We start from the raw sequence: 143,261 nt of genomic DNA, 5'->3' as shown, positions 1-143,261 counted from the left end.
ACTTGTCAACTCGACAGATGTGTTTTCTCACAAGCCAAAAAGACAAGTATGTCAAAATGACGTGCCTCTTTTTCCTCGATTTTCTCGACAAACAAACTGAGAATTTGAAAAAAAGGAAAAAGAACTGCCTTCGCGGAATGCAGGTTCCGTCGAACAGTAATCACCGGTTAAGCTCGTAATCTTGGACCTCCTTCGCTGAAATGGCTCCATTTTCACTCATTCAAACAATGAGAAAAACAATTTTTGTTTTATTTTTCAGAAAGAACACGTAATGGAAGACAACCAGATCGGAAATCCCGGAAAAACAAAAGCAGGCGATAAAGAGACAGAAAGATCCAAGGAAACCAAGACTACATAATTATTTTCAGCTAATTGCCAAAAATCACAAATTCAAACTCTCTATTCAGATCTTGAACACAGAGAGTAAAGTCAGTTTGCAATAGACTTAATGAGCTCTGAAGACGGAGAGAGAAGGAAAGCAGCAGTGAAGCTTGAGAAAGAGGAGTTCTGTTGGCAGTTAGAGCCGAAATCAAAAATGGAAAATGTGTTTGGTGTGAGAGAAAGTGTGAAGAGAGAGAAGAAAGAGTGATAGTGGTGGTGTGGGGGTGTGGGTGGGGGTGGGGCTTTTTTTTTTAAACTTTCAAATACCGATAGATGACACAGAACAGGGGCTCTGGCGGGCAAGTGGTATGTACTAGTACCATGCTACCTGCTTACGCCACACGTGTCACTCTCTCACAGATGTCACGTCTGCCTCCACTTGTTTATCAGGTAAGATCTTCGGCGCCTTGTGCTTTTTAGTTTTTGAGTAAATTATAATTTTTTTTTATTTTGTTGAAAGGATAATTGTTTTTTTTCTACAAATTCAATTTCCATGCTATTTATCGGTTTAAAAATGAAACAAAAAAAAAGCGATATATCCGAAACCGTTTTTAAAGATATTTCGCTCATTTTCAAAACATATTGATATAGCCTTTATTTTCCAAAGGCTTTAGAAAGTAAGTATTTTCCAATATGAATCTCAGATATTTATGAAAGAAATAATAAAATTTTACATTAAAGATTTAAGTAGCTTTATTTCTCAAGTCAAAATATAATCTAGAAAGATTATCTTAGACATATTATATAGTTACAGTGTTGAAAAAGATTAGTGATTATCAGAGATTAAGCCATGCACTAATTGTCAAACCAAACTTAATGGGAAGGTGCCTAACTTGAAAGCTTTACATTAGAAGGTGACTTGTTAAAGTGGAAAAAAAACTGGTGTGCGGGCACAGTTTCAATTTTTATTACTAATTTACTACTATCATCAGGATGAATGCAGTTATATTCGCAATTATTGAATCTTTTAATACAATTAATAATGTTTAAGTTGCGTTACGATTGAATTAAGAGCAGTTTATGGTGTCTTAGACTTTGGTATTAAAATTGTTATCAAAATTTTGATTCTGATAACGACGCGAACTAAATAGTAACAGGACTATTTAAATCATTTAGGCAATAGGTAGGTGCATGTAAAATGTTGGGTTCGTTTGTTTACTTTAAGTGTGCGAAGTTGACGCGACGCCGTTTGTTTAGATATGGAAAGAAAGAACCAAAGTCGTCACTGAGATTTGTGTCCTTTGTTTTATTATGCTTGAGCGTGTAAACCTATATATACATAGCTGCTGTGCATTTGTAGTTGTGTGAAAAACAAATGCAGAACACGACGTCGTGGGCTTGAGTAGAATATTATTTAAACCTATTTTATGTCCTGAAAAAGCATATTCCTTGTGAAACCTAAATATGTCAAATCCAAACAAACATTACTAATTAATAATTGCGGAATTTGTTTTACATGATTTGTAATTTTGCATGAAATGTTGGGGATTAGTGTCATTGAAATGTCTAAAAAGCCATTTAACATATTAATAATAATATTAAGGTTTGTTTTGACTTGTTTCTTGAGCATGATACAGAAGTCAGTTACCACTCAGATTTCTACTAGATTAACTAATTTACTATAGTTATACTTTATAGAAATTACCATCTTACCCATTTATGAAAGAGTAATCGACTTTTTCACACCCAAATAATGGCTTAAAACACTTTACCCACAAACTTTAAAATACACTTTACTATCCAAATTTATATTATGTTTCTACTCCAGACATCGTTGCGACTCAACACACCACCACTTTCTTCTTTGATCATTCTCACCAAAACCTTCAAACTTTACTCCCGTTGACCCCGCCAATCGTCGACAAATTGATCGATTAAAGTTTTGCAAGCCGTCACTCCCAAATCATATTTCGATCATCTCAACCACCAAAAGACTCATCGGCCTTCCCTTTTCAAAAGTCTCAACAGTCTGGACCAATTTGCTCTTGTTGCCACGAAATATAAATTAGTAGTAAAATGATATTCCGACGATACCTAACTAGTTATGAAACAGAAAAGTTGTTAACCTTTATGAAATAGGTCACCTGTATGGATGATAATATGAGTTAGGTTATGAGCCCCAGAACTATAAGAAACAGAGAATGTGTATGTGTATGTGTATGTGAATTAGAATTGGAATGGGAATGGGATGGTACTAAGTAGTTTTGTAGCTTAATATTATTGTGTTCTTGTGTCGTACGGTATGTTGCACCTTATTTCAGTGTACAAAGAAGAAAGGAACTCACCATCATAACCAACACCACGACATTATTTATTATTGTCTACATTAAAGTTTATTAAAGCACAGCCTATTCCCACTCTTTCTTTCATTATTAATGATGGGGAAGGTTCTTGTGTTTCTTTCTCATGGCATCCAAAGATCCTTCTTCCAAAACATCAACATGACATGACCTTAATTATGCTACCTCTAAATAACTCTACCCTCTTCACCATTATTTAGAACCGTGAAATAACTTATAACCTAAATATCTTTCAAACATTTCTAAAATTCACATTATAACTCACGGGAGATCCAGAAATTAATTTTAGAATGGATAAGTTTAAAATAATATAATATCAAATTGAAGAAAAAAAAAACAAATGAATGATCAAATCGAAATTTAATCAATACAGGTGATCGAAGTAAAAAACTTTTTTTTTTTTTTATGATCGGGGTGTCTGAATCAGCTTACTGCTAGAGAGTTAGGCTAGTTACTATTTGATTCATTGATTCTGTAAATGCAATTAGATGCCATAAGAGCCCTTTGACACGGTTTGACACCATAATAATATGCTTAAACGATATTAAGGTGAAGGTGACATGGGATCTGTATGATTGCTATAAGTTAATCATGTACAAATAAAAAAATGATAAAATCTTCGTTAATTTAAGGCATGGATCTTCCTTAATTTACTATAAATAGATTTTAAGTGTTCGTTCATTTTATTAGTCTTAATCAGAGTAGGCAAGGAGGAATACACCTTTATGTATAATTACATCCATGATTTAATAAAGTGATTTGCGCGAATGGTTTTGCTTAGTTCTTCTATTTACAAAAAGAAAGTAAAATGAAAGAGAAGGGGAAAAAAAAAAAAAAAGTGAAATTGTGTAGGACCAAATCCGATAATCCTGGCTTTTGAATGTTACCATTTACCATCCCGATCTAATCTTTGAGATAAGTGGCATTAATTAATTAAACCATGTTAACCATTTAATTATCTCTAATCCAAATTAATGCCTAAACATAATTAATGTCAACGTTTAAATTACTGGTTTAATAGACCAACCCCCATCGGCAGATTGAGAATTTTAGTAAAGCATGGAACATTTCATTTTTATCTTGTTACTTTATTTGAAGGCTAAATTACATTTTCCTACCCTAACTTTGGAAAAAAGATTGTTCCACCACCATTTTTTTTTTTTTTTTTTTTTTTTTTTTTTATGATTGAGGTGTCTGGGTCGCTTACGCGCACCTCAACTAATTATCAGGACCCTGAAACTATCTGCTAGGCAAGAGTTCCATGGCTATCCCTATTAGCAACCGAGAAGGGTTTCAAACACAAGACTCTCGAGCAATACACCCAAGAATTTCTATCGAAGCACTCGATCACTTAGAGGTAGTTTCATCTTATTTGAGAAACTAACAAAATTTTACCAAAATTGGAAGTCAAACATTAAACTAACGGGAAAAGGATAATATAGACATTGAACATGTCATTCAAACCTTAAATTCCAAAAAAATTAAGTTCTATACTATCAAATACACTGTTAAACCATTGTCAAATGCTAGAAATCGTCTTGGAAAAAGGTATAAATTAGACATTGAATATGTATTTGAAACTTAAGTTCTAAAAATTCAATGCATTGTCTGTTGGCCCACTATCAAATACCAAAAACCATTAACCGATGGGTGAACTTTGTGGTTTCTAAAAAAGTGTGAACATGGTCTTTGACCAAACCTAGGGTAGGAAAATGTAATTCGGTCTTATGGGGGAAAAAAACAAGAGGGAGTCTAACAGAAACTGGGTCTTTGTAAGCTCTCGTGAATATCCAAAATGGCATTATCACTTTTGCACTGAATAGTTCAACCTAGGGTACAGTCCAGTGCAGTCCCGTCCTTTTATCCAGAATCAAGCATTAAGAAAGTTTTCAGCTCCCTTGACTTGACATCAGGGAAGAAAGAAATAGGCAATTTGAGACAGAAAGAAATGACAATGGTCTGTGGTACATAATAATTAGTGTGATAACGAATGTTTCGTATTAACAAGGTTAAGATGATTGATTAGAAGAAAAAGAAAGCCAGTCTAATTAGTAGTCGGGTGGGTGGGACCTAGAACACGAAACCCAATGGTCTAAGAATCTCCGTCAAGCACGGGCATGACTTGACTCAAATCAGCACGATAACAAAGATAAAAAAAAAAAAAAAAAAAAGAATCAATCACTGGACCAGAAAAATTAAAATCGTAAAGGCCAGGTAATCCGGGCTCTGCTTTCTTCCAAGGAGACAAAAACAGCTTCTCTGACTCATCTCCGTTGTGTTAGAGCGATGGCATCGCAAAGCAACAATGTCGACCATTCCATCATTCAATACTGATCAAGAGGGGTTTAAAAATCAAATTAGGGTTTAGCAAAAAAGATTGAGAGGCATGATCGTTGACAAAAACCATGTCCCGTGCTTATGGGGTAACATAAAATGGGGTTATTGGACTTTCGTCCTTAAGGTTGAGGACTTCACCAAAGTACAGATAAAAAAAAAGTACCCTGAAAACATGGCCAAGTTGAATTTCCTGGCTGAGCCTAGAGCAATAGGAATAAAGGCAATGGATATGTTAAATAGAGCATAGGCTGCAAATAAGTTGAACGCTTTGCTACCAATAGCCTCACATTGTACTGATGACCATCACCTAAATGAATATCTACAGAAAAATCATATGATAACACAAAAATCATCAATTGATTAAGAACAATTACTTCCTAAGAAAACACTAAATCCAAATGAAAAAAGAGTCAAAGAACACGTTCGAGGTAGAACACAATACAAAGTAATACTTCAGCTCCAAGAAAGAAATAATGTGTGAGATCTCCTTGCCCAAGGCATGAGTGTAGCCTATTGAAACTTTTATCCAGGAAAAAATGAAGTAATTCTCAGTAGTCAGTAAATCTACTCCCGAAATTCTGGAATTGCCAAAACCTAGTATTAAAAAAATTGCCTAATTACCAGGAAACTTTGAATGAACAAGCCATCAATACAATAGCCTATTTGGCCAGCTTGTCCACTTCAATAAAACAGCCCACAAGCCAGTGGCAGAAACCAATGGTTATTCCTCTAGAAGCTGTCAGAACCCTGAAATTACCAGGAAAACTTCGTTGAGCGAACCATAAAAACAATAAGCCTACTACTGGCCAGTTTGTCACATTCAAAAAGCAGCCCAACAACAAGCACAGTGGCAGAATCCACTGGTTATTCCTCTGGAAGTGCTGTAAATATGTTTCTCTTAACATCCCAAAAGTGATCATGTACATACAGAACACCATGCTGAAAGCAATAATATCATACAATAATACTATGCTTACTCCGATCTTACTATCCTGTGTAATATAAAGCATAGACGGGTACTAACGCATAGTACGGAACCATATGATTTTAACGAAGGATAGTAAATGGTATTAAACGTGAGTAAGCTAGCATTACTCTTATCATTAAGAGGAACTGAATTGTGGTCACTTATCTAACCTAGCAAGTTAATGTTAGGTTTTCTTTGTTAAATTCAACTTAGGAAGACGTCTATATAGAAGAATAGGTATTATATCTGATTACCAATGGAGTAAAAGATCTTGTACAACAAATAAGCAAAATGGAATTCAGGCAATGGCACAAGGTACTGGCTAAGGGTTGGAAACCGATCACAAGTTTAAAATATAACCAAAACCAGCAATACATTATCATTGAAAACTAATGAGATCAGCACCAGGGCTATAAGATCAATAATGAAAATGGGATGCACAAGTTGTTGTGTCAGCAATTTAAACTATTGGAGTTAAGCTGCCGCATAAGGATCTTTGCTCCATATGACGACCAACATCACAGAAACAGATGCTCTTACAACTAGCCGGTCCATAAGAAACATTGAACAAACTACAGCCTCAATGCCGCATAAAATGACTAAGCACTCAAAATACAGATGTTACAAATTTTCAAGCATCTTTAACAATTGAGGAGAAAACCTTCAAATTGCAACCATTTTTAATAGTGAGATACATAGTATGGAAGCAGTATCCAATGGCTCCAGTTAAATATGATACATTAAACCTGTAAACGGACACAGCACCACAAGAGAACAGCAAAAACACTAACAATTTAACTGTTTCTACATGAAAAAAAAAAAAAAAAACTATAAATATATCGTCCGTGATATCTCCACAGAGCTCAAAATGTGGACGATTTGCACTAATTCCTACAATTTAATTTAAACAAGCACTTAATGTACCCAAAGAAACAAAATATAAAAGAAAGATCTCACTAACAAACCAGTAGTCTCATTTCAGATGATGACAAGAACAAGCCACTTCTCTCAACTCCTCGATCCGCGCCCTCTCTTTCTACCTTCTCCCAAAAGAGTTTGTGGCAACCATGTTATCACAAAATATTCTCTATAAGGGTGATTCTTCGGAACAAGCCTTCGAAACTTCTCGAACTGGTTCTCGGCCTCATCGTTCTCTTAACAAAGGTATATAATCCCTTGACACAAGTAGGGCCTGAAATCTCTCGGCTCTTCCTTCACGAGCTCCTCATAAACCTTCAAGGCCTCTGAATGCTTACTCTCCATTACCCGAATTGCGCAATCAATAACTTAAAATCCCTTAAATCAGACTTCTTGTTTTCTTTCTTGCATTTCTGCATTGCACTCTCAATTCTCTTCTCCAAGTCCTTTAATTTATAGCCCGCATCTCATAAGTCATCACGAGCCCGTGAAACGCCTCGACTCGAATCGGGTCTTTTTGTAATATCTCCTCAAACCTTTCGCCGCCGCCTCGAAATCCCCAGAATGCCAGAACTTGACATTTTAATAACGGCCATTCAAATTCATCCGGTTCGAGCTCGATCAAACGGTCAATAACTTCAATTGCCTCCGGTAGCTTACGCAATTTCAATTTAAGCTCCATCAGCGAGCGAAGAGCTTCAACATCGTCAGGGTGTTCACTCAAGTGCTGCTGAATATTTCTCTCTTTTTCTTCGACGAATATCTTCGGTCTTTTCCGATGACTCGGCAGTGGAACCCACGCGGGGGCCGCAATTGGGACGCGATTGCGGGCTTAATGTGGTGGAGGCGCGTTAAGAGTAATGCGGCGGCGGCAGCAATAGTGATGGAAGCTGTTTGACGAGAGAAGAGGCGAGTGGATTTAGGGTTTGGAGGAGGGAAGGCTTAGGGTTTGTTTTTGATGGGTGGAAAGTGAGGCTCTGATGGAGGAGAATTTGAACGGTGGGGTGCTTGTTCTGAAAGAGAGGAGGACATGGTTTAGAGAATGATGGATGGTGGTGATTGAGAGAAGAGAAAGGGGTTGGTGACGGCTGTGTACTTTAGCAAGGGATTCCATTGAAGTTACGAGAGAAGAGAAGTGGGCTAAAACCCTGATGTCGATGAAGATAAACAGAGAGGGGGAAGAGAAGTTTCAAAACCCTTGAGAAAAGAGGAATATCATGAAGCTTAATTCGTTCTTCATTGCTCTAGAACGATGTCGTTTTTACAAGTTGGGCAATCGGCCTGCATTGTCTTACGTGGTTGGGCTTTGTCCTTTAGATGCAAGAATGGGTGCAGCTCAAGTTCCAGGGTCTTAGTTGAAACCCAACTATATTAATAAGATTTTTCTTTTTCGATAATAATTTTTTATTAAAAAAAAATCAAATATATTAATAAAATTGAAGATAATTTTATAATGAATTTGATTTGATTAATTTTTTTTTCTTCAAACTTTGGCATAAAATAATTTTGTTTTTAATTTTTACAGTTTTGCTCCTCGATTATAGTTTTAATATAAGCTCGGAAAGGATCAGGTAAGATGTATGTATAGTTACTTCAATAAAAACAACGATAAAATAAAAGAATAAAAGAGATTTTATAGTGGTCAGTGGTACAGAAACCAAACCTCATCCATGTTATATTGTTGGGGAATGTTTACAGGTCAAATGAGGTTACAAAGAAAGTTTGTGAGCTAAATGGAGACATTTAACTATCGCAACTATTCTCTCTTAACACTCTCTAAAACGAGTCACTGTGTTTTTTTTCTTGAACTCTAATAAACAGAATTATCATCCCTTGAAACGGAGGTTGTAGACTCTTTTATACTTGGTTTGTAGACAGTGGTTGAGAATAGGGGTGTAGCCAAATAAATATATAAATGGATCAAGTTGGAAGAACAATACAATTTTAAATAACATAAGCATAAAATTTATATTATAAAATTCTCATTAATTATTATATTTATAATTGTCCTCAACGAGATTTCATCTTTTGAAGTATGTATAATGACTTCATCTTCTCCATTAAAAAAAAAAAAAAAAAAAAAAAAAAAACACAAAATTGTCAGTGGCCAACTCCAAATCCATTTGAATCAAACACTTTTATATAATAAATATAAAAATGGGTAAAACAATGTAGTCCCAAGAACTCATATTCTCCATATAAAAAAGCACAAATTTGGCAATATGGGTAAAACAATGTGATCCCAAAGCCAACTCCAAAATCTATTTGAATCAAACACTTTTATGTAACAAAGATAAAAATAGGTAAAATAATGTAGTCCTAAGAACTCATATTCTCTATATAAAAAACACAAAATCGGCAATATGGGTAAAGCAATGTGGTCCTAAGGCCAACTCCAAAATAAGTTTAAAAACTATCCTCTTACTTCCTCAAACTTCAATATATCATTACAAATAAAAAAAAAAAATGAGTGCAATTTGTCATCCCAGTGACAATTTCATCTTCTTAAATCATAATCTATAATTTAACCTTAAACTTTCAAAATAAAATAATAGAAATATAAACTGTATTACCTGAAAAATTGAAAAACGGTGGGGGGTGGGGGTAGGGGGTGTTGATGGCTTGGTAGGAGGAGAAAATTACACTTTGTGGATAAAGAAAAAAAATTGGCTTTGTAGGTTATTGAAGAGGATGAAGACGTGTGAGGGGTTGATGGCTTGGTAGGAAGAGAAAATTACACTTTGTGGATAAAGAAACAAATTTGGCTTTATAGGTTCTTGAAGAGGATGAAGACGTATGAGGGAAGGAGAAGGAGGGGGTTTACTTTGAGTTTGACAAGCCGCCGCAGCGAAACCACCCCCACTTTTTGGATAAAGAAAAAAATTTGGCTTTATACGTTATTGAAGAGGATGAAGACATATGAGGGGTTTACTTTGGTATATTGCAGCTTTTTGGTATTTTAATTTCATATAGGAGTAATTTTGTCAAAACATAGCAAAAAAAAAAAAAATAAAGTCAAGGAGGCCCCCTCATTCCTGGTTGAGAATGGGTGTTACAAGGTTGTTTGCACGTATAATCTCTCTAATTAGGATCTGAGTAAATAATTTTTATGCTTGTGATAGATGGGATCATGCTAATGACAACTTATGCTAGACAAACAGTGATGAGATGACACGTGAAAAGATCTTAGCTGTCAGACTTTGACATACCTTTTAAAGTAAAGGGCTTAAAACCAATATAACGTTTCAGATAAAAAGAAAAATGTAAATAGCATTGAAATTGTCGTAAGAAATAGAGAAAATTATTTCCTATAAACTGAAAGATAAGATGCCATTCATACAAAACTTTCTTTTAGTAGCCGTAAAAATATTAAAGAATGCATTTGATGAAGTAGCCTAAAATAATGGAGGAAAGAATGTGTACAAAGCATGGATTTGGACGGCATCATATGTGGGGACTGTGAACATATAAATAGGTTATCTGGGAAATAGACATTTAATTAATAAATTTAGAATAGGATATGATAAGATAAAAAAAATGGGAGCAAATATGATCACTTTTACATTTATTTATTTATTTCGAAATCGAGGAAGAGTATGGGCTCATCCTAGTCCAACTTGCCCTGAGAAATTNGTTTTGCTCCTCGATTATAGTTTTAATATAAGCTCGGAAAGGATCTGGTAAGATGTACGCATAGTTACTTCGATAAAAACAACATAATAAAATAGAGAATAAAAGAGATTTTATAGTGGTTCGGTGGTACAGAAACCAAATCTACATCCAATGTTTTACTTGGTCAAATGAGGTTATAAAAGAAAGTTCACGGGCTAAATAGAAGACATTTAACTATCGCAACCTATTCTCTCTTAACACCCTCTATTCTAAAATGGGTCACTGTGCTTTATTTCTTGAACTCTACTAATAAACTGCAATTATCATCCCTTGAAACGGAGGTTGTAGGCTCTTTTTATATTTGGTTCGTCTGACAGTGGTTGAGAACAGGGGCGTAGCCAAAAATATATATAAAGAGTTCACAGTTGGAATTACTATACAATTTTAAATTAATATAAGCATAAAATTTGTATTTACAAAATTCTCATTAATTAATATATTTATAATTGTCCTCAATGAGATTTCATCTTTTGAAAGTACTGTATAATGACTTTATTTTCTCCAAAAAAAAAAAAAATTGCCATTGGCCAACTCCAAAATCCATTTGAATCAAACACTTTTATATAATAAATATAAAAATGGGCAAAACAATGTAGTCCTAAGAACTCATCTTCTCCATATAAAAAAAAACACAAATTCAGCAGTATGGGTAAAACAATGTGATCCTAAGGCCAACTCCAAAATCTATTTGAATCAAACATTTGTATGTAACAAATATAAAAATAGGTAAAACAATGTAGTCCTAAGAACTCATATTCTCCATATAAAAAACACAAAATCGGCAATATGGGTAAAACAATGTGGTCCTAAGGCCAACTCCAAAATAAGTTTAAAAACTATCTTCTTACTTCCTCTAACTTCAATATATCATTACAAATAAATAAAAAATGAGTGCAATTTGTGATCCCAGTGACAATTTCATCTTCTTAAATCTTAATCTATAATTTAACCTTAAACTTTCAAAATAAAATAATACAAATATAAACTGTATCACCTGAAAAATTGAAAAACGGTGGGGGGTGTGGGGTAGGGGGTGTTGATGGCTTGGTAGGAGGAGAAAATTACACTTTGTGGATAAAGAAAAAAATTGGCTTTGTAGGTTATTGAAGGGATGAAGACGTGTGAGGGGTTGATGGCTTGGTAGGAAGAGAAAATTACACTTTGTGGATAAAGAAAAAAATTTGGTTTATAGGTTTTGAAGAGGATGAAGACGATGAGGGAAGGAGAAGGAGGGGGTTTACTTTGAGTTTGAAGCCGCCGCAGCAAACCACCCCCACTTTGTGATAAAGAAAAAAATTTGGCTTTATACGTTATTGAAGAGGATGAAGAGACATATGAGGGTTTACTTTGTATATTGCAGCTTTTTGTATTTTAATTTCATATAGGAGTATTTTGTCAAACATAGCAAAAAAAAAAAATAAAGTCAAGGAGGCCCCCTCATTCCTGGTTGAGAATGGGTGTTACAAGGTTGTTTGCACGTATAATCTCTCTAATTAGGATCTGAGTAAATAATTTTTATGCTTGTGATAGATGGGATCATGCTAATGACAACTTATGCTAGACAAACAGTGATGAGATGACACGTGAAAAGATCTTAGCTGTCAGACTTTGACATACCTTTTAAAGTAAAGGGCTTAAAACCAATATAACGTTTCAGATAAAAAGAAAAATGTAAATAGCATTGAAATTGTCGTAAGAAATAGAGAAAATTATTTCCTATAAACTGAAAGATAAGATGCCATTCATACAAAACTTTCTTTTAGTAGCCGTAAAAATATTAAAGAATGCATTTGATGAAGTAGCCTAAAATAATGGAGGAAAGAATGTGTACAAAACATGGATTTGGACGGCATCATATGTGAACAGTGAACATATAAATAGGTTATCTGGGAAATAGACATTTAATTAATAAATTTAGAATAGGATATGATAAGATAAAAAGGTGGGAGCAAATATGATCACTTTTACATTTATTTATTTATTTCGAAATCGAGGAAGAGTATGGGCTCATCCTAGTCCAACTTGCCCTGAGAAATTATGCTAATTAATCTCTATTCAAACCATTTAATGCATATTAACCCACTCTTCAAGCTCCCTCCAAAACCCTAACCCTACACTGTTTTTTTGTTCATATCTTTCCCACTCTCTTTGTCTCTTGCTACACTTGATCTCGATCGAAGACAATTTCATTTACACTTTCTCTTAAGTTAAGATGGATCAAACCAAACTAAAACAAAAAGCTTGGGATGTTGACAATCGAAATCTTTCAAAATGGTCCCCAAATGAAATCCCACCTTCACACTTCATTTATTACAATTACAAACAAGAGAAGATAAAGACTTACAGAACAATTAAACACTATCGAAGAAAACACATTGAGGTAGGGCATCGATCGAGTGTGATTCATGAAACGAGATTTTTACAAAAAGACTACAAATATTAGACACGCAGACAATGGAACAAAGAGGGCGGTGCCACGTTAATACAACGTGCCATCACTTCATGCAATACTCTTCCCACATGCCGTCACGCATCCCAATTACTATTTGGATTCTTCACACCTAATAAAATTCACACCCAACCTCCCAAACATATGGCGCCGTTTACCTCTTCTGTACTGTTCTAGAACTGTACTGTACTCTCTCTCTCTTTCGCTTCTCACAGTTTGAAGCTGCTATAAACTAACTGTGCTTTGAAGCTGCTAGTTATTGGCTTTGGTATTTTCAATAGTAGAATTTGAGAGCATGTTTCGGATCCTTTCTTTTCTCTCAATTTCTGTAACTCTTTGTCTTTCTGCTCTATTTCTTGAGTAGGCCTCAAAGAATTCCTTGTTTTCTTTCTCCAGTTCCTTCCACACTGTTAAAAAACACAGATATATTTGAAAACACGCTCTCACACATGTGTATATACGAGTTCACTGTATATGTATGTATGTCAAGAAATATGGTTTAGCCTTTTTGCTCATATGTAAACAGTAGGATGACTACTTTAGTGGGTGGCTATTTTTTACTTGAAAAGGCAAATTTTACCTGTCGCGGTAATGACTGGTTTGATATTTGCATGCTTGGAGAGAGCTTCCATGCACTCTTCTTTGTTCATGTTGAAAATAATACACTCTTCTATTAGATGGTGCACCTGTATATATAATCCATCATCACCTCCATCAAAAAAAAAAAAAAAAAAAAAAAAAAGGAACTATATCACCAACTTACCGTGTGAATATACGAAGCAGAAGAGTCGCCCATGATGTTGTACTATCTGTCTGCAAGTAATTAGCAAGGTGGAGAAGAAGAAGCTAGAATTAGAGAGAAAGCGAAAGAAAATAATGGAAAACAGTAGGAAAAGTAGACGAAAAGAGAAAAGGAAAGGGGGATTTTTTTTTCAAAGAGGAAGAAGAAGAATGGAGTTAGATCGAGAAAGCCAAAAAAATATTGCATATATAATGACTGCAGTGCCATATGTTTGAAGAATTGAGAGAAAGTTAAAATTACTGATCTATTTTAATTAATTAAAGGTAATAAAATGCTATAGTTAAGTGGGGTCCAGATTCCCACGTGGGAGGCGGCTTACGATTGGTGGAGAGCAGATTAGGAGAGATTTTATAAGCAGCTTATTATTTGTCGCTTACGTGGCCACTATGTCATTCTCCCACGTGAAATATGGGGTCCACTCACTTCCACCTCGCCAGCTCCACACTCCTGTGCAGCGATACGGGGGCCCACCGTTCCAAATTGCCGTAGACCGCTCACATTTACACCGTCTTTTAACCTATCAAAGATTTACACGTTCACAAAGCACGATAAAAAGTCTATAATAGCTGCGGCTACCACGTGATTCATTTATTTATTTCTACTCTTGGTATAAAATACTATTTGAAACGCGTCGTTTTTGTAATCTCTTTCCGTTTTAGTATTTATAAATAATGTTACTGTCACCGAATGTATCAAATAACGTGATAAAATCTTGATCGTTAATTAATTTTAATTTAATATCAATCAACGGTCAAGATTTTATCATGTCATTCAGTGTATAACCGTTCGTGACTGTATCCTTTCCGTAAAAATATTTATGTAAAGCCCTAATCAAAACGTAACTCTTCGCAAAGGGTGATCATCTAAGACATCGATGATCGATGAAACTCCATCATTTTATAGTCTAATAATTCTTTTATATAATTGTATAATAATATTAAGTTGATAATCTTCTCTTACAATCTCCAATGTGATAGTTCGTTATTAATAAGGTTATAAATAGGCAGACGAGACTCGTATAAACAAACAAGACCCATTTTACGAGCTGGTCAATAACAATTTATCACATCAAAAATGGTGAGATTGAATCGTGGACCTAACATTACTCATAATTGTATCATCATCTCATCCTGATTGCCTGTAGCTGTGAGTCTGTAACGAATATATTTAATGCCTCAGCCTCAGCTTTTCCGTCTTTTAGACGCTGAAGGATATACAATATACCAGCACGCCTACTTTCATTCTCATCTTCATCACCGATTTCTATTCTGCCATCATATTTCTGATAAAGAATATGCTCAAGTGCATGGACATAAGATTCTCATCCTGCTGCTGCATGCATATTGATTGAACTTGTCATGTTTTGTTTTTAAGAGAAACAGACAGTGTTTCATCTTATTTACTCAGCCGTTGTATTCATCTATTCTACCTGTCAAAATTCAACCCTCATTTACCATCTCCTCTAATTTTATGAACATCTCTCATCAACTTTCCAACAAAATTCAATCACATCACCTGTCTCTTCTATTCAAGAATAGGCTGCATCTCTCCAATTCCATCAAATACCAATCAAAGTTAATTTGGTTTCTTATTTTCTTTTTTTTTTTTTGGTAACCGAAGTGTCCAGACAGCTTACGGATACCTCAATTAATCTCTAGGATCTATTGAACATCCTACAAACCTAAAAGATTAGGTAAGTCATAATATTATTGTAGTAAGTGACCCCAATATCTAAACTCAGAAACGTAATGACTAGAGTAAACCTCTTTGACTATCAGGCCAACTCCTCGAGATTAGTTTGGTTTCTGATTTAAAATAATGTAGAGAGCAAATTACTTAGAATGTAGGTATTGCGCTAGTGTTGGAAGGGATTAGGATCATTATTAAGGAGATGTCAATAATTAACTGTTTTTAGTAAAACCAGCAGACCTCTTAACCATATATCTTGTCTTGTAATTCAACAAGCCGATATGATATCTCAACGAAATTAGTGTTAGAAAGTTTGTGTTACCACTACTCAATTGGGCATATTGACCCACTAACTACTACTAAAGAAATATATATTCATGATCTTTGAAGATTAAATTTCCGTTTAGAGAATGATGATCATTTTTCTTAGACTTTTAGATTCAAAGAATATGTTGTCCATTCAATTGGATTATTTCAAAAATTTGACATAATATTTTAAGCTCCGTTTGTTTCACTCTTCCAAATGTTATTCTTGGTTTTCTTAATAAAGTTAAATAGTAAAATTGGCTTATTCTCAAAATATTATTCTATATTATTCAATTTTTTTGAACCTCCTATATTTGTTAATTTAACGAAACACCCCTAAATTTTTTTTTAGAAATTACAAAAACACCCTAACAACCCATATTTACCAGATTTTGGCCACCACTGCCGGAAGCTGACCGGAATCTGGTGTAATGGCGCACTACCTGCTAAATCTGGCCGGTAGTGCATCGATCTAACCTTTTCTGGCTAGATCTAGGGCCAAAGATCTGACCGACAGTACTATCAACGACGATCGTATCTTTGGTCGTCGATGACCAAATGCAGTCAGATCTGGCCGTCAATGGCTAAATCCAGCCGTAGATCTGGCCGGAAAAGGCCATATCGGCACACGACCGGCAAGATCCAGTCGTTCATATGTCGATACAGTGACTCCGGCCACCCTTCGACGGTGGTGGCCGGTTGTCCGTATTTAATGGGTAGATTGGGGGTGTTTTTGTTAACTTTTAATATTTTATTATAGAGATGTTTAGTAAATAAACAAACATAGGGATTATTTTTGTTAATTTTTAAATTATATTTCGTAATACCCATCCAATTTAATTTTTTTCAAAATATTATTCTAAAAAGTATCATAATAATGAAACAAACGAACCCTTAAAGTTTTAACAGTATTAATTTGGAGGTGGGTGGCGAATGAAGTGGAGAAGAAATCCTGATTGACTAAAAGTGAATAGGCTTAGGTGAAATAATGGCATTTAAAAGAAAATTAAATGTTTAAGTAGGTAATAAAGTATTATACCATTATTGCATTACCAACTTTAATAATCAAAATATTATTAAATAAAATATTTGTTGGTGAAATTCCAGCTAGCCTTGATAAGGACGCGGCTCCCTGTTAGTTCACATTCGGACTGTTATCGAAGAGGACAATTTCAACTAAGCCCATTGGCTTTAATTAATTAATTAATTATCCAAATTGCCTCTTACCAATAATCAACATGCACAGTATCACAAACTAGAGAATATCATTTTAGCTTACCGTAAAGTCTTCACCAAACTTGGAAACATTTTATTATCGGGTAAAATATATAAAGAGACATATTATTAAACGACAGTCATGTAATGAACCCGCCACTTCAAAGATTCGCCTTTCTTTCCAAGGCACCCCTCTATAGTCAATACACTCATGTAATGAACGATATCTTCGTTGAATGTTAGAATTTTCGCCGGAAAAGATTCCGGCAAACTTTTTCCACCCACACCCTACTGCCGGAGACTTAAGTTACCGGTTCAAGATTTGAAACTGTAAGGAATCGAAAATGAAAATAGTTAAGAAGAGAATTGCAGAGTGAGGGACAGAAACAAAAGCTACAAGTTTGGTATTGAGATCTCAATCTCATTGTGACATTTTCTTTCTTCAACAATAAACAAACCAAAAACTCATAGGTGGATACAGCTCAATTTGGAATATATGATAGAATTAAAAACAAAAGACACTCATGAACGGAGAGAAACATATATTTCACTATACAACAATAATCGTACAAAGCAAATGGCTATAAAAGATAATCATTTAACACATGCATGCCTGCGCATTATTTCTTCCTTTCACTTTGTTACTACTAAGATTGCCGAACCTCATCATCAGACAATGGACGAGGCTTTGCAATTACAAGGGGTAGCCACACCTTCTCACATCTCTAGTGAAGAAGGGATGTCTTAGAGCTTCTCTTGCTTTGAGCCGCTCTGCTGGGTCATATCGCAGGAGCCCTTGCAACAGATCTATCAAATCACCAGCTGAGTGATCTACATGCTGCATTATTAGATTCTGCAAGCAAAAAGAAAATCAAAGTCGTAATTAAATCTTTGCTTCCACACGGAAAAACGTTTCATTCATTTTTTAAAAGGCTGGGATCACAATAGGGTTATGGAAAAATATTCTAAAAACATGTCAGAAACATTATTAAAAGAAGTAAACAACTGAAACACGAAAAGAAGTTTAGAAACTCTTCACAACTCCAGACAATAAAAATCTAGACAAGGATTGTTCTCCAAGGTCATTGACAAGATTTGGAAGTGCTATTGACAGCAGACAAGTACAGTGCTTGGGATATGTACATGTGCAAATATTAAACTGAGGTCAGCTAAAGCATTCCCAAATATTTCCATCAACAACAAAAAATTAAAATAACCAGAACATCAGCGTCAAACATGCCAATGCTCATCCTTCCATCAAACAGTAAAAGATTTTGAAAACTAACATTTTTGACAAAATAAACTATTATAAAGAATAAAAAAAGTAGAATAACCTCACAAATACACCAACTAGCTAGCAAATAACAATCTAGGTCAGCAGTTATCAAAACATAAAATATAAATAACCAAGTACAAGAAACTCCCAGTAACAATATACGTACTCAAGCTCTCACAAGCCTTTGAGAAGAAAAACATCAAAGTAACCAAAAGCAACTATCTGATGGCATAAAAACTCCATAACCAATTTCAAAGATGCAAAGCTTTCACAAACGAATGCCAGACGTAGCATGAAATCATAGCATACACTGGCAACCTCATGGGATATAATTTCAATAAGAATATTGAAGAATGCAAACAATGAATACTTGCCGGAAGACGAGGTAATTTCCAAACTGCCCTCATGCTTTCTCTTGAAGTTGCACCGTCAGGCCAATCCAATCGTGCACCTCTTCTAAAATATTTCTCAGCACGACGGCTGCAACAAGATCATGCTCAATCTAAGAATTCCAACCACCTCAAAGATCAGAAGAGTATCTGGAAAAACTAAGGCAAAGCAATGGTTCTTACTCGGCTCTAACAGCCATATGTTGGGGTAGAGGCCCTAAAACCCTCTCCATCATAGCAAGATGCTCCAAATTCTCATGTGTTTGGAAAAGAGCCTCGCCCTGCTCACAAAAACATTGAAGAAGAAAATAAGGTAAACGTCGTATTCCCCACTTCATTAATCATACTAAATGGTGGTTATAGTGATTATTATTGGTGATGAGAGATCTATGCGAATGTTTTCAATGATGGAGGGCCCCCAGCCATTGTACATGTAACCAGAGTATCTATAAAACCCAAGCAATTTAAGATTTGGACCAAGAGTTAAACCAAATGGGGGTAGTCAAACATAGATGATAAAACAACTTGGCTCTAATTCCATGTCAGACAAAGCAGATAAAAGTGAAGACTATTTGGTGAATAGCCTGTTCATTAACTAATGTGGATACAATAACACCAAAGTGTAAGATAAATCAACTATTAACCAAAATGTGAGAGCAGGAACACATTGATAAGGAGTTACTTACAGAGCAAAGTTCAACAAAGATGCAACCCACACTCCACAAATCACAAGGATAATTCCATCCAAGACCTACATCAAATGTCTAAGAATGTGATAAGAAGAAATAAATAAAACACCAACTACAATGCGCTAATGGAAGCAATCATTACCCAAAATAACCTCTGGTGCACGATAATGTCGTGTTGACACAACGTAGCTGTGATCCTGATGTTCAAATGTTGTGCTTCCAAAATCAATAAGCTTAATCGCACTTGACTTAGGCAGATTCTTGAAATAGGAACCATCTTTAGTGGACCGTGATAGAAACTATATCACATACAAAAGAAAATCAAAAGGTATCAATTACTAGCATCTTAAGCTTTGTTGTTATCAGAATTGAAAACATGAATTCAATCATACTTGAGATAAGATACAAGATATGAAATAGTGCCCTACTCTTGCCTAAGTTCCTATCAACTTAACATGACACCTATGTGGTCACTTCAAAACCACAGGGAGGGACACATTAACAATTAACCAGATAAATACTGCATCTTGGTCAACTTCCTCATTGACTTCAAAGCAAACATTTCCATGTATTAATAAAATGCAATGGTTCTTAGTCCCTAGTTCTTAACCAGCCTTTTATCAGAGTCAACTTCCTCATCCTCGTCCCAAAAGTAGCAAAACGGTACAAAAGAATCTGATATAAACAAAGCCCCAGAACTTAATACATTTAATTCAAAGGGGCCCACTACATATCAAATTTAGTTCATCTATCACTTCACCTCATCCATATCCATGTACAACCATCAAAGAAATATGCTCCCAAATTAAGAGCATGCCTTGAAGAAAAAGCTTACCCGATAATCTGGTACTTTGACATATTCAGCAGAAACAAGAAGAATATTTTCTGGCTTCAAGTCAGTGTGTATAAGGTGTAAATCATGCATAACTGCAAACATAAAGAAAGGGAATGAATGAACAAGAAGAACAAGGTATAGACATCTTCAACAATCAATGGACACTTATCTAAACATAAATTACTTTAGGTTTTAAAAAAGTTGGAATCTGAATCCACTATTAATGCCAGAATTCCAGTTTCATATTAAATCTATCTGCATCAAGTAGATAAGATATAGATAAAAATGGGCAAGAATTGTCCACACACATGCTACAGACTCCAATAGTTGTCTGCCAAGCTCCCGAACAAGGTCAATGGGAAATGAACGGTAGCTGTTTTTGCGGAGAAAATCGTATAAGCTTGGCCCAAGCTTCTCAAAAACCTGTTGAAACCATTTAAATTCATCCGCAAGTTTCTTAACTCACAGAATATTCAGGCATGAAAGAACATGCAATGCCCCTTCAAATTAATCAAATCACAAATACCAATAAATACTTACAATACAAATATGATTACGATAGTCAAACCAATTCCGTATTTGCACACAACTGCAAAGAATGAAACCGCTTACACCAAAATGACCCCAAACTTCTACAAAAATGAGGGAAGAGACTAAAGGACAACATTCTTACCGAGTACCACCAACATCATGCCTGGCAAACCTCTGTAGAACATCAATTTCAATCATGGCCGCTTCACGGTACTTATTTATGGAGCGAACAATTTTGATTGCCACAACTTCTTTCTTTTCATTGTCAAAACATTCCAAGACTTGCCCAAATGTGCCTGAAAATGTGCCATCAAAGTGATTTCAATAACATAAAATCCCGAACTATTATGTATACTTGCACCAGAAACACCATGCAACAAAAGAATCAGATGAACAAATGATAAAGAGAAAAAAATCAACTCAAGGAAAATTCTACCCGACATAAAAAATAGATAAATAATAAAACTAAGAGAGATATTCGAAAGATACATACAATGAGGAAAAAAGAAGACAACAACAAAGGTAAAAATACTGAACTTAACAGGAAAACACTAACCTTCACCCATTTTGCTGAGAATCCTATCTGTAAGAATGGGGAAAAGAAGGCTATTAGTGAACAAATTATGAGTATCACCAGCGGACCAAATAAAAGATCGATTGCCATCTCATTTATAAATGGAGAACAACAAATAGTTGAGATGTCACACGGCAATACTTTCTCACACTAGAGTAGAAAACACACATTTAATGATGCATAAATCATGTCACAAGTGGGAGATTCTGTAACTAAAATTCAAAGCATATGCAATATACTTAACGTTACATTGTCGATTTGTCATCTAGTTCCATTAAAATTCAAAGCACATGCAATATACTTAACATTACATTGTCGATTTGTCGTCTAGTTCCATTAAAGAGGAGATAACTCCCACAATTATGGGAATATACTTACAGCGAGGAGATAAATTTTCCCCTATGGCAAAAACATAATGGCCATCTTTGTCGTCAGGTCTCCATGGAGGTGAACCATTCCGCGGAATTCCACCATAAAACAAAGACGAGCACACGTAATTGGGCACTGCTCCATTACCAAACTCCTGCCCACAATATAAAGCCGGAAGAACCTGCACAAGACCCAAAAATAAAAAAATAATACAAAGCCCGAAAGATTATTCATTTATGTCAAAATAAACCAAATATAATTCTGCTACGCGAACTAAGGTCATGAATCCCATATATTTGACAAATTATCCGAATATTTATTGATGATAAACAGAAAATCACTGGCAAGAACCTGTAATTGGTTCTACATGTGTTAAAATATATAATCTTTGTACTAAGACATGTTATAACCTTGTAATTCAAATCGTTAATTACTAATTCTCTGTAAAATTAAGATGCAATTGTACATAAATGAGGCAATTACAACAATATATGAATATAGATGAAATTAATTCATAACAATACAAGCTCAAGAGAAATTTATACCTTTGGAGCAGGAAGAGGAGGGGGGACATCCCATGTTAAACGAGGTCGTTTCCTTGGACGCTTGTCCATATTCTTATGTGGAAACTCTATAATCCTTTGTGTTTCCATTTCTTTATTGTTTTAATTTTCAATAGTACTTGAGAAAAATTAAGAAAGCCATAAAATCAAATTCTATTTAGAATGAAAAAATTGCGAAATTTTAAAATTGGGAGAGAAATCGAAAAAAAATATTTGAGTTTTCGAAACCCTAATTAGATGATGATCTTTGAACTGAAAAGGGAGAGAGATCTGGGGAGCTAAACCTGTGGCGAAATCTAACCGTGATCAGGGGTTGACTTAACCCGAAATGACGGTTAGTTTCTTACTATAGTTAACAGGTGGGTCCCAGATTCGTGTAGATCGTTACCGGGACCACTTGTGCAGTTTTTGAGTGCCGCGTGTAAATTGGTGGACCCACTGTAGCCCAGATCATTTATAACTTAAAATTGGGCTTTTAAGCCCAATTAAATCAAAATCTCGCCTCGCACGATTAATGCATTTGTATACGTGCTTATGCCGTCATGAATGACTTCTTAAATCTTAATAAACCCATAATATCAAATTAAGGTAAGTTTAAATAATAATTTTTTAATTATAAAAGCAATTGAGGCATTCTTACACAAAGCCTGAAATAATCTTTACCAAAATGTTCCAAGATCACAAGATTAATTCTATTTATTTTTCCTTTAAATTTATTGCTTATATAATTTGTTTTCATTCCCTATTTTTTTTTTTTTTTTTTTTTTTTTTGCTTGATTTCTTGTTTAAACATGGTAAATTATTGTAGTGCGTGTTGGTGATGAAAGGATTTATGAAATTTCCGAAGATTAATCGAATTAAACTTAGATTATGCAGAACCACTGTATTCACTTTCTACTTAGAACTAATGGTGATAAAGCTTAATTCAATAATCAAAATTGGAAGCTTCAATCTCATGCGTTTGCTCTATAAAAGACTTCAAGACAACATAAATTTCATCTTTCAGTTGATGGTTCTGAGCACCGGTGACGAAGACATGAATTTTGGTTCCAATTTCAATCCAACTGCAACCAGGAACCCTCTTCATCCTTCTCTCCTTCATTTCTCTTCTAATTGTTGAAACAAAATCCCACCGACCTGCCACAGAATGCACATTCGATAGCATTACATAAGACGATACATCTTCAGGATTCAATGCCAGGATTCTTTGCGCAGCAAGTTCTCCCAGTTCCATGTTTGAGTGAATCCGGCAGCCTCCAAGCAATGCCTTCCAGAACCCAATTCCAGGATCAAAGGGCAGATCACAAAGAAATTCTTCGGCTTCTTTAAAACGCCCTGAACGAGAAAGTAAATCAACCATGCAAGCATAATGCTCCGGCTTCAGCATGCCGGGATCTTCAAGTCTTATCTGGTTGAAATATGAATAACCCTCGTCAACAAGACCTGCATGATTACAAGCCCATAACAAGCCAAGAATTGTAACATCATTAGGTCTAATACATTGAACCTTCATCCTTTCAAAAAACTCAACAGCTTCTTCTCCTCTTCCATTTTGTGCATAGCCACATATTACAGCATTCCAGGAAACAATATTTCTTTCAATGAGTTTATTAAAGACCAAGAGGCTGTCTTCCATGCTCCCCGATTTTGCATAAAAGCTGATTAGAGCATTGCCAACATACGCATCAAACTTACCCAAAAACTTCATAGCACAGGCATGAAAACTCTTGCCCATACCAAGTGCAGCTATATTGGCAGCAGCAATGAGAGCACAAGGAAAAGTGCAATGATTGGGCACATATCCTTCTCTTAACATCTGGACGAAAAGATTCACAGCCTCTTCATTGTGGCCCGTTTGGCTAAACCCACCAATCATGGCATTCCAAGAAACAATATTTCGCTCAGGCATCTTTTGAAAAAGCTTGACAGCATCTTCAACCCGATCTTTCTTCAAGAATCCGCGTATCATAGTTGTGTAAGAAACTACATTTGGCTTGTGGGTATCTTGGAAAACTCTTGTAGCTTCGTCAATGGAACCAAGCTTGACATAACAATCCAACATCGCACTACCCACAAATACATTTGACTGAAGTCCCATCTTTGTGGCACAAGCATGAAGTTGATTACCCAAATTAAGGTCCTTCAACGCAATGGATGAGTGAATTATAGTGCCAAATGTGAACTGATTGGGTCTAATATTCATCAGAAGCATTGATGAGAAAAGATATACGGCTTCTTCATGTTGATGTTGCTTATTAAAGCGGCCAATTATGCTTGTGGCTTGAACTACATTCAAGTCAGGCACTTCGTCGAACAACTGGCGAGCATTTGAGAATTTGTCTGATTGCATATCTAAGCTTCCAAGTATATGGAAACTGGCTTTTTGGATTTCGGTTAGATTATTGGGGACAAAAGTGTGCATTTTCCTGAGTTTGGCCCGGGACAGAGATGATCTAAATATTTTCTGGTTCATATTTGGCTTTTGGCGGGTTATTTGGAATGCTCAACTAAACAAGTGGTGCTGATACCTCCTAAGTTAGGCCTCATTACCGTATTAATTTTTGAAGGTGCGCCAATTTCTTAAGTTGACTCTCCGAAATTCCGTGAGAAAAAGGGTGAAAAAAAAATATATATATATATATATATCACGTCAATATAACATCCCGATTAAGTCAGGGTTACTTACTTTTTTTCAACTAAATAATAGTTTAATGATATTTTTCTACTCACATACTTTTAAAATACTATTTTACTATCCAAATTTATATTTTAGTGGTGAATAGAAAACAAACTCGATCCAAACTGTTAGAGCTTTTAAAGAGGGAAGGTCAATGAGTCTTTTGATAATGAAATGTTGGATTTTGATAGTTAGAATTGATCGGAATTTAACTTGAGAGCGGCGACTACGTAAACTTTAATCGCTCGATTACCGACAATTAGCGGGGTCAGTAGGAATAGGTTTTGAAGGGTTTTGGTGAGTGATAATCGAGGAAGTGAATAGTGGTAATGTGGGGTCGCAACAATGTCGAAATCGGAAATGGAATATAAATTTGAATAATAAAGTGACATTTTAAAAGTTGTGGGTGGAAACATGTTATTAAACCATTATTTGAGTGGGAAAAGGTCAGTTTACTCATCAAATCATGTGTTTATTTTCTCTCTAAATAAATGTATATTACATGAGTATATCAGTAATAGGTTAAGCATCTTCATATGAATAATATGTTTAAATAATTTGGAAATTAGAATAAAGATTTGAGTAAAAAAATTAGAATGACAAAACAAATTTTCTTTACACTATTTATGCTATTATTTTTTAAGAGAGAACGACAATTTCCCACCCAAAGGTTTGCCGTAATTACATTCTCCTACCCATGAACTTTGACAAAAATATTTTTCCACCCATCATCAATCTCCGTCAATGGAATATGCTACTTAATACTTAATAGGGGTAAAGCTACAAAAAGGCTATAATACCCTTTACTATTTTCTTTATAATTTTTAACAAGGTTGAATAACATTTTCCCACCCAAGCTTTATTAAATATATTTTCACCCCTAGTTTGGTTTATATTAATTTTAGGGTGCGTTTGGTTGGGGGTAATAAGAGATTACTGATGTAATATCATCTTATATTACTTAATTATCACGTTTGGTTGTTAAGTGATATAAGATTCCGGTAATCTTCTAAAACCAATAATAGTTATTGTTGGTAATATACGAGGTAATCTTATTACCTTAATTTTCTTAGATATTTTAAGATTACTTAGTAATCTTATTTTTATTACAATTTTACCCTATATTAATTAAATTTTAGGACAATAATGCCCTGTTTTAAAAACAATTTACAAAAATACTAATAAACTATTTTATCCTCATATACAAAGTTTTTAGGACGTAAATATCCCTAAAATTTAAAAAAATTACCCAAGGGTGGTGGTCAGATCTGGCCACCACCGCCAACCGTCGACCACCACTGTCGACGGCGACAGAATACAGCTAAGCAGTCGAAAACAGCCATATCTATGTCTGTTTCACGACTAGATCTCCACTGTTGCCATTGCCAACGGTGGTGGTAGGTCGCCGGCAATGACTTAGGGTGGGTGTGGATGTTTTTGTTTAGTTTTAAACTTTTTTTGTTGCTGAAGTGTTTTAGTTAAATATGAAATGTAGAGGGTTAAAAGAAATTATTCACAAAATAATATATTTAAAAAGGATGGTAATTTAGTAATTTATATAACATAGCCACCAATTTATTCCTCTGAACCAAACATATTGATATAACATACCCACCAATTTATTCCAACCGACCAAATATACTTCTCTAAACATTCCCAATAATCTTCAAGGTAATCTATCTTTCCGTTTATATAACATTCTCAGTAATACAATATTCTTTAAACCAAATGCACCCTTAGGGTGCGTTTGGTTAGGGTTTGTATGGGATTACTGAGGTAATATTATCTTATATTACTTCATTATCACGTTTGGTTGTCAAGTAATATAAAATTTCGATAATCTTTTAATACCAATAGTAGTTATTGTTGGTAATATTGGAGGTAATCTGATTACTTCCATTTTTTTAGGTATTTTAAGATTACTTGATTATCTTATTTTTATTACAATTTTACCCTTATTAATAAAATTTTAGGACAATAATGCCCTTGTTTTAAAAAAATTTACAAAAATACCAATTGACTATTTTATCTTTATATACAAAGTTTTTATGACGTAAATACCCCTAATATTATACAAAATTACCCAAGGGTGGTGGTTGGATTTGGCCACGACCGCCAACCACCGGTGACAACATAATATAGTACGATAAGCCATATCTGGCTGGCCATGTGCCGAGAAGGCTGTTTTCGGCCATGGATCACAAATCCATGACAGGAAACAACCAGATTTGGTCGTGAAACGGTTGTAGTTTCACGGCCAAATATCTAGCCTTTCACGACTAGATCTCTACTTTCGTTGTTGTCGGCAGTGGTGGTAGGTCGGCCGCAGTGGCTTAGGGTGGGTGGGGGTGTTTTTTTTTAAGTTTTAAACTTTTTTTATTGTTGGGATGTTTTAGCTAAATCTGAAATGTAGGGGGTTAAAAAAATTATTCAAAAAAAATATGTATATTATATTAATATTTAAAAATGATGGCAATTTAGTCAGTTATATAACATACCCACAAATTTATTCCTCTCAATCAAACATATTAATATAACATACTCACCAATTTATTTCAAGCAACCAAACACATTTCCCTAAACATTCTCAGTAATCTTAAGGTAATTTATCTTTCCATTAATATAATATTCCATAAACCAAATGCACCCTTAGGGTTAATAAATTAAAAAAATAATAATAAATTAAAGTAAAAATTGAAGTAAAAAAAACGAAAAATAAAAAAATTATAAAAATTTGAAAAAAAAAGTTGACTAGAATTTCACCCAACGATTCTGGCTAATTCGCACCCGACTAGTGCGATTCCTACTGATTCACTCTTGATTGGCTGCAATTTTGACCGAATCGCACCTGATTGGGTGCAATTCTGACTTATTTGCACCTGGCAGGGTGTGAATTCGATCGAATCGCCCTTGGCTAAGTGCGAATTTGACCACTTCGCACTTGGTTGGGTCCAAATCAGTTGGAATCATTGGGTGCGATTTCAGCCAACTGTTTTTTTAAGTTTTTTAAATTTTCACAATTTTAAATTTTTGGATTTTTCTTCTTTTTTTCAATTTTTTAGTTTTTATTTTTTGTATATTATATTTTTATATAATTTCATAAAATATATACTTTTTTTTTTTACGAAACATTCATACTTTAAAAGTGAAGCCTCCATTGTAATTTTAGAAATTAAAGATAGTTAAATAGCTAATTTTCAAGTTTGTGATGGTAATTTAAGGGTGTAAGTAACATTAACCCTATTATGGGGGTGTTTGGATCATATAATGTTTTATTATAAGGGTACATAATAGTAACAGAAAGACAGATTACTAGGAATATTTAGAAAATGTATTTGGTTAGTTCGAATAAATTGGTGAATAATAGGTTTGGTTGGGAGGATAAATAGATGGGTATGTTATATAGATTACTAAATTGTCATTCATTTTAAATATTAATATAATAGGAATTTTTTTTTTAATTTTTTGAATCACCTTTTAACCCTCAACATTTAAAATTTTGCTAAAATACCCCAGCCATATAAAACTTTAATTTGTAACAAAATCACCACCACCCACCCCAACCCACTGCCGGCAGCCAACCATCACTGCCGACAGTCGACGGAATGTTGCACGACTGGTCATATATGGGCAGCCGTGTGCCAGCAAAGTCAGAAATGGCCATGGATCACAAATCTATGGCCATTTCACGGCCAGATCTGTAGCCGTTTCACAGCCACATCTTTGGCCATGAAACGCCCATAGAAACGCCAGATCTGGCCGTTTTCGGCCATGGATCAAGGCTTTACTGGCGCACGACAGGCCAAATCCCGTCGGTCATGCACCATTACGGTGACTGACGACGGCAGCCGACGGTAGCGATTCACGCCTGGCGGTGGTCTTGGGTGGCTGGGGGTATTTTGTTAACTTTTAAACTTTTTTGTGGCTGGGGTGTTTTAGCTAATTTCTCAAATGTAGGGGGGTTGGGTTGTTATTTGGTAGACATTTGAGGACAATTGTGTCTGAAATGGTTTTTAATTAAGGGAAAAATGAGAAGAAAAATCATATTACTCCATTAATGTTTTAATAACAGCCTTTAGCAAGGTAATAAAATTACTCCCTACATTACCAACAGTAACCACTATTTGCAATAAAATATTACCGTAATATTTTATTACTTGAAAATTAAACAAAGGAATCTTACAAAATAAACGAATATTACCCCCGATCCAAACGACCCCTATAATATATAAAACTAACGTCTGAATTTAACAATGGGTAGAAAGATGTTTTCTCAAAGTTTCTAGGCGCGAAAAGTAATTACAGAAAACTTTGGGTGGGAAAATGTCATTCACTCTAGTTTTTAATTGGAGTATATAGTTCAAACTTTGAAGAACAAAAAGTTTTGGCCCTTTCGAGTAAGATGATTGTCCAATCAAATTGCTATATATTATTATTTCAAAATTAATTAGTTATGATGTACTCTACTCGTCTCACTGATGGTTTTACGTGTCTGCATCTGATTGGAGGAAGGTATATGTGTAGTAACTGCGGATTATTCCCGGAATCACAGTCAAAACTCAAAAGTCAAAACCTAGACTCTATTTCGAGTCATTTTCAACAACGGCGCTGTAACACACACCAAACTAATAGCCAAACCAGACGACGACGACTAAGAACACCAAAAGAGCCAAATCAAAGTATGGCCATTGCCGGTAAGCTTTCTCTGTCCGTCGCGCCCGTAACTCACCGCTCTGTGGCCCCACTCAATCCCCTCCGATCGTCCGCATTCTTTTCTTCGTCGACTCTTCAGTTGATATGTAGCCGGTCAAATTTGACTATTAAAAGCCCTAAATTTCGTGTCTCAGCATCTTCAATGAATATCGATGCACCGGAGAAAGCTTCGCGAGCCTCTTTCCTTGACCGGAGAGAAAGTGGTTTCCTTCACTTCGTCAAGTACCATGGCCTCGGCAACGACTTCATTTTAGTAAGTTTAGAAATTTATTGAATCTGAATTTTCATTTTTTTGGTTGAAATTTATGGAAATGTATATAAATAGAAGTGCTAAATGATGCAATGTTGATTCAACTGAGCCTAGAGTAATTGTTTGGCTGAGTTAATTAATTAAGCGTGAAATCCATTGAATAAGAATGTTTGGTCAATTGCTTTTCTTCATTTTTAGTGGCAGGATAAGTGATTTTGATTTGCTACTAACTGAATAAATTTTGAAAAGGTTGATAATAGGGACTCTACGGAACCTAGGATAACTCCGGAGCAAGCGGTGAAACTATGTGATAGGAACTTTGGTATTGGAGCTGATGGAGTGATCTTTGCTATGCCTGGAGTAAATGGCACTGATTATACCATGAGGATCTTCAATTCTGATGGTAGTGAGCCGGAGGTTTGGCCCTTATACTCTTGCTATATTTTCTGACTTATATTCTGTTTGTTGATTAAGGAGATTGTAAAAGTGTTTTGCTGTATACTACGTGATTGTAGTTCATTACCCTGATCTATTTCAGGGAAATGTATGTACCAACATTGTATAAAGTGTTAGCAAATTTTTAATGTTTTTCTTTATCTTCTAGATGTGTGGTAATGGAGTAAGATGCTTTGCAAGATTCATTGCCGAGCTTGAAAACTTACAAGGGAAGCAGAGGTATTTTTTTCCATTTCAACATGCTCCTATCAAAAAGTTGTTTTTATATCCTAAAAACATAGAAATAGATCAAAATGTCATATGCACAGAGGGTAATCTTTGGTAATATCAGCAGAAGAAACTGCTTGAAAAACACTATTCTACAATGAATTGTGTTATTCCATCCTGAAAATTTTTGAAGGGCATGTAATAAGTTATTTATTTCTAATTGATGTAGTTTTACTGTACACACTGGTGCTGGTCTTATTGTTCCAGAAATTCAAGATGATGGGAAGGTATGTTATTCAGAACTGTGTATTTCAATTTCTCAGTGTACCTAGTTTTAACATGTAAAAGTTGCTTTGCCAGCATCAAATATTTCTTCTGATTTAGCTCTTGGCTAGTCAAAACATCAAATATTAGTCTGCCTCTTTTAATGGCTTGATCCTTTTTACAACTGTGCTTTATTTTAAGTTCTCTTCTAGTTGTAAAATAGTAACTACCCGTGTCATTTTGGGAGTCTATCTTTAGTGTCTGTGCCAACAATGCAATTCCAGGTCAAGGTTGATATGGGTGAACCGATACTTAAAGCTTCAGATGTACCTACAAGACTCCCTGCAAATAAAGATCAATCAGCAGTTAAGTCAGAACTTGATGTTGATGGAGTAATCTGGAATGTGACATGTGTTAGCATGGGAAATCCTCACTGTGTAACTTTTGGTACTAAAGGAGGCCAGGTGTGCATTCTGAATCAGACTTTTATATTATATAGAATCTCTCATTAAATGTTGACCTTAATGGATAATCCATGCATCAGTGCATTGGTTTTCTTTTTGTCAATTTGAAAGAGTGGCGAAAAGCAAAGCAATGCACTGATGCATTTCCTTATGAACTGTTAACAAAGCTCGTGCTGCTGTTCAGTTACTATATGCATTTCCTTGTTCTTTCTCTTACTTTAGTTCAATCTTCCTAATTATGTGCAAAAGTGATCTAGATTCTTATCGATTATCATATGTTTATATTTACTGAAACACTTCATTGATTTAGTGAAATTTAATTTCTATCATTCATTTATATCTCTCTACTGATTATTTGCTTAATGATGCAATTGAACAGAATTTGAAGGTTGATGAATTAAATTTAGCTGAAATCGGGCCTAAATTTGAACATCATTCTCTGTTCCCGGCTCGAACTAACACAGGTTAGTTTTTATCAAAGTATGGACATGATTTGGCGTTGGCAATCAAGTCCAGAGCTTAGTTTTGTACCCATTTCATACTGTAAAACTGCTTTTCTCGGTATATTATCATTTTTTCTCCCATAAATAATTAAATAGCTGTACTGTGGAATACACTATTGGCTTTTAGTTTGCATTGTTGGTGTTGACAGTAACTAGAATTTCATATGTTATTGGTCATTAATCTATTAGCATCATACTGTCAGTTACCTCTATTCAAAAGAAACCCAATATATGTTGTTTGTGTCAATGGTTTCCATGCAGCCATGGAAAATATGACTCGAGTTAATTACACCAATCTCCCCTGAGTTTTCAATGTTTCACAGATATATAGAAAAGATCATTAGGTTAACACAAAGACCCTACTCCTTTAACTTCCGTTAGGGCTTCATTAGGATTATTTCCATTACACCCCCTTCAACATAAAAATTGACAAATTGCTCCCTATAATTAGTCACTTACACCTCCTACTGTCAAGTTTTGGTGTTAAATTAATTTAGAGAAGGGCACCAAGTTGAAAGTTAAAATATTTAGCAAGGTAAAAATATAAAAACTGAAAAAAAATTAAAATATATATATTTCTGTAAATTGAAAATTCAATAATAAATTTCTAAATTCTTGCTATCTAAGAATGGTGGTTCTGGGTATCTCTGATCACCCTAAACCCTTGTTCTTTTTAAAACAAAAAGTAAATTCTTTTAAAAATAATATTAGATCTTAAGTTTTTTTTTTTTTTAAACTTTTTCTAAATTTCTTTTATTATTCTGAAATATTTGATGTATGATTTAGTATTTTAACATATAAGGTCTATTTTACCATTCCCTCAATTATCTTTAACACCAAAAATGGATGGCAAAAGGTGTAAGTGGCTAATTATGGAGGGTAACTGCTGGGTTTTTTATGTTAGAAGGGGTGTAATGAAAATAACCCTGACAGAGCCCTAACGAAGTTAAAAGAATGGGTTGTTTGTTTTAACCTAATGCTCTTTTTTATCCGCCTGTGAAAGGTTGAAACCTCAGGGGAGCTCAATCAATGTAAATAACTCTATATGACTCTGACCTTGAGATTAGGCTTTAATGTTTGAAGTCCTGATGCGCTACATTTTGTTTTTGCATTTGAAGTTGATTCTCATTTTCAATTATAGCTTCTGTGCTGGTGTGGTTATAGTTGAGTTCTGCACTCTTTTGTGCCATAATCACATTATACTCTCAATTTTTCCAAAGAAGTATATTTAAATTATGGCACCTTACCATGTGTGGATGATGAAGGTTCTGTGATTGTTTTCTCAAATGAAAAACTTAAAGCTGGATAAAAAAAAAAGGAAAAAAAAAAAAAAAAGCAGGGATGGGAGCAGCTCTTCCATGTAAATAGCTTAAGGCTTGATTCTTGTCTCTAAATTTTTTTTCTTCTATTATTATTTTTATCATTGTCTAATAGGGTCTTACTGATAGGACTTCGCAAAGTATAAATTACTCTGCTTTGTTGACAGGCCTTGGGAAATTACAAAGATATTGAACTTAAAATTTACCCTATGATTAAGCATGTTATGAAGATGTGGATATAGAATATCTTCATCTTCATGACCTACAACTCATTGGGTCCTTCCCTTTTTCATTTTTGTCTTGATACACAACTTTCTCTTGTATATAATGTATTAACCGTGAATATTTCTTAATATATTTGCAGAATTTGTGGAAATTATTTCACCTTCACGTTTGAAAATGCGTGTTTGGGAGCGTGGGGCAGGTTAGTTATCCTTCTGAACTATATGCTGCTTAGATGAATTGACAGTTCACTGTACTGCAAATTGTGGGTTAGTTGTATTTGGTTATGCCAGAATCATACGTGCTTTTTTTTACCAATAGGAGCAACATTGGCTTGTGGGACTGGTGCTTGTGCAGTGGTGGTTGCTGCAGTTCTTGAGGGTCATGCTGGGAGAGTAAGTTCAAGATTAGCTTTAGAAAACTAATATAAACTAGATATAACCTGAGATATTTTTCATTGAAGGCGTGATATGCTATTTACAGCCCAACAATAATCATTCTATATGTGCTGTTATGTGTTTTCCTCATACTCCGAAATGTTTATTTGTCTAAAACAGAGTTGCAGGGTGGATCTACCTGGAGGGCCATTAGATATTGAATGGAGGCAGGAAGACAACCATGTGTACATGACAGGCCCAGCTGAAGTAGTGTTTTATGGGTCAGTGCCCGTGTAATATGTCTTCATGTAATCAATTTATTTTCATCATCTAGCATTTACCCAAATTTTGTAGTAATTTAAAATAGTAATTCTATGAACATCAATTAACATTTTTGTGTTCTTTAGTTCTATGTCAAGTGTGATGTAATTATGGTTGGGAAAGTTTACATATTCTTCCAATAATCCATCCCTGAAATTTGACAAAAGTAAAAGAATAATACTAGATGTTTAAACTTTTTATACAAACTCCACCATATATACTGATTATCATAAAATGAATAAATGAATGCATATAAAAAATCTACTCATTAATCAATTAATAAATTTAGATGAATGGCATGTTAATGAAATAGTGGTGTTACATCAATTTATGTATATTAGTTTGTACGTAGCCTTAATCTTATATAACATAAATCAATCCCAAGGCGCAAGTAAAATCCTGTAGTTATAGGTTTTTATTTTTTAATTTGCCGATTGTGATATTTCCATTACTTTAAGAAAACTCATTATATTTCAAAGAGATTTTCAAATAGTATTAGACTTGTATTTTGAGAGAGAAATAACCTGATTCATTGTTTATATTGAATATTTTGTTGCAAAATTGAGAATTAATGGTTTGTTCGTTTGTGTATTCAATTTACCCTTTTGTGTTTTCAACCTAGAAAATCATGAAACACATTTGTTTGTGATTTGAGCATATTTGAATTTGAAAAATGGGGCTGAAGGCTATTTACAATATTCATTTTAGAGTAATGCTAGTTTTATAAATATACATACAAAAGGGGTATACAAAGACAATCCCCACCCTTGATTTTTATGATCTCTCTCTCTCTCTCTCTCTCTCTCTTTTTCTATTTTTTTTTTTTTTCTTATTACTGATGTTACTTTATAGCCCTTTTTGTATGAGTCTTTGTAAGGATAACATTTTGGATACGTATATTCAATGAATTTAACAAAGAAAGTTGACATAAAAGTATGTAGTGAAGGAATAAAGAAGACAATTCAATCTTTTAACGTATGAGATTGAATAATAACCAAAACCAACCATTTATGTTTTCTCCATTAATTTCATAAATGATCCAAAAACTTATCAACCCTTAGGGCATCTCCAACCCACGCCATTTTGGTGTAAAAAACACCAAAATGGCATCGGTTTTTGCTCCAACCCAATGCTAATTGTTGCACCAAATTGGTGTGGAGCTATTGTAGTTCTACACCAAATTGGCATGGCACTGTAGCCCCATTAATTTTTTTTTTTAATTTTGTTAAATTAATTTGATTATTAAATTTTACATCAAAAATCACACTAAATTTGATTATTTATATTTAATTTAATTTGATTATTATTTATATTAATATTTATAATAATAAATTCATAATAATTATATAATTCAAAAAGTGATGAAAAATTAAAAACAAAATTTTATTCAATGCAAATATTAAACCACAATAACTCAAAATAAAAATTAACACTAATTTAAAAACACTAAAATTAAAAGAACAGATGGAAGCGCTAACTCCTGAAGTTGAAATTGTCATAGATAAAAATATCCGATTTCAAAATTTTCTTGCTCGACATAGACAAATCAAGGATTCAAAGGCTCAATATGCTCTTCGAAATGCATTAATTGATCATTTGTGGGAAGAATATACTAATTCAGAAAATTAAATTACTATCAATATAAAATTTTACTTTTGATTAAATAAATGCTTAATTTTATTAAATTAGTATAATTTTTAAAATAATTATTATTTAATAAAAATATCATTCTTAATATTTAATTAATATATATATAAATAATGAGTGAAATAAATTAATTGTTGGTTATTATACTAAAAAAAAAAAAAGAGAATATTCTAAAGAATATTCTTTTTAATATAATATTTGATGTAATAGATTGGAGATGTAATAGTATTTTATACCAAAAATCACACCAATCTGATGCAATGGGTTGGAGATGGTTTTAATATCTCTACTTTTTGCAGGAAACAAGTTGAATTTTATCCATCAATAATCTGTAGAAATACCTCAAAACTTTGTACAAAACGCCGTCGTTTTCCAATGCAGAATCGTAATTAGGTGACGGCGTGACGCGTCTCGTTTGAATTTTACTCCAAGGGTCCCACTTATTCAAAAAAAAGGCGAAAATTTTTCAACGGCTATTTTCTGCATACAACTACAAACATACAAGTAGCCGTTAGAGATTCAAAACCTCATTTCACCACTTCAATCTCAACACACTTTCAAAAATCTAAACAAAAGCATAATTTTCGGTCACAGAAAGGATTCCGAAAAGAATAACACAAAAGCACGACCAATCAAAGGCTCTTTCCAATCAATTCTTCTTCCAGTTATTCCATCAATCGAGGGTTTTCATTAAAAATTTGGTGAGTGCCGTTTTTGAGTACTGAAGCTTCAAAGTTTTTTTAAATTTTTTTTGGTTCGATTACTGATAAATTCAGAGGAGAAAAATTGTGTGCGTTGCTTTTGTTGTATTAGGTATTAAAATATAAAGATAAGAACATAATGATGTCAGTCACTCCCGATCAATTTAGAAAAGTTGGAATGGGGTTAACACCATCTCCAACTCCTTTCCTCACGCCTCGGCCTGAACGGCGTCGCCCAGATTCTAGAGGTTCTGAGTGGAACTCCCATCGTCTCGACAAAGATAAAGAGATTAATGTGCAAGTGCTCCTAAGATGCAGGTGGGTTTCAATTTTCAGGTCTTTTGTCCAAATTTATTAGATGGGCCAAGTTTTGATGACTATTTTGGAATTTAACATATTAACATTTTTTGGATGCTGCATTTATGATATAATTGAAAAACAAAATGTAAAATTGCAAGCAGATATCATGTAACATGACCCCTAATTTTCTCATTCAATTGTATATATCAGGCCATTGAGCGACGATGAGCAAAGGTTAAATGTCCCAAGAGTGATATCATGTAATGAACATAAGAGGGAAGTCACTGTTATGCAAAATGTAGCTAACAAGCAAATAGATAGAGTTTTCACTTTTGACAAGGTAAGCTTCTGCAGTGTTTGATAATATTACCCAATGGATTTGGATTTATTGTTTGTGTGTACATAATATATCTGACTTTAAAAAATTTGCAAGGTTTTTGGACCAAAATCACAACAAAGATCAATATATGACCAAGCCATTGCTCCCGTTGTAAATGAAGTCCTTGACGGCTTCAATTGCACAGTCTTCGCATATGGGCAGACAGGCACTGGTAAAACATATACAATGGAGGGTGGGATGAGAAATAAGGTATAGAAGAATTGTTTCATTCATATTCTAAAATTTTATAGTTTAAGCTGCGCTTCCTCTGGTTGAGTAAGTAACATATACATATGATGTATCACGAAACGTAGGGTGGGGATTTACCTGCTGAAGCTGGTGTTATTCCAAGAGCAGTTCGCCAAATTTTTGATACACTCGAGGCACAGAATGCTGACTATAGCATGAAAGTGTCATTTTTGGAGCTGTACAATGAAGAAATAACTGATTTGCTAGCTCAAGAAGACAATCCTAAATCTACAGAAGATAAGCAGAAGAAACCCATTTCCTTGATGGAGGATGGAAAGGGTTGTGTGGTTGTAAGAGGCCTTGAAGAAGAAGCTGTATATAGTGCAAATGAAATTTACACCATTTTGGAAAGAGGATCAGCCAAAAGACGTACAGCAGATACCTTGTTAAACAAGCACAGCAGGTTGAGTCCTTTTATAATCTTTTCAGCTCAATAACCATATTGAACATATAGAAAATTAATCAAAATTTTCCAAATTTCTATTGCAGCCGCTCCCATTCTGTCTTTTCCATTACTGTCCATATAAAAGAAGCAGCTGTTGGAGATGAGGACCTTATTAAGTGTGGCAAACTAAATCTTGTTGACTTGGCGGGATCAGAGAATATATCTCGCTCAGGTGCACGGGAGGTATGAAATCATCTAAGTATTGTAAATTACTTTTTTGCCGATTAATTTACTCGATTATTTGCTATCTTTACATGGAGTCAGTATATTTGAGAATCATGTGAAAAATATCAAGTCTGAGAAGAATAAGTTTTGCAATAATTTGTTCCTTTAGTTCAAGTGGTTATCAATTTGATTATATCCGCTTTAAATTGCAGGGTCGTGCAAGGGAAGCAGGGGAGATAAACAAGAGTTTACTCACCCTGGGCCGTGTCATTAATGCACTAGTGGAACATTCAGCTCATATTCCATATAGGTTATTTCGGATAGCTGCTATCATTCTATTAGTTGATTGGATATTCCGTAAGTTTTTATTAAACTATTTGCCCTTGTATGCCGACGTTCTGTACAGGGATAGCAAGCTAACAAGGCTGCTAAGAGATTCTTTGGGAGGGAAAACGAAAACTTGCATCATTGCTACAATTTCTCCATCTGCTCATTCTCTTGAAGAAACTCTGAGCACTCTAGATTATGCTTACCGTGCTAAGAACATAAAGAATAAACCAGAGGTTTGTTTGGCTGCTTATTTTCACTTTCTTTTTTTCATTTTTCCACTGTATACTGATTTTGAAGCTGATCTTTTGCAGGCAAACCAGAAAATGTCCAAAGCTGTGCTGTTGAAGGAATTGTACTTAGAAATAGAGAAAATGAAACAAGGTTTGAATAATGCATCTGCAGTCTTAGATTTTTCTGTGTGACAAACAAATAAGCAGTTTGGTTCTTACATGTTAATCTAACGCAGATGTTCGAGCAGCAAGGGACAAAAATGGTGTTTACATTCCACATGAACGATATGCCCAGGATGAAGCTGAAAAGAAGGTAAAAGTTTTTAAAATAAATTAAGAGTCTGGCAACTGTCAGCGACTTTCTCTACTCTATATGGAGCTTGTTTTATTTGGTTAATGCACACATGGGATAACTTGCAGGCAAGAGTTGAGAAAATAGATCAACTGGAGAATGATCTCAGCCTCAGTGAGAAGGTACAACTTGCTCGTACTTTGATGTCCTTCCCATACCATACATGTGGTACTTGAATAGATTATCAGAGTTATTCTTTGTCTCAGGAAGTTGATAGGTACCGCGACCTGTATATTACTGAACAAGAAGGGAAATTAGACTTAGAAAGCGAGCTCAAGGATTGCATGGTAAATCCTGAATATGGATTTCTTTTTGTTTTTTTGTTCAGTTACTTAATGGCATATATCTGATAATAATAGAAATATTCTTGCAGATGAATTTGGAAAACAGAAACAAAGAATTTCTTGAACTTCAAGAGAACCACAGGGTGGCCCTTTCAACAATCAAAGAAAAGGAGTTGATAATCTCCAAGCTTCTATTCTCAGGTAAGACAGTTGTGAAATGAGTTAGTACAATCCGGGGCTATTTTTTTTTTTTTTTTTTAAATAGGGTTATTGACATTTACTATCATTTCGTGAACAGAGAAGTCATTAGTTGAACGGGCAAAGGAGTTGCGAAATGAGTTGCAAAATGCATCAAAGGATATAACTTCACTCTTTGCAAAATTAGGTATGGAATTGAATTTGAATTTGAATTTGAATTTGTCCCACATCGCCAATTTGGTGGGCTGTTGTGCCTATATATGTAGTTGAGTTCCCTCCTCCCTTGCTAACTTTTGGGATTGAGTTGTCAATGATGGGTTTGGGCCTGGCCTTGCACACCAAGCGTGGGGAGGGTATTGAAGTTGAATTTGTCGTCAAGTTGGTAGACTGTTATAATGTGTTATAATGTATACATGTAGTTGAGATCCCCCCTCCCTTGAGCCCCCTCCCTTGAGGTAGCTTTTGGGAATGAGTTATACCCATACCCACTTTATCATGCTATCAATGCCATTTGAGGCGATAGCTTTTAAGGGCGAGTTCCACTCAAACCCACTTTATCATGGTATTAGAGCCATTTGAGGCGATCTCCAAGCTGGTGGGCTGTTACTGTTATGGTATATGTATGTGGTTGAACATCCTCCTCCCTTTTGGGAGTAAGTTTTACCTAAACCCACTTTATTATGGTACTATAGCCATTTGAGGCAATATTGGGTTTAGACCTGATCTCGGAGCATTTGAGGCGATGATAGGTTTGGACCCTAGCCTTGCACGCCGAGCGTGAGGGAGAGTGAGGGAAGGTACTGAAGTTGAATAATGGAAGCGCACTGGATCTAAAGGAGGGTGTATATGTGTGTGGCTTGAGCTAACTTTCAACCATTATTATGTTGTGCACAATTGATGAAGTGTGTTTTTCTTGTTAGCTTTTTCTGTTCAATTGTGTTTCTTGCTTGAAAGAGTTCTAGAGAGACGAAAAGATGAAATTCAGAATGTTCTGGACTGTCATCTCTTATTTCTGCAAACACATCTTAAAAATGAGACCTGAGTCATTCACTGAAACCTAAGTTCATTTTCTTTAAAAGGAAAAGAGAAACGAAAGTCAAATGCGCTTGTTTACTATTCACATGTCTAACTGAAATTATTTTTCTCTATACAGATCAAAAAGACAAGTTGGAAGCAGAAAATCATAGCATGGTTCTGTCATTTGGTTCTCAGCTTGATCAGAGTTTGAAAGATTTGCACAAGACTATCCTAGGATCGATTTCTCAACAACAGCAACAACTAAGATGCATGGAAGAACATGCACATTCTTTTCTTGCGAGTAAATGTGATGTAAGAGAAGAAAATTTTTATTCACCTAACTTTTATACTCATGCTTGGTATACAGATCATCTGAATGGTAATATCCATTTAAATTCAGGCAACACAAATCTTGGAATCAAGGATAAAGAAATTGACAGAGACATATACATTAGGAATAACAGCTTTGAAGGAACTTGGTAATTCAATGCAAAAGAAAGCAGCCTCTGACCTGGAACAGATAAATTCTACAATCTCTTCTCATGGAATGGCTGTTGAACAAGTATGGAATCAGTGAAGAAATTTTTTGCTTTTTCTTAAGAAAAATTGCTAATGGAAGCGCACTGGATCTACAGGAGGGTGCATAACAAGTTAACATTACTTTTGTCTTTTACAGTTTCTTGTCACTATGGTATCAGAAGCCAAGGAGGTTATCAAGGACATCCAGAATTCTCTTATTGAGCAAAAACAGTTCTTGGCATTATCTGCCCAACAGCAAGAGGAGGTAACATCTTTACATTTTTGTTTTGTTTTACTGATAATATTATTTTAATTTGTACTTGAAGTGAATTTTATTGGTAATGACAGGGCTTACAGCGAAGCTTGGTTTCTGCAAAAGAAATTTCAAAGGCAACCGTAGACTTTTTCAGTGACCTTTATCAAAAGGCCTCTAATGTCATGACAATGCTTGAAGAGAGCCAGGCTCAAAACTCAAAGGAATTAGCTAATTTCGACAAAAAGTTTAAGGTAAGTTTATGTGGACAATTAAATTTATATGGCATTTCTTAGGGAAGAGTCAAGATTGGTGAACTCCACACTGCCATGAAACAGGAAGAGGCTGCCAAAGAGGAAAAAGAGGCTCTGGAAAAAATTGCAGTGATATTATCGAACTTGACATCAAAGAAATCTGCCATGGTTAGTCAATCAAGTCAACCTTTCTTTCAAGTTTATTTCTAATCGAATCTGAAAAGCTTGGAATTAAATTGTGAACTTGACATTAAATCCTTATTAATTAGGTCTCAGAGGCGTCAAAGAACGCCCAGGACTCAAGTATACAACAGAATAAGAGATTGCAGAGAGAGATTTCTAGCATGCAGCAGGTCTCAACTGATGCTAGGACAGAGTTGAGCAAGTATGTAGAGAAAGTGGAAAGTCATTTCATGCAGGACACATTCTCAGCAGCTGAATCTAGGACTATCATTGACAATTACATCGAGGAGTGGTAAGCTCTTTGTAGCTTAGGAAAATTTCCAGTCAGATTAAGCTCTACCGAATTGAAATATCATCAATCTTATGTTTTCTCTGTATACAGCACCATGAAGGTAGATTCCTCTAGGCAACAGTGGGAAAGTGCTCAATCATACATAAGTGATCTTAATACAAAGAGCATTGCAGAGATAGAATCCACTGTAAAGTAAGTTGTCTGTTTCATGGTTTGTTTTAATCTTTTTCTGTTCTTTAAGTTGGATCAGTTCATAATGTATCCAATATTATTACTTCAACAGGGAAAATATAAGCGTAAATCAAGTAGCACATGAAGAACTTGTATCTGCTTGCTCTTCAATGGAAGTAGATTTTGGTTCCAGAACTGGTGATATTGTGACAGCTGTTGATGGTAATTTTTACTGCCTATGCGTGGCTTAAATATTCTTTCTTATGTAATAAAATATATTCTTCTCCCCGCTAGATGAAAATTAAAAAAATTATGTTTCTGACAGATTTGCTAACGCGGGATCATGAAAGTAAGAAGGAAATAGACTCAATGACTACCAGGTGCTTAGATCAGCTCAAATTGATACAAGAAAAGCATGGTGAAAACATAACAATCATCAGAAACCAAGCTGAAAAGTCTCTCACAAAAGATTATTTGGTAAAAGTCTGGTTTGATGAAAGAATTTTCCAAAGTCCTTTTGATATTAGGAAGTTAACATTGTTGCAGAACTCTTAAACTGATGATCTCTATGAACAGGTTGACCAGCATAGTAGCACAACACCTGAGAAACGAGTTATAACAGTGCCGAGCTTGGCATCCATCGAAGAGATGAGAACAGCCGCCGCATTTGAAAATCTGAAAGAAGAGAATATTGTGGACTACAAATCAAAATTGGGGCACAACGAAAGCAACAACTCGCATATGGTTGTAGCCTCACCAAATAGAACTCCTTTTGCAGATGTCAATTAATATGTACGAATAGCAGAATAGGAAAATAACAGGCATTTAGTGGCAGAAGCAGCTTTAGCTGTGTGACAGAATGAACAAATTATACTCATCAACTGATGAGTGGCAAGTTCATTTGTTTTTAACCAGTTAGGATGCTGTTGTCTTGATTTGTTTAGAGGTTGATGCTGTTGTAGTAATTATGTAATACCGAAATAATTAGGACTAGTTTCTTCTTCTCCTCAATAACTTTGAAAATTTTCTTGTGTCTTTAAAAGTCTAATATCATGAACTAATAAATGCATGTTATATAGTAACTAAAATTAATAATTAAACCACTCTCGTGTGGCTGAGTGATCGGACAAAGACTTCTGGGTGTTTATTTAACAGGTCTTGAATTCAAATTACTTTGGTTGCTAATAGGGATGATCATTGAGTATATTCGATCGTTAACTTCAGGGCCCTGAGGATACAAATTCATCGGCTTGTGGTATGAATGATGTTTCTTACATGCATAGTCTCTGTGTTGTTAGTAGAAAAGAGTGGAATTTGGTAAGGTATGGCAGATTTAGGTATTTTTTTCAAGGCAACTAGTCCTATAATGAATCTTCTCCAAGAATTTTTTATTTAAATCTACCCTTTTACAATTACTTCCATTTTTAAAACGTACAGTTTCATTTCTGCCCTTTGTCAACTTTTGTGCTGTTGCTGTGCTTGAATCTGCTGAGTTTCAAACTTCAGCTATATATTATTTTGTCAAATTTGAGGGAATATTTTTTCATTGAATTAGAAAATGTAAAACTTATCCATATAATATAGAGTTAACGACATGTTCCCACCCAAAAAATGGCCCATTGACAAATTCATACCCACCCACATTTTAAATACCATTTTATTACTTAGAGCAAAAATTCTGTTAACAATTTCTATTAAAAACATATATTTTCATTATGAAGACCAAAATACCCTTGATTGTTTGATTGAAATTTTTTTTATTATTATTATATGTGAGTGAAATACATATGTACCCCTACTTTAAAAATAAAATCACCAATAAAATCACCAAGATACCCCCATCCTTTAACAATAATTGAATTACTAATTTGTCCCAATTTTTTTATAGCAAATGGGTAACCCGTCAGATTATAAAAAATTAACACAAATGAAATTACTATTTTGTCGGTGAATGTGGTGCTTATTGAGTTGATATTTGTACTATATTTACTTTGTCAATTAAGAATAATAATAAAGAAGGAAAAAACAAAAACAGTTTAGGGTGTAGCCACAAGAATAAGTAATCAATATCAGACCAAAACAGAGCAACAATTTCCTATGACCAAAACTAGAAAGAGAGGAAATATAATCTAAATAAACCTCAACACACATGGTTGCCTTTGCAAAAATTACCTTCTCTTACGATGCATTTGCAAGTTCAAACTCACATTACTTAAAGAGGTCGTGAACTTGTAGATTAAATTAAATTATAACTTAATTTTGACTGATTTAGGTATTTTTTTTCATAGGCAACTAGTCCTATAATGTATCTTCTCCAAGAATTTTTTATTTCAATATTCAAAATCTACCCTTTTACAATTACTTCGAGTGCGTTTGTTTTAGTATTTTGGATAGTATTTTTGAAAAAGTAAGAGTTGAGTAATAATAACGAGATAAGATTTGAAAATTAACAAAAACACCTCCTAAGTTTGTTAATTTACTAAACATTCCTGTAATAAAAACATTAAAAATTATAAAAACACCTCCACCCACCCATTAAACACCCCTATAAACATGTCAGTTTGAGACTGCAACCTATAATGCGGTAGCCATTCAGATCTAAGACATGAGTTTTTGAAATGCAATTACACACTCCAAAAACTGTGAGGGGTTCTATTGTGTCTAAAAGGTTACATTGATGTCAACACCACCAATCAAAGTTTAGGAAGGCTTTGTGCCATCCAAGAGCTACTACGTCGCCCCAAAAGATAAGGTGATATTAGCTGTCATCAACCCAAAGCGCCTCCAATAGATATTTTATATCAATCATATCCCATTTTAAGATAATGATTAAGGAGTGGTCTCCACGTGTCATGACAACTTGCAAAAACACTCATTATATTGACTTCAAATGTGTATATGAGAGCTAGACAAACATTTGACTTTTATTATCTTTTCTCTGTAAACAAAGTATTTCTTTATCTTTGTATACCTTATGGGCAATATCATAGAAACAGTCAGAGAATAATAGAATAACAGTGGATGTAGGATTTGTTTTAAGCATCCGAACCACTTTAAAAATCATCTTTCATTTACTTCATTGTATTTTCCATTCACGTGTACTTTATAAGCCAGTTTAGCACTTTGCACGTGTGAATCGTTGGTGTCAAAATCAAGTATCAACGGTATGTTTTACTTTGGTCCAAATACTGTGGCTGCTATATGTTATATAAGCTCCATGTAATTAATGCATATGATTCTTTAATTATAAATAATGCTTTGTTGATGCTTGATTTTGACACCAATTAACCGCATGTGAGAAATGTTGAGCTAACTCAGAAGACACACGTGTATATGGGGGTATTGAATTTATTAAGAGAAGAAGAACAATGTTTAAAGTGGTTCTGATGCTTAAATAAGCGAATCCTACATTCACTGATATTGTATTAATATATGAGATCATATCACGTTCAGCGAGCTAATTTACAGCTTAGAGAATACAAATGAATACACGAGAGAGAGAGAGAGAGAGAGAGAGAGAGAGAGAGAGAGAGAGAGAGAGAGAGAGAGAGAGAGAGAGAGAGAATGTATGCTATTTCAGAGAAAAATTAGTTAATCTCACAAACGGGAGAGGAGTCATGTATTTATAATGGGATGAATTGAGGTAATGATTACTAAATCTGTGAGTGAGTCAGATTGCTGTGCAAATCCTTCTTTGTGTCCCGTTGCTCACCTGTTCGAGTGATTTCCTCGACTTGTGTAGGGATCGGACACGTGAAACGTTTCCAGCCTTTCGCTACTCTGGGGCATACCCACCATACTGGTAGGAGCATGCCGCTCACGTTAGCATGTGACGTAGCTGTATCTGAACGGTTGCAGAACATACCTAAGTTCTGACCATCCACACTAACAAGGCTTGGCGTCAGCCTTACTTTTTTAAGCATAACATGCTCAAATACCAACTAATTAATATATTAGTCTATTTTAACGTCGATCAAAGTCTGCGACCCTGCAATTGAGTAATCCAAAAATTAAGGCATCCATCTTTTGTTCAGATGAGGTGTATCTTGAAAATAAAATCTAAGATTCATTTCATGGTGTGCTATACAAGATATATATCTTGTAATATAATATTATAATGTGATTATTACTTTACACATGTTTTTAATGACTGAATTTTTCTTGCATGTCATGGTTACCTTTCAACTTCACCATCATTCAGAAAACCAGCTACCTGCTCAATAGATTTGAAGTCGATGTGAACTCTGAACAGTGTCGTTTTACTCTATAACTATTATTAACTATATATTTTGAAACTATCAAACCAAGTAACCAAGTAATGAAAATGTTGTACCATTTTGACTATAAGGGTTCAAGCTCCACTCGCCTTTACTTTTTTGACTTTCTTCTTGCTTCAGCTCTCGGTTTCGAAGCAATACACAGTTTCTTCATTTATCGACTTATTAATAATAACTCTGGCGGCAGTGAAAACAGGTTTTCTCTGATTTTATATATATAAGACAACGTGCCGTACGTTATCATTACATAATCAAGCTCTCACTCATCAGAAACTTCTAACAAGCTCGCCAATGGGGACTCGTTCATCTGTATTAGTTCACCTAATTATATTTGGTCACGGCTGACCATTTTGGCCACCTATATTATTATAATGTTACATCTACTTGTCACGAGAAGGGCTTAGTCAAAGAAGCAGTCTAACTTTTCTTTTGTCTACCAGAAACACCCAAGTAGCACACAACACATGTTGTTTAGTTTCGTTGAATGGATATTTACGTCATTTATTTACGTAAAAATAAAATTGTTGTCAGGTCAAAAGAATAGTCAGAGTTGAACATGAAAGCCTATATATATCACAAACTCGAGTTCGTTATCTCCATTAAAACAAAATTATTTCCATTACGTTCTTTGATTAGTTTATTGCTTTAGCCATGAAGAGAGTTAGAGAAAATGGACAGATCGTGGAGCAATTAGCCATGGCAAACTGCCTGATGTTGCTCTCTCACAGCATTGAAACCAAACAGAAAAAGCTTTCGGCAATGGAGGTTTACGAATGCAAGACTTGCAATCGCCAGTTCCCGTCCTTCCAAGCTCTAGGAGGCCACCGAGCGAGCCACAAACGACCGAGATTAACAGGAGGTGATAAGGTCGATGGTGAGAAAAAGCCATTGAGTTCGAAACCAAAACTGCATGAGTGCTCGATATGTGGACAAGAGTTCGCTATTGGGCAGGCTTTGGGTGGTCACATGAGGCGGCACAGAGCCGCTGCCATGGGTGAAAGCTTGAGTTCTGATACTATGGTTTCGAAGTTGCCGATGTTGGTGAGATCGAATAGCAGGAGGATCTTTGGGTTGGACTTGAACTTGACTCCTTTAGAGAATGATTTGGAGTTCTTGTTTGGGAAGAGGGCGCCTAAGATTGATCTTTCGATTTGATAATATACCTTAACTTCAACCCATACTTGTATTCATTTTTTTCTTTTTCTTTTTTCAATTAGGGACATTCTTTTCATTCATTTAATTCATGTACAAGATGTTGAGATTTCAATTCTTTTTTATCATTGATTTATAGATTGAATTAATTTTTTTTTTCTTTTGGGAAATCAATATTTGTGAATTTTATCCATGATCAGTTTGTTTATTGTGATTATTAAACATGAGTAATTAAATAAATAATCCTCTGAAATCTTAAAATTATCATCTTCAATGGCTATCTCTATTAGCAACAAAGGAGGGACTGGAATTTATAATCTCTTAAATAATACACCAAATCGTCTATATCGACTCACTCGACCATCCAGAAATAGTTAACATTTTGAGTTGTATTTTGAATTTGTGATCACTATCCATTAATTAATATATATTTATAAATGCATTGGCTATAAGCTCAGAGGATTACTTTAATAACTCTACAACTAAATTAAGCTAAACTTTGAATTTTTAAATTCAGTATCATAAATGTGTTACTCCTAACGTGTTGCTGACCAAGAGCATTCATAGTTGAAAAGATGAGTTCGGATTCAATAAAAAAAATATGTTCCCGTGTAAGTGGTGGTCGGTAATTGACCAATCGAGGGTAGTTGACAGAATCCTGAAGATAATTCCAGTTTTTGACCGTCTTTTTAATGGTTAGTGAAGCGGTAAACACGCTTTGCCTTTTTAGTTTTTGCACGTCAACGAAATAATTTTCTCAATAGTCGAACCTGGTAACCATCTAATGGGCTTGGGCCTGATTGATGTAGTTTCAGCTTGGATTGATTTCGGCCCAACAAACTGAGATATTCGTGGACTGTTGACAAATTCTGAAATTTCAGCATCTCCATGCATGCTAAAGTTTGAAACTTAAAAGCTGAAAAATATGTAACGCATTAAGGTCTGGATTCCTCTTACATGCAACCGAGCTTAAACTTATGGATGTAAGATCTAATAATATGATTTTCGTGCATAAAGCATTATATCGTAAAAAAAATTATACACACGTGTTGTGCTTAATTTTCCCACCGTCCAATCCGCTCCAACTGTCTAGAGGATATGCCAAGATCGGACGAACAAGATCATCCAACATGTCGCTCCCGCAACGAATAAGTTGGTCAATGAATCCAATCATCCAACAATCCTAAGCATCATTACTCTGGCTTATGTATGGGCAAAGCTTACCCATATCTTCCCCAATGTCTTAATCAACTAATTATAGAGCTTAAGCTACTTAATTAATTTCTAGACAGATATAGACCATGGCGACAAATTCCATATACCTAACTACAAGAAGTTTGCATGTAAAAATATTGCAGAAGAAACAGTAGTACCGATAATTTCGCTGGTTTAAACCTGTAATATGGTAGACAAAAGTAGTTTTCACAAAACTTAACGACAATGACTGAATGGTTTTTTTTTTTTTTTTTTGATAAATCTTGTGGCTAAAACTAAATTTCAACCTGAGAAGTAGTATTTAAATTGAGAATATTACTTTCAAAACCCTGCCACTCAAATTAATTATAAGTTTATAACTCAATGCCTTTGACCTCTAACTTACATTATAATTAAATAAATAAATATACTTGTAAGAGGGCGTTTGGATCATATAATGTTTTATTATAAAACAATATTATATTAACAGAATAAAAGATCATCTTGAAGATTACTAGAAATGTTTAAAAAATGTGTTTGGTTGGTTCGAATAAATTTATGAATAATATGTTTGGTTGGGACTTGGGAGGATAATGGGTGGGTATGTCATATAAATTACTAAATTACCCTCATTTTTAAATATTAATATAACATTATTTTTTTAATAATTTTTTTTAACCCCCCACTTTTTCAGATTTAACAAAAACACCCTAGCAACCAAAAACGTTTTAAACTTAACAAAAACACCCCTACCGACCCCAAGCCACTGTCGCTAGCCAGCCACCATCATTGGCGGCCGTTGGCAGTGCCACAGATCTGGCTGTGAAATGGTTAGGTCTTTGGCGGTCGCCGTTTCCCAACCACATATTTGGCCATGAAAATAACCAGATCAAATCCATGGTCGAAAAAAGCCTCAACGGCACATGGCGGGCCACATACGGTCGGTCGTACGCCATTATGGCGACTTTTGGCAACCTATGGCAGCGGTCGACGATGGCTACTGGTGGTAGCTAGTTCTGGGTATAATGACATTTCTGTAAATAATGACAATAACAAGGGCAATGTTGTCCAAAAAATTTAAAAAGCGAAGACAAAAGTGTCTACATAAGTGAATTTGGTGTTTTGTAAGTGTTAACAAATATAAGGTTAATTTGAACCAATTGCTTAACTATATAAGAGCAACAAGGGAAACAAAATTGTATTACCAACGTAAATTTTAATAACAACTCCCCCTCAGGTATTAAGATTCTCAACAATATACATCACAAATGCTACTGTTTGTCATAAAATATCCTAGGAATATTTTTTTGCAAACCAATCAAACATCGTCATCTGCTCAATTTAAAAAATATTACCTCAGTTATCTAATATTATCCCGATCCAAACGGCTCCTAAGATATAGCAGTGATAACTGCTTTAATATAGATATAAAAATATATTTTAAACCTAAATCCAACAAATCAAATAATCACCAAACTATTGAAGTGATGCAAGCCCCCGTGCGTGCCTCGTGGAAGGTATATTTCAACCTAAACATTATTATTGAGTATTACATATTCAATTTGACTTAGGAAAACCAGTGATTGGTAAGGTTAAAAATATTGCCTTTATTTTTCGATGCTAAAGAAAAATTATAGCATAATTAATAAATTTTTCAATTCAATTATCACTGAATGGTCGAGTGATCAACTAGAACTCTTATATATTATTCAAGAAGTCTTGAGTTCAACCACCTTTCCTATTAATAAAAATGGCTACTAGAGACTTAACTCAAACAATGGAAATGGATCTTAAAAGTTCTTGGCGATGGGGGAGGAAATGATTAATTGGTTTAATAATTTGGAATTAACACTACTTAATCTGTACTGTAAAGCTTGATTTTGGGTCCAAAACATGATTAAGTTTAAATTTTTTTTTTTTACGATAATGGGGAACATGACTATGACATTTAACTGTAGCCTTTAGCGAGTAGATACGTCAATGGTTGGCTTTAATTTGGATCTTTATTAAGAATTAGGAATTAATCTCTTTTACTTAATTAGTTTAATCAAATTTTCATGTAAAGGCGTGCTACGAGGACTTAAGCATGAGTTGGACAATTATGAAAGTAGTAGTCCAGCTATAATTAAAGCTTTCAGATTATATGATTAATTAAAAAGCTAATTAATACTGAACTCTCTTCCTCAGATTAATTAAGATAATTACTAGCTGGGAAGCCTAATTATTAATTAAACCCGAAATTAGGTTTACTGAAATCAGGACTTAAGTCATCAAGCTCCTTCAGGAATTTTTATTTGTCTCTGATGAAACCTGCATGATGCTGCCTCTTGAAAGATATAATTATAACTAATTTGACACTTTAAATGTAATGGCGGTCCAATTAGATTGTTAACATTAAATATAATGTTAATAAAATGCTTTCTTTTTTTATATAAATGTCACTTAGCCGATTAGGGCAACTCTTACTAACTACGACACTAAATCCTAATCAAATAATGATTTGCTAATTGTGATGTGAAGATAATTAATTAACTAATTTGCACTAATAATTTGTATTATTTTTATACTAATTCTTTGCTGAAACTGAAGATTGAGATCATTAATTTAGCCGGATCGGCAATGCAGGACCTGTTTGTTTGATATTGAAAGAGCATGATTAAGTAATAATATTAAAACTCCCCTACATAATTTAAATTATCTAATCAAAGGGTTGTGGAAGTCAACCAATGAAAGCTAGGTTTTGTGAGATTTGAACATTTTTAAGCCTTAGAAGTTCGATGTATCAATATGAATCATGTTTCTTTCCGGCCGGTGGCGAAGAAGGAGACAAGCAAATGGCGTCATTGCTTAGAGCATTATTGCCAGAATGATTAAGACTAAAAAGGAAAGCTAATAGAGACTTGGAGCTTCTTCCTCCGTCAATTATTTCTATATAAGTATAAACACAGTGCTTTTGGACCACTTAGGGTTTGAAACTTTGAATCTCCATTAACGTATTTGCCCTTTAGATGTGCGTTCGTTACCTTTCAAGCCATGTAAACATTTTAATAACTATATAAAGTAATGATCACTTTTTGGAATCTGTGTCATCATAATTAAACTATGGGTTGAACCGTTAATTAATCCATGATATTATCATATATAAATATAATATCAAAGAAGAAGCTCTGGAGCTTTGCGTTTGTTCACTTATATAAACAGTTTTTTAAACCCCCTATTGGGATGATTAAGATTGCACTCAGTTGTCAAACTATAGCCAAGCCAGCCATACAACGTTTCGATACCTAGAAGATTTGTATATTCACGATTCTAAAACTGATAGCCAATCGTATTGTTTTTACTCCATGACTCCAGGAGATTTCATCAATATAATTTCATGCTCGCTGACACTGTATATGTTATAAATCAGATTGTTCTAAACGGGCAGAGGAGCACTACTAAGCGAGAGGAGTAATGGGATTAAACCAGTTCTTAGCATGGCCCATGCAAGACAATAAAGCTCTAAACCATTAACGCAATAATGCTTAGAATCACATCATAACTGTAATGATAATAAAAGTGGTTTGAAATCCCACTTTGTGTATTTATGGAGATAATAATTAGAGCACTTCACTTCATGATCCTAATCATACTAACACAAAGCTTAATTGTTTGTTTAGTTTTAAACCACGTCTCGTATCTTTAATTCTTTATAAATATTAACAAACCCACTTTTCATTCCTGTTCATCTATTTGCCCAGAGATGTTTGATTTCAATTTTTTATTTATTTTTTCCATCCATCTCTGTAGAATGCCAGTATTTAAATAATGGATATTCGGGTATTGTTTCTTCGTTAAATTCTTCCCTCCTTGAGCTAGAAAACGAAAGAGTTCTAAAACAACTCATTAATCAAACTAGTGTTCTTGTTTCTGTGGGAAGTTTTTGATGGACCACCAATCAATCTGCCGTTCTGTTGTGGCCACATTAGAGCCAGTACACAGTGCGAGAATGTGAAGCACATTTTTAAATTTTTATTGGAGAGAAGAGAACGATCCAACCAGTAATCATCTACTTTGGCAATAGTTTAAACGAATGAGCTTCTTCTATTGAGCTCAGCCGGCGAGCGATCAAGTAAATAACCTTCTTAATTATATATGTATATAATGCACTTATGGGCCAGCTTTAACTTATGTGCATTAATTAACCAAAGTAGTCAAACCCTTAAGTTTCTTTATTTCTCACACGGGTAACTATTACCATTAAAAAATTCATATGCACCAACGTCAAACCCGATGTCAGGAAATGGCATCTGTGCATTTGCCAATATGCCGATGCCATGAAAGTGTTAGCGTATGAATTGATACCCCGACATCGCCGGCAATGGCGAGCTGAAGGAATACCGAAGTACTCCATACCCTCCATACTAAATTAACATTTGTTAATGCATGTACGGTGTACCTCCTATTAACATGCGAATATGAAATAAAAATATGTGATATTATTCTTGTTCCTATTGTATTTTAAATATTATTCTATTTTCTTTATTATAGAGATTGCATCATTATTGTAATATTTTATATCCTTATATAGTTATCACACTTTCGTATAAACAGGTTGTGTGTTCATATACTATGTATAACAATTCAATACAATTAAATTGAATTTCTCTCATATATCTTTTGGGCATACTCTATCCTGATCTTTCAATTGTCTCTCTTGTCATCTCGAAGATATCTCACAGACATACTTCGATTATTTCAACTGTCTCTCTTGTCCTCTCAATTCTGATATGGTATCAGAACTTCTCTCACAATTCTAACACCTCCAATTAACATCTTTAGTCACACTAGCCAATTATTGTTTCATCAAAAACTTAAAAAAAAAAAAAAAAAAAAAAAACACAAACAAATATATATTGATTCTGAAAAGCACTAAACCCTCGAGCACTTAGGCTTGTGCTTGTTTAAATGCCGGTACATGAATGATGAATCATGCTTTGCTCTTCAACACAGAACGAGACAAAGCAGTTGGCGCCAATGTACCCAATTTGTCGAGGAGTTACGTTTTTAATGGGAATTTTAAGCATCGTGCAATGTGGGAGAACAATAAAAGTAATAAATTAATTAGGCTAATTTTCCTATAATTTGATCCAATCAACGATGAAGTCATCAAAGACTTGGACAGAAAAAATAATAATAAAGTTTAAACCAATGATATGCCTCCACAAATGAAGTTGTTTCCAAAATAGTTGTTATATTGCGTTCGTCAAAAAGATTTGATGAAACCATAAACATCCATCACGTGTCTAAATGTAGGTGCGAAGAAGTAATTAAAGCAGTGCCGGGTCCTGGATTGGATTCTGATTACTATGAAAGGTTATCAATCAAAGTGTCACAGGTGTACCAATTGGAGAAACGCAGAGAGTTATCGAAGGTTCTAATGGAGTTCAATATTGCTTTTTGACGTCAAAAAGGACTTTGAAGTTTGATCTGTTCAAGTACAAACTCTGTACAATCGCTAATCTAGTGAAGAACATGACCAAATAATTTTCTATAATCAGGTTTATCATATCACACCTACTTTTCCCATAATTCTTTCGGTAAAAAAAAAACTGACTAGGATTAGCATAACTCTAACTTTTCCAAGTACGAACTGTGTACAATCGCAAATCTAGTTATGAACAATGAACATATAATTTCGAAATATAATATTAATTATACCTACTTTTCCCGTAATTGTTTTGGTCAAAAAAAAAAAAAACTGATTAAGTCACTAAAAATAAGCATATTTGAAGACAATTTCCAGAGTCAAATTCAATATAAAATGTTTTAAATAATATATTCTAATAAATCTTTTTGGAAATACAAGATAAACACGAATCACAAGGACCCAACTCTTGGGTAAGGATTAGATTTATCTTATGTAAATATGAAAGAAAGTCTTTGTTGAGTGACGCAACTCAGCTGCCTACTGTTTCCTATAAGGTGGCCTTTGATCAACTGAAAGACTCTTAATTAGGGTTAGGTTTAACTTTTCAGGCGTGATTCAGAGAATCCCTTAAGGACCACTGTCACATGGCCACACGAGCTCACATTAAGAGATTATTATGCCACTTTGTTCTCAACTATTGGGCAGACTCACTAAAATCCACACCCAAAATTAATATTATAATTAGTGAATTAGGGAAAAAGATTAACTTAATCCTTGTTTATCTCATGGGATACAAAACCAAAGCACTCAACATTTATCCCCATATTTAAACATTATAAATTGATGTGATTGGATTGCCCAAGATTTTTATGCATATTTTTAACCCTTTTTTTATGGTTTAATTTGTGACTGTACAGAGCTTCTGTAACTATGACTTGGCACGTGTCCTGGGCAATCCAGGTTTATGATTTTGGGTCAATGAAGGTTTTATTAAACGATAATTAAATGACACATGTCGATGTATTAAGACAGGATAAATTTTTTAATTATCCTACTTTTCAAAAGGTGCTAAAAGCTACAAAATGTACAAATCAAGTTTTAATTTTTTTCTTTTAAATTAATTTTAAAGTAAACTTTAAGAACCGGCCTAGTTTGCCGCCGTCAGGAATTCAGGATAGCCAGATTAATTAACAATTTTAAAGAACCTTTTAGCTTTTACTGCTCTGTACTTTTATTTAATTACTAATTAATTTAGATTTATTCGTTTAAGTGCCCATTTTATCTTATTAGTATCTTGTGATGTTACATAAATGTATTTAATTTTAATTAATTTAGATTTATTAATTTAAGTGCTCATTTTCTCTTATCAGTATCTTGTGATGTTACGTAATTTTTTTTTTTTCAATACTACATTTATAATTTAGTCTCACAATTTTTTTTTTTATATAAATGGGTATCGTTTATTCACTATAGATCTCGCCTATTCAATTACGAACTAACCAATTATAAGTTATTATGTCAAAATTATAAAAAAAAGTTTGTAAGATTAAGTTGTAAGTTAATCTTTATCTAATTTTTTTTAGAGAATAGGTACAGATGGAGGAATAACTTTTGTACATATACGGCATATTATTTGTTTTTTGAGAAGATTTTACTTTGCAGATTATGGTGACATATATATTTTGATCTTATTCATGTTTCTATTACACGTATGCCAGGACTTTTATTTATTTTTCTTTTTTATTCCAGCTAGATCGCAGAAGAGATTCAAAATAAAAGAAAAACTAAGACTATATATTTATAAAGATTTAATTTCTTTTGTGGTAAAGAGAGTGTTTATTAATACAAATGAGACGACTTTTGAAAATGACGTGGACATAGTCTATATAAAAATATATGACTCCCAAATCATAAACAAAAACAAAGGTTAAACTAATATGCAAAATATTTGGCGTGATATTTATAAAAAATATAACAAACCCTAAAATCACTAGAAAGTGAAAAACGATTACATTTGACTACGAGAAACAACAATCTTTGATCATGCCCTGACCAAAACATACAATCTCTTTTATGAAATCAATAAACTATGGCTTTTGATTATAGTATGGAAAGAGTCGGGAGCATGCCCCTCGTGGGTTGTATTTGATAATTTATTGGATAGGTCTTTCCAATGAAGATTTTGTACTATACAGTATACAGTATTAAATATGCAAAGTTTAGGTAGTTAATGCAAATAGCTTGTATTTAATAAAGAGTAATACTACACCAACAATATTCTTTTATAAATTTTCTCTCACAACCTTGATGTGACAGTTCGTAATTAGTCAATTCACAATAGATCATACATAGATCTTGCATAGACCCCACTACTTAATTATAAATTGATCAATTGTAAACTGTTCCGTTAGAGTTGTAAGAAAAAATTTATGAGAGATAATTGTTGATGTAGTATTTATGGGTAATATTGTGCATACTAACAGATTTTACTAACTAGTATACTAACTTAAAATATAGTATAGATATTATATACATAACATAAGTATTATGTATGATTTTAATAAAGATTAATATATTGATTAGTAAAATCTGATAGTAAGTAAAGTATTATTCAGTATTTATTGCAATAAAAGTTTGGAACATGTTTACTGGACCGAGGACGGACATTTAAATAATATTATCATGTATTGGCCTCTAATTTGTTCTCTTACTTCATTTGTGAGTAAAGAGAAGTAGTTATGACACAGGTGAAGACATTTGATGAAAGTAGCCGGATTTAATCCTCCTTGGCTGATGAGTAATTCATTTCATGTCACATCAAAGGGGAAGATGTGCGTCTCACATTTAATTACAATATTAAAATAAGGAAGTTCCATTCCATTGTTAATTGCTTCTACATTACTTAATTCCTTTTGATTAATTAAATTCAAATTACTTGTCTTAGATGATCAACTAGGCTTTTAGGCTTTAGCCTTTCTCAAAATATCAATTTCTTTTTTAATTTAAAGTTGTATCATCTTTGTTGGCGCTTGATTTTGGACGCCAATGACTCACACATGAAAAACACTGAGCTGACTCAGGAGACACACGTGAATAGATCTATGAGATTTGAATATGGAGTTGAGATTATATATGTTGCAGAAAACATAAATAAAAGATTGGCAATAGGGGTTTTTATAGTGGTTCGAATGCTTAAAGCGACTCCTACATCCACTGTTATTTTATTGATTTCTGACTATTTCTATGATATTGCCCATAAGGCATACAAAGATGAAGAAATACAGTGTTTACAGAGAGAAAGAATTGAGTTCAAACTATGGTTAGCTCTCATATGCCCAGCCTCCCTCTTCAGGAAGAGAAGTGTCAATTTATACACTTAAACACTCAATCTAATGAGTGTTTTTCAAGTTGCCTTGACACATGGAAGACTCTTGTTCATTCATTTCATGAAAGGAGATAGGGTTGATAAGAATATCTTTGAGGAGATATGAGCTTGGTAACTAATACAAAAACACATTTATTATGCTGACATAAGCGTGCCTTTTGAGGCATAACAGAAGCCCCCCAGTTTTTGGAGTGCACAATCGCGCGTGCTTCAAAAACTAAGGTCTTTGATTTGAATGGCTGTTGCACTATAGGCTGTAGTCTCGAACTGAATAACTCGAACTATTTCTGGCGCGATCGAGTGTTGAGAGCTAGAACTGTGATATGAGAGCTTGGAGCGATCCAAAGCTGAGCGCGATCTGATAACTGACATGAAATGTTCAGTAGATGAATTCCCGGAGGGAGCTAACGTCAGAAGCCCAAACGCACGGCTTAGAGGCCTTAAACAGATAAGCCAACTTAAAACAGCCATAACTTTTGATCCGAGAGGAGTTTTGGAGCCCGTAATATACCCACGGAAAGCTTGTTCCGAGCTCTATGGCATGGCAACTGGCATAGCCAGTTGGGGCCATTTTCGAGGCTAAAATCCACCGTTTTGACATGTTTCAGGCCTATTTTAAGTTTTCTACATGTTTTTTCTGACACTAGCAGCTGGTCGCGACCCGAGAACTAAGAACTGATCGCGATCTGAGGGTTGAAAACACGACTTGAGGCTGTTCGCAATATCAGAGCTAAAAGCTGATTCGCGATTTGAGAGCTAGGAGCTGATTGCGATCTGATATGAGGTCGATCTGAGATCATAAGGAGCTTAATCTGATAGCGTAACGAGCTCGATTAGAGAGCATAAGGAGCTCGACCTTAGGTTAAGAGATCGACGATCTCAACGTGCGATCAGTAATCTGAACACGCGATTTGAAGCTAAAAATCAGCGATATGAAACCGAAGATCAGGACGACCTGAGAGTGCGATCAGCGATCTGGCCAAGCGATCTGGGCGATCTAAACGCGTGATCTCAACGATCTTGAACGCGCAATTTGGAGCTAAAGATCAGCGATTTGAGCGTGCGATTAGTGATCTGAGCACGCAATTTAAAGTTAAAGATCAGCGATCTGAGCGTGCGATCGGCGATCTGGAGACGCAATCTCAGCGATCTAAACGCGTGATTTGGAGCTATAGATCAGTGATCTAAACACACAATTTAAAGCTAAAGATCAGCAATCTGAAGCAGGAGATCAGCGATCTGAGCATGCGATCAGCGATTTGGACACGCGATTTTGAAGCTAAAGATCAGCTATCTGAAGCTGAAGATCAGCGATTTGATCACACGATTTAAAGCTAAAGATTAGCGATCTGACCACGCCATCGGAGAGATCTAATGCGTGCGATCTGCGATCGGACCACGCAATTGGAGAATTCTGGCGCATGCGATCGGAGAATTCTAACGCGTGCGATCTGCGATCTGGCCACACGATTGGAGAATTCAAACGTAGGTTTGAGATCTGAGCACGTTGTTAGGGAACTTGGACGCAGGTTTGAGAATCGGACTTGCATGGGCCATCAAATTGTTGACGCTTGATTTTGGACGCCGACGACTCGCACGTGAGAAACGTTGAGCTGACTCAGGAGACACACTTGAATGGATCCATGAGATTTGAATATGGAGTTGAGATTATATATGTTGCAGAAAAGATAAATAAAAGATTGGCAAGAGGGGTTTTTATAGTGGTTCGGATGCTTAAAGCGACTCCTACATTCACTGTTATTTTATTGATCTCTTACTATTTCTATGATATTGCCCATAAAGCGTATAAAGATGAAGAAATATAGTGTTTACAGAGAGAAATAATTGAGTTTAAACTATGGTTAGCTCTCATATGCCTAGCCTCCCTCTTCAGGCAGAGAAGTGCCAATTTATACACCTAAACATTCAATGTAATGAGTGTTTTACAAGTTGCCTTGACACATGGAAGACTCTCGTCCATTCATTTCATGAAAGGAGATATGGTTGGTAAGAATATATTTGAGGAGATATGGGCTTGACAGTTAGTACAAAAAGACATTTATTAGGCTGACATAACCGTGACTTTTGAGGCATAATAATCTTCATTTTTTTTTCTAAAATTGAATTTATTCTAATTTCAATTAAAACGAGTAAGAATGACATAACGATTATGTAATGTCATAATTCTAATACATATATACTTATTTATATACATACATTATTAAAAATTAAGATATATACATTTTTAATTGAATTATATATATATATTATTTTTCATTGTATTTTTAATTTATTGATTTCACAGTAAAATTATGTAATCTGTGGAATAAAAAAAAAAATTATATCAATTAAGAAATTATGGATATATTTAAAAATGAATGTTAAGATTCAATTGGAACGAGTCTTGAGTTCGATTCACTTCGCTGGCTAATACAGTTGGTCACTAATAGAGGTGAAAAACGAGTTGAGCCACTTGCGCGGCTTTGGCTCGAATTCAACTTGGCGTTAGTCGACTCGAGTTCGAGTTTGAGTAACTCAAATAATCCCACGAGTCGAGTTCGATCACTGTACAAAAAGCCTAAAAAGTTCGAAAAACTCGATTAAGCTTGACTAAAACTCAATTAATCGAGTTCGAATTCGATTTTTAGGTACCGAGTTCGAGTTCAAACTCGATTCATCAGGCTTGGCCATGTTCGAACTCGAGTTCGGTACCGTAGCAATCGAATCGAGTTCGAGTACCTAGATATTCGACTCGACTCGACTTGGTTTCACTCCTAGTCATTTGAGCTCTTACTTAGACCTTAGTCAATGGTTTCAACGAATTAGTTGAGGTGCGTGCAAGCTGACCCGAACATCTCAATTATTAAAAAAAAAAAAAATGTGATATTTGAAAAGATTTTACTATTTTGATACTTTTTAGAATAGTATTTTGGAAAAAGTAAAGTTGGTTTATCTTTATTATAAAGATAATTATTAATGTTTTAAGAATTAAATGAAGTAGAATTAGATTTTGAAAATATTGAAACAAATATATTTTTGAGTTTTTAGAATAAAATAAGATAGGATAATTAGGTTAGATTGTCAAGAAAAATAAGAATCGGTATTTACGTTGAACACATCATGGGTGCGTTTGGCTTATTATTTTTGCCTATATTCCCAATCCTATTCTCCAAATAATGTTTGACACATTATTCTAGAAATATTAGCCCATTTTTTAATTACTTTTAGACCCTATAAGGTTATTAATTTCATTAAATACCCCCTAAAAAAAATTAAAAAGTAACAAAAACACCCCCACGATCCATACTTTCCAGATTTTGGCAACCACCGTCAGTGATAGCCGGAATCTGCCACAACGGTGAATTACCGATCGGAACTGGCCGGTTATTCACCGATCTGGCCGTTGTTGACTCGTTGACCTACAATGAGGCCGTAGATCTGGCCGGAAAAGGCCATAGCGATGCCATACTGGCCAGATCCGATCAGTATGTGTCGTTATACAATTTTCTAGTCAGATTCCGATGGTGGTGGTCGGAATCTGGTAATGCGGGTGATGGAGGTTTTTTTATCATTTTACATATTTTTATATATTGAAGTATTTTTAAATTAGCAAACTTAGGAAGTTTTTTTTATAAATTTTTAAATTTAACTTCAGTAATACTCTCATATTTAATTATTCAATATTATCTCTAAAATTCTACCCAAAATAATAAACAAAAGGAACCATATTATCATATTATCATGATGAATTATAAAAAAAAATGGAGAAATTGTGAATTAAGGTCTAAGTATAAGGAGCAAATGAGTTGCGAAAAGTCATTACAAATAAATGAGGTAGTGACAACTGATTTGACAAACACAACTACTGAAATCAGAGGGCCTCGCCCCATGAAGATTACACGCCTAATTCAATGATTGGATTGTGAATAGAAAAGAAACTGTAGTCGGTAAACACCACCTTAGCCCCCCAAAAACTTAAAAAATATTAACCAAAACATTGTCTCTTCCAAACCAAATTCATTGTCACTTTGTGATTTTGGAAAAGTTTTCCTCCTTTCCGCTAATGGTCGGTCTTCAATCTTTATACCCTTTTTTCCTCTTCAATATTTACTATAAAAACATTTTTTTTTTAACATCATTAAATATTTAAACTTTTAACCGTTTTTAATTTTCATTTATTGAGAATTTTAAAGGCTTAAACGTTCAACATTATTAATTAATCAGCCAATCTCTGACTCCCAGAAGAAGATTTACTATAGCCGCCAGTATCTTTGCCATTAAAACCAGAGTAATAATACATTAATACCCACAGCCTGCTGAGGATGATCTTGGCCATTACAATGCAACTTTCAAATTATTACTACTAAAACTTCATTAAATTAACCTATACGGCTATGCTCATAAAAACTAATATTAAAAAAATATATAATGGAGTTCATGTGGACTGAGGCGTTACGATGAATTGTACCAAATCGCTCAGGTTTTTGTAGTATTGACCGTAAATTGAAGAAACGACTGTATAATTTTGAAAAAGAAGCGGATTTGAAGGAGTAAAACTGAAAACAAATGGTTGATGAGGCAAGGCCTTTTATTTTGTCTGGTCTGACTGATGAACTGAAGTAGCCAGAGACCACATGAGACTTGAACTAAAGTTGCTTTACTTTCATAACTGATTTGACCATCCAATCAAATTCCTCTCTAAAAGGTCAAATTTCCTTCTGCATTTCACTGACATCTGGAAACAGACAATATTTCGAGTTTGTAACGTTTTCTTTTTTTGAATTTTGAAAAAAAAATAAAAAATAGAAATATTTTTTTAAGGAAAATATAAATTATTGTCTAAATGTGTTTGAAAAATAATGGGCTTTTGTACGCGTGTTTAAAGATGTTACCAATATTTAGGAGATGTGAAAAGGGTAATTTCATCTAATGATTTTAATGCACGAAAGTTAAAATGGGAAAATTGATCTAAGTCACATGCCCTGGTCTAACTTGGAAATTGTGGGCACATCGCACTAACAAAACATGATGTATTGACTTTCTATTATGTTCAAGTCACAGAGTAACAAAATCTGTCAAACAAGGAAATTTTTATTTTTGTCTTTTTTGAGTAATCGAGATGTTTGGGTCAATTTATAAGTATTTTAACTCATTTTCGAAGAATTAACCTATTTAATTATCATACCAACACATTGGGTTTAATTTCAACTGGTAAAGTAGTTTAATTTTTAGATAATTATAAATATTTTTAGTTTTCAGAAAAATAAAAATAAAAAATCTAATATTGATATAGAATTGATTCAGTTGAATTAGCTGCAGCGAACGAATTGTTTCATAATTGAAAAAATGACGAAAAATGCCCCCCAATCAGAAAGTGTTGACTTCAAACGTCCTAACTCACAGCGTCAAAACTCTCAACGCACCCTTTTTTTTTTTTTTTTTTTTTCTCTCTCTCTCTCTCTCCTCCTGCCTTTATAGCACTTATAAATTTGAGAACCAACCGCTCCTTTTTTCTTTTACGAGGAACGCCCCCAAATCTTGCTCTGGCATTTTTTCTATTTATCTTTCTCTTCTCCCCAACCAACCAATCCAGGCAACAAGAACTCACATCCCTTTGTGTGTTTGTCGTTCCTCCCTCCCTCTGGTTTCACCAGAAACGAAAAAGAAAGCTCGAGAAAAGAGAAGAAAAAAATCATATATAAAAAAGGGCTCTTTCCGTTCTGAAGCGTGTACAATCTGTCTCGTCCTTCTCTGTGAAACTTCACATCTTTAATTTCTCTGTAAGTCCCTCTTCTCTCCACTTTTATTATTTCTTTTAATGCAAGTATTGCTTCTTTTTACCGTCTTTTCTCATTTCATCTTCAGTCTCTCTTGATTTTCTTCTCTGATTAGCAATGTCGTTTCTCTCTGAATGTTTCATGGACACATCACTTAACAAGATTTTCACTTATCATCAAGATCTTGATATTTCGTTGTATGATTTTCACTTCTGACATAAGAGTGTTGAGCTGTGAATATTACTTTTCATTGTAATTTTTAAATCTTATAGTTCCTTCCTTCTTAAAAAAAGAATGGCCAACTTTTTGAATTTTGAGATGGGATTGTAGAGATTTGATCCATGAATAAAGATCTGAAAAGCTAAAATCTTTTCGTTGTTTAATACTTCATCTTCCACTCTGTCTTCCTCTCTGTAAAGGGCACAGCCGAAGCTTGTAAAAGAATTGCTCATCATCTCACTCATCACCAAAAAGGATGAACCTGGCCTCATCTCTACCACTGTCTCTTGTATATTACATTATATTTTTTTTTTCCTGTCCCTTTCCTTCCGTCTACGGTACTTACTGAGAAGCTGTCTCCATTTTCCCTGCAACTGGTTCTTTTATAATCTCGCTGAGTATTCCATTTAACACTAATTTAAACTCCGTCTCAGCCTCTATAAAAAGATAAATATTTTTTTTTTTTTCTGTCACTCTTCTTGTACTATTTGATTTGTTTATCTCGAAGACTTTTAACTATTAAATCATATTTCCCTTTTAAATAAGAAATATCTTTCAAAAATAGCACAAGATAATCAGATACTCTGCAAATACAGCAAGATAATCACAATCACTATTCTGATTGGCCATCCTGTCCTTTTTATTGGCTTGATTTTGCAGTCTTCAAATTAATCAAATTGTGGAGGAAACAGAACAGAGATGGTACGTTACATTAATTCTCAAGCCCCCCATTTTTCGGCTTAATATCGGTTTTTAGCTTGCATAGTATTAAGATTTAAAACGCTCTTTCTTCCTCTTTTTTATTTTTATTTTTTTATTTTTTGCAGTCTTGGTGGCCAAAATTAGTTGCGCGAAAATGGCTTAACATACAGAGTGGAGCCGATGAGTTTCATTCCGATTATGCAATTACAGGTGAAATTATGTTTTCATATCGTGTTTCAATAATTTCTCCCTGTATCGTTTGATATTTGATATTTATCGTCAGATTTGCGTTTTAATGTAACGCAGGGAAAACTGAGAGAAGGAAGAGCTGCTCAGACGACGATTATTACGTCTTCGTACGAGATGATTTCTCAGGTATTTACTCCGAAACGGTACCATTTTACTACTACTCGTTACTGATTTTACCCCCTCACCCGTGATTAGACGGGTTTAATTTAAGTGATTTGACATCCACGACAAAAACTGAAACACCCCGCAGTGATTTCGGTTTGGGTCCCCGTGTGAGCTTCTGCCACCTAGACGGAGCAGACAGGGGTGTATATTAACTAGGTCAATGGTGAAGCAGTAACCTATATGTTTTCCTTTTTTTTGGATTTTCAGTTGTTTTATTTCCTTTCTTTTAATTGACAGTTTTATTTTTGATTAAAGGGTGGTTGTCGGCCGCTACTAATGGGCTTAAACAGTCGACGATCGTGCCGGAGGCGCCGCCGCCCCCAACCGATAATCTCAATCTCAAGTAAGGATACTGACTAATTAAATATTTTTATTCAGAAATAAAAAGACTAACTTGATTTAATTTTTGTAAAGGCTAGGCAATTATTTGAAAAAATAGTTGGTGAGGATTAATTGAGAAGATTTTGAGATGGGTGAAGATTAGGTTTGCAGATCTAAAAAGGGGATGAGATTAGTTAAACCAATTAATTGGCATCTAGTTTATTCTGAAGAAGTAATAATGAAGGTGGCATTGTTTTGTAATATTCAGGATGTTCGTGGGGACATGGAATGTCGGAGGGAAGTCGCCCCACGACGGTTTAAACTTGAGAGATTGGCTAAAGTCGCCTGCCCCTGCGGACATCTACGTGCTAGGGTAAAGGCCTTTTGCTTTTTTCTTAATATTTTTTATGTTTGTGGATGCGAATTTGTGCCGATTGAGCATCATCGACTATTCAAACAGGGCTGTGGAGTAATCGGACCGTGGTTGACGCCACCTTAACATGCTCCACAGCTCACATACACATATTTTGTATATAACGTGCACTTTTTTTTCACTTTTGCGGACTGGCATTTCTTTAATGCCCTATACATCCAATCACTTATGCACATTACATATCTTATTGGTTTGACAATAAAGTTGTAAAAATATCTTTACCTTTTAAAATTTGACTTTATGTATAATAATATAAACTTAAGGGATTAAAATTTTAACGGTTGTAGTAATTGATTTTTGCCAATCTTTTTCTACTGTGTATTAGGTTTCAAGAAATTGTTCCTCTAAATGCTGGCAACGTATTAGGAGCGGAAGACAACGGACCAGCTGCCAAGTGGCTTTCTCTTATTCGTCAAGCGTTGAACAGCAACAACAACAAGACTGACCAAGAACTTCCTCAATATTACAACGATGCCACTTCCCAACAGGCTGACCAGCAAGCAAACCTGAAGCCCAGACTGAGCTTCTCCAATCTCCTCTCTCTAGAAGATGAACTCGGCCAAGAGGATTTTGCAAGACTGTCAAGTTTGCAATCGAATTCGAGCTCTGTTGAAGAAGATTCCCCTGACTCACCGTCCATGGCTGGCAGTCCACGGCAGCGCCGCTACTGTCTTGCAGCTAGCAAACAGATGGTGGGGATATTCTTGTGTGTGTGGGTTCGAGCTGATCTTTCTAAACATGTAAACAACTTGAAGGTCTCGTGCGTTGGTCGTGGAATTATGGGTTATCTTGGAAATAAGGTCATTCATCGTGCTTAACTTTGGTCGTATATTATAAATATTTTTGTTTGAAGTGAAACAGACGTTTAAATTTTCTTTTATTTCGTTTACAGGGTTCAATATCCATTAGTATGACACTGCACCAGACAACTTTCTGCTTGGTTTGTACACACTTGACCTCTGGAGAGAAAGAAGGTGATGAGATCAGAAGAAATTTAGACGTTACAGAAATTTTAAAGAAAACAAGGTTTTCTCATTCATATAAAGATCTTCGACAACCACTTCCTCCTGAAAGCATATTGGAGCATGAGTAAGTATTCTTTCCTTTTCAATTCAGCAATGTTTAATGTTTTTAAGGTAACTTTATAAAACTTTTTTTTTTTTTTGTTTTTGTTCGTGTTCAGCATAATTTTTTGGCTTGGGGATTTAAATTATCGGCTTGCTTCTGGTCGTGGTGACACGCACGAATTGCTAAAGAGAAATGATTGGCAAGCACTTTTAAAGAGAGATCAGGTAATTAGCTTTATGTTTGCCACTGAACATGAATAATGTTGCCAAAAAAGTTAATAAATTTAGTGGTTGCTCTTAATGTTTAGGCCACTAATACTATATATCTGCATTGTGTTAAATATAAAGATTATAACCTTTTGATTTTGCCTTGGCAGTTAAAAATTGAACAGAGAGCCGGTCGAGTATTTGAAGGGTGGGAAGAAGGGAGGATATATTTTCCTCCAACTTACAAATACCTGATGAATTCGGATCATTATGTGGTTCAAACATCAAAATCTAAAGAAAAGCGACGAACACCTGCCTGGTGAGATTCCAAATCCTCCTGCATTATTGCTATTAATTGAGAAGATGAATCAGAATTTTATTTAATTCCTAATTGTGGGTTCTAGAGGTTTCTTATCCATCACAAGCAAGAAGTTGCCTTCATCATCTTATCTTTTAAACAAATCTCTTACTTATATATTATTACCTTTTTCAATTCTTTATGCAACTTGTCAGTTGTCTGAGAGTAACCATCCGTTAACATGGGCTGGTTCAACAGTTGAACATATCTATGATTGTGAAGAATATGTAAATAAAAGCCAACTATCATTAATTAATTAGTATTATCATGTTCGAAGTTGTTATGTTGGGGACAATGAGTATCAATCAATTCATTCAAGTGTTGAGCTGACTTGTGGATGCAATTACTATTTGTATTTTTTTAATCCTCGTATTTTGCATTTTTATAAAGCTGAAGTGATTAGCCTGAATTATTACCATAAAACTAATCAATAATCATGTGAAAATTATATCTTAACATACATTGTTCGAGAGAAAAACCAAGTGAATTTAATATCATTAAGCACTATCCTTCTTGGTTTCACATTAGTTTAAGGTTTTTAAGTTAATTATATAGTTAAGTCGGCAGGAAAGAGTTTTGTCTTTGCTTCTAATATTAAATTTGATATGCAACATGCACAAACCGACCATTTTATGTTTTTGTTGCACTAATTAGAATACATTTTTCAACAAATCTCCATTGTTTAATACTTTCTTTCTTAAGTTTCAAGTAACTTTTTTTTTTTTTTTAATTCTCCGGTTTTGGTTAAGGTCGCAAGTTAAAGGAAATTCTTAGTGCCGTTAGTCTTAAAAAAATATTAGAATGTAAAAGATGTTCTTATGTTCTAGAACTTTGAATACCAAGAGAATTCTGTTTTGTGATATGTAATAGCTTAAAATTAAGGGCTTAGAAGCTAATATTGCATCCATTTTTCGGAAAAAATTTCAGGTGTGATCGGATATTGTGGAAAGGGGAAGGACTTAAACAAATTTGTTATATAAGAGGAGAGTCCAGATTCTCAGACCACAGACCAGTGTATTCCCTATTTTCTGTCCAAGTCAACTTAGCAAACAAGCCTAAGTTTCGCACGATTGGCCCCAGATCCTGCCCACCAAAAGTTTCAACAAATACTGCCTTGACATCTTCTTGTGTGGCCAAGGTCCAAGCTGAAGAACTCCTGATATTTTCCAATGCACAAAGGTGCCTGAAGGAGACATCAAGCTTTTGAGGCCTCACCGTCCACATGATTAAAACATATAAAAAGTAAAACTTGAATGGTGAAGTTACAGCTGGAATAGTCCGATAACTACAGACTAACACAGGCAACGATGAGCATCACCTGACACCTCTAGTGTCCCCGGTATTTTTTTACAGTTTGGGACAGCGTGTTGGGTGGGTGATTATGTTCATATTGGATATGTATATGCCTATTAGAACGAGGCATATTTCTCTGTTGTTTTCATTGTTTTTTGCAATGTGAGGGATCAGAGGGGGAACATGATTAGAACTACATGTGGGTTTGGCGTGCGTAATCGTTGCACGCTTGATTTTGGACACGTGGAGGATGGGGATGCTGTAAATATGATGATTAGTTGGCTTGGTGATCAAGTAGAGAAGATGGTAAATGTGAAGCAGAAGACATTAAGGAAATGATGCTTTGGTTAAGAGAATGTTGCTCAGCATTTTGCAGGGTAGTGTCTTCCTTGTTTCATTTGTTTATTCTGTTAATTAAAGTTAAACTGTAAATCAAAAGGAGGACAGCTTTCTAGAGAAAGTTTCTGCTGAAGGAAATGTGAATGCCTTGTTGGCCAGTTTTGTTAATGAAAATTTTGCAATTTTCTAATCAATCAGCTTTTTTGTTGTTGTTCATTTGGATTTTGAGCTGAATGAGCTGCAATTTGCAAATTCATGATTCAGATCATCCTACTGAAATTAAAGTAAATGACAAAACTAAAATTATTTCACTGTGCCTATAATTTCAACAATTAGAGGAAGAGTTAGGAAGAAACTCAAAGACTTTAAAGTAATGACTTAGCTGCATTGTCCTGGCTGTGAAGTCCAAGTTTACAAGGCAAGGTTCTGCCTTCTTGGCCCTCGAGTTATAATTGATAAGTGGTTGGCGATCTTTCTGTTAAGCCCATTATTATCATTATAGGCTTGCTATTATTAAGTCATTAGAGGATGGCAATTGTACCTGGATTTTTGGGTACCTGACCCATACGGGCTGGGCATTACCCGTTATTTGCAGGGATGAGCACGGACCTGGATATGGTTTTAAAGCCGCTCCCATGTACAGGAGTCCGGGACAACCAGCACCTAGCCTGGCTCGAGTTTTTATCATTTAAAAAAAAATTAAATTAAATTTTATTTGATTATACTTTTGAAATGAATTTATGATAACAATCGATTGTAATTTTAGTTAAATCCAATGTCACTTGTCCGCCATATTAATTTATACACAAAAAAAATATGGTGATTAAAATAAGAGATACTATTAATTAATTATAGATTAACATGGGCCGAGACTGAGAGTCACAAAAAGCCGCTCGGGCCAGGCCTGGACATTACCCGACATCCCTGTAATGGGTTTGGGCTGAGCCCAGGCCAGGGTCATGGGGTCGGACCCAGGCCAAGGGGTATTCGGTTCTCGCGCGGCCTATTGCCATCTCTTAAAGTCATTGCAAAAGGACTTATTTATTTTCTTTATCTTTATAACAATATAATTCCATAAAACTATTACTAGGCAGTGACTCAAATGGAGAAACTTGAGAAACAAGGTCCTGTTCAGCTGGAAATGCTAAACAAATATGCTACAGACTTGACCCCAATGGCAAAAGAGGTAAACCCATCCTTCATTGCCTAGTATTCAATAATTTAATGGTGTTCTCTCCAGTTTAGTGGCTGATAGAAATATAATTTCTTGTTTAGGGCAAGTTGGATCCTCTCATCAGTAAGGCAACAGGAACTTGAACGTGTCATCCAAATACTGTGTAAAAGAAGGAAGAATAACCCATGTCTAAACCCCAAGGGATTGACCTGATGGTTAAGGAGGTTTGCTCATTTCTTTGCGTTCTTAGGTTCAAACCTTAGGGTCACCTACTATAATAACATTATGGCTTATCTAGTCTTTTAGATTTGTAGGATGTTTAATGAACCCCGAGGATTAGTTGAGGTACTGCACGCACAAACTGGCCCGGACATCTCAATTACCAAAAATAAAAAAATAACCCATGCCTGATTGGCGATCCTGGTGTTGGAAAAACTGTAATAGTCGAAGGCTTAGCACAGAGGATTACAAATAATACTTCTTCATTTAAACTCCAGGGAAAGAAGGTTAATTCTAGATAATAATTAATGTTTTAATTATTTTAGTCTTTTGTGTGATAATGTTTGGCAGAATATTACTGACTTGATAATAATTTCAGATATATGCCATGGACATGGGCGACTTATAGCTGGAGCATCGAATCGAGGAGAATATGAGGAGAGGTTGACAAATTTGATAGATGAAGTAAAACTGAGTGAAGGATCCATCAGCCTCTTCATTGACGAGGTTCACATTCATATTGGTGCTGGTACTGGAGGACAAGCACTAGATGCTGCTAACATCATGAAACCTGCCCTTGCAAGAGGAGAATTAAGGGTGAATTAATTGACTTTGAACTCTGATATGATTCTCAATTCTTTCTTAAATATCGTTATAATTTGCAATTTCTTGGTGTAGTGCATTGGTGCCACAACATTTGATGAATACAAGAAGTATATTGAGAAGAATGCTCCTTGAAAAGGCGGTTTCAGCAGGTTTTAGTGCCTGAATGATCCTGTAATAACTTGTGTGTTAAATGTGATCTAGTGATCGGTTTAATCCCGACAAATCGATAGACTTGATTGATGAAGCTGGCGTCAAATTGGTTATACATCAAACAAATTAAGGGATCACCAGGAACAAAAAAGTTGATAACTGAAGATAATATAAAGGAGATGGTCTCTGATTGGACTGGATAAGAAGCGACATGAGCGAGTACAAGGAGAGACATACTGTTTCCAAGTTTTTTGGCTTGCCTCTGGGCTATGTTGGCTTTGAAAATGGTGGCCAACTGATAGAAGCTGTACGCCACCGGCCTTACAGTGTGATCCTCTTCAATGAGATTGAGAAGGCTCATTGTGATATATTGAATGTTATGCTTCAGGTTTTAGATGATGCTCGTTTAACAGACAATAAAGGGTAGACCATGGACTTCAAAAACACCATTATAATAATGAGTTCAAATATCGGTGGTAATTTGATTTCCAAGAAAGTCATTTGGGGTTTGACCATTTGGAGATGAAAGTTGCAGAGGAGCTGAAAAAGAATTTCAGGCCAGAGTTGTGAACAGAATCGATGAAGTGATTGTTTTCAGGTCATTGAGTAACTCGCAGCGGAAAGAAACCGTGGAGATCATGCTGAAACAAGTGTCCGAAAGGCTGAGAAAAGAACATAATGGTTTAAGTTACAGAGAGATTTAAGGAAGAAATTGTGAAAGAAGGTTATAATCCTAGCTATGGAGTGAGGCCTTTGAGAAGGGCAATTGGGAGGCTCTTGGAGGACAATTTGGCAGAGAGGATACTGAATGGAAGCGTTAAACAGGGTGATTCAGTAACAATAAATGTTGATTCAAATGGCAAAATACTGGTATACTAATTTAATGCAATTCCATAATCAATAGAATAAAGATCTTTATTTAGTATATATTGTGGATTGGATCAATCTAAAACAACGTAACTGCTGTAAATAAGGCCAGAATTGCTGCCAAAGAAATTTATTCTATAACCTGATTGAAATGAAGATTATCTGAGAGATTTTGCTTAATTTCACTAAAATTATTAAAATAAATTAATTACATAATATTGGATACAAATTGATATCAAACACTAATTTCCTTTCCTATATTCTTAGAATTCTTTTCTAAATCACATTCCTACCCTCACCGGAACTCTCTATAAGAAAGTTTTAGTAGGTTTCATCTTAATATTTTACTTACATATTGTGCTTAAACGTATGCCAAATTCACCCACCACAAATCTTTATTCGGAATTAACATGGAGAAACTTTCAGTTGAAGAATCCCAACGACTTTTGCATATGGAAAAGGCTCTGCAGAGGCATATAATTGGGCAGCCAGAAGCTGTTGAGGCCGTCAGCCACGCCGTGCATAGAGTTGAAGTGGGAATGAGAGACCCGAGCCGCCCTTTAGCAATCTTTCTATTTGCGGGTTCTACTGGCGTGGGAAAAACTGAGCTTGCGCATGCTTTAGCAGCTGAATATTTTGGGTTAGAAAAATCCCTAATCAGGATAGACATGAGTGAATATATGGAGAAACATACTGTTTCAAAGTTTCTGGGGTTGCCACCGGGTTACAATGGCTGTCGAGACGGTGGTCAACTGACTGAAGCTGTACGGAAGCTACCTCACAGTGTGGTTCTCTTTGATGAGGCGGAGAAGGCTCATTTTGATGTGTTGAATATTATGCTTCAGGTTTTGGATGCTGGTCATTTAACGGATAGCAAAGGGAAGACTGTGAACTTCAACAGAACTTTCATAATAATGACTTCAAATGTTGGTTCTGATATAATTGCTAAGAAAAGCCATTTGGGGGATGAAAGTTGAAAAAGAATTTCAGGCTTGAGTTCTTGAATAGATTTGATGAACTGATTGTTTTTATGAAATTGACTTGCTGTCAGCTAAAACCAATTGTTGAGATAATGCTGAATGGAGTTTATCAAAGGGCAAAAGCAATAAAAATAAATCTTGAAGTGACAGAAAAATTCAAGGAAGAATTGGTGAGACAGGGGAATGATTCTGCCTATGGAGCAAGGCCATTGAAGAGGGCAATTAGGAGGCTGGTGGAAGACTCATTGGCGGAAAAGATATTAGGTGGAGCAGTTAAGGAGGATTACGTCAAAATGGATTTTGATTCTACTGGCAACATAATAGTAAAGCAACGTTTTATCTTGGATTAATATTTACTTATTATGAAAAAAATTGTATTAAATATTGTGATTTATAGGATTTTTTATTGTTATTTGATAACCTAATTGCAGTCAATTTTTGTTGATGCTGGATTTTGACACCAACTATTCGCACGTGGGAAATGTTGAGCGGACTCAGAAGTCACACGTGAGTATAGGGGTATCTGATTGAATAAGGGGTGAAGAACAATGTTTAAAGTGGATTGGATACCCAAAAAGCGAATCCTACATCCACTGGTATTGTATTAATGTATGAGGTCAAGTTGCGTTCAGCGAGCTGAACTATAGCTTGGAGAATACAAGAGAGAGAGAGAGAGAGAAAAAAAAAATGCTATTTCAGAGTAAAATTAGCCAGTCCCACAAACGGAAGAAGAGCCCTCTATTTATAGTGGGATGAATAAGGTAATGATTACTGAATTTGTGAGTGGGGCAGATGACGTGCAAATCCTTCTCTGCGTCCCATTGCTTACCTGCCCGAGTGATTTCCTTGACATGTGCAGGGATTGGACACGTGGACCCTTTCTAGCCTTTCGCCAACCTGGCGCATACCCACTACACTAGCAGGAGCATATTGCTAGTATCATCACGCGACGTGGCTGCATCTGAGCAGTTGTAGAACCTTTTCAAGCTCTGACCGCTCTTGTTGACAAGGCTCGGCGTCAGCCCTATTTTCTCAGGCATAACAGAAGTCCCCTAGTTTTTAAGGTTTGAGGATCGAACCTTGAGAACTACACAATCATGCCTTGATTTGATGTGTCGAGTGACCGCTGGTCGATTCAACCTGGTTGCAAGAAGGTCGCGAGACATTTCCATGTAAGCGATATGAAATGATCTTTTTTCGTAAGGTCTGCGACCTGTACCAAACCTTATCCAGTGCCATAACGATGACTCCGACCTTGACCGAGGTTCGCGACCTGCTTACACTTAGAGTATTTCTCGTTGAAAGCGAAAGGTCACGTCGCTTCGCAACTGACACATGACGAAGAGTGTTTTATCTAACGACCTCTTCAAATGTTATCCGTTGCGCTTTGACAGCTGATACATTAATGAAACACCTTTTGCTCTGATAGATGTGTCCTATGCGCAATAAGTGCCAGCCATGCGCATTAAATGTGAGTCATGCTAAAACAACATTCCCTATTAGAACATTAAATGCGGATGGGAGCGCATTTAATGTGGAGGAAGGAAGCGAGCCGTCGCTTGAGTATTTCAACGGAGACAAACGACGATTTGATTTCTCGAAGTGTGGCGGTTACTCTTCCCCATTGATTGACGTCACGTGGTTGCGATCAACGGTAAGGGACGATTTCCGTTCAAATGTCGTTTGACTTCGGGAAAACCAAGCGCCACTTCCTTCACTATAAAATCCCATGCTCACCCCAAGCAATGTCACAATACTCACTTCTTCAAAGATAACAAGAAGCTTTCGTGATCCTCGATTTTTCGTTTTTCAGACTATTGCGCACTTGACATTCAGAGTAAGAGGATCAATCTTTATACTCAAGAGGTAAGGATGATTCTTTTATCACTTTCCTTTTTCTGTTTTTGACGGTAGCAATGTGGTAACGGTGAGCACTTCTGGTGTTTGATCGGAGAGTACATTTTCTCCTAGGGTTTAAGTCTTTGGGGGTGGCCCCCAAGGATACTTTAGGGTTTTTCTAGGGTTTGAGGAAGATCGTGTTTACTTTTTCCTCCACGTCATCGTATGAAACACTGTACAATGACTAAGTAATTCCTGCATGTCTCTTTTTTCAGACCGTAGGAGAAATTGACCTCTCAGCAACCAGGACAGATGAGGGAATGAGCTCACCGGTGTAGGATGCCCCAGCAGGTCCCTCTTAAGAAATTCTGTCAATAGCCATAGTAAAGGAGATTCAAAAAGCGGTGGACCAATATGCATTTAGCGTAGATGTCTACCAACATAGAACGTACACAGCACGGAATTCGCCAGAAGGAATGGCTGCGATCTCCGAGAACATTTTTAAGTGTGGAGCGCTTATCCCCCTTCCATCCTTTTATTAGGTCGGTCCTTGATCATTTCGGGATCGCACCATTGCAGCTTACGCCAAATGCGTATATGATAGCCGTGGCTATGTATATCGCATGCGACGAGAACAGTTTAAGTGAGCTAACCGTGCTAGAGCTCGGTTGCTCGTATTATTTGAAGAAGAGTAAAGACAAAGATTCTTTCTACCTCTCGAAGAGATCTATGATCGAGGGAGGAATACACAGTTACCCCAGCAGCATCGGGGCATATGAGACAAAATTTTTCTTTTTTCACTATGATGGCATTTACCAATTTAAGGAGCCGAGTAGGTTTTTCCTTTCTTTTTCTTGGTGAATTTTCTTTCCTTTTATCTTTGCTAACGAACTCTCTTTGTTTCTTCGCAGTCAACAAGACGACCAGGTTATTGGCTCTCGCTGATTTCGATAGGATCACTGCTTTCAGTCTTTTGCCCGAACAAAGTCGTGACGCGAGGCTGCTCGTGACAATCGCAAACCTGCGGAAGTACCATAACCCTAGCTAGTTTTGTTATTTGCATGTAGCAAACTGAACGAAATAGAGACAATGACAGGGACAAAATAATAATAGTAAAACAAAACAAACAGTAAACAAAGAAAATAATACGCGCGATTTACCCTGGTTCACCGAATGTGGGCTACGTCCAGCTGAGACAATATTATTGCAATATGCCTCACCTCTCTCGTTTACAATGAATGAATTGCTCTCACACTCATAGCAAGAGAAAAGTATGTTTATATACTAGGTTTAAGAGATTAAACCTAGTTTTACAAGGATTCCGGTTTCTAAACCCAACCCAAAAAGGAATTAATAACTTAAAAGAAATCCTACAGCGGTTATACATGGAAAAGAAATCCCCGAGTGCGTCTCCGTTACCCTTTAATGCTGAAGTAGTCGACAACTCCAACACAAACTGTTTTGCTAATGATGTTCGCATACAGCGACCATGCCTCCTAAAGTGCCCAGGTTGCTGCGACCAAGGGAGTTCACCTTCCCCCGAGTTGGTGTCATTGGACCAGTTGAGCGGCACCCAACGGTCCCCCTATCGGAGGGACTCCGACAGGTGCACCGGTTCGACCTGCTGGTGCTTCTCAACCTACGGCTGTTCGCCCCAAGTAGAAGAAAATGGCCCAAAAGTCCAAAAAGAGGAAACAACTTCGAGCTAAGGAGTCAGAATCTGAGTCGGAGGGTTTGGGCATTCAACCTGATAGGTCGCAGCCCTACTAGGCATTCCGCTTGGGAGGACTTCTCGGGGGCATGACTGGTATTACCATCCCTTCGGAGGGTCCGCGAACGAGGTAAAGAGAGGCTGCGGATCCTGGGAGGAGACCAGGCAAGGAACCAGCAGACGAGACGCTACCTGCTGAGGGCACGGGCAAGCCCGTGTTGGACTCTATAGGGCAACTTCTGGATCATTTGCAGCTAGTGGTGTTTACCCTGCTGGAGTGCCAGCTTGCGAAAGCGTTCGAGCAGTTCATGGCCTCTAACCCCATGAATCTGATGTCCACATTTTTTCAGCACTTGAGCCAGGTAAAATGAACTGTCCTCGGCAAAGACTTGTTTACATTTCCTTGCTTTTTTCAATAGATTGGAAATTAACTCTTTACTCTCTTCGTTACACAGGCCCTACTCGCCATGCACTTGTCCTTGTAAAAGATTCAATTGAGGGGCTGGCCGAGCTAAGAGAAGAGAACATATGTCTTAAACGGGACTTAGAAGCTGCACAAGCAGAGAAGAACCTATCCACCGTTCAGACGAATCAATACCTGTCTAAGAGGAACGCCGCACTTCGCATGATCGATTTCCAGAAGGCCGAGTTGGAGAAGTGAGGAGAGGAAGTTAAAGAGCTCCAAAGGACAATGGTCAGGCTTACCAAGGAGACTGGCGAGAAAGAGCTGGAGTTACGAACAAACTCTGAGCGGGCCTTGCGAGCAAAGCAGGAAAGGGCGCAACTATGGGAGACCACCGAGAAGTAGAGGTGGGCGCTTGAGGCTGAAGTCCAATTCACCCAGGGTCGTGTCGCTTCGCTGACCGAAGAGATACAACTACAAGAGTTGGAGAGAAGAGGGTTGCCAACTGGACGATCCAGTCCATCTATGCCCTTCGGCTGAAGAATCCCATCATCGATCTAACCGACCTCCTAGAAGATTACCAGAGTATCCTCACCTCCATGGCACGAGCCAAGGATGAGAAGGTAGCTTGGGGACTTGATCCGGAAGAAGAGCGTCCAGAGGAGTATGTCCCAGAGGAACCTGCGGCCGGCCAGGTGGTTGGCGACCAGCCTAGGGATGCTGAGGTCGCACCTCCAAAACATAGGGATGAAGGCCAGTGATTGCCTCTGCTTTTGTAGTACTTTTCCTATGCTTGCTAATATGTACTTTTTTATTTTTTAATAAATAAAAAAATCTTTTCCTTAATCATTTGTGAGTACTCATAATTCTTCATACCCCACAAATGTTACATATGCGGACATGAGGTCACTTTCTAACTGTTTACAATATTATTTGTACGGATAATATCTATGCGAACAGAACTATATACACGCGGGAAAAGATATTTCAAAAGAACTTGTGTCATTTACAAGTCTTGAGAAAAGTAAAGTCTTTACAAGAGAATTACAAAATGAGTTCGGAATTACTGATAATATAGGTGGAGATGTTCAACATTCCAAGCTCACGATACTTCGAAACCGTTCAAACTTTTGAGGTGATAAGTCCCCAGTCTTATTATTTTGGCGATGCGGTACGGGCCTTCCCAATTTGGCCCCAATACTCCCGCACTCGGTTCTCGTACACTGAGAAAGACTTCCTTCAGAACAAGGTCACCGACCTGGAAGTCTTTTCTTCTAACCTTAGAGTCGAAGAACCTTTTCGCGTGCTACTGATAGGCTGCTACTCTTAGCTGAGCCTTGTTGCGATGTTCTTTAACTAAATCCAGACTTGCGCCCATAAGTGCTTCATTGTCTACTTCGTTGAACAAGTCTCTCCAAAGTGAACCAATTCCTACCTCCACAAAGATCATCGCCTCGCAGCCATATGCTAACGAGAAGGGTGTTTATGAGGTAGAGGTTCTCGGCGTTGTCTTGTATGCCCATAGGACTTCAGAGAGGTCGTCAGCCTAATTACCCTTGGCAGCGCCAAGTTTGGCTTTCAGAGTGTACTCGATGGTCTTGTTGACAGCTTTAACCTGACCATTTGCTTGCGGTCTTGCGACTGAGGCGAACTTTTTGTAGATTCCCAGCTTGTCGCAAAACTGTGTGAATTCCTCGTAATCGAACTGCTTCTCATTATTAGAGATAAGGGTATGAGGAATTCCATAGTGACACACTATGTTTTTGAAGACAAAGTCCTTGAGCTTTTTGGTGGTGATCGCGGCCAAAGGTTTGGCCTCGACCCACTTGGTGAAGTAATCCACCGCGACCACCGCATACTTGACCCCTCCTTTGCCAACTGGCATGGGTCCAATAAGATCGATTCCCCACATGGAGAATGGTCAGGGGCTAGTCATGTTTACCAGTTGGTGGGAAGGAGCTTGCAGTATGTTCACAAACCGTTAGCACTTGTCACACTTTTTAACAAAGTTGTAGGTGTCTTCTTGGAGTAAAGACCAGTAATACCCTTGACGAACAACTTGTTGGCGAAAGATAGCGCGGCCGTGTGATTACCACAGACCGCTTCATGTATCTCCCTCATGATATAGTTTGCCTCTTCATCGGTTACACATCGGAGGTGAGGGGCGCTAAACCATCACTTGTACAATTGATCTCCTATAAGTGTGTAACGAGCAGCTCTGGTTCGCAGGGTTCTTGCCTCGATCTTGTCATTGGGCGAGGTCCAGTCTCAGAGATACTGGATGATTGAGGTCATCCAGGAAACTGACTCGGTCACATTCATGGCCTGTTCGGGCGAGCTGATACTGGGGGCCTCTATGAACCGAACAGGAATATTTTTCGACGCATCTGAGTCCAGCAACGAGGCTATCTTTGCCAAGGCATCCGTGACATAATTACTATCTCTGGGAATCTGTGTGATTGTGAAGTGTTTAAATTAGCGGTGTTCAAAAGAACCGATTGGAACTGAAACCTGTGGGTACCCTGGGTTTGGTTTTGATTCCTACCTAGAACCAATTATCAATGGGTAGGTTCCGGTTCCAAATTTTTGGAACCGTTACTGTGCGGTTCCGGTTCTGGTTCCTATAGTTAGGAACCGAGACTAATATAAAATAAAATTAAAGATTAGGGGGGTTAATAAAAGCTTTTGTAGAAAAAATAATGTGAATACATTTATATTTATATTTCATAACATTTAAAGTAAGTTTGTTTGACTTTTGAGAATCTACCTATACAAAGTAATGGAGTTTGTAATTTTGAATTTATAATTTGTAATTTTCTTTTTGTTAACAAGTGCCAGGTGGGGGGTATTTGTAAGTTTTTAAGGTTTTTTTGCCATTTTAAAAACTTTTGGGGGTCATTGTGATTTTACAGGGTACCCAGAATCAGAATCGGAATCGTTGTTACAGGTTCTGGTTCTGGGTACCTAGGAATTGGAATCGTTGGTTCTGGTTCTGGTTCTAGTTCCAAATTTCAAGGAACCATCGGTTCCGGTTCTGGTTCCGATTCCTTCAAAAAGTGTAGGGTACCCAAAACTGATCACCCCTAGCTTAAATGGCTCGAGTGCAACCTTAGCTTTCTTTAGATAGCCGATCATGTTTTCTTCCTTGGCCTGATATTCCCCCAAAATCTGGTTAACAACCAGCATAGAGTCGCTATGGATGTTGATCGCTGTTGATCCCATTTCTCTCGCCAACCGCAGACCAGCGAGCAGAGCTTCATATTCAGCCTCGTTGTTGGTCGCTTTGAATCCAAACCGAAGAATGCCATAAATGCGAGTCCCTTCAGGATTAGGAAGGAAAAGGCTTGCCCCGGCCCTTCTCCTGTTCGAGGATCCATCGACATAGAGGCTCTAGGTCGATAAATTTTGAACAGTTTCCTGGGTGACTTCACTGGCCTGTTGCTCAAATTCCTTAACCGGTTGATATGAGAATTCTTAGATAAAATTAGCAACAGCCTACCATTTGATGGTTGCTTTCGATCTGTACTACAAATCGAACTAACTTAGTTCCATAGCCTATTTGAGCAACTTACCCGAAGCCTCCAATTTCTGAAGGATTTGCTTGAGCGGGTAGTTGGTCAATACATGGATTGTGTAGGTGTGGAAGTAAGGTCGTAACTTTCTAGAAGCGATCAGCAGGGCATAAGCCAATCGCTCCATTTTCGGATACCGCATCTCGACATCCAGCAGACGCTTGCTCGCGTAATATACTGACCATTGGACCCTGTTCTCCTCCCAGACTAAAGCTACGCTGACCGCGTACTGAGAGACGGGCAGATATAGAAGGAGAATTTCTTGCGGGAGAGGCTTGGACAGAAGATATGGCTTTCCGATGTGCTCTTTAATGTTCTGGAATGCCTATTTGCACTCAAGAGTCCATTCAAATTTCTTGTTGGCCTGAGTATATTAAAGAATGGCAAGCAACGATTTGTTGCCTTCGATATGAAGCGACTGAGTGTCGCTATTCGCCCATTAAGACTCTGAATCTGTTTTCGGTTGGTCGAGCTTTTCATATCGAGGAGAACTTGGATTTTTTCGGGGTTGATCTCTATTCGCCTCTGGTTGACCATGTACCCCAGGAATTTTCCTGAGGATACTCCGAACGAGCATTTGAGAGGATTGAGCTTCATTCTATACTTCCGGAGTATCCCGAACATCTAAGCAAGATGTGTTATGTGATCAGAAGCGACGTGTGATTTGACCAGCATGTCATTGATAGACTTCAATCGATTTTCTGATCTGTTCTAAAAATATCCGGTTAATCAGTCGCTGGTAAGTTGCTCTAGTGTTTTTTAGGCCGAAGGGCATAACCTTGTAGCAATACAGCCTTCGATCTGTAACAAATGAGGTATGCTCTTCGTCTAGTACGTACATCGGAATCTGATTGTATCCCGAGTAGGCATCCATAAAACTCAATAGCTCGTGCCCTAAGATAGCATCAACGAGCTGGTCGATTCTCGGCAAGGGAAAGTTATCTTTTGGACAGGCTTTGTTGAAGTCGGTGAAGTCGACGCAGGTCCGCCATTTGCCGTTGGGCTTCTTTACCAAAACCAGGTTTGCAACCCAGCTCAGATAGAGTGCTTCCTGGATGGATCCGTTCAAGAGGAGATTATCTACCTCAACTTTCAAGGCAGCATATCACTCCAGATCCATTGCTCTTCTCTTTTGGCGGACCGGCCTGACCTTACTATCAATATTCAATGCATGGCAAATGATATTTAAGCTTATCCCTACCATGTCGGCATGAGTCCATGCGAATACGTCGATATTTTCTTTGAGGAAGCTGGTCAGGTCGTTAGCGAGCTGGGGGTCGAGATTACTTCCAATTCTTAGCACCCGACTTGGCTCGCTCTGATCGACTGACACTTCATACACGTCCTCAACCGGCCCACTGGAAGGGCATTCCTGGATACAAGGATCCATGATATCCTCAGTTGGACCAGGCTATGGTTCAATTCGGCTGATCGTTATCGCCTGTTTAGGGATGCCAAGTGGACTACTTTTTCCCTTGCATGCCATCTGTATTACCCTTACGTAGCAGTCGCGAGATGCACATTGAAATCCGCTGACTTCGAACTTCATTTTTAGATGGTAGATCGAGGTGACTGCTTTGAAGTTTCTTAGTAAAGGTCATCCCAGGATGCCATTGAAAGCGGACAGACAGTCCACTACTAGGAACTCGGTAATTTTGGTCACCTCGTTGGTGTCACCCAATGTGACCGAGAGTAAGATTGTCCCCCTGGGGATCAGATGATCCCCGGTGAAACCATATAGAGGGATGGAGGCAAGCTTCAGATCGGCTTTATCCAATTTCATTCTTTCGAAAGCTCGCTAGAACAAGATGTTCACGGCGCTTCCGTTGTCTACCAGCATTTGGTGAACCTTGCACCACCCTATTTAGGGTGTGATGACGAGAGCATCGCCATGGGGATGATGCAATTACACTGCGTCTTTCTCGGAGAAGGTGATTTCCTCCTCCCTATGAACCTTAGATGGTCATAGCGTCGTGTTTATTATATTGATTGGGTCGTGATGGGCTGCGCGAGCATACCTTTCTTGGGCACCTCGTGAATTCCTTGTGAGATGCGGTCCCCCAAAGATGATCCCTACACTCTAAATACCCTTATGACCACGACGCTTCTTGCATGGTTCCTCTTGGTTTTTCTCCCATACGGGAGCAAAGTCATCAACATACTCTTTGAAGTGCCCCTACTTGATGAGGTATTCAATTGCTTGCTTAAGGGCTCAACACTCATTGGTGTGATGCTCATTATCCCGATGATAGCGATAATATTTTTTACTGTTTTTGGCTGAAGAGGGGTTTTTCATGGGTTCAGGCTCCCCGAGCAGGCAAGCCTCTTCTGACTTATCAAGAATAGTAGAGACTGATGTATTTAGAGGGGTGTATTGACTTTTGTCACGATCGCGACGAGGAACTGGGGCATAAGATTTCTTGGGCTCATATCGCTGCTTCTTTCCTTTTCGTTAATTGTCATTAGCCCACCGACGATCAGCTTTCCTACTCTCCCTCGACCAGGTGCACTACCCGAAGGACCGGGGTCGTGGCGGTTAAGCGCTGCCACGGAGTTTTCAATGCGGAGGTACTTCTTCGTAAGGCTATAGAAGCGGGTGAGGGAAACATCGTCCTCAGATTGTAGCTCTTTCCCCAGATCTGTCTGTGGACGAATTCCCGCGATGATGAGAGTCTGAACGGACTTTTCGAGAATGTGAGCTACCTTATGGAACTCCCTATGGAACCTGTCAATATAAGATTGGAATGGCTCATCCCTCTCTTGCCTTATGTTGCTGAGGTAGCTTAGAGGCATCGAGAACTTCCTGTTCGTCTGGAAGTGTCTTAGAAATGTCGAGCTCATCTTAGGCCACGAGTTGATTGATCCTACTGGGAGTGACCTGAACCATTGCTTGACATGAGAAGTAAGAGTTACTGCCAAGCAATGACATTTCACCAAGTCAGAGACTTGGCGGAGTTCCATGAGGTCATTGAACTCGTACAGATCATCCTGCGGATCGGAATTCTCATCGAATGCTCGCATGTCGGTCGTTTTGAATCTTGAAGGGAGAAGGGCGGCTAACACTGTCAGAGAAAAGGGAGACGCTTCTGTGACCTGCCCTTGCTCATTTTGCTGAGCCTTTAACTGATCCAAAGCTCGCTGTAGTTCCTCAATCTGAGGTAGCGGAGCTATCTGGGGATCGCTTTCCGCAATGTGGGTTTGACCCTCACGGTTGCGATTGAGGAAAGACCGTAGATCGGATTCCTCCTCACCTTGGCCAGCAGTTCCGGCCAATCTCGACACACGCTAGCTAGAGTTGTGTGATGACGTTGAATGGTTTGGGGAACTTTCCCGACCTCCTCGGTGGTGCGAACCGACCCGCGGACGATGGGAATCTCCTGCGCGACGACGATCAAAGTCGTCATTTTGGCGATTATAGGAATCTCCCCGCCTTGCACTTTTGTGGGAGTGCTAGCACGACGTGGCATAGGACGGCTCGGGCCACGACATGTCACCGAGTCTCAATGCCACAAGTATTCTATCCGGGGCACGATCGGTGTTCGCTGGTCCCTCGGAGCCTCTAGGTCTGCTGTGTGCCACTTGCTTTCCCTTTCTTTGACGAGCTGCAGTGGCACCGCCTCATTTGATTCGGGTGGTACGACCCGATCCAATCGATCTAGCCTTTGGCTGACCATTTGAAGAGTATTGTTGAACCTCTCCAAGTAGCTCATGACGGCCGGATCAAGCCATGAGCTTGAAGGGATATCCCCCACGATATTTTGTGGGGCTGAAGGCACCTCGATAAAAATGTGCTCTTGTACCTGGGGGATCTCTTCATCACCATGATTGGTTCGCTCATATTCAAATCTGCGAGCCATTTGCTATAGTGGGACCGATTAGTCAGAGATTCTCCTGATGAAGAACAAGTACTAAATCAGGCCCTCATTCTAGCGTCAAACTGTTGATGCTGAATCTTGACACCAACTATTCGCACGTGGGAAATGCTGAGTGGACTCAGAAGTCACACGTGAGTATGGGGGAATCTGATTGAATAAGGGGTGAACAACAATGTTTAAAGTGGTTTGGATGCCCAAAAAGCGAATCCTATGTCCACTAGTATTGTATTAATGTATGAGGTCAGGTCGCGTTCAGCGAGCTGAATTATAGTTTGGAGAATACAAGAGAGAGAGAGAGAGAGAGAGAGAATATGCTATTTCAGAGTAAAATTAGTCAATCCCATAAACGGGAGAGAAGCCCTCTATTTATAGTAGAATGAATTAAGGTAATGATTACTGAATCTGTAAGTGGGGCAGATGTCGTGAAAATCCTTCTCCGCGTCCCATTGCTCACCTGCCCGAGTGATTTCCTTGACTTGTGCAGGGATTGGACACGTGGACCTTTTCTAGCATTTCGCCAACTTGGCACATACCCATTGCACTGGTAGGAGTATGCTGCTCGTGTCATCACACGACGTGGCTGCATCTGAGCGGTTGTAGAACCTTCTCAAGCTTTGACCGCTCTTGCTAACAATGCTCGGTGTCAGCCCTACTTTCTCAGGCATAACAAATTTTTTTTTTAAATAGGATGTTCAAATCAGTTTACACACTTCGATTAATCCCTTCGATTAGTTTGCATGCACCTGGATTTTTAAACAGTTTAAGAAGACTACGAGTAGACATGGCAATGGGGCGGGGCGGGAATCTCATTCACTGTACCCATCCCCGCCCTCAAAATCACTCCTCATCCCCGTTACGGGGATGACAGGAATTCTCCTTCCCCACCTTAAAGAGGAATGTTGGAGGCCCATCCCCACCCGTTAATTTTACATAAACATAAATTAATTTGAATATTACCAAACACACTAGTTAATTCTCATCCACATAACAAACACTTAAATTAATCGTTTAAACATAATTAATTATACATAAATATGGGTTAGGGTTTGTTCTTGTTCAATTGTTTAGGGTGAGGGAAATTGGGAAAATATGAGTTTATATAGGTAGGATAATTGTGTAATTAGGTAAAATATATAGGTATTAGTGAAAAGTGTATATATATATAATTTTTAATTTTATATATTATATACGAGACGGGACAGGGCGGGGGAAAGGCATCATCTACCCCCGCCCCATCCTTGAGGATGGGGATTAAAACGCCCCCCACCCTACCTCTATCCCTGAAAAAATCAAGGCTTTCCCACCCCATATAGGGTGGGGTGGGATGGTCCCTGAAATTCTGGAGAACATTGCCATGCCTAACTCCGGGACAGCAGTGGGAGAAGAAGAAAACACGATTAGCAGTAAAAACATGCATAGAAAAATAAAGGAAAATAATACAGCCACCGACGGTAGTGCACCGAATTTGTGCACCGAATGACATAGTAAAATCCTGACCGTTTATAAATTTTAACTTAATATTAATAAACGGTTAAGATTTTATCATGTTATTCGGTGTATAAATTCGGTGTACTACCGTTGGTGGCTGTAGCACTACTCAAAAATAAATTAGAGAAGTATTAAGGTCTTGGACTCTTTGGAAGCCGTACCCTCAAATTGATGTGAAATTTGATAACCAATAGAGAGAGGGAAGCATGGGAGTCATAATAATGAGTTAATTCAATTAAAGCATTAGTATTGGTAAGTGCAGTAGCATGATTAGCATCTAACAATGATGCATTGGGTTTTGTAATATTCCTAAGAAATTTGGATGCATATGTTTCAGTATAGAACCCGAAATATCATTCTTTTAGTGTGCGTTGTTCATTGAATATTATATTATTAGGAATATTTTATTAATAGAAAAATAGGCTAATAGAAAGGTTATTGAAAATATTATATTAAATATTTAGATTTAAATAAATTGATAGGTATATTATATATATTATTGAATTATCTTTTATTATTATTATTATTATTATTATTTGAATTATTTACTTTAACCCTCTATATTAGAGATTTTGTTAAAACACTTCAACCATAATAAAAGTATAAATTTTAACAAAAGCACCTCTATTCAACTAAACCAATGCTAGCCACCATTGTCGATTGCCAATGGCTATGCGTTGACAATTAGATCCATTATGGCCGAAAAAGACCAGACTAGCACATCACTTGCCAAACCTGGCCACCTGTCTTGGGTAATTCGGTAGAAGGGTAAGGGTAATAATGTCCTAAAAATATTATGTATAAGGATAAAAGTATCCATGAATATTCTTGTAAATTGTTTTTAAAACAAGGATATTATTATCCAAAAGTTTTAATAGTTAGGGATAAAATTGTAACAAAATTAAGACAACCAAATAATTTAGAGTACTTAAAAAAATTGTGGTATTCAGATTACCACTTATATAACCAGCAGTAATTACTATTAGTTTTTTAAGATTTTCGAAATTTTTAATTACTTGACAACTAAATATGGTAATATAAGAGCATTTCCAAATGATTTTTTATATGACTCAAACTCTTTATTATAAAGAGTTTGTCCATAAAAATAAGAGTTCAATATACTATTTATTATTTAAATATAAATTAAAGAATGAGTTTGACTCTCTACATCTAGAGAATCAAATTTCACTATCTATCCCAATTTTATTTAACAAATTACAAGTTTCTATACATTTTATTATTAATTCTCTCTCTTATTAAGTCTTTTTCCTATTTATTAAGTCTAATTTAAAGAATCTATTGGATTTGAATATAAATTTTGTTCTTTATATTTATAAATTAATAAAAATATTCTTTATTTATATGAAATATACTCTTTAAAATAAAAAATACCACAGAAGATGCTCTAAAATTACGCTAGTTGAGTTATCTCATATACCATTTGAACCAAAAGCACCAAATAGTGAAATATGTCAACCATCTCAAAATTCGTCGACACTGGTTATGGACTCCCCCTTTGGAAATCATTAAATACTAATTCACCCAACAAAATTAACCAAACAAAAATGAAGCCTATGGATGCCAATGTCTATGATAATTATTTAAGACTCTGCTTAATTTTGTCAAATTAGTGTATTTTTTAAATAAATTTTAACATGTTTACTAGAATTTTAACCAAGTTTACTAGATGGAAATCACTATGAATGACTTTTTAAGATCTAGGCTTCTCTTGGTTCAAAATTTTGGGTTTTTGGGAAAAGTTTTTTGAAAAAAGTTAAAAAAAAGTTGAATTGGACGGGTATTACGATGTAGGATTTATATATTAAAAATACCCCCTATGTTTTTTTTTACAAAATACCCCATATAATAAAACATTAAAAGTTAACAAAAACACCCCCAACCCACCCTCAAATACGGACAGCCGGCCACCACCATCGGAGGGTGGCTGGAGTCGCCGTATCGGCGCATGACCGGCTGGATCTTGCCGATCGTGCGTCGATATGACCTTTTCCGGCCAGATCTGGCTGTATTTGCTCGTGAACGACGGCCAACAAATGGTCGTCGTTGATGGTCAACGATGACCGTTTGTTGGCCATCAACGACGACCGTTTGTTGGCCGTCGTTACAGACTATTACGGCCAAAGATCTAGGTGGATCTGGCCGGAAAAGGCTAGATCGACGCACTACCGGCCAGATTCAGCCGGTAGTGCGCCATCCTACCAGATTCCGGCCATTTTCCGGTAGTGGTGGTCGGAATCTGGTAAATGTGGATTACTGGGGTGTTTTTGTAATTTTAAAAAAAATATTTAAGGGTATTTAGTTAAATTAACAAATTTAAGGGGTTTAAAAAAAGTTAAATAATATTGAGAGTAGTATTCCCAAAAACTCTGATTTTTAGGTATTTTACTGTTTATTTTTTTTGGAAATACTAAAAGTAGTATTCCTAATTGGCAACCAAACGAAGCCCTAATTTTCGGTAAAATATATAAACAAAAAATAACCACTAATAAAAAAAGTCAATAATTATCATGACAAACTATCTTTGAGTGGCCGAATGATTCGATAGAGACTCTTAGGTGTATTATTCAATAAGTCTTGGGTTTGAATCACTCATCGGTTGTTAATAAGGGTAGTCATTAGAGCTCTTATTCGATTAATAATTTTAAAGTCTTAGGGGATTAATTGAGGTGCGATAAAAAAAAAAAAAATTTGTTATGACAATGTTATCTATTGCCCATTTAAAGCTTTCACAACAGATTCCCAAGTTGAAGGTCTGTCTCTGTTTTTTTTTTTTAGATGTGAATTGGCGATACTAGCCTTTTTTTTAACATTTGATACCTTCTGGGTTTAAACTACTACTTTCTAAAAGATTGGGACTAAAAGATCACAAAGGTTTAGGACGAAAAGGGTAAAAAAAATCCCCCGAGTCCCGCCATGATTGACCCCACAAGAAATTTTCACTTCGCTGAACGGACTAGATCATATTAAAAACTGTCCACATGTACGTTCGAGATCATGCTCCACGCGCTGGTATCGTGCAGTGCACCTTCTCATTAATATCATCTCTTCCCAAACAAAAACCTTAATCCGATAAAACAACATTTTCAGCTTCTTAGATCTCGCCCGCGATCCCCTTTCGTACAGTCTCCGGCGTTTTTCCGGTATATTTCCGCCGTGTAGTTCCGTTTTTTTCGATCACAGATCGTGCGGCACTGACTGTTTCAATTGAAGGTACTTATAATGAGTATCTCTCTTTCATCATCTTCTTCTTTTCTCTATGTACATGTTCAAACTTTTAGGGTTTGATAAATATTCTCTGCTTAGTTACTTATTCGTTTGGTTTCCGAGAAAATGAAGGAAAAGAAAGGAAATTTTCTTTGCTATGATGAAGAATGTTAATCTAAACTGAGTGTTATAGTTTCATAAGAAAGTGAGAGATTTTTTTTTTAGTGTAGTTTTGTTTTCAGATACTAAACAGTGTATTTTTAATTATTTCGAGTAGTTTACCGTTTAATTGATAAGATCATTGCATGTGGCAGATAAATAGCTAAACGGTGTCGAGCTTAAATTTCCACGGCTGATTGTAACGTTTGCAATCGGTGAAGTTGTACTGTAGTTGATGTTGAATAATCAAGCTCTTGATGACACAACATACATTTTGACGTGCATACTGAATCGAACAGTTAAACGAAGTGCAGAAACCAAACTTGAGTGATAAAGTGAAAGGAAAGAAACAAAATGGTATGTCTCATGTCTGAGTAGGTTTTTTGCAATGTGAGAGTTGTTTTATTACCATTTAGGGGCTTCTTTTTAACTATTTAGTATATTGCATTCCCTCTTTATATGGCTGGCATGGTGCTGTGGACTGGTCAGCCATACTCGTTTCCTTAATCCCAAGTTATGTTCCCATGATTTTAAGATATTATGTGATTGATCTATTCACTAGATGCATCTTGTTCGATAATGTAGCTTAGTTGCACACTGATTTTATTTGGTTTCTGCAATTGAGATTATGCATTTTGGAGTGCATTGTCAAGAAGTTTAGTCTGATTATATTGTTGTGCTTGTTCCAACTTTTCATTTGACTTAGCATGGCTGTGTTATACAAGTTTCTAGTATTCCTTTTTGGAAGGTCTATAGTGTTTCAAAAGTTCTAGTTCAAATTGTCGACTAATGTGGAGAGTGACAATTTGAGTCCATTGTCCCCCCAATCTTTAAGAAACACATATTAAAATAACATTGTCAATTGAAAATATGGATGTTGAATTTAGCATTGATGATTTGTCTTCCATATAGTGGACGTGTGATTCACAATCTTTGTCAAATTATTTTACTTCATAAAATTATTATGTCTTATCAATAAAGTACATGCATATTCTATTGATGGTTAACACCGAAGTAACTTGGTGCATGAATGTGGTAGTAAATGATATTGATATAACAATTATTCTAATTTCTTATTATTTAATATTAATTCACCTGGTTATTGGGTTTTCCCTATGGTTGGCAAGGGAAATAATGTGGAAGCTATGTAAGAATGAAGAAGAATGAGAAAGAATGTTAATAAATGCAGCCTAAATTACTAAAAGAATTTGTTTTCCTTGCTCACTTGTATCATTTAAGTAGTAGGACGAACACATTTATAATGATTGGATAAAGGTTTCCCAAGCTTTGTTGGTATGTTTGTTATAGTTCGGTTCACATTACATTCTCAAAAATATGGATTGAATATTTTCATTATTTTCTTTGAAATTAGCATATGATAAGGCCATGTTAAAGTAATTATATGAAAAACTCTTTCCAGAATCAAGGATTTTGGATGGCGAAGGGTGCTGGGTGTTTAAATGATAATGAGATGGCTTATGATAATTCTTCTAGAATTGATCCCAAGCGTTCTCATCAGTGGTTCATGGATGGTCCAGAGGCTGAGCTTTTCCCCAACAAGAAACAGGCGGTTGGAGTTCCAAGCAACAACTTATTCTCAGGATTGTTAAACTCAAATGTACCTCCATGGAGCCATGCTTCCAGTTTTCACTCAATCCCTGGCCATTATAGTGAACGCTTGTTTGATTCTCCGGCATCCAGGGCTGTCGATTTTGATGACCGAAACATCTCATCAGTTAGTGAAGAAAAAATTGATCCGGGGAGAAAGGCTAGTGAAGATTTATTTGGTAATGATTCTTCCTTTGGTTTATCTATGTCACAAACACTGGAAGATCCTCGATCAGGTCCAAGTTATAGTGGGATCAGAAAAGTGAAGGTCAGCCAGGTTAAGGAATCTGAGAATATCATGGCTGTATCAATGGGAAATACATATGATACAGTGGATAACAACACCATGTCGGTGGCTCATGCATACAAGCCAGATGACAGTTCTATATCTATGGGACTTGCTTATAACAAAGGGGATGGCAGTATTATGTCTATGGGGGACACCTATGTTAGGGAGAATAACATTTTCATATCAATGGGGCAATCTTATAACAAAGGTGATGATACCATGCCAATGGGTCAAACGTACAGAGAGAATAATGATACCATACCAATGGATCACACTTTCGGCAAGGGAGACAACAATATTATTTCCATGGGTCAATCCTACAACAAGGTACATGAGAACTCCATGTCAATGGGTCACCTTTATAACAAAGGTGATGAAAGTACCATATCAATGGGTCACAACTATACCAAGGAAGAAAGCAATAGTTTATCTATTGGTCAGTTGTACAATAAGGGTGAGAGTACTATCATATCCTTTGGTGGATATGATGATGATGATGATGCAAATCCCTCGGGAAGGCTTTTATCCAGTTATGAGATGTTGATGGGCCAATCTTCTGTCCATAGTTCAGAAGTATTAAATCAAAAAGATTTGGTTAAGTCAAATGCAGACACACTTGTATCTAGTGACCATATAACTGTTCCTGGTGCTGAAAATAACTCAAGAAAGAAAGAGGACTCTAAAACATCTAAGAAAGTCCCCTCAAACAACTTCCCTTCAAATGTCAGAAGTTTGCTATCAACTGGTATGCTGGATGGAGTACCTGTAAAGTATATTGCTTGGTCTCGAGAGGTAAGTGTTAAATCTTCATTTGTAAATCTAAATGTTAGTGAATTGTTTGCTAACATGTTTGTTCCTCATACGCATGGTAGAAGGAGCTCGGTGGTGTTATAAAAGGTTCCGGGTATCAATGTAGCTGTCAGTCGTGTAATTACTCTAAGGTGAGTTTATTCACTTATAGCTTTGCTGGAAAGGAGAGTTCAAGCAGAAATGGTGACTGATCAATTGTTTTTATTTAGGTTATTAATGCTTATGAATTTGAGCGACACGCTGGTTGCAAAACAAAACACCCAAACAATCACATATACTTTGAAAATGGGAAGACTATATATGGCATTGTCCAAGAACTAAGGAGCACTCCGCAGAATATGTTGTTTGAAGTTATTCAGACAATAACTGGTTCACCCATTAACCAGAAGTCCTTCCGTCTTTGGAAAGGTGATGCAATTTATCTAATAAAACTGTATTGTGTTACACATTTTGATTCTCCAACACTTAAGAAGAGAGCTTATTTTCAAATACATTTTTGTGACATAATATTTTATTGCTTAAATGTTCTCTTGCTTCTTTTTCAGAATCTTTTCTGGCTGCAACTCGTGAGCTTCAGCGTATATATGGAAAAGATGAGGGGAAGCAATTGTGATAAAGCAGTTTTGTCCAAACTGTAAGGTATAGTATCTTTGTTTTGTGCATAGGAGTGATCTTTTTGGCAACACTATTGTGTTAATGGTGATTGCACCCCTGACGGACTTGATTTTTTTTCTTTTATAAATATATATAATTTGGGCGTTAGAGATCATGGTGAAAGTAGATCAACCTTACACACTGGCCAGAATTTAATTAAGGATTAGGATCAATTTGAAAATGTGTCACTCGTCATCGGAAAGAAAGTTCTTTTTGTAACTTTTAGGGCACTTGGTCCTCTTTTTCCTTGATATTTAACATATATGAATTGCATCTTTGAATTTTGTTGGAGTATATAACTATTTGCGGAAACATGGGATCTCAATGGTTGTGCTCAAGTTTCATCATTCTCTGCTAATCATGTGAGAAGTAGTTGATTGTAGTAACCAATTTTGACTTATACTATTTTTAACTGGCACAGCAGAAGTCAGCATCCGCAATGGTTTGCAATTTAAATTGTGGGGTCAATCTGTTTGCTACATTTGAATTTGTGTTGTAAATCCATTTGATTTAACCCTCTTAAGCGTACCCAATTGGTGGTTACCTGACTAATCTTCTACGAATATGGCTTTGGAGAAATATACAGAAGTATGGAATATTTTATTTCTTCTCTTTTATTGTTTACATGTTTTGGTAAAAGAGTGCAAGCATGCATTGGATTACCTCCCTTAGATTGGTCTTAGTTTTATGGCCACCATGTCATTAGTTCCAGACTATAATTACAAAATAACATGTTGGTCTCTGCATATATAAATGTCTGCTCAGGTTACCAGAAGTAGTGAAGGAGCAATGTCTGGAACATGATTTAGATTACCTCCTATGTGTTACCTATTGTGTCAAAATTGCCGTAATCCAAAAAAGTAGAAGTAGGAAAAATAACTGTGTTGATGAAAGAATCTTATGGAACTGCAGATCTTTTTTTTGATAAAGAGCAATCATTAATTTGGTGTCCTAGTGTATAGACTGTATGCTGGCTATGCCCCTTTCCATTACTAGTGCCACTACAATATTGTCAATTGTGTTGAAGAAGCATGTTGAAGCTGTAAGAGAAAGCTCAGCTTGGTAAGTTTTCAGTGTGTTTGCCTAGAGAAAGGAAACTGAAGTCATCATGGTTTTGGAGATCTGTTAACGAATAGTATCCAGAATATGTGGAATTTACTTCCTAGAAGAAAAGCAATCCCAGCTTGAATCAGCCAACTGTTATCATTGAGGCACCTTTTATTTAATTATGGATATGTAGCCCACCACTTCCATGCTCATATATTGCTCCTTTTTTCAAGATCAAATCAACATTCACGCCTTTTATCAGGGTCATGATCATTGCTCCTTGAACTGTTTCTGAAGCCCTGCACACCTTAGCTTCACTGCAGATATTTTTACTTTATACCTTCTCAAGCATTGGGAGAAACAGAACAGTTGTAAAGATACAACAAGAACATTTCACGCATGTTTAGGGTAATTAATTGCTGCGTCTATCACCCCTGATTTTGTTTACTTTAAATATGTTTATGCAAATAAATAATTTGAGTGCTTCTCTCGGATAATTTTTTGTGCTGTGTATTTAGTTTCCTGATGATCCAAGCCATTAGAAAGGTAATGGCAGGAAGAATGTTGTATGCTGCTGTAATAAACTTCATCACCATACGATACCAAATTTTGATCAATAATTGGCCTATCAACACATCTAAAACATGAAAAGGAAAATATAGCATAAGCATAATAGGATAGAAGATATTATGTAATTTACAAAAATACTCCAGTAATCTGAGCCCTATTAGCTTGGTGAATATTGACAGTCATCTTTGGTCTTATCTTCCTAGTGGAGAAAAAGAAACCATTATACTCAGAGAAAGACTTCTGCTGTTTTTTGTCTTTGTATGACCTTTATATTGTTTGTGTATATGTGTGTGTAAATAAAGAAAAAGAAAGAAAGAAAGAGGACATGTCCAGCACAAGGAGCCATGACAACAGTGGCAATGGCATGACAGTAGACTACAATATGTAAGATACTCTTCCCTCGGTTCAGTGCTTCATTACACAACCTCCATCCCTGCAAACCTTTATTACTAAAAACACCAACAAATGGCCTCTCTTGTAAGAAACTCATAACTTAATATCCGATTAACATTTTTCCATTTCAGAGCCAAACTCCACTGGTTTCTGAAAGCTCAATTATTGCTTACCATCTCCTTTAGTCACCCAGAATGATTGCTCATTTTTTTCAAAATCTTTGGATGTCAATGCCTTAAGTTTTTTAATGTTTTGCACCTCTTTTACAGCTGAGGGTCAGGGACATGGTGGAGTTACTTTTATGATTTTCTTTAATTACTTTTGCAATTTGAAAGGAAGCAATAAAGTGATTGCCTGTAAGTGCTTAGATTTTTTGTCACAAAATTGAAGCATTTAATTGTATTAGTTTAGGTTCACACTATGCGAGTATTATTTTTAGGGGTCTTGAGTCCAAAGCGAGTCAAGCCTTAGCCCTAGCTTTTGGTCTTTCGTTGTGAGAAACTGGTAGTTGCAACTTTAAAGAAAAGAGTGATATTACTCATTGCAAATCAAAATTCTGATCTAAGTGAGATGACACTATCATATTCTGTATATATGTTTACTCAAGTTACCCGGAGTAACAAATGTGTTGGAACTTTCTCACATTTTTTTGGGCAGTGCATAAGTGTTTTAAGTAAAAATTTCTTCTAGTTGGGTTTTATTTTTTTATTTTTTTATTTTTTTAAATTATTGTATACTAATCAACCCTTGAGAGATATAACAGCTTTAATCTAAAGATGCATAATTTCAAAGAAAGCTGTCTTTCTAGTGGTTGGATTGAAACTGGTTGATGGTAGACTGAAAGTTGTTTGGGTTTATATCATCAAAAGAAATATTTGGTTCCAAGTTGATTGTACGATAGGATATGACCTTATAGCAAACCTCAACTAATTTGATAGTGAAGCATAGTTGACTTGATTTGACTTTAGTGTGTTTACAAGTTTTTGACAATGACTCATGTTCATCCAGTCCAGTCAGATTGGTGCCTGGCACACAATCAAATTCTTGTACAAGTTTTTCAGTTATGATATGATCATTAGATATTTAAGTCACTTGCATTATAGTTAAACAAAATTTAATTTTGCATAGGATTACGGCGAATTGTGGATGTTCATTTTGCATGATCTGGCAACTGGATATTACCTATTTGCTGAAATGTGGATGTGCCTGCAACTTGAACTCTTGATTGAGGGAAGTTCTATTCTAGATGGTAGTAGGATCCCTTTTGCCATCTAATTGCTATTTCCTAGTTACAATTTCATGATCACACACATCAATTTTGATGGCCTCATGATCAAAATTTTCGTCTGTGTTGCTGTCTGCATCTACTTTTTCTGCAGCTGGTGATATTTTCTCGTCAATTGATGTTGATGGGGATGCATAATCCTTGCTTTTTCCCCAGACTACAAGGTATAGGCCTGCAACTACGATAATGGCACCAATAACCCTGTGAAAATATCATTACAGTTAGTTTGTCCACTCTGTAAAGTTGTGATTGTATTGGTGAAAGCTTTGTATTTACCTGCCAAGGTACATTTGCTCAGCCAAAATGATGGAGCTCATGATTGCCACAATAACCATGCATAGGGGACTAAAAGCCGACACGAAAACAGGTCCCCTGTCTTTCATTATTATTCCTTGAATGTAGTAAGCCAGTCCTGAGCAGACAATTCCCTGCAGGCATGCATATGTTTTAATATAAGACTCTAAGACTTAACCATTTTTTAGATTAGGATCTAGTGACATCTTTAGGTTAATTTCTTCCTCTTAGTTGTTTTAGAAATGAATGACCATGTATTTTGGTTTTAGACTTTTAAAAATACTGCGAGCTAGGATGATGCATGGTGTAAAATTAACCCATATTCAGTGTCAAAAATGAAGCTCTGTGAAACTAGTTGAACTGCAGATCTTTTGTTTAATTTAGTATAGTTTTCTTACACTGTAGACAGCGGCCATTAATTTAGTGTCCCAGTGTATGGCCCAGATGCTAGATTTGCCCCTTTCCATTACTAGCGCCACTATGCTGCCCTCAACTGTGCCCATGAAGCATATCCACGCCGTGAGTGAAAGCTCAGCGGGGTATGTTTTCAGTGTGATTGCCTATAGAAATAAATCAGAATTTTTCATGGTTTAGGAGATGTATCAATCAAATAATTGTAGACGCGGAATATGTGGCTATTTACTTGCCTGAAGAATCATGAAACAAGCCCAGCTGAAGCAGCCAAGTGTTATCAAAACGGCACCTTTAATTGAATTATGGATGTCTATCCCGCCACTTCCTTTCTCATGATTTGCAGATTTTGTCCAGATCAAATCAAGAATCGGACCTTTCAACAAGGTCATGACCATCGCTCCTGCAACTGTTGCGATAGTCCCTATTATCTTTGCTTGGCTGCGAATACTTTTGATTTTCACCTTCTCAAGCCTGGGGAGAAAACTTAGTACTCTTAAAATCACAAGAAATCTTGAAAAGAAAATGGATTGCTATCAAACAGTTTCCATTTAATTTCTTTATAATTATGTTTTCAATTAGAAAGCATATGAGCTCTCTTACCTGACAGCCCAAGCCATTAGAAAGGTGATGGCAGGAAGAATGTTGTACATAGCAGCTGCAAATGTCGCAGTTGTATGCTTCATCCCTATGTAATACAAGTTTTGGTCTATTACTGGCCTGTCAACACAAAATATCGTAAACAAAGATATCCCACAAGCTGAAGCGTATAAAACAATATACGTTTTTCAGAAAATTACTCCAGTAAGCCGAGCAGCAGTAACTTGGTAAAGATCGGCAGTGTCAGCCTTGGTCGTATCTTCCTGTTAAACGGAGAAAATAAAATTAAAACCCATTTTATTAAGACAAATTTTCTTGCTGTTTAAATTTTTATTTTCGTTTTATTTATTTATTTGTCATAAATTTACCACAAAGTAATGAAAAGTTTGCAAATGTGTTGTGTGAAGACAGAAAGAAAAGAGAGAAAGAGGACTTGTCCAGAAAGGCGGCAAAAGGGACTATGACAAGTGTGGCAACGGCGTGGCGATAAACAACCAGCACATAATTGCTCATGCCTTGGTTCAACGCAGCCTTACATAAAACATCCATCCCGGCTAACCCAACTTGTAAAAATACAACACCGATGAATGGCCTTGACCTGTTAAACAAATTATATAATTTGTTCTTCATTTTCTCTAAAATTCTCTTAGCTCAAAATCCTGAAGCACTAACGAGCTAATGAGAATGACCAATTGTGGTGGTGATGCTACCTGCTGCTATGTTGCCACTTATATTTATAAGGGGCTTTTTGTCTTAATTTTGAATTAACATTAATTTTTTTCTTTTTTTCAATTTCAGAGCCAGACTCCACTGATGTCCCTAGCACAATTATTGCTCCTAGTCACAAATTTATAGACGATAGGTCTTGGGTCACCTTAGAATTATTGCTCATTTTTTGAGCATTCTGTGGATGCCATTGCTTTTTTGTTAAAACCATTTGCAACTTTATTAAAACCTGAGTGGACTCACTCTTATGCATGTCTTTCATTGGTTTATTTTTAAGAGTAAACTTTTTCCCACCCAAGGTTTGCCTTATCGAACTTCCCACTCAAAAAATTTTAAAATACTAATTTTTCACCCAAAATTAATATTTTGTAACTATCCAAAGCCGATTTTGATGACAAAAATTATCTTCGTCACCACTATTTGAACTTGTGGTCTCCTCTCTACAAAACTCTTCTTACTCCGATACTTGATTTTTTGTCTATTGCTAGCCATCATAAAGCTATGGTTTCCTATTCTTAGTCGGTTTTGACTAATTCTGTCAACGAATATTCAATCGAGTACCACCATTCGATCCACCGACCTTCACTCTATAAAATCTTTTTTACTCTAACTCTTGGTAACTCGTCAAATGCTAACTAAAAAAGTAAAGTGTATTTTGGATATTAACGGAGTATAAACATTGGGTGGGAAAGTAATATTTTGAAACTTTCTGGGTAGGAAAGTGTCATTAAGACAAACCTTGGGTTGGAAAAAGTCCAAAGTCGTTTACTCTTTTTTTAAATATCAAATGAAGCAATAAGAGATTCTCTCGTAAGTGCTTAAACAATATTTTTTTCTTATTCATCATATTGAAAAGTTTAAAAGGCGTTAACTTAGGCTTTCGCCTTGCATGTATTGGTTTTTGGTAATGTGCTGTGTAGTGGAAGAAAAGCTTTAAACAAATGAGTAATTCTTCTACTCATCTAAAGTTTTCCATATTAACTTATTTTAATTGATTTGGCACCATCATATCATTTAACTTATTATATTATACTTCTTTAATTTATTTGGCACTATTGGATTATTAAACTTATTTAATTATACATGTGCTGATCGATTGGCAGATCGTTTAAAGATTAATTTTAATGTTATATATATTTTACTTTTACTTTTTTTTTTTTTTTTTTAATTAAAGGTTTTCAAAAATTAAACGAGACCCTAGAGAGAGATGTTGATGCGTGATTTTACACCAACGAGAAGTATGTAGATCTCTTGTCGAAGTCTATGCAAGGGTTTGTGAGAAGTCAAAACTTTTGATGTTGGATCAATATAAGACGTAAAAGAAAAGCATAAAGAACAATAACATAACGATTTTTATAATGGTTCGGATGCAATAAGCAACTCTTACTTCCACTATTGTATTTCTCTTTGTATTTACACTTGAATGTTTACAGAGATGAACTCTTTTTTCTCTATCTAAGTTTGTTTGTGTTAGTGTTTCACTCATCTCTATGTAGGAAGGCTTTTCTCCTTTTTGTTCTCCCTCATAGGGTGTTGAGAGTTGTTTGAATGGAAGATTTCTTATGCCAACTCCCCCAAATCCGAATATGGAGTCAAATTTCTCATTGTTGGACTGGTTATCTTACAAGTGAAGCAACTTTATGAGGGAGTGACACACAACGTGAATCTAAACACTGATTGCCAGCATAATCCAGGGACACATGACGTGAATCCATGCATAGTGTATTCACTACACAACAAGAGTAAATTCATTTTGGAGGGTATTTAGTTACAACTCTCGTTCTAGTAATCCTACACTCCACGGGCATTATAAATTTAAGAGTTCAAATTTACCTACCAAGGTTTTCTTAAATAAATTATAATTGTTCCGTTTCTGTTTCCGTTGATTGATAAACACATTTTTCACTTAATTTGTTATTTAAATAAACCCTAATAGACAAGGGGTAAATTGTTATTTATGATTCTTGAGGGGTAACTTTTATTTGGGGAAACCTTAGGGGCTCTTAATTTAATCTATAATTGGTTCAATTTGATCCGTGCTATCAAGCTCAACCTCAGTTATTTCACACAAATAATATCTTCTTGTGTCATTTCAAAGTTTACCAGAAATAGACAACATTCTGTAAAGTGTAAACAGGCGTATCCATGTTGTAATGTACATCTATTGATTTAGCAAATCTAATTAAATGTTATCCAATTAAGAAGACAAGCGTTGTATAGCCATGGGCGGACCCAGCCCTTTTGCGGTAGGTCCAGGCCTATCCTTAAATTTAAATAAATAAATCTATGGAAAAGTCTTCTTTAAATTTCTTTTTATCTTTGGGATTCTAGTGTCTTTACTAATTTGACCATTTTATTCTCCCATTTTCCCCTAATTTAATTCATATAATATACCACAAAAATCTCTATTAATTGTGATTTTTAATTCTATGACTTAACCTTACTATCATTTCATTTATACTTATATTTTTGTCTTTCATCCCTCTACCTACTTAATTACTTAAGAGATGTAAATTCTCTCTACTAATATAAGATTTTATGTGATAATTTATACCCCTTTTAATAAAAATAAAAATTTATAATTTATATAATTATAAATTAATAATTTATTTAATAATTATTATTATCTTTCTTTGATTTTAATAAATTTCGAATGATTGTATTATTCTCTTTTCACAAATATATCCTCTAATTAATAACAATGACGTGACATAATTAGAAAAAAATTATAATTCAATTTGAATTATTCATTGAACTCAATTTAAGTTAACAACAATCTGAATTATTTACTATTTAATTTTTTAATTAACTTAATCATATAAAACATTATTTTAAAAGTGAATATAAGTCAACCTATTTTTCTATTGCAGATGTTTTTCTAAATAAAAATTTTCGTTTGTTTCTTTATGAATTAGATGTTATTTTTAATATATTTGTTCAAGGTTTTGTTTTTTATAGATTTATTCACGTATGAAAGTATTATGTTATTGCATTCTTTTTTTTCAACTTCTTGATATTGTATTATTTTATTTGTTCCAAATTTAATAGTTTTTTTTAAGTTTTCATCAGTTTATTGGTAAACAATAGCACCGCCGCAGAGTCCACCTTTAGCAAAAAATCTCGGCACACTTCCTTAACACCTCTGTGTCAAAAACAGTTTGCATTATTAAAGGCGATGTTCAACCTTTTTCAAGTAATAACAATTTGCATTGGCCAAAACAGAGAAAAGAAAATATTCCTGTATATCTCCCAAAGTTCAGTCTCTGGTCAAAGCCACAATCTGATTGAGCACTAAAATCCCACTAGTTGATGGCTTACACTTATCATAATTTGTAGTTTTATGCTTTTATGAAGTTGCAGCACCGGCAATTTCAATCTTCATTTTTAGATCTCTCTTACGTGTGATCTTTGAATGTCCCTACCCAATCAAAAAAAAGTGTTTCTGTGATGGTGAAGATGATAATACAGTCAGATTCAAAGAAGTAGTGCTTTCTCAAAAGGAAGGAACTACGCCCAATACTTAATTCTGGAGACGGAAAAGAGGGGCCGTTTAATGTAAAGGGTCGGTTTTGTTTTTCCAATTTTAGCCATTAAGATATTCAAAAGGGTTTATTTTTTTTTAATTTAAATTTAATAATGATTGTTGTTATAGTCAAAATTATTCTTATTTTATATTCAGCGTTAAATAATCTATATTTTTCCTTTCTTTATAGAGACCAATAATATTATCTAAGTTTTCACTTTCACATTTTTAGTGCTTGATAATATGTCTTGAATTTAAAACATTATTACGTTTTTAGTTTTGAATTAAACAAGTTTACAGTTTCCTTTTTCTTAAGACTTGGAATTTCCCTATAACTACATTGTCAAGCTTTTAAAATTAAAATAATATTTAAATAATGTCACATGCATATTTGTCAAATAACTACAGTAAAACCTCTTTATAGTGATATTTTATATAGGAATCAACTCTATATAATCATAAAAAATTATAGTCTTTATTTGGGATAGTTATAAATAATAATAAACTCTACATTGTAATAAGTTATAATTTTTCTAATTTCTGGCTTAAGAAAAGTTGCCTTTACATAGTAATAATTATCTGTATATTACAAAAAAATATATCTTATGTAAAATCAAAGGTTTAAAATTAAATAAAATATTTATTTAAAATTGTTTGGGACAATGATTTGTGTTTTAGAGTTGTTATCACATCTTTTACCTTACGAATAGATAATAACTCAGTTAACATGGGTACCTTCTTGTTGAAGCTAAAATATTTTTAGTTTCTTAAACATGTTTAGAGCTTCATGGCACAAAACTTTTTGTATTTTCGTACGATTATCATTAGGATTATTTCATTTCTCTTATTGTTTAATTGCAACAATGATTTCTCCTTTGGTTAAAATATACACAATTTATTGCTCATTTAGATAATCGAAGAAGACATTAATATCCATTCGATTAATGTAGTAAATTTGTCGAATATGATCACTCAATTCTATAGTGACTCTTTTATTCTCCTCATCCACTTCATTTGTAACTTATAATTCATTGACAATAGTAGTTCTAATTTTACAGCGTTTAAAACCATTGACAATTGTCTGTGACTTCACATCAATTGACCATGCATCAACTATATTTACAGTTCCATCAATGACACTTATTTTTGCTGGTTCTAAGAAACGATCTTTTATCTACTTTAAAAGTAGGTAATTGAAACGTTGTATTGAAATCATAATATTACTAAAATATGAATTGAAATCTTTATACTGTATTACTAAAACATGAATTATAAAATCAAAAATCAAAACTATAATTTTTGTAATTACATCTTTATTAAGTTATAACCTCTTTATAGTAATAAAATTAGTTAATCCCAACATTATGACTATAGATAGGTTTTACTATATTTTATTAAAACTTTTTATTTGCAAAATCAATTCATAAAAATAAATATACATGTGGTGATGGATTTCAAATGGAAATCCCAGCAGATATGCGGTCCATAATAATAAGTGTAACTAGTAGCATAATTTGATTTAGACACAATGTCAATGTCAGGGTTAAAACTGAACTAAAGATGCAGAGTTTCCAAATCATTCCAAGGATGAGAATAAACTTCTTCCTTTTTAAGGAGGCATATACTTGTAAATTGTAATCTCATATCACCTACAAGAAAACGAGTACACAGTTAAGCACCATATCCTCCTCGATTCCCATCGATACATTTATTCAACACTTTTACCAACTCCACCCCGAATTGATATATTATTTTTCCCCTCACTTCTCTTCTTTTCCTGATATGCATAATTTGTTGTAGTGGGAACGATAGTCCCAGCCACTTTATGCAAAGTGCCTAAGATGACACAAAACTGTTCCAATCCAAACCCACTTCATCAAAACCTAATTACCTGACGTTCAAGGAAGGTTTTTCAATCATCAAATATCGCCAAGAGCATAATAATAGCTCATATGAGAGAAATATATGGCTTCTTCTCAAAATAATGTCAAAAAAAGCAATTGAAGTGGAATTACATGGTTTTTCAAGCACAAGAAAAAGAAAAAAGAAACTAATATAATATAATTAATTACGCAAAACACAGATGATCTATCATTCACATGCAAACGTGTAGGTGTAAAATAATGATAGAACAATACAAGCACCAATGATATATTTGTAACAAAATCAGTTGTCCCAACCAAAATGGTTGATTCGACAATGTACCCATGTGATCTCAACGGCACAGATTCCAGATTTTGCTTGCTTAAGAACCGCAGCAAGCTGATTTTTGGGAAGCTTGAGCAGCCCCACCTGCTTGATCTGGTTGGTTAATTTTGATTGTCTGAGGCTGCAAAATCCAATAAACGGATCATCAATACATGACAAGATACACTCATAAGAAGAAACACAACCAGTAGAAACCACAGTGAATTACAAATATCTAACAACAATGGTAGCCTTCTAAGTTAAATATTTTCTTTACGAAAAAAACAAAAAAGAAATTAGCATACCTCAGCCTTTGAGTCAGTATCTGCAAGCCTTTGCTTAATGTCCCTTGCTATTGAAAAGAAAACCTCCTCCACGTTCAAGTTGGTCTTTGCACTCTGTATAATAAAGACACCTTCTTCAGCAAACAATGAACTTTTACATGACCATTTCGGGAATCAGCAAGGAAAATTACATACAGTCTCAAAGAACTTGATGCCGTATTCGTCAGCAAGAGCTTGGCCCTTTGAGGTGGGGACAGCCTGGAAAATTGTTCCTTGTTAACTTCACAACAAAGATTACCACACACAAATGCACAAGAAGAGAGAGAGAGAGAACATACCCTTTTGCTTTCATCCATGTCAGCCTTGTTACCCACCAGAATCTTGTTCACATTGTCAGAAGCATGCTGTTCGATGTTACGGATCCAATTCCTGATGTCTAATCATGAGAAGAAATCAGTTTACAGAAACTGGCCCAGAAAAGAGAAGGAATGACACCATCTATAAATGAGAATCTCCAGACAACAAAAGAAAGACTTTCACACTGCAAGTGTTACATTTGCATCATCCTGAGTCCCATTACCATGTAAGAATTTTGATCAAAACTACAGCAGTCAGATCCAGACATCCAAACAATAAAGAAGAATGATCAAACCTAAGCACAGAAATCTAAACTTCTGATGGTAAAAAGAAGGATGCAATTACTGTTGAAAGATGATTCATCAGTGACATCATAAACCAGCAAAATTCCCATGGCTCCACGATAATAAGCTGCAGAAACACAAAAATTAAAATTATGCATGTAAGTTTGATCCTAAAAACAAGGATGGAAAAAAATCAACAGTGACATCTAGTTTATGATAGACGAGAGAGAAAGAAAAAGAGCTAAATTTCCAGGACATTTTTAGAAGAAAAATAAATCTATTAACTTGCAGAGGGTCAGCAGCTCATCAAAAGCTGCAGACTCAGATGGCTCTGATTAAAGAAACCTAAAATCCAATAAAAAATCCTAACCCCAATAACCATTAAGGGTTGCCGTACAGCAACAAGTTTAAACGTACATAAAAAATAAAATGAATGTATGTAGTAAAAAAAAATATATTCATTAAAATAGAACACATTAAGCCTTAAAAATCAACACCTAAAGACCAGTGAAAACATATATAAATAAATTGGTAATATGCCAAAAACACTAAAGCTGCAAAAGACATTCTATTATGTTTGTAATACAAGCCTTATCAGCAAGTTTATCCAAGTGTTAGTGAGAAATATTTTAATAAAAAAATAAACATATCCAATGACTCAGCCTCATCTATATATTTTCAACATCATCTTCGTTTACCATTTTATATCCTTCCAATGTAAAAGGCTCAAGTTAGTTGACATCATATCTAGATAACACAGTGAGTCTTTCTCTTCCAGTTCATGACACAGGTAACACCAAGGACAGTTTAAGCCCTCCGTCTAATATTCTTAGAGGAAATTCAAATTATGAACTTCTAGCAAGATATATCAAAATACAAAATGGAATATCTCTTAGAAAGGATATGTTGTTTCATTAGACATGGAAACAAGCAAATTCGTCATTTCATGCATGTACAGAGAAATAAACTCTCTTCATTCAATTCAACAGTTTAAAAATAGAATTCTCATCTAATATCATACAAACTTTTACAAGTACATTTGGAAAACACATTGTGTCAGGCAAATACAACATCAAATTCATTATCTAGTTTATGCCTAAGATGGACAAAAAATAAATTTCAACAAAACATATCCCATTTTATTTTCTACTTCTCTCAGCGACACTATTGACACACAACACTGACCTGTAGTAATTGTTCGAAACCGCTCTTGACCAGCAGTATCCCAAATTTGCAGTTTAATTCGCTTTCCATCAAGCTCTATTGTCCTTATCTTGAAGTCAATTCTGTCAAAGAAAATGCAACCAGGTGAGATCACTAGAAGCTTGCCCAATAAATTTAAAAAGAATCCACATTGATATGAGTTTATAAAACACCTACCCAATTGTTGTAATAAAACTAGTAGTAAAGGATCCATCAGAGAAACGCAAAAGGAGGCAACTCTTACCAACACCTGCCAAGTCCCATAACACAAAAAGGATAAACAATCAATTCCTTGTCCAAACTTCCAAAAAAAAAAAAAAAACGTAAAAGTTAAATGACACATTTAATGCTCACACTATCAATTTTAAATTACAAGCAATGCAGTTGAAAGCTGCAATAAAGAGTAAACCAGTACCAAACAGAGTTAAGTCCAAGAATATGACAAAACAAGAAGAAAAATAAAACAAAAGAAAGCGACTAATGCAACGAGATGATAATCAAAAAACAAATGCCAAAATCAATTGTAAACTCAGCTTTCGATAAATGTACTAGGTCAAACAAATGCCATTATCTCAAATTAAAGCTAAATTGAATTCTATCTACAATGCATTAATCGAGATCTAGTTTAATCGTACAACATTTTTCAACCTGTATAATAGGTTGACAAATCTAATACTAAGAAATCTCAGATTTGAAAATAGAACTTTAAGAACTAAAGTATCACTATTTTTTATTTAAAATTTCTAACAAATAATACAGCGAGATCACATTTCAAAACACGAAAATGAACGATGAAATAGTAGCAGAAATGTAAAATCATACCGCTATCGCCGATCAGGAGGAGCTTTATGAGGTAATCGTAATCAGCTCGGGCTCTTGCAGGTGGAGCAGCCATGGAAATTAAAAATCTCTCACAAGCTAAAATAAATAAATGGATAAATATATTAATGAATTATAACCCTAACGAAAATGCCTCTACGAAAATAAAGCATCAAAAAAGCTAGAATTTACATTTTTTTTACAAAAATAATAAAATAAAACAAATAAAAAGATGAATTGCAGATAAAGAAAAGAAATACCAGATCAGGAGAGAAGCGTAAATTATGATTAAAGGAGATGAGAGAAATGAGAAGGGAGGGAAGCGCCTCTGATACGTCAGCACTGGTCGGCCGTTGAAAAAAATTTAAATGGAAAGGGGCTAATTCCACAAATATCTTACAGGGGATTCACCTCCAACCGTTGGATGATTTATGTTTATGGATCTGCATTGATCGGACGACTGATGTTCAATTCGTCAATCCACTGACAGGGTGAAATGAAACGAGGGCGTCTTGATTTTTAAAGCTCCTTTTTAACACGACATCGTTTGGTTTATTCTCCGTGGTGATATCACCTTCTCCTTCTTGGTATAAATATGTCATGGGAATGGGATGGTACATTATTTCGTTGGGTTTGGGCATCTAACAGCAAGGACACAGCAAGCTATGAACGAGGCCAGTTAAGATACCTTTACGATCATATTTCCAAGGAAACGTTTCTTTTGGTTAACCGACATACATTTGTGTTTTAAAACAGTTGTTGATAGTTTTAAATAATTAACCCACCCACTTCATTTATGAATCTGATAAATCGACTTGTATTATTGAATCCGGATATATGATTTTTTAATTTGAAAATATAAACTTGAACTGAACCAAAAATATTAATATATAATTTTATTTTATATCTTTTGCAGTAATGGTATTGAATCACATAAAAAATTAAAAGAGTTGTGATTAAAGGAGCAATTTTTTTGCTTAATACAGATTATATCAATTATATTATTTAAACATGTTAATATACATATTTTGTCAACTATATAAAATACTTTGTAATCATTTATCTAATTTTTTTTTTTTTTTATTCTGAAGGTCTCAGGTCTCCCCATAACCGAAGGTATAAGACTAATCTCAATCGGGTCCCTAACCACAAAGTGCTTCCAATGGTGTTTGAACCCTTGACGTTGCGGCTAAAGTTTGCCTCACTTGAAACTCAGTTACCAGCTGAGCCACACAAACTTTTTTCAGTTCTTTATTTATTGAATAATCTCTAACCTCTCTTAACATTTAGGGAAATTTAGTAAAATCCCAAAGGTATTATAAATCATTCATTACCTTCCCTTCCTCGCATTTCATAAACTTATCACCCTTCGTTATGTTGATTTTGACCTTTAGATTTCATGGTCAAGTGGAGATAAATGATCAATTCGTCAAATCTAAATGGAGGCTACTGATGATTTCTCATACCTTGAGGGGTGTTGCTGACATTTTCTGAAACTTTTTTTTTTTTTTTNCAATTCGTCATCATCATCACTATCTGCTATAGCTAGATTCTTTTCCTTTTTAGATTACTGGGTTTAAAGAAGAAGAGAAATAAAAAAAACTCTGGAAAAGCAATGTGAAAATATGGTAACACAATCATGAAGATGAAGGAACAATATCTGATATTGGTCCACTGTCCCGTGATCAATTGCAGCATCACCATGATTGATAATTTCCCAGAAAAAAATTAAAAAAAAAACAATCTGATATGATTGATTTCCAAGAAGACAAATACCATTACATAGTTTTAACTTAAGTCACTTGGTATTATTGATCCATCGTTTTCAAGTTGAGTAAAACTACTATCCACTCGTTTAAAATCCTTGAGAAACTTTATAATAACTTCGCCATCGAAGTTAGGTCCAGCATTGACCAAACTTTATTAAAAGTAAGACACGTATATGACTTGAACTAAGAAGAAATTTGCATGTAAAATCTTGAAAAATGGTTCCTTGTGATGCGAAACATGAAGGAAAACTACGAAACGTTTTACAACAACATTGAAAATGTTTCCATCGTATTACATCAAACCCTTGTTGCAGAAAAAAAAAAAATTACCCACTTGTGTTTTGTATCGTAATCATGTAAAAAGACGGGCCAACTGGAATTGATTGTCAAACTAACAACGTAATAACCTTCATTTATTAAGATATATTTTAATGGTGTTCACAAAAACTGTAAAAATATAATACAATTAATGGTGTGTCTTGGTGAACTGCTTCCCAAAGAGGAGGTCGTTTTCTAATTAATGGACTTGTGAACAAACGACTTTATGATTTTTGGTTGAATTATTGTAGCATTGGAAAGAAAATCTCTCAAACTTAATTATCATGATATGAACTTCAAATTAACCATGAATAATTCATGACAAATTCTGATTTATATTGATTTTGATTGAATACTTATTGAAGAAGAATCATGTGGTTAATATGAGCACATAGATCATAAAAAAATATGAATAGTAAGGGGAGGTTTGTTTTATTTCTTGAGTTTCTGGATTCAAACCTTAATATTCTGCATGTTTGGCTTAATATTTTTATCCATATTCTGGATCCTATTTTCCAAATAATGTTTGGCACATTATTCCAGAAATATTACCCTATTTTTTTAATTACATTTAAACCCCATAAGGTTATTAATTTCACTAACTACCCCCTGAAAAAAAGTTTAAAAATTAACAAAAACACCCCCATCAACCCAACTTGTCAGATTCCTGCAACCACCGTCGGTGATAGCCGGAATCTGTACAACGGCCTAACTTTCGACCAGAAATGGCCGGAAGTTCATCGATGTGGCCTTTTCCGGCCAGATCCACCACGGATCTGGCCGAAAAAGGCCAGATCTGGCCGTCAGCGACGGCCAAACAAATGGCCGTCATTGACGGTCAATGACGGCAAAATCTTGGCCGTCGTTGACCGAAAACAATGTGGCCGTCGCTGACGGCCAAAGATGGCCGTCGTTTGGCCTTTTCCGACCGTCGACGGCCATAACAGACCGTAGATCTGGCCTTTTCCTGCCAGATCCACTATGGATCTGGCCGGAAAAGGCCATAACGACGTGTTACGGCACAGATCCGACCGGTCTGTGCTGTAACGAAAATTTCCAGCCAGATTCCGGCGGTGATGGCCGGAATCTAACACTGCAGGTGGTGGGGGTATTTTTGTCATTTTATATGTTAGGGTCTTTAGTTAAATTAGTAAACCTAAAGGGCTTTTTTACAAATTTTTAAAATTTACCTTGTAATACTCCCCTATCCAATAACCCAATACTATCTCCAAAATCCTATCCAAAATACTAAACCAAATGCACTCATTATTGTTCTATATATTTATAGAGTGTTCAATTGACCCTAGAGATTAGTTTAAGTACGTGATAAATTAACCCAGCACCTTATTACCAAACAAGAAAAAAAGACAAAAATAATGAAGGGAAATTTATATTGCTTTTGATTTCTCTGTCGCAATCACAGTCTTTGTGTCTCCAATTACCCCCTGCACATCTTAATGTAAAGATTCATGGGTCACCACTCACCATAACACTTTCCATTTCTTGGGAATTTAATAAAAAAAAATTCGGTATGTGCATAAGCCAATGCCACGTGTCCTTATATTTTACAATCAAAATTAATTAAGAGAAAAATAGTAAGTGGAGATGATGTTTGTATAATTAATTGGGCCCATAATTTTTTTATCTTTTAGCCTAAAAGATCATGCATGACAAATACATGTATGGCACGTGGCTATGGTTCATTATTGGAGTAGCTTTGCTAACGTATTTACATATAAATTATAAAATTCAATAACCAAATGTAGAAAGAACTGAGGTGGAGATATGGCATTTGATAATTGACTTTCCTAATTTATTAAAGTTTTAAAGCATTTTGTATAAACATTTACCGATCAATATCCTTTAGCTATTTTGTTTGATGGGATTTAAAAAATCACGATTGTCACACATTATCTTATTTTATTTTTAAATAAGTTTAAAAGTACGTTTCACTTGTTAAAGGATATCATTCCGAAAAAAGAGTTAAAAGAGTACCTATTAACTATATTCATTTAAAAAAATGATATATAGGTCGAGTGAGATGACGTAGTTAGGATTTTTAGTTAGTAGGGGTCAAAAAGAGGAATCCGTTATTTTTTTTTTTCCTTTTATTTTTAGGTAATTGAGATATTCGAGTCTACATTAGAGCCTATCTAATTCTCAAGGCCACGAAACGTCTACAAATCCAATGGACGAAGGTAATTATACAAATATGGTATGTACTTCTCTTGCAACTCGAACACAAGACCCTTTAAGTATAGCTAACCTTAGTGACTAAAGAGTTTGTCATTCGACCACAAGAGGAGAGGTGAGGAATCCATTATTTATTGTTACAATTTCAAACCCAATAAAAAACTCATAACTCATGAGATCTCATCAATTAATAAAGATAAAAGAAAAATATTTTTTAAGTAAAATAACAAAAAATGAGCATCAAGAACCTTGTGACCTTCAAAAGAGTAGTATTTCTTGATTAATCCAATCGACCAAAGGAAGAAGAAAATATGAGACGAGAGAAGAGAGAAAATGTGAATAATTGTTAATTAATATAAATTTTTTATGGGGTCAATATAAATTTAAGTGGGGTCAAAATTGTCTATTATTATTAAAAAAAAAAAAAAAAAAACCTATTTTAAATTTTCAATAGTGAACCCATCTGGCCATTTTCAATAAAGTGGTTACGTCCCTGGAGATGAGAGATGACACCCTCTTAAGTTTCACTATATGACGTGGGTAAGGAAAAAATTTAAACCTCACTATTTGAGATGACACTTGAAGAGACGAATCTAAACTCTATTATTTGAGATAGATTAAAAAAATACAAACCCCACTAAATAAAATGATTAGAACAATTTAAGTGGCGAACGTCTCCAAATCCCATTTGTGATTTAGATTGTGGTTCACTGAATTCTGATCTTGGCCCACATATTTATACCCAAATTTAAGACTTGTTTTTGGCGTTTTAAATTGTTGGCGGAGACTTCAGCTCCGGGGGGCCTCAGCAAGCTACTACTTCCAGCAATAGCAGGCTTCGAAAAGAACGTATACAACAAAATATTAAAATTTAATTACCCACCACCTAATGGTCAAACTGGTTTTTAATGGCGGCTTCAATGCCCTGTCTTCATACTTTGGAGAGGTAAAGTTGGTTCCAAGAACGTGTAATTTTAATGGCCTTTCATTATGCTGAACTGGCAAAATTTTATCTGCCTGATTTCAATTCAATATTAGTGGGTTAGTGGGTTTACATTATGATCAAATGCAATTGAAGAAAGATTCATTAAAACCAGAACAGGGAACTGCTAGACATTGGGAAAATTTTGAGAAGGAAAATGCGGCACGGTATTGGCAATTCAGGGGTGGAGAGAAACGTGGTTGTTGTCTTTTGTATTTGTCATATTCAATTATTGTAGTTTGACAAATACTGATCAGGTCCTTTTTGGAGAAAGTTTTGGGCATGCGACACTCACTGACTCAACAGTATAAGAAGCTTTATAATTCCTCAAGAAGCCCCACGGTCTTCCCTTGTTTTGTCATGCATATTTCTCAAATTTTAATTATATTTTATACTGTTTTAGATGTTAACTAGGTAGAAGAATCAATCCATTTGATTTGTGAATTGGTAGATGATCTTTGTTCTTGCTGTTTGGATTTGGGGTTGCGACAAAAAAATTTACAAAAGAAAGTGACCTATGATATGGTAAAACTCTTTTTTTTTTTTTTTTTTAATCAGTGTTTGGACTTACTTACGCATATTTCAATTAGTTCTCGTAGACACTAGTACAACAACCCACGGTCACGATGGCCAACTTAAATCGGATACTCAGACGATCATTTGGCCTACCCACAGATGGGTGACAAAACTCTTCAAACTCAAATACCCGTATGAAAATTCACCAAAATGTATGCCTCATAATAATCAATTCCCCAAAAGGTGAAATATTGAATGATGGTGGACTTCTCAATACTGTAACCCTCCTTGCTTAACTGTATTCATTTCTATGTTTACAATTGAAAACTAAAATTCAAGAAAGGTAGAAGGGAAACTGTAAATGAAGAAATGTATGTGAAGGAATCAATCAATGAATGCCCTCATGATTGCTATCTATTAGAGTTTTGACATATACTATTTGTTTTTTCTTGTGATTGAATTGGTACATTAATTAACCAAAGTGTTGTTGTGGTCCTCCTCCCTCCTTCATCATTTGAAGGGAAAAGATATGAGAATGTCATCTACATCTTCATCATGAAAAGGTATATACCATATGATAGGATAAACCAATTTGTGTTTGTGCTATGATTCATCAACTCCACTACAATCCACTTATCTTTTACGTCTCTCCAACGGTAATACTACACTCACAAACCTATCTTATTAACTTCTCTTATAAACGTTACATGACAGCTCGTAATTAGTCAGTTTGCAATGAGTTTTGTTTGCCCAACAATGAGTCATACCTAACCAATTACGAGCTGTCACGTCGGTTTGTAGAAAAAATTAGTGAAAGGGTTTGTCAATCTATCTTTAATACTTTATCGCTCTCCAACAACACCAAAAAAAAAAAAAAAAAAAGAATCACAAAAACCCACTTGGTAGAAACAAAATACCTTTGATTAAATCATAATCAGTTTTGATCTAAGTAAGATAAATATAATTAGGCATGTGGTAGGTTCTTATTAATGACTCACCCTTGGGTAGTTAAAGTGGCAGGATGGGCTTTAGAATGCATGGTTAAGACGTACGGTCTCAGGTTTGAATCTCTTTAACTCTCAAGATTTAAGTATGTGATAATAAAGGTATGCACGAGTTGATCTAGACAGCTTGTTTAACAAATAAAAAAAAAGGTTCCGTTACTTCAATTATTATAATAAAAATATAGCATATGAAGATGAATTTATAAGAGATTGGGAATCCAATAATAATAATTTTTTTTTTTTTGTATTTATTAATTTGTATGTTATGGTTGTACTATATTCACATTTATCAAAATATGGGACCATTGCTAGGGTATCTCCACTAACCAAGGTACATTAATTTTATTTTATTTTTATTATTGGTTGTTGCGTTACGAACTTTATTTGAGTCACGACAATGAGTTTAATGATCAAATTGTGCTACAGTACTACTGGTTTTTTTTAAATATATTATCCAGTTTAATCAATCAACTGCTTTTGACTTTTGATCAGCAGTGTGTGTAATGCTTTCTAAAACTACAAGTGTAAGGAGCAGCATGGATTGGTTCAAACAAATACCCACTTGATTAAATTATGCTTTTTATGTGACTTTAATTCAAGTTTAAATTAATACAATGACATTTAGCCACAAGAGCTTTTACTCGGTCAGTAAAATACATATAAATTGGTCCGGACACTTTCGATCATAAAAATAAAAAATAAAAATTCAAGTCTAAATCAACAAACTCTACGCGAAATATGTATAAAATTTAGGTTGCAACCCAGTTAACAATGTTGTAATGGGATGAGTCCAGTTTTGCTTCAAATACTGTCAAAGCCCAGCCCGGCTCATTGGCTTGTTATGGCCTTTCTAGTTTCTACTGTAAAAAGTAAAAACTACGGCAAACTTCAATAACGGGGTTTCAGCATATCCTCATGTCTCTTAGTGCTTAATCCATGAAACACCAATTCCAGTTGGCCTTTGAATTTTTTACAGCAACTTCACAAGATAATTTCTATATTCATATAGCAATACGTGGTTTAAGATTTTGCAGATGATGTAAATCTGCTTTGGCAACAGAAAAAAAGTTAATTAACAAACAGCGTATTGTAAATTTGAGGGCCAAGAATAATTGAGCAGGCTAGAAGGAGATCTTCACATGGTGGATGTGGATGATGTGCAGATTCCAGAAGACGGCCAGCAGCATCGCTAAAGCATTTGCATATGAACAATGGAGGTACCAGTAAGCTACATTCCTGTATCAGAGAAACCAATTATACCAGTCCTATATTTGACAAAGTAAAAAAACATTCTTACTCCTCATTACATTAGTTAATGAAAGTTATAATTTTTTTATGATCTAAACTTTTAGTTTAGCTACTGTGAAATTTTTTAACATTACAATAAAACTTGTAATTACTTCTATTCCTTCTTAAAGGTTTGTGTCAACATCAAGCGCCTAACGTTGTGCAAGGTTTTCATAGTATGGTCTATACTTCGTGGCGATCTGTTGCAGTTACGGAGAAGTCGCTCCGTTTGTTTAGTTTTTTTTGGATAACATTATATTCTGAAAAGGATTTTTAGAAAATATGATAGGATTCTTAGAATATTTTTAATACATTTTTTTAAAAAAATTAGATTATTTTTAACTCTTTAAATTTGTTAATTTAACTAAACACCCCCACAACAAAAGTTTATAAATTAACAAAAGCACCCCTACTCATCCAACTATTGCTGGCAATCGACCATCATCGTTGAACAGTGGCCGAAAGCCGTCAGGATGGTGCATGACCGGCTGGATCTAGTCGATCGTGTGCCGATTTGACCTTTTGTGGCCAGATCTAAGACCCTGAATCTGATTATTGACAACCATATTTGGTCGTCATCAATGACTAGATCTTTGGCCTTAGATTTAGCCAAAAACGAACAGATTGACGCACAACTGGCCATATTCAACCAGTTGTGCATCATTAAGGCGTCGACGGCCAGCAGTGGCAACGATGGAGGCTATTGGCAGGTGATAGTGGTTTGGGTGAGTGATGGTATTTTTGTTAATTTTAAAACTTCTATTGAGAAAAATAATTATTAATGTTTTGAATTGAATAAAATAAGATTGGATTTAAAAAAATATTAAAACAAATTCATTTTTAGTTTTTAGGATAGGATAGGATAGTGGAAAAATAGTGTCAAACATTGGGCTACATTTTTGGATAGTCTTACTCCATGGCTGATGCTACCAGCTGAAAAGGCCAGTACTCGTCGTCTACGAGGTTTTTTCAGTTTCTCAGATGATGTGACTTGCCAATTTACCTAAACAGAATCAGAAGTTAACAAGAGCTGAAAGATGCTCTCTGGTTGGAAATCCAATAGCACAAATAAATAACTAAATTAAGCCAACTGTGGAAACACTCGAGTTTTGATTCCAACACTATCATAGCCATCAGCCAATCTTTGCGTTTACTTATAGATAAGCTCGTGGGCTTCTGCTTTTAATTTGTACATCATTTCTAAGTGCTTAATCCATGAAAAACCAATTCCAGTTGCTCCATTTAAAGGGCATTAAGAAGACAATTAGAGTGAGAACAATGGTTTCGCAAAAACTCAAGAAAGCCAAGTTAAATATAGAAGAAAAAGGAGCATGTTTGTGTTTCAAGTCTGTACTAGGATTCAGCACTCCTCAAACGCTTTCCGGACTCAGCAAACACTTAACAATGTTCATAAATCACAATGTTTCACTGCATTGTCAAAGTGGCTATGACAGCACAACTTTTAACACAAAACCAATTCTAGATAAATACCAAGAAAATTAAAAACAATACTTCATGCTATTGATGTAACCAATTGGGTGAGCAGGTCAACCTCATGGAAAACGGACGAGCCTGTTTACAGCTGTGTCTAGAGCATCTACATTCCTCCTCAGCATTTTTCTTCACTACAATTAAGGAACCAAAATGCCAGCATAAGCAAATATAGTATGTGACCAATATTCTAAATTCTATAGAAACATTGAGACACAGGTTTCTGGGTGGTGTTTATGAACAACTAATATAGACCACTTTGGCATATTCCACATGAGGGGAAAGCAGGATAAGTCCATGGGTCCTTCATTAGCAGTTCCAAGTGGTAGGAAAAGAGCCAACCAATGTAAAACAACACCACAAAAACCAATTATGAAGGATACAGTTGTGCAGCTAGACTGTCAACGCCTTTCATTTCCTCATTTAATCTGAAAATGAACATGGGTCAGACCGTATTCAACATGCAAAAAGTATATCCTTATATGTAAGCATGAATGTCGATGTTGTATTTCCACTCCAAGCTAGCAATAGAAGTGTCAAAGGTCTCTGAGACCCTAGTTACTAACTACAAAGCATCCCAGTTTTCATCTGAATGTCAATTGTCAGCAGCTTTTCTTTCCTACAACAGTCAGGCTTTCCATTCTTACAGCAACTTCACAAAATAATTTCTTATTCAGATAGCAATACGTGGTTTGAAATTTTGCACATAATCTAAATCTGCAAAATTGCAAATTTTCATTGACACGAGAAAAAGTTAATTAAACAAACAGCATATTGTGAATTTAAGGACCAAGATTAATTGAGCAGGCTAAAAGGGAATCTACATCTGGTGCCAGAATCAATGGAAGTGTCTCTAAAACCATGTCCCAATTCAGATCAAAACGAAGCCGTAAAAGTACAAGATGTTGCTCGTATTTAGAGCAAAAGTTCAGTCCATAATTGATTGAGAGAAATAAACTCAAATACAACTTCAAAATTTATGACTCAAAACCTAGTTTTGAACCTTTTGGATCAAAATTTCAATATATCTCCAACATTTTTAAATTACAAGAACTAATTTTCATCCTCACTTGTTAATCTAAAGACTTAAAAAGTTGAGAATGAAAGATACCTGAGACATGAATTTATATATCGGTTGCCCTTTGTTGCTGCATCGAGTACTGCAAAACAAGAGGATGAAATGAAGGGAGCAATTGATATCAGAATAATCATTAAAATGAGATCTATGATACTTCTAATGACTTTAACAAAATGCAAATAAACATAAACCGGGGAAGCCTTAGTGGCGCTGACAAATTGTGCTTTGTACAACATATTTACAGAAACGAAGTATTTTTCCATATTCACAAATGTTTTGGCAATTGAAGCGAGAGAGAATAAGTGATGGGCCTTTAGCCCTAAAATAGAAGAAAGAGTGGGGTTTGAGGAGTTATCCATGCTGAGATTAAAACAAAATCTCAGAAAAAATTCCTCTAGAAAGTGATCATAGGCCTTGTTTCAAACTTGTGCCCGAAATCTTTTTCTTGTTATCCCATCTGACATCTATCATATTCTACAACAACTTAAATCGAATAACACTAATCCTAAAAAACCATGCTACTTTGAATCTTTCCCACAAATAAATACTATTGCATTAAATTTTTAACCAAAATCATTCATTTACCTGATTCCTGGAGACGGCCTGCAGCATCACTAAAGCATTGCATATGATCTACAGAGGTATCGGTAACCTACAACAATCAGTTTCGTCTATCAGACAAGCCAATTATACCAGTCCTATATCTGACAAAGAGAAAAAATCTATCTCATCATTAAACTTAGTTAATAAAAGAAAGAAACTTTTTATGATAACTTTTACTTCAGCTCGTGTGAAATTTTTTAATAGTTCAAAACATTACATACAAGTCAAAGTTACATTCTTCTCATTTTCCCAAGTACTACTCGCCAAAAAAAAAAATAAATAAATAAATTAAATGGTTCCAGAGCTTTGATTTTGTTCCGTTTCCTTTACAATTTTGACGGCAAACAAACAGAACCTAAAACAGCAAAGATCACATAGCAATTTAAATAATACTGAATTACTATAATTATTAATTCTCAGAAGACCCTAAAAATAAACATAGCTAATTCTAAGAATTTAACTAAAAAGAATTAAACACCATATAAATTAAGAAATATCATTTCATGTTCTTACTAATTGTATTGTGAAACAAAAAGACAGTAAAACAACCTTTTTGTTAACCAAAAAAAAAAAAAAAAAAGCTGACTGACCTCGGAGAGTGCCAAGCGGAGAGAAGCGAAGAGAGAAGAGAAGCTCTCAGCAATGGCCACGGAGTCTCTCTCCACCACCTCGAGAGCTTTCACGATGTCGTTTCGGTTTAAGGACGGTTTCGATCCGCCGTCTCCAGGGGAATCTTGTGTAGAGTCGGGACACGTGGACGTTGGATCTACGTTTGGTCCCAATACTGGGGCTTCTGGATACTGAGGTTCTTGTTGCTGTCGCTGCTGCCGCTGATCCATTTCGCGCGAATTGGTGGCGTAGTCAGTGGGTTTATTTTAATTTAATAATAATAAGAAGAAGCAGCTTAAAAAATAAGTAAATGGCGGTTATAAATAGAGAAATATTTGTTATATCAAATTCATTTATTATTAACTTTTCAATATCTTAATTTAAGTAAATAATTTATTATAATATTGGTGGATTTTTAAATAATCAGTAGCAAATAATTCAGTTGTAGAACGTGACGACATAAGCAAAAGTCGGGGTACTTTATAGAACTAGTGAATTTCTGGTTTTCAAGGTCGATTTGAGAAGTAATACTTGGACAGAGATGAAGAATTTGGGGAATAGAGCTGTGGTTGTGGGTTATAATTCTTCCTTTTCTGTTGAAGCAATGCTCTGCAAATCTAATTGCATTTACTTTACTGATGATTGGTGGGATACTTATATTGGTCGCACCTCCCATGGAAGAGAAGGAAAGGATATGGGAATTTATAACCTCCAAGATGGAAGCATTGAGCCACATTTTAGGGGCGACTCATATAGCTTTATTTAGAAAAAGTGTATCCTATTACAAATCAAATTCCTTATATATTAAAACATCTCTATAGTTATAATGATGAGACTAATTAATTTTATTACTATGAGGAGGTTATAATTTAATAAAAGTGTAGTTAAAAAAAAAAAATTCATAATTCATGTTTTAGTAGCGCAATATTAGAATTTCAATTCATGTTTTAATAATATTAGGGTTTCAATTCAGCGCTTCAATTGTCTACTTTTGAAATAGATAAATGTAGATGCAAAAAATCTACCGTCATGAAAATAGGGTCTGATCTCGTGAGGTTGAGGCCACTGACAATCTGCTAAACCTGCACACATGAAAGGGCAAGCGTGAAGGTTCTAGAAAACACCAGGGTGGTGTTTGCCGTAAGCACTCTAACGCTCAAGTCAGTAAGGCTGAAAAAGATTATTTGATAAGAATTAAGGAGATGAAGAATTACCAAGAGTCTTGTCAGAAGCTAGGACTACAGCGGAGGGCGGAGGCGTCGGGTCTTAGGAGCAAGAACTTTATGAGCAAATAGATGGTTTTGAATAGTCTAGATTGACTATGGGAGAGATTGCCCCTTAATGAGAGGGCAATCCTCTGTTTTTATAGTGAACCAAAGGGGTTGGAATCCTAGTATGACATTGAGTCCTCTTTTTTGGGAGATAATCCCTATCAAGAAATAAATACGATTTTTTGACCTTATTAGATTAAGTTCTATAGTTTAAATAAGATTTGGAATCTTAGTAGGACACTAAGTCCTATTTTGGGAGATAATCCTTATCATGAAAGAGATATGATTTCTTGACCTTATCAGATTAAGTTTAATAGTTTAAATAAGATTTGGAATCTTAGTAGGACACTAAGTCCTATTTTGGGAGATAATCCTTATCATGAAAGAGATATGATTTATTGACCTTATCAGATCAAGTTTAATAGTTTGAGTAAGATTTGAAATCTTAGTAGAAGAGGAAATAGAATGAGATTTTGATTTACTATTTATAGACTGTTGCAAGCTAATGGGCTGAAACCCAGTTTAGCTTAACTTATAGGATAGCCCAACTCATAGAGTGGGTAGTTCGCAAGGTGATTTTAAGCATAGGCCCAATCAGGATTAGGTTGAGGCCTTGGGCCGTGGCATGTTTATTTCGTTATTGGGCCTCGTCAAGCCCAAGATGATTTTTGACCCTAACAATAGAAGATCGTGTTTTGAAACCAATAAAGATAACTATCATTAATGAATTGTAAATGCAGTTGCTGCATAATAGCTTATGTGAAACCAGAGACAATTGTCAATTGTTTTAAGTATTACAAAATTATGACCTCCGATGTCGATAAATTGCAAGTTACAACTGAAATGAATGAGGGGAATCAAAGAGTCATTGTAGAATTAAGTGATCAGATTCGACAACTTCACTATACTAATCTAATGAATATTAATGTCTTCCTTAATCATCCAAATGAGTAACAAGTCATTTAACAAAAGAAGAAATTATTTCTACAATTAAACAAGAAGATAAAGGAAACAATTATGAGAATGATAGTACGGAAATACAAGAAGTTGTATGTCAAGAAACTCTAAACATGTTTGAGAAGCTATAAATGTTTTGACTTTAATAAGAAAATATTATGCTAGCGAGTAATGTACCCGCAAGTTCAAAGATGTAATAACAACTCTAAAGTATAAATTATTGTCCCAAACAATTTCAGATAAATATTTTATTTCATCTTAAGCCTTTAATGTAATATACCATATTTTTTTTTTTTTTTTGGTAATATACAGATAATTATTATTATGTGGAGGCAACTTTCCTTAAGACGGGAATTAGAAAAATTATAACTTATTACAATGTGGAGTTTGTTCTTATTTATAATTATCCCAAATTAGGAATATAATTTTTTATGACTATATAGAGTTTATTCCTATATAGAGTATCACTATAGAGAGGTTTTACAGTATTAGTATGGATTTTATCAAGTATGGTTCAAATATACAATACACTTGACTTATTTAGGTCCTCTTGTTTAATCAATGTGTTACAACTTTCATCTAAAAGTGTCAACAATATAGGCGACTAATATGATATATTATGACTTTTATTTTCATTTGTTTTGTTTTTATCATATGCTTTTCTATTTTTGAATTTCGATTTCTAAACCTACTTATATAGGTTTCATTTAGTTCATTATTTGATGATTTTTAGAATAGTATTTTGAAAAAAGTAAAATTGTGTTATCTTTACGAGAAATGTAGGCTTCTTGTTGTATTTTTGGAAATACTACTTTTAGTATTCCAAAAAAAGTTAAACAGTAAAATACCCAAAAACTCTGATTTTTTAGAATACTACTCTCAATATTATTCAACTTTTTTTAAACCCTCTAAATTTGTTAATTTAATTAAATACCCCTAAATATTTTTTTTAAAATTGCAAAAACACCCCAACAATCCACATTAACCAAATTCTGGCCACCACCGCCGGAAAATGGCCGAAAACTGGTAGGATAGCGCACTACCGGCTAAATCTGGCAGTAGTGCGCCGATCTAGCCTTTTTCGGTCAAATCTAAGGCCAAAGATCTGGCCGTAACCAGTCGGTAACGACGGCCAACAAACGGTCGTCGTTGACCATCAACGACGACCGTTTGTTGGCCGTCGTTGACGAGCAAATACGGCCAGATCTGGCCGGCAAAGGCCAAATCTATGGCATCTGGCCATCAATGGCCAGATATAGCCATAGATTTGGCCTTTGCCGGCCAGATCTAGTCGTAGATCTGGCCTTTACCGACCAGATCCACCGTGGATCTGGCCAGAAAAGGCCATATCGACGCACGACCGGCAAGATCTAGCCGGTCATGTGTCGATACGGCGAATCTGGCCACCCTCTGGCGGTGGTGGCCGGCTGTCCATATTTGAGGGTAGGTTGGGGGTATTTTTGTTAACTTTTAATGTTTTATTTTAGGGGGTATTTTGTAAATAAACAAACATATGAGGTATTTTATTAATTTGTAAATCCTACATCGTAATACCTGCCCAATTCAACTTTTTTTTAACTTTTTTCAAAAAACTTTTCCCAAAAACACAAAATTGTGAACCAAATGGAGCTGTAATTATTAATGTTTTTTGAGATGAATAAAGTAGAATAGGATTTGAGAATATTGAAACAAATGCATTTTTGGGTTTTCAGGATATAATAGTAGAATAGAATAAGGATATAATATTGAACCAAATGAAGCCTAGCTTTTCTATTCTTTTGCATTTAGAAGGGCATATAAATAAATATATATTGAGAAGCAATGTAAAATAAATAAATTATATAATTTGATAATCTAATAAATCAAAAAATCAGACAATAAATCCCTATGGATTGAAGCCAGAAATTCCACAAAAAAACCATATTTTGGGTGAGCCCCAAGAAAATCAACTTTTAATTGGGAGCAAAAATAAGTTCATCTCAATTTTTTGTTTTTATAATCCAAATTTGGAACATTCTTCCAATAAACATTACATGTCAAATGGGGTGATTTCCTGTACCAAAGTTGTTAGGCCCATTTGAGTTAGGGTAAGGCCCATTTAAGCTTGTTCCACGTGCAAAGTGCTAAGAAAGATCCTAGAAATTACACCTGAACAATTTTAAGAGTTGATTATGAACTATTGTTCTTGTAGTAGCATACAAAGACTTAAAGTCAATGAGACAATGAGAGTTTACAATGATTCGGATGCTTAAAACGAATCCTACATCCACTGTTTTTTTTATATGAGTGAGTTATTGGTTATTAGCCAAGTTTACAAGAGGTCACAAACTGCAATATGAATTACAGGTGCTTGATGTTCTAAGTGTTCTTAGAGAATATCAAGGTAGTCACTTTCTCGTAGGGTGTCTTTGCTATTTTCTTTGTTGAATTCAGAGTGTCTGATCTATATCTTGTGAGGATGAGTTGCCTATTTATACCTGTTAAGCTCAAAGTAATGATTACAAATTTGCAAGTGGATTGGTGCAGTTCAAATTCCTCCTAGTGTCCCATTGATCGATAACTTAAGAAATATCCATAAATTAAATGGGGCTTGGATAAGAGTGCGAACCAAAGTCATTCACAGACAAAACTTCAGTCGACTGGGTTGTTGACAAATATATTATTTCTACTTTGGGCTACGCGACAGACTCTGGACGGCACAAAGCCTTTCTAAACTCTTATTGGTGCTCGTTGATATCAGTTTATATTAACCTTGATTTTTTATACATAACACTACCCATGGAGAAAATTAATCTACTATTCTACCAAACATTAAATATTAAATAAATAATAAATTGATAAGTAATGTCGTATACTACATAAGATGAGATATAATTTGGAAAACGTAACAATTAAAAAAAAAATATATATTAAAACATATCGAAGAATTTTCATTTTTGAAATTTAAATCAAATGCTTCTGAGAATTATTTCAATTTTTTTAACATAGGTTTTCTAATTGATTTTCCCAGAATTGGCGAATTAAAGCAGGCGGCGACGTGTGTTTATACTAGTGGCTGATTAAATTAGGAATCTTAAAAAAAAAAAAAAAATCATAAAAATGCGAGCCGGTAGTTCTGTCCGTTAGTTGTTAGTAAACTAAATTCAGAAAAAAAAAAAAAAAAAAAAAGGAAACGGATAACGAAGTTAAAAAGAAGAAAACAAAAACACAAGGCGGGAACTCCACTCCAAAATTAGTGGGATGGGCCAAAACTACAAATACAATTAAACTGAAAACACTTTCTGTTATTTTCAAAAAACAACACCAACCAAATCCAAACCCAACCAAATCCAACCCCCTCGCGGACGTCTATTTCACTCTCCCCATTCCCGACATTTTTACACTTTTCATTTATTTTCTTCTGAAATTTCGGCCGTTTATTTGCATTAACTAAACCATTTCGTTTTCCTTACGAATCGAATTTTGAATTGAAACTTATTTGTTAATCTTTCTCTTGATTTCTTCGATTTCTAATCTAGACGGTTTCTGGCTTTGCGAGATCTGGAACGGAGCGCATCTGCTGTTATGATCTCTCAGGTTCGTACAACTAACCACATTTTGTTCCTACGTGTTCTTTTGTGTGCGAAATTAGGGTTTNATTTTTTCTAAATACAACTCGTTCTCCAGACATGTATCCTCGGGATTCTCATTGAGGGATATTCAGAGGATACCTGACTGGAAGGGGGTTTTACACTATGTTAGAGAACAGGTTACTTCTCACAATCTCAAAGTCCAATATGTGCCAATTGAATATCAAAAAGCAGATATCTTTACAAAGGCTCTGCTAACCTCTAGGTTTGAAACTCTAAGACACAAACTAACCATACAAGTTCCACCTTCTTCCAGCTCAGTTGGCTCAACATCTAATACTTAGGCTGTTACAATCTAATGATAGCCTTGATCAGTTCTGATGGCTTGGGTCGTTTGGTAGTCAATGTATAGTTTTATAAAGCAAGGTAGTTGGTTATTTTGTTGCAGACTTGGTAGTTTTAGTAACCAGTACAAAGTTTTAAATAATGATTAAGTGTAGCAGTATGAGTTGTGCTTGCTCAACAAACAGTGAAAGCCACACTTACCACTTACTCAAGATAAAGTCTAGTGGCTAATACTGAGACAATTAGTAGTCAGTACAGAATCATGCATTTGTAGTTCTCAACTCTTTGCACAATAAGTTCTCAACTCTTTGCAAAATGAGTGGCATTTACAATTTTTCAGCTCTTTGCACGATAAGTTCTCAGCACTTTGCAGAATGAATTTTGCAATGCTGAAGTTATTTGCTCTGCAGATCTTTGTTTTGAACATCTACCTTATTTGGCTTGCTTCTTCAACTTATGAAAAGCCTTTTGTTAATTAACTTGGTTGAGTTGAGCAATCATAGAAGTTTAATTTACAGTAGGATATTTGGATTTGAAATGTAATAACTCCATTCATTTCGTCCCCAAAATTCACACGAATAACTTCGGGAAGTGATTCTATATGTCTTGTTCTACCTCCCATGTCGCTTCTTCTACCTTGTGATTCCTCCAAATGACCTTCACTAGCGGAATACTCTTGTTCCGGAGCTCTTTAATCCTTCGATCTAGAATCTGTACTGGACGTTCTTCATACATGAGGTTCTCTGCTAACTTAACATCTTCTATACTCAAGATATGGGAGGGATCACTTACATACTTCCACAGCATTGAGACATGGAAAACAACATGCACCTTGTCCATACTAGGTGGTAGTGCCAATCTGTAGACAACCTTTCCCACTCGTTGCAATATCTCAAATGGACCTGTGAATCTCGATGCTAACTTCCCTTTGCTCCCGAAGCACATCACTTGCTTGTAAGGGGAAACTCTCAAAAACACTTTATCACCCACTTAAAATTCAACCTCTTTTCTCTTCAAATCGGCATAACTTTTCTGTCAATCTTGGGCTTGCTTCATTCTGTTTCTGATTAATCTTACATCTTCTATCATTCTCTAAGTCACCTCTGGCCCAAGAGATGTATTCAACTCATCTTTTTCACCTATCTCATCCCAATGTAGTGGAGACCTACATCGTCTACCATACAAAGCCTCCTAAGGTGTCATCTTAATTGTAGACTGATAACTATTATTGTAGGCAAACTCCACCAAAGGTAACATTTCATGGCATGACATTCTATAATCCATGCAGCAGGCTCTCAACATATCCTCAAGCACCTGATTTGTTCTCTCTATTTGGCCATCAGTCTGAGGATGATAGGCAGTACTGAATGCCAAACGGGTACCCAAATTTCTTTGTAAACTAGTCCAGAAAGCTGAGACAAATCTAGAATCTCTATCTGACACTATAGTCTTGGGCATACCATGTAACCTGACTATCTCTTTCATGTAGATTTGAGCCAACTGATCCGAGGTGGTACTCTCCTTTACTGGAAGGAAATGGGCGGACTTAGTTAATCGATCCATAATCACCCATATAGCATTATAACCTCTCTGTACTCTAGGGAGACCTGTGATAAAATCCATCGAAATGCTCTCCCATTTCCATTCCGGAATACTAAGTGGCTGAAGCAACCTTGACGGCCTTTGGTGTTCTGCTTTCACTTGTTGACAAGTCAGACATTTAGCTACAAAATCTGCAATATCTCTCTTCATACCTGGCCACCAGTAGCCTATCTTTACATCTTGGTTGCTCTAGGATGAGCAGTGTACGGTGTGTCATGAGCCTCCAAAAGGATTCTCTTTCTCAACTCATCGTTCGAAGGAATGTACAACCGATTTCTAAAATAGAGGACACCATCAACTAAGTGGAACTCCGTTGTCTTACCCTCAAGCACTTGCTGCACTAATCTTTGACACCACTCATCGGCCACTTGCTTTTCTTTAACTTCCCCCAATAAAGTAGACTGAATCTCTAACCTGGTAATCCTTCCCGGAATCACTTCAATCTATTCTTTACATAACTCTTTTATTAGTTCTTTCTGCTTGGTGAGCCGGGATAAATAGGCTTTTCTACTCAGGGCATCGGCTACTACATTGGCTTTCCCCGGTTGGTACTTTATCTCACATTCATAGTCTTTAACCAGCTATAACCACCTTTTCTGTCTCATATTCAGCTCTTTTTGGGTGAAGAAGTACTTTAAACTCTTATGATTGGTGTAGATATTACTCTTGGCACCATAAAGGTAATGCCTCCAAATCTTTAATGCGAAGACCACGGCTACCAACTCTAGGTCATGCGTAGGGTATCTCATCTCATACTCTTTTAATTGCCGAAAGGCATATGCTATCACTCTACTTAACTACATTAACACAGCCCCAAGTCCTTGCAAAGAGGCATCTGTATAAATATCACAATCTACACCCTCATGTGGTAACACTAACACAGGAGTTGTCGTTAACCTCTTCTTCAACTTCTGAAAACTCTTCTCACATGCTTCTGACCATGCAAAATGAGTCTTCTGTTTGGTAAGTGGTGTCAATGGTTTAGCCAACTGGGCGAACCCCTCAACAAATCATCTGTAGTAACCTGTTAGGCCTAAGAAACTTCTGACCTCTTTTACTGTCTTCGACCTCTGCCACTTAAGGATTGCCTTCACCTTACTCGGATCTACTGAAATCCCTGCCTTAGACACTGTATGGCCTAGAAATATTACTTGGTTGAGCCAAAACTCACACTTAGAAAATTTTGCATACAACTGCTTTTCTCTCAACCGTTGCAGCACTATTCTCAAATGTTCCTCATGCTCTTCTCTCGATTTGGAATAAACTAGAATATCATCAATGAACACCACTATAAACTGATCTAAATAGTCATGGAATACTCTGTTCATCAAATCCATAAAAACCGCTGGGGCATTAGTCAAGCCAAACGGCATCACTACAAACTCATAATGCCCATACCTTGTATAGAAAGCAGTCTTAGCTATATCCTGCTCGGCCACTCTTACCTGATGGTACCCTGACCTCAAATCAATCTTAGAGAATACTGCTGCTCCCTTCAACTAGTCAAACAAATCATCTATTCGAGGTAGCGGGTACTTATTCTTCACTGTCACCTTATTCAACTCTCTGTAATCAATACACAACCGTAGTGACCCGTCCTTCTTCTTTACAAACAAAATTAGGGCTCCCCATGGAGAATGCCTCGGTCAGATAAAACATTTATCTAAAAGCTCTTGGAGTTGCTTCTTTAGTTCTTGAAGCTCTGCTGGGGCCTTTTGATAAGGGGCTTTAGATATGGGTGTTGTTCCTGGTGCTAGTTCAATACTAAACTCAACCTCTCTTTCCGGTGGTAAACCTGGTAAGTCTTCTGAAAACAAATCTGAAAATTCTCGAACTATCGACACCCTCTGAATTTTTGGCTGTGGAACATCACCACTCTGCACTACATGGGTAATATATCCAGAACACCCCTTTCTCAACATCTTTCTAGCCTTCATATTACTAATCAACATGCTCAACTGATGGCCCTTTCCAAAACTAAATTTATCTCCACTATCGAGATTAAATCTCGCTTTCTTCTTCCGACAATGAATTTCTACTCCATACCTCCCTAGGAAATCCATGCCTAATATCATATCAAAGTCGGGCATATCAAAAACTATTAAATCAACTGCTAACTCTCGTCCATGGATCACTACAGACTCTCCTAACAACATCTCCTGAGTCAACACACTCACCCTATCAGGTAACTCTATCTTAATAGGTTGACTCACTCTAATAGGTTTCAAACCTAATCTCTCTATCATTCCATGAGATACAAAAGAATGGGTAGCCCCATATAAAGAAACAGCATGGAATAACAATTGACCAGTTACAGCTGATGGATTGGCCTCTGCTTCACCTTGTGCCACTGTAAAAACTTTGGCATTGGTACCTCTAGAAGTCTGAGCTACAGGTGGGAGAGAAGTTTTACAATCCCTCATCAAATGCCCTGGCTGTCGGCACCTGTAACACACATTTCTATCCCTCAAACGCTCCCCTGAATGGTTCCTCCCGTATTTAGCACAAGGGGGAAACCCTTCTGTCCTGGACCATTTGTTCTGCTAGTCTCTCCTGTTCCTCTTGGGTTGAAACTTCTTCTTGGCCCTTACTTCTCTATTCCTTGTTGCATCTACTCTCTCCCTCTGTAAAGTAGTGGATGGTTCACTAGGTACCGATTAAGATAATCCTTCTACAATGTGTTTATTTACATAAATCTCTACCCTTAAAGCCATTGTCAAAGCCTCACTGTAGGTATGAGGAGGCTCAGCTCCTGTCATTACATCTCGGGCAATATCTGATCTCAACCCTTGCACAAACTTGTCCCTCCTTAACACCGGAGTATACACTATTCTGGGTGCAAAGCGAGTAAGAGAATTGAATCTTACTGAATATTCCTTCACCGTACTAGACCCCTGCCTCAAATTAATAAACTCTTGAACTTTCTCATGTACTCGATCTTCTGTTTGATACTCGACCTCAAACAATCTCCTGAATTCCTCCCGCGTCATCGAGGCCATGTCATGAGTCTCCTCCATTAGTTCCCACCAAATTCGGGCATATCCCCGAAATAAAAAACTGGCATATCTAATCCTCTCTATCATTCATGGGAAACAATGCCACTATCCGCTCTACGGACTTAAACCACTCCTCTGCCTCTAGCGGGTTCCTAGTACCCTTAAACTCTGGCAGCTGGTGCTGGTTTGCAAGCCCCTGAATCGGATCAACCTGAGTCTGTACTGTCTGAGGTACTAGCCCTTCTTGCTCTTGTCTTGGGGGCGGTACTCTACTGGGGGTCTCGGTTCTCTCCTGAACAACTCTCCCCTGACTTTCCGCTAATACTTGCTGTACAATGGTTTGAATCCTCGTCTCATCAAGGGTAAGGGGAGTTTGTTCTAGTGGGTTAGAGGATTCTCCCTCATTTATCACACTCTTACCATTCCTCCTGCTACTACGTCTTATCTACAAAGCAACCATACTTGATCAATTCAAGAGAACACTTAATGTAAGAAAAGAATTAACTTACACAGTCAGCTATCGAACATTGTAGCGACGAGAATGGTACACTGTCAAATCCCAAAATCTCAGCTCTGATACTGAAAATGTAATAACTCCATTTCACAGGATATTTCTTTTAAAATATGCATAGTAAAAATACATGTAAAATAACATAAAAAGTTGGGCCCAATATTTTTTTTTTTATTAAACATATGCATTCTTTATACAAAACTCGTATCATATACAAAACTATCAAAAAAAAACAAGGTGGACAGTGTAACCATTTCCCCTCGCTTGCCGACGCCCATCCGACTGTGTCCTCACCTAGATCCTGCAAAAACATAGGAAACAATGGGGTGAGCACTAAAACAATGCTCAGTAAGTAAATCCTCTACTCATCTAACCCCATAACTCTCTCTCTAATTCTTTCCTTACAATTCTCATTTACTCTCTCTCTTATACTTCTCTCTATTTTCTCTGTCTCATAACTCTTTTCTACTAACTCTCTTTTGTAAGTCACAACCTCATCTTACCGGAGGCACGGCCGAGATTCAATCCCGCTCTCTGTGACTTCTACTCATTCTAGCTGATCAAACTCGGTTATGCATGGATTCGGAACCCTTGGCCATGTCAATATATAATCTCTCTCTCGGGTACTCTCGGGTATAGCCCTCATCTGCATGCACTCTCGCGGGCTACACCACTTCTCTCTCTCATACTCATGCCGTTCTCTCAATGCGGCGTACATGCGTGAATACTCTACCTATTACTCACAGGTTCCCCATCGCACAACCTACTCTATTCTTTTGTTTAGCACTACTTTCTCTTTGTTCTTTAGTGCTCATTCTCTCTTTCTCTTTACTCTTAAAGTAGTTTATACTCAAATTCTCTACTATTTCTCAAGCTACTTCTTAAGTGCATAAATAATGCATATGGACAGCTCATGCTCACCTATGCACTTATGAAATGCCAATATGCAATGTAACAAGAATTAAGGTTTACAAATCATACTCATACTTCTCCTAGGCATTTCATCAACCAACTCATGTGCATATAAAAACTCTACTATAATTACTACTCTACTTTATTCTTTAGCCATCCAAAATGGGAGAAAACTCCCTCATATAGCCATAATCCCTGTCAAGAAAAGCACTTCCAAAAAGGGTTACACAAAATCTCTCAAACTTCATCTCAATTTCCATTTCTCAATACACATTAAAACACTTCTCATACATGAAGTGTATCGAACAACCATAAAATAGATACTCATCTCAACTCAATTTCTCAACAAGCATAATACATACTTATACATGCATACATCTCTACTCAATCTCTACTCAAAGGCTTTTTCAAATCTTAACTTGGTTGGATTTACTTACTTTGTGAATAAGTGACTTCTCTAGCACTTTTCCTTCCCCTTGTTGTCTTGTCTTCTCTCTACAACTTAAAACAACAACAATAACAATAACAATAACAACAATATAAGACTTCAATACAACTATAAACAAATTTACATCTAAAGCAAGAATCCTTACCTTAGGATGTTTAGATGAAATATCTACTAAAAATTACCCAAAAGCTCTCTAAAACTCCTTAGAAATCTTGGAAAATTGAATGGAGGATTGAAAGGAAGTAGAGAATGAGAGTGGTGGTGGAAATGGGTGAAATGAAGGGTTTATTACACTTAACCCTTTTTAGCTCATATTATAACCATCCTTTCCCATTTTGCCCTTACTCTTCCTTAGAAATTCCATCTATATCCTTTGATTCATTACAATCACACCCTGACACTAACCTATTCTCCATGAAATTTCCTTACATTTCACTCCCCACTTTTCCTGCTAATTAGGGGTAGAATGGTCATTTTACCCCTATGGAGAATTTTCTAGAAACTCACTACACATTTTTTTTTCGGCTCTTCGCCCCATCGAAGAATTACAGAACCTACCTCTTTGGTTTTAGAACCTCGCGTTGAAGATTATTCTTCGCCCCGGCGAAGTCTGTAACACCAAGATTTCGCCAAGTCTTTACAATTTTAGGGCAACCATTCAACCAAACTAATACATCCATTCAACTAAAGGCTAACCAAACAATATTAACAATATAACAACTCAAATAAGAGCAAAACAATAAACATTAGCTACGTACCTCAAGTGGGGCGTTACATGAAATTAATCAAAGACTAGATTTCAAGGAAGTTTGATTTATGGCAGGATGTTAGTATATGAAACAAAGCAAAATGTTGACTTGAGTTGACTAATATTAGTTGACTTAGTTGACTATTATTTGGTTCGTATTCCATTACATTTAGTTGAGCTTTTCGTTATAACACTAAGTGTATAAAAACTGAACTGTGTGATTGTTTCAGTTAAGGAAGTATAACAAACTTTTTCTTCTCAAAATTTTCTTTCATTTTCTCTCACTTTTCTTCACTTTCTTGTTCATTGTTACTGTTCCTTCAACCAATTAATGTAAATAAATTATGCAAAAGAAATCTAGAGACTTGTCACCAGTATGAGGTTTTCTGTATTTAATTATTCCATGTGCATCATGTCTAATTTACTAAAAATATATATCTAATTAGACGTCACCTTTATACTACCAACCGACACCACTACAAGCTTATTATCTTATTCATCTACAAACGTTATCCACCCAATTTCAATCATTAGACAGCTCTTACTTGTAATATTTAGGAAACATATCAAGTTGTGTTCTATAGAGAGAGACATTTACATGCCATGAGTTATATCTATTATAAGAATATAATAGTGTTTAATATTACAGAAGGAGATTGTATAACAGAATCAAATATTGAAATTCATATAATATAAATAAAATCATACAATACAAAAGAGACAAGTATTTGACCTGGTTTGACATGACCTGTGTCGTCATTCTACCACTAGCTAGTAATGTTAACACAGATTTATTCTTGGTGTTTAACCAACCCGTTTATATCTCATATCTTTTGTTGTTCATCCTTCTCTTAGAACATGCAATTAGTACTTTCATCATCCTCCTATTTATGGGTAATAATATAATATAAGAAATTTTATTTTTAATAAACTTTAATACTCTTATTTCTATTTTTAATAGGACTTTTATTTTCATCTACAATTCAATAAAACCAACTCATTTGATAATCAACTAATTGTTAAATACATGAGAATGAGTGTTGGTGTCAATTCAAAAATCAAAGCTTAGGCAAGTCAATTTCAGGAATGATAGAACAAAAATAAATGTAATTTGACATTGGTTAGAGTGTGATAGCTTTCTGGCTTTGGAACCCTCACCCTCATCATAGATTTACAGAATTTTCATTTTCTTCCTTTTAAATTTTCGAAACAAAAAGCAAAGACAAAAGGAGCTAGCCGTTGGGAATATTCCCACCACCACTTCATATTTGTCTTGTTTTTACAACCACACACTTAAAGCCTTAAAGATCACACACATATAAATAAATATAAATATAAATTAATAATAAAAATAAAAAGGACCCCATTCAATTTAATTATTCACCAACTCAAAAGAACATTCTCCAAAGCATGAGATTCAAAGCAAAAGATTGAAAGTGAACCTTTCCTTTTACACAATACTTCACCATTGAGAGAATTTGGTACATTTTTTATAATGAAATTAAAAAAAAAAATTATGTGAAAAAGAGTTGGATAGAAAGCAAATTAGGGATTTGAAAAAAATATGTTTATATATATATATATATAGAGAGAGAGAGAGAGAGTATATATATATATATATATATATATAGAGAGAGAGAGAGAGAGAGAGAGAGAGAGAGAGAGAGAGAGAGAGAGAGAGAGAGAGAGAGAGAGAGAAATACGAAGCCAATATAACACGCAAACACACAATCACAAACAATAAAACAAAAAAAGAGATATACGCGATTTACCTTGGTTCACCAAATTAACAGTCTACGTCTAGTATAGTCAATATTATTTCAATACTTCTTACCTCTTATTTACAATAAAGTAATTTTTCCTATGATTGTTATCACACATTACAGCGGGACCCTCTAATGCATCTGCATGGCCCAATAATGTTGAATTAGTCGATGTATATATATATAGTATATATGTATGTATGTATGTACATTTATGTAAAAAGTGTAAAATATTGAACTTTCAATTTTTTTCCTTAAAAAAATATGTTTATATTATATATATATATGAAGTGTACATTTTACTAAATTTGGAAGAGGAAAAAAAAAAAAAAAAGAACATACGTTTGGAGTTTATATCATAAGGAGAATATTTTAAGTGCAATAGGTATTATTCTTTGCTTAAATTTTAAGGATTTTGTTCTAGTATATATTGAAACTAGAGTAAAGAAAGAAAAAGATGTACATATAAAAATTCTCAAGTGTCGATTATTTGCATTTTAAGAAACACAGATAATAAATATAAAAAGAAAAAATTTTCAATTTTTAAAATTCTCTAAAAAATTTTGTCTTTTAATTTTAACTTGTAGTAGTAACCGTCAACTATTACCGACAAATGAAATCCTTATTATAAAGATATTCAAACGTGCGAAAGTTTCCTGTTTGAATTAAAATGAAATTTAGAGTTTCTTGTCATTCCAAAGTTTGTTATATGTTGACCAATTTCTTAGGGTTTGGAATTTGATGTTAAATGTTTACAAAATGGACCATCAGAGAATAAATTTCAAACTTCTTTTAACATTTCGATCCACTTGTTTTGATAGTTGATTAATTAATTAGGATAAAAAAAATAGTTGGGGAATATAGCTTTATTATGATCTCTTTATTTTTATTTTCTTGGAGTTTAGTGTTTTGTAATCTCCATGCAAAACCAGAATGGCCATCCAGCTGAAAGATAAAAGTGACTAATAAAGCATACAACTTTAGAGAGAAGACAATCATACTGTTTCATCATTCAACTCTCGCTTTCTTTTAAAGATCGATGCAATTGCCAAACCATCTTTTTTTTATCACCTAATTAAATTCTTGTTTGACCAATTAGCCAATCTCTTATTCTTTTAATTAAACCAAAAAATATGATGAATATATTATTTAATATTCACACTATATATATTGTATGTTGAATTTAACTAATGGTTGAGGTATTAAGTTGATAATTGTTGATGCCAAAAAATGCACCAACGTGAGTGATCCGAATGACTCTAACGAAATCAGAACAAATGTGAGTATGATTAATTGCTTAAACATATGCATGAATTGCCTTTCTCTCTCTCTCTCTCTCTCTCTCTCTCTCTTTTTCTTCTAACTTCTATTTGGCTCCAGGTCTCCCCACTCGACCCCTCCAACATTCTTTTTAATTTCTATATATATATACACAATCAATCTAAACAAAAACAAAAAAATTTGTCATTATAAAAGAAGAGATTATCTTACTGTGCAAGACCTAAATACAATAAAACCTCTCTATAGTGATACTACATATAGGAAAAAACTCTACATAGTCATAAAAAATTATATTCTCAAATTGGGATAGTTATAAATAAGAATAAACTCCACATTGCAATAAGTTATAATGTTTTTAATTCTCATCTTAAGGAAAGTTACCTCCACATAGTAATAATTATCTGTATATTGCAAAAAAAAAAAAAAAAAAAAAATTATGTTACATTAAAGGTTTAAGATGAAATACAAATATTTATCTAAAGTTGTTTGGGACAATGATTTATTCTTTAAAGTTGTTACCACATCTTTTAACTTGCAGGTGGATTACTCACTGGCATTGACTTTTTTTTGTTGAAGCCAAAACATTTTTAGCTTCTCAAGCATGTTTAGAGCTTCTTGGCATGAAACTTTTTGTATTTGCATACTATCATCCTCATTATTATTTCCTTTCTCTTCTTGTCTAATTGTAGCAATGATTTTTTCTTCAGTTAAAGCATACACGACTTGTTGCTTATATGGATGATTGAGGAAGCATTAATATCCATTCGATTAGTAAAGTAAAGTTTTCGAATCTGATCACTCAATTCCACAGTGACTCTTTGATTCTCCTTATCCACTTCATTTATAATTTGCAATTCATTAACATTGGAGGTCCTAATTTTGCAATGCTTAAAACAATTGGCAATTGTCCATGGCTTCACATCAATTGACCATGCAACAACTGCATTTACAATTCCATCAAGGACACTTATCTTTGTTGGTTCCAAGACACGATCTTCTATTCGTTTCAAAAGTAGGCAATTGAAGCACTGAATTGAAACCTTAATACTATTAAAACATAAATTGAAATCCTAATATTGCATTATTAAAACATGAATTATGAAATAAGAAATTTTTGTAATTACACCTCTATTAAGTTATAACTTCCTCATAGTAATAAAATTAGTTAGTTCCACCATTATGACAATATAGAGATTTTATTGTACTAGCAATACTTTATATAGCTCTCTCGTTCTCTTCTTGACAGGTATCATAACACAAACTTATCAGTTTTTCTTTATTATATTATACATACATTACTGTCTTTTTATCTTTTCAGAAAAAAAAAAAAAAATTCATTGCATTTGTGTTACACAACAAAGTGCAAAGAAGATAGTACATTCTGATGATGAAAGGAATAAAGAAAAAAAAATTAGTCTCTGTTGCTTATAAGAAAAACCCTAGAACCCTAATGCAGAAAATGAGTAAAATTTTGGTTTTAGTGCTTCTTTGGCTTCCTGCAAATGTGATAAGAGTGGAATTTATATATTTTTATTCCTTCCATATTATGTTTTTGTTATGTTTTATGCCTAGTTGAGTTGATTAGAGTTTATTTTGTAAGTTTGGCATATTTGGATAGACTTTATGAAATAATTGAGAAAAGATTAGGAAATTCCAGATTTTTGTTATTCTAACCAATGCTGTGTTTTTCAGGTTTTTCATAGAGCCAGATTTCTCGATTGCAAAAGTGTTCTTCTAAAAAAGTAAAGTAGACAAAACAAGCCTTCTAGGAAGGTATTATGGGTGAGAATCTAAGTTTGTTTGGGCCCTCACTAGTTGCAAAACCGGACCTGGAATCCTATTCACGGAAGGATTTCCTAGCTGAGTATTGAGTCTTCGAATGGGCCTAACTGGAGCTTTAGATATCGAAAGTAGGTGATTCAAAAGCCCAAATTCACCTAAACATCCAAGACTACAACTTTTATGAAGTGACCAAGCCCAGAAAAGTTCTTTTATATTGTGAGAATCCTGGTGCAATTTGGATTACGAATTATGTTTTCCATATATGATAAGATTTTGACAGTTTTGGAAGTCTATCATTTAGGAAAGATCTAGGAAAGCAATTTCCGTGATTCCTGGAGGAGAATTGAGGAAAAACATGTTATTTATTTATGTGTTGTTAGGTTAAATGGGAGAGAAGGGCAGTGGAGGTTTTTCTTAGTATTTTACTTTCCACGTCAATATGTGTGGCTGATCTTTCTTCTTCAATTCAAGGGGATTTTGAAGCCTGAATTCATGTCATTGGTGTAACTTAAATTCAGTACATTGTTTCTTAATTTCGTTCTTATTGGAATTGTTTATGTTATTCTTTTTCATTGTTTATGATTCTTGTTTGGGTGATTTAGTAATGGCCTGCTAAATGTTTAATCGGAATTTTATCTGTTAGAATTAGAATTGTGATACGTATTGTCCTCTTTCTATTCATTGAGTAACACACGATGATAGATGATTACGACAGTTCTCAATCTGTCACCTTGAATAACATAACCTAGTTAAATAATCCGATCTTGCGTGGTTGTTGCTTGGATTGATCTATTTTCCTAATTCTTAAGGCTGCCATTGAATTAAACTAGAGAGCTTATTCTGGGTTGTTCAGGTTAGGATCTCATTGAAGAGCTTATTTCAGTAGTGACAATTAAGGGAAATTTGGTAACAGAGCTTGTTGTTTCCTAGGGTCAATAATTCCATAATAACGAGATAGAATGATGTTACTGTTAGTTCATGTCCAATGCATGTTTAGGTGATCTTGAACCAAGAACTTATTGTTTTTAATCTGATTTTTCTACCATTGGAGATTTATTGTTTTCACTTTAGATTGCATTGATTACAACCCCTTTCATTATTCTATTGTCATGTTTCCTATTAGGGTTTTATTTTATTTTTCTGTTGTTTTCATTGTGGTTATTGGATAAATATAGGATTTAATCGAATCATTCCCTGTGGGATCGACCCTTGCTCACCCTATATGCAATTTAGTAGTTAGGTTAGTAAGGTTATTAATTTGGAGCATTCGACATGCTACCAAAATGCCATAAGTTTTTACATATTTATAGTAACTGTTTTTTCCCATGGTTTATGTCACATGAGCAGAGATAGCATTAATTTATTTATAACCCCCACCCCAAACACAAACACCCCGCCCCCCAAACAGCTGAGATGCAAGCCTTGTTGTTTCAGTACACAAACTCAATAGTGCTCTAGTGGTCCATCTTCTGCATTAGGATTTCCATCTATGACAAATAGTAAAATGGTTCTCCACTAGAATAATCAATGGGTACAAAAAGGCAAAGAACCTAACAATTGCATTGTGAGTATTCAATGTTATTTTAGACCAAGAATAGACCACCAACCCATGATGTTTTTCATCATCTTGTTGGATCCTATACCATTGGTCATTTGTCACATAAAAAGGAACTTGATCGCCATCTAATTGGCTAAAATTTCTCTGAATCTTGGGGTAAGGTATTGAGGCTATCCTCATCACAAATTGGATGAAATATAGGAAACATATTAGAACTTACCCTTTTTGAATAAAATGGGTATAAACTTTGACATATCTGGAAGAAAATTTACAAGAAGGGTACTGATATAGATTGATCTCAATCCCATATATTTTTTGTCCTCAAACAGGTATCTTTTGTCATAACTGTGTTTCAGAAACATATTAAGGCAAACATTACATTTTTTTTATAAGAAAGAGAAGTTTGCCATTACTGTGCTATTCTAGTTAACGTGTAACATGTAACCCCAGGAACAAACCTCACTTCTTAAGGAACATTTCTCTGAACTCATTATTTGGCTTGGCTTCTCATCTTCCACTTCCCAGGCTTTTGGATTTGTCGAGGGACGCCAAGTGGTCTGACGTTGCTTGGCATTGCAAATGTGTTACTCCCCTTCAGTTGAATGCTATCACTATGTTTATTAGCAGCAAAGTGTGGCGCTCTAACTCCTTAAAGTCTAATTACTACTTTGCGCTGCCATTTAACCCAAAGGAGTAAGAAAATAAAATGTAGAAGTGGGAAACACAAACATGTAAACGTCTATAGACTTGCTTGGACATAAACAAACACACACAATAATAACAAAGATAAAACATATTCCACTTAGCCTACCATGTTCTCCAGAGGTCCCATGTACTAGTAGAATCCTTTCTCTTTTGCTTCAGATTTGATCTTACAATGCTTATCTTCTTCCCAAGAAACATTTGATTGTTCTTTCCTACAGCTGCAGCAAGTGTGTCATCATCGGCAAAATCCCATATGCCAGGCTCTTCAAAAATCGATCAGAGGAAATATAAATTAGTATGCCACGTCCTAGACAGATGCTCTACAATTAAAGGCAAGCTGGAATATGGTTAAATCAGTATGGGACTATGGTTGAGTCTCCTAAGCATATCACTTGCTATCAAAATGAAAAAAAATGCTCTTAGACATTTAGATTCTTTATACTTAGAAAATTAAACAATTTTACATAATTATGGAATTCAACCATTCTACGGGTTTATTTGAGACTGCATAATCGTCTTTGAAAGGACATTCATCTTAAAACCAAAGCGTAAGAACTAAATGATTTATTGACTGCATGAAAGAAATAAATCAAATTGAAGTTTCAGTGAGCACCCTTGAGAAATTTGATCAAGAGAATCTACTGCATTTAACAAGTTCAATCTCTTTGAAGCATCACCATACTAACCTCCCAGTCTCATTAAAATTAGTTTCTTAGGGCTAATTTATGTGGTATAGTCCACATGGAAGGTCCAGTGGATAGCTTCCTGAAATCCGTAAATTATACAGTTTTTAATTGATCTTTTTGTCGATTTCAGGTACTTTCTAGTGCATTTTTACCTAAATTGGTGCTTAATTCTTTACTTTTCGTGTTTCAGGTTAAAATGGACTTTTTGAGCAAATAAAACAAAATTGGATAGTTTTTGACTCAGAAATTAGCGGATCTCAGATAGGAGAGTTCCAAAGCAGGACAAAGCAGATGAAGCTTGTTCCAAGAAGAGAGCCGAAAATCGAAGAATCGATGAAGAAGCAAGCAGAGTGGCAGTTATGTAAATTTCAGAACTTTTGAAGGAACTTCGACCCGGCGAAGAAATTGTCTTCGCCGCGGCGAAGTAAGCCAGAGACGATGTGGATTTTCTCATTCTCCGCCGCGGCGAAGATTCTTCTTCGCCGCGGCGACAGTCAACTTATTCAGTTTTGTAAACGCACAGTTTCATGTTGTGCGTGTTTTGGCTAGGTTTTTGGACTAAGTATAAAAGAAAACTTAACCTTTTGCCAGGGGATCTTCAGCTTTTAGGTTTTAGCCGTTTTTTACACTTTTCTAGAGTAAAGTTTGAGTTTTTCGGATTGTTAAAGGGAGAAGGTTCGATTTTGACTAGAAGATTCATCTTTTGGGAAGATTTGCTTTTCTTCATCTCAGTTTCATTATGTTTAACTTGTTTATTTCTCTTTTTCGTTTTGTAGTATTAAATTAGCTATGACTAATCTTTTATGGGTTAGGGTTTTGATTGTAGTTTGATTGTAAATGGGTTAAGATTTTGATTGTGTTATTTCCATGTGATAAGCTTTGGTTGTGTGTTATTCTGAAATTAAATGCTGTATGTGATGAACATGATGAGATTGAGAAATAATTCATGTTAGGCTTCTTGGGTAATCACCATTTAGTATTGGATGCTAAGATAGATTCAAGAATTAATGAAATCAATTTAGGATTCTTGTGCTTAATGAATTTAGAATAATTAACCTTCAATTTTTGGGTGCGGATTGTTAATAAGGATGAATAGGAAAACTAGCCCGAGAGGGTAGGTTTAACATATTAGTGAATCGCTTTACAACCATTGCGCATGAATGTGAAAATAGTGTAATGTCTATGTTTAACCCTAAAAGTCCAAACGAAGTCAAAACCCTACCCGTTTCACTTGAATTGATATTTTGTGTTTCATTTACTTTCTTAATTAAGATTTAATTCTTTGTTTAATTTCATTTTTGTTTTCTTTTTCATTACAATTTGTTCCCACCAATCCAAAGAATTCGATTGCTTCAACTTGATAACGTTGAAACTTAGTGCTTTGCTACCATTCCTCGTGGGAACGATATCCTACCCATCACTTTATTACTTGAGCGACTAGTGCACTTGCTAGTTTTGCATGTTGTAGTAAACACGCATCACTTCCCTTTTTCATTTGAAGCATAAAGCACAAAGAACATTGACAAATAATGAATGAGAGAAACAGAGTCATACCCTTGACTTTCCGGTGAACTTGTCCTGTAGAATTCGAACAGATTCAACCCCACCAACATTGCTAGAGAATTTTTTCAAATCTTCAGAAGTTGCTTGAAAAAAAATTAAGACCATCAGAATTATCTCTCTGTATTTGCCTATCCAGCATAAAGGAATAAAAAGCAATCTCTCTCTGAAGTGCGAGAGAATCTCTACTTGCTTGAATTTAGGTTTGATAAAAATGCAGTACACTCGTCAATGTATACTTTGGCTCTTCATGGCGGAGTCTTTGATGTGCTAGTCTTTGGATGCTCTTCAAACTTGGGTTTTGCATCTTCTACTTTGTTTTCTTCAGCTAAGTTCTGTGTTCCCCTTTTCTTTCCCATGCACTTTGTTTTGGTTTTGGGCAGTATTTTTCTGCCGCTTAGCTAGAGACTGTTAGTCAGTCATGTTTTAATCTGTTTACTCTTTCCATTAACACTTTTCTTATGCAACTTCCTTTTGATCTATTAGTTTAGGAACAGATTTTGCTTCCTGTTGTAACCTAAATAGTTGCAGCTCTTCTAAGCATTGTTTTAAAAACCGACCGGAGGGCAAACCGTTTTGATGGTCGGGTCACGGTTCAACCGGTTCAACCGCTGATTGAACCGGTGACATCATCACACATCATGATGACGTCAGCACATTTTAAAAAACAAATTTTTTTTAGATTTCTATTTTTCAATAAGACAATAACAACTAATTACTATCCAACATGATTCAAAGTTCAAATTCAACAACAATCTTAACACAATTTAAGTATTTAACAACAATTCAAAGTCCAAATCCAACATTATTGTGTATTACATATCAAATGACAAAATACATAACAATTAATAACAAAACATTTTATGCAAGTGTTTTTTCTTTGATCCGTCTCTATGTTGATGAGCTTCACACACTAACATCAAAATTCATCATCTCATCATCATCATCATAACCATCACCACCATCTACGTAAATTTCAGTAAAAATAGAAATCATAAGTTAAAACTTGTAATTTATATCTAAATAGATACTGAGTTTTTAAATAATTGAAACCAACCTTCTGACCATCGGTTGAATCATAAAAAAAGAAGGGTGATCAGCAACTCCAGTAGGAATAGATCCTCTCCATAAACATTTTTTCCAACTCCTCATATTAAGTTCACTGACCTCCTCCTCCTCTTCATCGTCAACTTCCAACCTTCAGTTTTGTCGATACTTTCATAATCAATAGGATCCAAACTTTTCTCTTGTAACACTTCCTAAAATACCATAAAGAATTAAAATATGACAACTAAATATCAAGAAAAATAATAGATAATACATAACAGTGATTGCAATGAGTAATTGACAATGTTTTATACCTGTTTTGCAAACCAAGTTATAGTAACGAAAACAAGATCATTCAACCTTTGATGCTCCAATCTATTCCTCTTTTTAGTATGTATGCGCTCAAAAACACTCCAATTTCGTTCACATCCCGAAGAGCTTGAGTTTGACTAAGAATTTTTTTTGCAAACTTTTGCAAATTTGGAGTACTATCCCCAATGATCTCCACCATTCATCTAATTGAAAATTAAACATAATAAATAAATTAGACTTAAAACAAAAGCCTTATAAATTTTATAACTATTACGTACCAGACGTGTGGTTTTGGCGGTTTCAAGAGCAAGCCCGCGAGAAAAGCTTTCCTCCCGATTTCAATATAATCTACTCTCTTCCTTACCTTGTCTTGTTCAAATTGAAGCACTTGCTTTACTGTCAATAGTATCAAGGAAACCACTCATGACTTCTGGCTTGAGGCAAAAGATTGTTCGTCATACTTAAAGGCGATTCAATAATAAGCCGCAGCATGGATATCACCCGCAACTCCTATCCCAACGTAGCTTAATGATTCTTGTTAAGGCTTGTACAATCTCTTTTTATTTTTAAACACTTCTTAATTGCATTTTTCGCTCTATACATGCCATCATACACATATCCATTGCTGGCTTCTCATCTGAGTCAACATCCTCACCAAGCGCATCAATGGACTCACAACTTTGGATATCTACCCATATCATCCCAAAATCGTTATCCATAATTATGTCAATAACATGTTTGCCTTTATTACCTTTTGCATATCGAGAATCGACAATATACCTATCTGTCACCATGGCTTGCAAGTCATGTTTGTGCTCATGAATGCTTCTCATTGCAATGAAATTTGTAGCAAAACGGGTTGCACCCGACGAACAATTTCTTTCCAACCATGTTCATTGATATAATAGATGTTAGTCAATTATAAAAATGCATATTATGTTAAACTTGACAAGAACATGAGCTAAAGGTATATTACCTGTCTTTTCCTCAACCAAGCTATCAAAATGTATGATTATATATAAACTTCTTCACCTCAGAAGCACGTCTCGCAAGATAAACTATGTGATCCATCTCAGCTATGTCTTTTAACACCAAATTTATGCTATGTGCTGCACAGGGTGACCAAGTAATACTCGGATATTTCTCAGACAACATTCTTCCAGCAGCTTTATAATTGGATCCATTGTCTGAGAC

General features: G+C 35.4%; 11 protein-coding genes and 2 pseudogenes across 15 annotated transcripts; 6 read left to right on the top strand and 7 right to left on the bottom strand.

Moving 5' to 3' along the window:
- Positions 1-6,725: 6,725 nt before the first annotated feature.
- LOC116106456 lies at positions 6,726-8,017 on the bottom strand (annotated as a pseudogene).
- Positions 8,018-12,858: 4,841 nt separating this feature from the next.
- Positions 12,859-14,020, bottom strand: LOC116106462. Its single transcript, XM_031392822.1, has 3 exons — positions 13,788-14,020; positions 13,605-13,710; positions 12,859-13,431 (listed from the first exon to the last, which is right to left on the bottom strand). The coding sequence occupies exons 1-3, from the start codon at positions 13,818-13,820 to the stop codon at positions 13,277-13,279; spliced, it is 294 nt and encodes a 97-aa protein (XP_031248682.1). The 5' UTR covers positions 13,821-14,020; the 3' UTR covers positions 12,859-13,276.
- Positions 14,021-17,425: 3,405 nt separating this feature from the next.
- LOC116106461 (serine/threonine-protein kinase AFC1) lies at positions 17,426-22,563 on the bottom strand. The gene is made up of 12 exons (XM_031392821.1): positions 22,245-22,563; positions 21,709-21,880; positions 21,313-21,339; positions 20,899-21,052; positions 20,766-20,814; positions 20,534-20,648; positions 20,226-20,317; positions 19,533-19,689; positions 19,388-19,452; positions 18,885-18,982; positions 18,687-18,792; positions 17,426-17,889 (listed from the first exon to the last, which is right to left on the bottom strand). The coding sequence occupies exons 1-12, from the start codon at positions 22,350-22,352 to the stop codon at positions 17,731-17,733; spliced, it is 1,302 nt and encodes a 433-aa protein (XP_031248681.1). The 5' UTR covers positions 22,353-22,563; the 3' UTR covers positions 17,426-17,730.
- A 590-nt stretch (positions 22,564-23,153) lies between these two features.
- LOC116106460 (pentatricopeptide repeat-containing protein At5g42450, mitochondrial) lies at positions 23,154-24,844 on the bottom strand. Its single transcript, XM_031392820.1, has one exon. The coding sequence runs from the start codon at positions 24,733-24,735 to the stop codon at positions 23,188-23,190; it is 1,548 nt and encodes a 515-aa protein (XP_031248680.1). The 5' UTR covers positions 24,736-24,844; the 3' UTR covers positions 23,154-23,187.
- A 4,689-nt stretch (positions 24,845-29,533) lies between these two features.
- LOC116106469 (diaminopimelate epimerase, chloroplastic) lies at positions 29,534-34,120 on the top strand. Of its 2 annotated transcripts, XM_031392834.1 has the most exons (10): positions 29,535-29,633; positions 29,787-29,905; positions 30,152-30,319; positions 30,507-30,577; positions 30,795-30,852; positions 31,114-31,293; positions 31,673-31,757; positions 33,480-33,539; positions 33,659-33,732; positions 33,895-34,120. In XM_031392834.1, exons 1-10 carry the CDS (start codon positions 29,621-29,623, stop codon positions 34,009-34,011), a joined length of 945 nt encoding a protein of 314 aa, XP_031248694.1. In that variant the 5' UTR covers positions 29,535-29,620; the 3' UTR covers positions 34,012-34,120. The 2 variants fall into 2 exon arrangements, with proteins under 2 accessions (XP_031248693.1, XP_031248694.1); XM_031392833.1 differs by having other exon boundaries at positions 29,534-29,905.
- A 2,106-nt stretch (positions 34,121-36,226) lies between these two features.
- LOC116106476 (kinesin-like protein KIN-5B) lies at positions 36,227-43,120 on the top strand. The gene is made up of 24 exons (XM_031392842.1): positions 36,227-36,383; positions 36,496-36,701; positions 36,894-37,023; positions 37,117-37,272; positions 37,377-37,714; positions 37,801-37,939; positions 38,134-38,231; positions 38,328-38,484; positions 38,563-38,632; positions 38,718-38,794; positions 38,902-38,955; positions 39,040-39,120; positions 39,207-39,318; positions 39,416-39,502; positions 40,469-40,644; positions 40,733-40,894; positions 41,009-41,116; positions 41,200-41,358; positions 41,443-41,526; positions 41,628-41,833; positions 41,924-42,025; positions 42,117-42,226; positions 42,330-42,481; positions 42,581-43,120. The coding sequence occupies exons 2-24, from the start codon at positions 36,523-36,525 to the stop codon at positions 42,791-42,793; spliced, it is 3,150 nt and encodes a 1,049-aa protein (XP_031248702.1). The 5' UTR covers positions 36,227-36,383; positions 36,496-36,522; the 3' UTR covers positions 42,794-43,120.
- A 3,779-nt stretch (positions 43,121-46,899) lies between these two features.
- Positions 46,900-47,531, top strand: LOC116106481 (zinc finger protein ZAT11-like). Its single transcript, XM_031392848.1, has one exon. It carries the CDS (start codon positions 46,933-46,935, stop codon positions 47,434-47,436), a length of 504 nt encoding a protein of 167 aa, XP_031248708.1. The 5' UTR covers positions 46,900-46,932; the 3' UTR covers positions 47,437-47,531.
- A 15,423-nt stretch (positions 47,532-62,954) lies between these two features.
- On the top strand, positions 62,955-68,326 carry LOC116106468 (type I inositol polyphosphate 5-phosphatase 8-like). 2 transcript variants are annotated; one of them, XM_031392832.1, is made up of 11 exons: positions 62,955-63,202; positions 64,079-64,120; positions 64,246-64,330; positions 64,427-64,495; positions 64,790-64,877; positions 65,124-65,228; positions 65,614-66,088; positions 66,181-66,377; positions 66,472-66,580; positions 66,733-66,881; positions 67,848-68,326. In XM_031392832.1, exons 2-11 carry the CDS (start codon positions 64,118-64,120, stop codon positions 68,125-68,127), a joined length of 1,560 nt encoding a protein of 519 aa, XP_031248692.1. In that variant the 5' UTR covers positions 62,955-63,202; positions 64,079-64,117; the 3' UTR covers positions 68,128-68,326. The 2 variants fall into 2 exon arrangements, with proteins under 2 accessions (XP_031248692.1, XP_031248691.1); XM_031392831.1 differs by having other exon boundaries at positions 64,772-64,877.
- A 70-nt stretch (positions 68,327-68,396) lies between these two features.
- LOC116106455 lies at positions 68,397-72,898 on the top strand (annotated as a pseudogene).
- Positions 72,899-88,516: 15,618 nt separating this feature from the next.
- LOC116106463 lies at positions 88,517-92,456 on the top strand. 3 transcript variants are annotated; one of them, XM_031392824.1, is made up of 6 exons: positions 88,517-88,667; positions 88,976-89,177; positions 90,241-91,509; positions 91,593-91,658; positions 91,737-91,935; positions 92,073-92,456. In XM_031392824.1, exons 2-6 carry the CDS (start codon positions 89,175-89,177, stop codon positions 92,138-92,140), a joined length of 1,605 nt encoding a protein of 534 aa, XP_031248684.1. In that variant the 5' UTR covers positions 88,517-88,667; positions 88,976-89,174; the 3' UTR covers positions 92,141-92,456. The 3 variants fall into 3 exon arrangements, with proteins under 3 accessions (XP_031248684.1, XP_031248683.1, XP_031248685.1); XM_031392823.1 differs by having other exon boundaries at positions 91,590-91,658; XM_031392825.1 differs by lacking the exon at positions 88,976-89,177 and having other exon boundaries at positions 91,590-91,658.
- Positions 92,457-95,412: 2,956 nt separating this feature from the next.
- Positions 95,413-97,585, bottom strand: LOC116106465 (WAT1-related protein At2g37460-like). The gene is made up of 7 exons (XM_031392826.1): positions 97,215-97,585; positions 96,982-97,044; positions 96,785-96,901; positions 96,418-96,655; positions 96,169-96,330; positions 95,753-95,904; positions 95,413-95,677 (listed from the first exon to the last, which is right to left on the bottom strand). The coding sequence occupies exons 1-7, from the start codon at positions 97,409-97,411 to the stop codon at positions 95,470-95,472; spliced, it is 1,137 nt and encodes a 378-aa protein (XP_031248686.1). The 5' UTR covers positions 97,412-97,585; the 3' UTR covers positions 95,413-95,469.
- A 5,480-nt stretch (positions 97,586-103,065) lies between these two features.
- LOC116106475 (ras-related protein RABE1c) lies at positions 103,066-106,717 on the bottom strand. The gene is made up of 9 exons (XM_031392841.1): positions 106,425-106,717; positions 106,168-106,263; positions 105,523-105,595; positions 105,328-105,428; positions 104,204-104,269; positions 103,840-103,937; positions 103,697-103,759; positions 103,523-103,615; positions 103,066-103,359 (listed from the first exon to the last, which is right to left on the bottom strand). Exons 2-9 carry the CDS (start codon positions 106,238-106,240, stop codon positions 103,276-103,278), a joined length of 651 nt encoding a protein of 216 aa, XP_031248701.1. The 5' UTR covers positions 106,241-106,263; positions 106,425-106,717; the 3' UTR covers positions 103,066-103,275.
- An 8,767-nt stretch (positions 106,718-115,484) lies between these two features.
- LOC116106478 lies at positions 115,485-118,314 on the bottom strand. Its single transcript, XM_031392844.1, has 5 exons — positions 117,996-118,314; positions 117,388-117,454; positions 116,836-116,884; positions 116,108-116,152; positions 115,485-115,853 (listed from the first exon to the last, which is right to left on the bottom strand). The coding sequence occupies exons 1-5, from the start codon at positions 118,242-118,244 to the stop codon at positions 115,787-115,789; spliced, it is 477 nt and encodes a 158-aa protein (XP_031248704.1). The 5' UTR covers positions 118,245-118,314; the 3' UTR covers positions 115,485-115,786.
- Between the last annotated feature and the right edge of the window lie 24,947 nt (positions 118,315-143,261).

Source organism: Pistacia vera, unplaced genomic scaffold (assembly GCF_008641045.1).
Source record: "Pistacia vera cultivar Batoury unplaced genomic scaffold, PisVer_v2 Contig517, whole genome shotgun sequence".
NCBI classification, from domain to species: Eukaryota; Viridiplantae; Streptophyta; class Magnoliopsida; order Sapindales; family Anacardiaceae; genus Pistacia; species Pistacia vera.
The sequence above is the reverse complement of the archived record's forward strand: the minus strand, read 5'-3'. Positions and strand labels throughout refer to the sequence as shown.

What these genes read in the sequence shown, in the direction of transcription:
- LOC116106481 (XM_031392848.1), top strand. Translation starts at nt 46,933, where the DNA reads ATGAAGAGAGTTAGAGAAAATGGACAGATCGTGGAGCAATTAGCCATG.
- LOC116106460 (XM_031392820.1), bottom strand. Translation starts at nt 24,735, where the DNA reads ATGAACCAGAAAATATTTAGATCATCTCTGTCCCGGGCCAAACTCAGG.
- LOC116106469 (XM_031392833.1), top strand. Translation starts at nt 29,621, where the DNA reads ATGGCCATTGCCGGTAAGCTTTCTCTGTCCGTCGCGCCCGTAACTCAC. An exon ending in AACTTACAAGGGAAGCAGAG is followed by an intron (nt 30,578 to 30,794) that starts GTATTTTTTTCC and finishes TAATTGATGTAG; the next exon opens with TTTTACTGTACACACTGGTG. An exon ending in AAATTCAAGATGATGGGAAG is followed by an intron (nt 30,853 to 31,113) that starts GTATGTTATTCA and finishes ATGCAATTCCAG; the next exon opens with GTCAAGGTTGATATGGGTGA.
- LOC116106478 (XM_031392844.1), bottom strand. Translation starts at nt 118,244, where the DNA reads ATGGATCAGCGGCAGCAGCGACAGCAACAAGAACCTCAGTATCCAGAA. An exon ending in TCCGCTTGGCACTCTCCGAG is followed by an intron (nt 117,455 to 117,995) that starts GTCAGTCAGCTT and finishes TGATTGTTGTAG; the next exon opens with GTTACCGATACCTCTGTAGA. An exon ending in GACAGTCTAGCTGCACAACT is followed by an intron (nt 115,854 to 116,107) that starts GTATCCTTCATA and finishes ATTGTAGTGAAG; the next exon opens with AAAAATGCTGAGGAGGAATG.
- LOC116106463 (XM_031392823.1), top strand. An exon ending in AGTCGTGTAATTACTCTAAG is followed by an intron (nt 91,659 to 91,736) that starts GTGAGTTTATTC and finishes GTTTTTATTTAG; the next exon opens with GTTATTAATGCTTATGAATT. An exon ending in GTCCTTCCGTCTTTGGAAAG is followed by an intron (nt 91,936 to 92,072) that starts GTGATGCAATTT and finishes CTTCTTTTTCAG; the next exon opens with AATCTTTTCTGGCTGCAACT.
- LOC116106461 (XM_031392821.1), bottom strand. Translation starts at nt 22,352, where the DNA reads ATGGAAACACAAAGGATTATAGAGTTTCCACATAAGAATATGGACAAG. An exon ending in ACTATTGGAGTCTGTAGCAT is followed by an intron (nt 20,318 to 20,533) that starts GTGTGTGGACAA and finishes TTATGTTTGCAG; the next exon opens with TTATGCATGATTTACACCTT. An exon ending in TCAAAGTACCAGATTATCGG is followed by an intron (nt 19,690 to 20,225) that starts GTAAGCTTTTTC and finishes TATGTGATATAG; the next exon opens with TTTCTATCACGGTCCACTAA.
- LOC116106465 (XM_031392826.1), bottom strand. Translation starts at nt 97,411, where the DNA reads ATGAAGAACAAATTATATAATTTGTTTAACAGGTCAAGGCCATTCATC. An exon ending in CTAATGGCTTGGGCTGTCAG is followed by an intron (nt 96,656 to 96,784) that starts GTAAGAGAGCTC and finishes TTTTCTCCCCAG; the next exon opens with GCTTGAGAAGGTGAAAATCA. An exon ending in TAATGGCCGCTGTCTACAGT is followed by an intron (nt 95,905 to 96,168) that starts GTAAGAAAACTA and finishes GCATGCCTGCAG; the next exon opens with GGAATTGTCTGCTCAGGACT.
- LOC116106475 (XM_031392841.1), bottom strand. Translation starts at nt 106,240, where the DNA reads ATGGCTGCTCCACCTGCAAGAGCCCGAGCTGATTACGATTACCTCATA. An exon ending in AGTTTTATTACAACAATTGG is followed by an intron (nt 105,429 to 105,522) that starts GTAGGTGTTTTA and finishes TTTCTTTGACAG; the next exon opens with AATTGACTTCAAGATAAGGA. An exon ending in ATACTGACTCAAAGGCTGAG is followed by an intron (nt 103,360 to 103,522) that starts GTATGCTAATTT and finishes TGGATTTTGCAG; the next exon opens with CCTCAGACAATCAAAATTAA.
- LOC116106476 (XM_031392842.1), top strand. Translation starts at nt 36,523, where the DNA reads ATGATGTCAGTCACTCCCGATCAATTTAGAAAAGTTGGAATGGGGTTA. An exon ending in AGGGTGGGATGAGAAATAAG is followed by an intron (nt 37,273 to 37,376) that starts GTATAGAAGAAT and finishes CACGAAACGTAG; the next exon opens with GGTGGGGATTTACCTGCTGA. An exon ending in ATCTCAGCCTCAGTGAGAAG is followed by an intron (nt 38,956 to 39,039) that starts GTACAACTTGCT and finishes TCTTTGTCTCAG; the next exon opens with GAAGTTGATAGGTACCGCGA.
- LOC116106462 (XM_031392822.1), bottom strand. Translation starts at nt 13,820, where the DNA reads ATGGGCGACTCTTCTGCTTCGTATATTCACACG. An exon ending in CTGCTTCGTATATTCACACG is followed by an intron (nt 13,711 to 13,787) that starts GTAAGTTGGTGA and finishes TTATATATACAG; the next exon opens with GTGCACCATCTAATAGAAGA. An exon ending in ACCAGTCATTACCGCGACAG is followed by an intron (nt 13,432 to 13,604) that starts GTAAAATTTGCC and finishes GTTTTTTAACAG; the next exon opens with TGTGGAAGGAACTGGAGAAA.
- LOC116106468 (XM_031392831.1), top strand. An exon ending in TTCCGATTATGCAATTACAG is followed by an intron (nt 64,331 to 64,426) that starts GTGAAATTATGT and finishes AATGTAACGCAG; the next exon opens with GGAAAACTGAGAGAAGGAAG. An exon ending in AAGCGACGAACACCTGCCTG is followed by an intron (nt 66,882 to 67,847) that starts GTGAGATTCCAA and finishes AAAAAATTTCAG; the next exon opens with GTGTGATCGGATATTGTGGA.